We start from the raw sequence: 143,346 nt of genomic DNA on the forward strand, positions 1-143,346 counted from the left end.
TTTGTACTGACCAGTGTTAATTTCGTTGACGAATAATTTTTGTCATAGTTTTCGTCAACGAACCTTTTTTCATGACAAAGTTTAGTGAAAGCTAGGAATAAGTTAAGAAGAGATCCAACTGTAACTACTTTAGCATACACAGATAGGTGGGACAAACCTGGGAACCGTCCAATCAGTACTAAAGTCTTCACATCGCACAGAACCCGGGAAGATCATACCATCCTGTGAACTGAGGTCACTCATAAAATTCAACTCTAAGTTAACTCAATGTCCTTTGACTTGATGTCGGGAAAAATACGACAAATAAAACATCTACAGGCAATGGCATTGCTGTTTTTACGGCACCCAGTTTTATATCGAATGTAATATGCATTGTTCATAAACTCCATATGCTTTTCAGGTAGAGTGGGCCTACTGGTCATCAATGGTTTGTTATTTTTATACTCACTAAGCATAAGTTCGAGATATCTGTCGCTGCAGAAGCAAAAGTCCAGGGGGTGGAGCTGGATCTAGATCCAACTCCTCCCACCATCGTGTTTTCATTGGTCTGAAGTAATTGCACTACGCAGGAGGAGTTGTATCAGATCAGCCATTTCAAATCACTGTTGCCGTCCTAAATTGCTATTCTTATTTACTCACTTGCCATTGATTTGTGAACAATCACGAATGTGAAAGTTAGTTCATAATAAACCAGTTTTCATCTTGCTAATGCTAGTAACTAGTTTCCTTTGGTGATCATACAAAATCTGACTGTTGCACGAACACTGTTAAGTTTATCTAATCTAGGTGTCTAAGTAAGTGATGGTAAAAACTGATGTTAGAAGACAAGCGGTTAGTTAAACACAATATAGATATATTAAATACTTATGTATGTTGTGTTCTTCATATTGGACATAAACTGTTACATTAATTAGTGTTTGCTGTAGTTACTTATAATGTGTAATGGTTGTGCTGTTCGGTACCGCATGGACACGTCGACGGGGACTGTTATTCAGTAGTGCGTGCATGTAACGGCCATGATTCTCATTAACCAGTTCACTGAAAAACTTCACAATTAATATAATGCTATTTATATTTTTCCATCCATCTATAGATGCATATCACAGTTTTGAAAAAAGGACAGACGCTTTCAGTTGTGCAGTGCACTACATGTTGTAGTAAATGCCATTCTGCACACCTGAAGTGTACCGTCCTAACGAAAAAAGTTTTTTTTATTAAAGGTAAATAAAATGAAATAGTACATATTGATAATTATTCCTGTCCACTTTTACGTTTTCTTGTAAACTTAAAAAACATGTATTGTGTTATTTAAATAACATTTAAAGAACAATTTGATCTTTAAACGGTAAAAGGGTGAATTAATTAGATTTATATTTCCTGGTCGGAAAAGTAAGCGACACGTAGAAGGAGTTGGAGTAGATGCAGCTCCGCCCACCCCCTGGACCGACCAAAAGAAACTATGGACGATGGGAGGAGTTGGATCTAGATCCAGCTCCACCCCCTGGACTTTTGATTCTGCAGCGACGGGTACTTGATAAGTTCAGGTAAATAAAGTTGTTTGGAAATCTGTTTTTGTGTATATTGCACTTACAAACAATAATATTCTGTAACTGGTTTCATTTTTTGTAAGTGTATATAGTGACTGTTACACCATTTATATTTTAGTCATCTAAATTCTTTTGATAATTCTAATGATAATTCATCGACTTAAACTACACTAAAACTAAAAACAACTCCAATGACTAAATTATGACTAAAACTAAATGACATTTTAGTTAAGACTAAAACTTAAAAAAAATTGTTGTCAAAATTAACACTGGTACTGACAGAGACATTACTAATATTGAATATGGATATTGTTATAGAAAATGCTATGTCAGCGTATTTAAATAGACATTATTTCTTATCATAGCATGCGAACAAAAGAGGAAGTCTTAGGTCACTCTCGAGTCAAGAGACCAGACGAGAGGGGGAAGAAGACTGGAAAGAAGACATGTTCCAGACAGAAGTAAAAGTTTGCCTAGGGAGGGAAACTTCTATGCTGTGCTTAGGACTAGCATTACCGATATCAACGTATGCCTTATTCTTGTCTTGTAATATTGTGTTCTTGAGTGCTCCACTCTCCTCGCTAACCAGTAAATTGGTCGGACGGTTTGCATGAACTCCTGAGGCTCAGAAAGCCTTTGACTACCTGAAAAGACGCTTTGTCTTGGCCCCCGTTCTTCAGATGCCTGATCCCGATCTCCCATTTGTGGTGGAACCGAAACGCAGAATAAATCAACACGACAAAAGAAAGTAAATTCAACCGCGAGGAAAGCACGGGAGCACAAACGGTACACAATACAAAGCGGAAAACTCAACGCATGAAAAAATGAAAGCTCGACCATAGTAACAACATGGGAAAAATTTAATTTAACTCCAAAGACGTGGAAAACTCAATGCATAACTATGGAGAAAAATAAATGTAAACCAAAGACGGCAGAGAAAGTAACTGGCTAGCAGGCAGAGGCCGCAACAAACTTAAAACCCTTCCCAAACGAAACCAAATCAGACAAAGAAATAACAGTGAAGGAAAACTTGAAGGAGGCCAGGGAGCAGCGCAAAAGTAAAGCACTCAAACAAGCAGGGAAGGAGGGAGAGAAATGAGAGGGAAACACTGGTTATGAGACACCTTGCAATATGAGACTGCAAGAATGGCTGATCAACATATGACATGGAGGCTAAACAATTCAGCAGTGAGATACTACCGCTAAGGGGAAGGACAGCTGTAGATAGTCACTGCTGATTCTGGGAGCCTCGGCTAGAGCTGGCTTGCAAGTTTCACCTGATGGCAGCAGGAGGAACCACCCAGTAGCCAGCCTTGACAGGTCGCTGTTATTTGGGTGCTTCGATTTTACCCTTTCTTACTGTCTGGGATCTAAGAATGTCAAACCTGATGCTCTCTCCCACCAATGGGGGCCTTCGTCTGACTGCCACCAAAATCCTAGCGCCTATCCAATGGGACATAGAGAAGGCCATCAAGCAGTCCCTGGTCCACGAATCCAACCCCAGGGGGGTGGGGTGTGCACATTCGATACGCCCCTGCTTGCTTGAGGAAGAGGGTTATGGATTGGGGTCACTCCTCGCTGTTTGCAACCCACCCGAGTGTGCGACACACCCTAGAACTCGTTTAACGATGGTTCTGGTGGTCCGGTATGAACCAGGCAGTGGGAGCGTTTGTAGTTGCGTGCGAGGTGTGTTCATGCGGAAAGGCCTCCCATTCCAAGTTCTTTGGCTTGCTTCATCCGCTCCCAGTTCTTCTGGGCCCTAGACGCACGTATCCATGGATATCGTCATCAGCTTGCCCTCCTGCTGAGGGAACAACGCGATCCTGGTGATTGTCGACTGTTCTTCTAAGGCCAGTAAATTCATAGCACTGCCCAAACTCCCCGTGGCTCGTGGAACAGTGGCACTGTTACTGGCTCATGTGGTGCGGGTGCATAGTTTTCCCCAGGATGTGGTGTCCGACCAGGGGCTCCAGTTCACCAGCTGTTTTTTGGGGGGGCTTTCCTTAGTCTGCTAGGGGCAAAGGTGAGTCTGTTGTCCAGGTTTCATCCCCAAACCCAGCGGCAGACCGAAAAGGTCAACCAGGACTCGGAACAGACCCTTTGCTACCAGGCCTCCTCCAATCGCTCTTCCTGGTCTGACCACCTGATCAGGGCAGAGTACGCCCACAACTCCCTGTGACACTCATCCCTGGGCATGTCCCTGTTGGACTGTCTTTATGGGTATGCTCCACCCATGTTCACTGACCAGGAGAAGGAGGTGGCTGCTTTGGGCCCGCCAGGTCTCTGGCCTAGACAAGGGGGCTCCAGGGATGTCCCATCTACTGCCACTGGGGGGAGCACGAGCCAGCTCCGGCAAGCGCAATCAGCGCTTCCCTATATGAAGACAGACGCAGTGTCTCACTGCTGAGTTGTTTGTACCCGTACTCTATGTGCTCGCAGCCAGCCCTCTCTCTCGGTACTGTTTTGCGTTTGGTATTCATGTTTGTCTAACTTCAAACTGCTCCTTCGGGTGTTCTCACTCCTGTGGCACTCTCTCCAGCCCTTCTCAATTTTTCTTGTCGCTGTCCAGTTTTTGTTATTATTTTGGGAAGAGTTTTCAGTTCTAGTGTTTTTCACATCTGAGAGCCAGCTACTTCCCCTGGCGTCCTGTGTTAATTGTTAAGGTTTTTTTCTCGCTTGAGTTTTCCTGTAGTTTGTGTTTTTGTTTTGCAACTTTTCCTGCATAGTTTTGGCAGAGGTCTTAGTTGTCTGCTCTCTGTGGTAAAGCTTGGGTTCTTGGGTTCTCCTTTTTTAGAAAAAACTCCTCTTGGTGGATTCCCGGTAGGTTACATAAGGACTGACAAAATCTGCAATAAACTAGAGCACTTTGGTGAAGCAACAAATTTGCGTGCATGTGTTGCTTTCACTGACACTGAACTCATAACTATTCTTACAGAGAAACCCTGGTTGTTGTGACTGAGAATTTCCAAAACAATATTTTATTTACCAATGTGATGCGCGCCTTTGTGGATTTATTTTAATCAGTTAGGATGCAGAGACCTCCAAAAAGGTCTGACCTCACCTCTCCTCTCTCAGAGTTGCATGGGCAGGAGGAAGGAGGCTAAAGCCATTTCATTCAAACATGCTTTCAGATCACTTACATGTGGTGTGATGTGATAGATGCGGGCCCTCTCCTGCTGACACATTGTCATGCTATTGTTCCAGAGTCCAGTACCAACTTTATATAGGTTCCTAAACACAGTGTATACAGGAATAAGCTAATTGCCATGGTTACCATGATTAAGGGTCACAGGCTTCTTCTTACACAATGGAGTGTAAGAGTTCTACATGGATGTGTGTGGCAGGAGAGGGCCTTGCTGTACTATAATGACAGGTTAATGCTGTAACACCTCAGGAAGGCAATCAAAACAAAACCTCTCCAATTCCCATTTTCAGGGTGCAAAAACCACAAAGAGAAATTTATCGAAGGTGGTTGAAAGCACAGTGTAATTTTCAGTAACACTGAGTTTGATGTGACTGGCGATTCAGACCCTGTTATAAAGCCATTTTACAGAATTCTGGCCACAAAGTAGGCATGGATGAAGCTAGAGGAACAGGTTCAAGAAAGAAAAGCTTTCTACGACAGTCTCAAAGAAGCACTGATATTTTGTTCTCCTTCTCGCCATCACAAACAAAACCAGCAACCAAACTTTCCAGTGAAGGCCTGAGGAAGACCAGCTAGGAAGCCCCTGGTCTGTCTGGTCTGCCTGGATGGTTGGCTTCCCTGTTTATTGTCCATGGTGTTTGTAGAGAGTCAATAGTGCATGCAGTGGTTAGCCAAATATGTCAGATCTTATCTTGCCTTCGCAAGCAAAGAAAATCCTTATACTTCAATAGTTAGTGTAGATTCCTGACATATAATTAAGTTCATTTCAATTCCAGGATGTCACACAAACACAGCAGCTGTAGTGTTTATATAATAAATATGACAAAAGCAACACTGTGAACTAGTTTACTGGAGCAGCTCATTTAAGTTCAAGAAAGTTCTGGAAAGTTCTGGCAAAGATAGAAAATTATAATTAATGTTTTGCCAAACCTCTGAACTGCCAGAAAATTTGTACATATCATGTATTTTAGGTGGCTATATAGTGTAAGTAAACAACTGTTCTGAATTGCAAGATAAAAAGAACAGATTAGACAACTGCAGTTTTTAATTACTGAAAACAACAGAGGCATGTGTGGGTGTAGTTCACCCATCATCAGATGTCTATTATCAGACTCCTGTCATCAAACTCTATTATCAGACTCCAGTGTGTTGAACCATGTAACATATAACTCCTCCCCTACTGTCAATCATGTGTTTTACTTCCTGTTTTTTGTTTTGTTTTGTTTTCCCTTGTGTATTTTCTGCTTCCAAACCCTTGTTGACCTATCATCGTTATTCCTGTCACCTATGTCTTGTTTAGTTCTTATTCCTCAGTGTATTTTACCATGTGTATGCATCCTTCGTTGTTGGTCATTGGTCATCACCCTGTTCTGTTCTTGTGATCATCACATATGTATTGTGCTCCGGTTTCATGTGTTTTGAGTTGTGTTATATCTTTTAGGTTTCTTAGTATGATGTTCTGATCTCTTCTAGTTAATTGTTTTATTCCTACTTTGGAACTGCCTTCCCGGTTATTGCTGTAACTTTCAGGTTTCCTAACGGTTGTATCTCCTTTCCCTGTTGTTGTCGTAAAGGTTGTGTTTCTAAGTTTAATGTTTAGATCCTGTATTTTTATAGTTAACCTGACATCTTGCCCTCCCTGTCGTTGTTGTAGCTTTGGTTTTATGTTATTTTATACTAGTTTGTTTTTGTGTTCTTAGCCATGTATGTTTGTGTTATCAGTCAGTCATGTATATGTTCCTGAGCCGCTTTGAATTTGACTATATTTAAATACATTATAATGTGATGTAAACAGTACACTCTTGCAAACTGTGTGAAAAACAACCAATGAAAAATTCTAATATAATTTATTTGACAGGTAATGAATTAAAACATTAAATCACAATTGTCGCAATTATGTCAGATTTGAATACACTCTTTGGGGCTGCTGGCCAGTTCAGGTTTTTGTGTTGTTCCTGCCCTCACGTACATTCAGCAGGTAATCAGCAGGTCTGTGGAAGTCTTTATTACCAGGCCAAAGAGAGCCTGAACTGGAACACAACGAAAACCTGGTCTGGCTGGAAGTCCCCAAGGGATCAATTGGAAATCTCTATACTATACATTCAAACAAATAGCATGATGTGTTGGTTTGCACGTGTGTGTGTGTGTGTTTGTGTGCATGTATTTGTATGTTTGTGTGTGGATATGTGTGTCAGGAGCTCTTGTGAATTTAACAGCTGTGTAGTGTGCACTTTAGCGACTGTGCTCATGCTGACGTGACGACTCATGACTGCGGATGCTTTGACTGTCATGCTGACGTGATGAGTCCTGAGTGTTGATGCTCTGACTCTGAGCTGTGTGAACCGGAAGCACCTCAGCCTCACCAATCATCTCTGTCAACACAGACATGGCACTGTAAACACACATGTGACAAGGTGGCTGAGTGGGTAAGGCGATGGACTGCTAATCCATTGTGCTCTGCATGTGTGGGTTCACATCCTATCCATCCTCGACATGTTTTGGGCAGTCATGGTCCGGTGGATAGGGAACCGGTCTGGTGACCGGAGGCTCATGGGTTTGATTCCCAGGCCTTAGGCCATGACTGAAGTACCCTTGAGCAAAGCACTTAACCCCAACTGCTCCTTGGGTACTGGGCTAGGGCTGGCCACCACTCTGGGCATGTGTGCACCACAGTCCCCTACTGATCACTAGTGTGTGTGTGTATTCTCACTGCACAGATGGAAAAATGCAGAGGACAAATCACAAAGAAAAAATCACAATTGACAGATATGGTACATTTACATTTTACACAGAACCCTGTTTATACTGATCATTAACCACTTTCCTCACAGTTTTGTCATTAGGAGATTCCACCCACTCGCTGGATTCCTGTGAACACTACTTGACTCCTAATACATGTTTCCTCTGAGAGCCACGACTTCTGCTTACACAATGTCATAGCAGTGTTGAACATGCCTGAACTTCACAGCTTATTTCACTGCAGACATTCTTCCTGTGAAGCTACCCCTTTGATGCTCAGGAATTATTTTTTGACAGCTTTAGACTTTTAGCTGTAGGTTCTTCAAAGGGGGCACATGGTGTGTGAGGCCTTTCTTGAACCACAGAAATGACTTTTTACTTCCTGTTTTCTAAACTTTAAGAGGGAATGCAGTGTGTGTGTGTGTGTGTGTGTGTGTGTGTGTGTGTGTGTGTGTGTGTGTGTGGTGTGTATGTTCCTGTCTGACTGAGCCCTCACATCCTCACCATAAGCAATAAGCACAATTTTCCCACTTTATTAGAAGACTCTGCTAGAAGTACAGTTGGGGCTCTTTTGCTACCATGCACAAGCTGCCTGGTGTAGTTTACTCCAACACTGACAGTGATGGACAAACTCCAGCCATACAGCCTGGTCTTTAACCCTAACCCCAGCACCATACAGCCTGGTCTTTAACCCTAACCCCAGCACCATACAGCCTGGTCGTTAACCCTAACCCCAGCACCATACAGCCTGATCTTTAACCCTAACCCCAGCACCATACAGCCTGGTCTTTAACCCTAACCCCAGCACCCTACAGCCTGATCTTTAACCCTAACCCCAGCACCATACAGCCTGGTCTTTAACCCTAACCCCAGCACTGTACAGCCTGGTCTTTAACCCTAACCCCAGCATCATACAGGCTGTTCTTCAACCCTAACCCCAGCACCATAAATCCTGGTGAGGACTTTTAATTTCTGAACCTTATACACCTCTGCTCACAGCTACCATTACAACCCTGCCCCAGAACTTCTTGTTATAACCTGTAGCTGTTTCTCATTACTGACTTTATCACATAGGAGCACCTCTGTGCGTGCGCGTGTATGTGTGTGTGCATGTGTGTGTGTGTGTGTGTGTGTGTGTGTGTGTGTGTGTGTGCATGCATGCACCGTTTGCATTCCAACTCTCTGTTTGTTTTAGATGTCTTGGTGCTGCTTGCTCCTGACTTGTTTTCCTGTGCTGGTGGGTTCTGGTGCTTGGTTTTAATCAGACCTCGGGCCTGGGTTTGGTTTTAATCAGACACTGATTAAAAATACTGTAAAGACGATAACAGACATAAAGATATTACCTGGCTTCTCTTTCATTGCCTCTTGAGAAGAACACACACTACGAAATAATAGATGGTAATATTAGTGTCTAGAAAAAAGAAAATTCATATATAAGAATGTGCTGTCATAACGACGTGAGTGAAGATGGGTTTTAAGTCTGTTTTTTCATCAGTGCTGAGTGAATATTACTCACTTAAGTGTGAGATCTGAATTAGCATCTGAGTCCTGCACTAGACCCACTGCAGCGTATTGGGGAACCCTTACCTTCTCAGCCTTCGTTTCCGGAGGGACTGTACCAGTGATGGCTCAGGAAGTGGCAGTTCAGGCTGTGCTGTGTAGGGAAGTTGCTCTTCCTGTTGGGCAAGGTTGGGAACGTCTGCCAGAGCCTGCTGTAGTAAACCCTGCACTAGCTCTTTCTCTGAGACACACACACACACACACATACATAAATTCACGCGCACACATGCACACACACACATGCACACACACATATGCACAATACTAGCCTACTCCTAATTTATTATGACTTAATATCTATTCAGATCATTGTGTTTGTTGAAGACCCAGTTAGGTTGAGTACTGATTATTTTTCACTTGTGGAGTTGCCATATGTATGATCCTGAAAGATCTTCATCCTGTTTTCCCTACACACTCTTTGTTTACTCGTGTTTATTCCACACCTGCTTTACTGATACATACAGACTGATCGGGTTGCCATAGTTCCCTTCAGTTCTTAAGGCACTTTGACTGGTGAAAGGGTTACAGATGGCAGGTTCAGAGGCAGCTGTTATAAAGGACTGAGATGTTTCCACCAACTGCCCTGTGTTCTCCACCACACTTACATTAGATGGATTTATGTTACGAAAGAAAAGATTGATATGGATATCTTTGAAAAGAATTTCAATCTGTTAATCGGATTGGAACTTGATTCTACTGTGCATTTCCAAGGTTTCAGAGGACTGCTGTCTATAGTCCTTATGTCAGACCCCTGTGATGAAGCGACAGAAGGCAACATCATATGGGCAGCACACTGGACTGGATAGCAGGCAGCCTGAAGTGTCGATCCCAGAAAGAGCGAGACATCTGCACACCGCTGATAACGTCTTGTCCCAATCACACTGCAGGCGTTCCTGCACACCGTGTCCATGATTTGTAATTTCTAAGACAGCAGGTGACACTGGACTCTGGGTAGAGCGCTCACACACTAACACACACACACAAGAGTGTGAAGTGACAGCGCTGGTTGGTCTAAAGAGGGCAATCAGCTCTGCATCTCACCTCTGTCACCAGCCAGCAGCAACCACTGCTGCACCAAAGATAACGAATCCGTCTGCAGAATCTGACAAAGCAGCTCCAGCACCTTCAAAAGACACAGAGAGATAAGACACAGTAAAACAGGCAGTCAGAGAGACCGAGAGAGATACGACATAGTCAGACAGACACTCAGACAGCCAGAGAGATGCAACACGGTCAGACAGACACACACCAAAGAGAGGAGCAAGTGAAAGACACTCAGATGAGCATTCAGAGAACTCAGCCTCCTGCCCTAATCTGACCCAGTTCAATGCCGCTTCCCCGAGCTCCACCCACACTTTCAGACTGAATTAGCATAATTAAGGTGATTCAGACTGATTGAACACAGGTGTGTTCAGGTGTGTTACCCTGAGTTCCTGGCCACCGAGGATAGTCTGCTGGTATCTGTGAGTCCCTGGGCGTCTGTGAGAAGCCTGTGTGTCACGGCGCTTGGATCCCCAGGACAATGCAGGGATGAGACGGCCCGTCTGAGCAGAGTACTGCGTCTTCCTGCGAGGTGCTTCCTCATCTCTGCAACACTACAGAGCACATGGCAAGTCTCTGAGCTCTCTAAACTGATGCCTCATGTGTGGAACCTGACCCAGTAATCATTGGCTCTCATGTCCTTATAGAAAATAACCTGTAGAGAATTGCACCCACACATCTTGTTACCTGCCGGTGCCTTCAGAATTACCCTAAGTTTGAAAGCTTAATGAAAACACATGTTGAATGATGAATTATATAATAAAGCCCCGTTTATGTTATTCCATGTCTTGTTTTGCTCTGCAAAAAGCCTGCATAAGTGTTTCATTAACACTATCACTGTCAGTAGCATTGACAACAGTAATATGATGATGCAGCTCGTTGTGGGTCTGTTGTGTTTGTGGGATAGCCTGGTGTTTTGTGTATGATCATGTGACTCTGCCATGAGGGCACAGTGTGATACTCACCCCATCTCTCCCAGGACCCGTGACTGGCTGACTGACTTTAGTTGCAAGATCCTTCAGTTCTTCTCGCCAGGCTTCAGATAACAACTCTGTAGGGAAGAAGATCAAATATGTGCTGGTTTTGCTGTTTATAACATGAACATTTTTAACTCTGATGGTTCACTAGGCTTCCTAAATTAGGAACTGGCTACAGAGAACATCAGGGTGTCTCTGTTGTTGATTTCTCTCTACTATTATTCAATCAACCAATCAGTCTTTATTCTCAATCAGGAGTACAGTGAGGACGTCCTCGTTTGCTGTACAGCCAAGCATTAACAGTGAGACTGAAGAGACATGAAAATGGAATTTAATTCATTTAGAAAAGCCTCAGCAGAGCTAGATGTACAATAGACAAACAACCAAGATAAATAAACAGGAAATTAAAAAAATGTCAAACAGATTAAAATGTAATTAAAAAGAGAAACAACTAAAGCAATAAAAACAAACAGTAAAAGTGACCATGCTGACAGTAATGCTAATCCTCACGTCTTCTGAACTGACAAGACACTCATTTCTTTGCTGCCTGAGGATAATTCAAAGCGCTGTTTGCTGTGCATCTGGTACTGGTCCAAACTTTGATTCTGGCTTTAAACAAGGATGTAATTCCATTAGAAAAAAAATACTCAATACTCTTATTCTTAACACAATGGGGACAAGTCTGTTTACCACTGCTAGTAATGATTTACTGAAATGATCTATTCATTCTGTAGAGGCGCTTTGTTTCTTTGGCAGATCTCTTGTACCACCTTTGCCTCTGGGTAGCAACAAGTGTTTGGAAAAACGCAAGTGAGATGGAATCCTCTTTAAGGGTTTACTTATAACACCAAAGACATTACACTAAACTCAACATGACTCGGTCAAAAAACTGTGTTGCTTCCAAATAAAACGCTAACTGCCGTCTGTCTGTCTTAACTTGCAAGCAGGAAACAAAAGGTTACTGACGGAAGCTGAAAATACAGAAAGTTCTTCAAACTTTACATTACTAATTTCTGCTTTTTAGAAAATACAACAATTATGAATTCTTATTAAATTATCTTCACCATATTTTAACCCCTTTAACTAAATTATTTCTAACAATGCATCAACCCTTAACTGGCTCTTATACATTCAATAATCCTCCTTTATGCCCTAAGATGTAAAATCACGCTCTCATCTATGCTACTGTAGTACTTATTTATTACTGTAGTACTGAAATATTTAACTTCAATATGTACTTCTGAGATATTTCAAACTTGTTTTTGAAATGTTACCAGTTGTTTTGTTTAAAGGCTTGCCTGCAGAGAAGCACTGGTTTTAGACTGGTTTGTGATTAGAGGATATATATAATGCACATGCATAGCAATATATACCTCAGTGTTCAGTTATAAGAGGCCATGTTCAAACACATCTTAAACATAGAAATGTTCAGACACACATTATACCTTTATTATACCTCTCCCTTCTTTGTCAAGCCAACTTAGTATAACCAGTGCTGTTTATAGTGCTGTAACCAGTGCAGACTATAGCAGACACTTTTCAATTATCAGAAAATGTTAAGGTGACTAAATATTAACAACGTAAGCACATCTGGTGAGGTAATTCCATGAAGAGTCTGAACACATGTGGATATGGGGAAGAGCTGAAGTGAGTCCTTAGACACACTTAGTAACGCTTCACGCTCCAGAATTCCCCAGTTCTCGTACCTGCTCCTGTCTTGCCTCCGCCGGCACTGCTGAAGCGTGGTGGGTAGGGCAGGGAGAGAGACGTCTGGCTGGCACAGGACGTAGGCACCTGACTCCTGATCAGTGGATGTGGGAACAGAGGAGTGTTGGCGTACCAGTCATCATTCACCATACACACAGGGCTGCCGTTCAGACCTACAGCAGGGATTACAACACACAGCAGCGTCGGGGTTATGAGCTGAGAACCACACGCTACCCTGAGATACTTCCCTCCTCCACAGGAGCTGCTACACCACAAAGCTTCTGTGTGAGGTGTTCATTACTCCATCTGTCATCTACTCCAAGATGCCTCATTCCACAGAATTACTGTGCATACCATACAGCTCCTCTGTGTTACCATTTTATCTTCTCAGCATGTCCTTTTGGGGGAGCTCTCACTACTGCAATGTGACATTCCCTGCACACAGATGGTGTTCCATGTGCATCAGTTTACACTGCACTGTTTTTTGTTTTGTTTTGCACTGGATTAAATTAACCAACCCTACCAAACCCCACTGGCTCCACAAAACATCACAATATTATAAAGCACTGGTGAGACGAGTCCTGTAAGCAGGGAAACCCCAAACCATGTTGGGACAGAAGGACCAGGACTGAGAAACACTGGGTTAGTTCTGGAGTTCCAGTGTGATGAAGACCATAATCCCTGAAGGAGAGGGTTATATGATGACAGTAGCGAACCGTGACCATTAAACCTGGGCCCACTCCCATTCACCCCCCGAAAAAAATTGTTTCCTTTCCTAATTAACTGCAATAAATATAAAAAAAAAACGGAGACGACAGTTCAGCTTTAGGAACACAATAAACAATAACATCTGTACTTCTTAAGCAAAATAAGGTTCCAACAAAATAAGGTTCACAGCTCCGCTGTAAATGAACAGCGGGCATCACAGTGCTGATAGGAGGAGACACAGGCTCACAGGCTTCCACTTAACTTAACCCCTCACCTTCCAACACAGATTTAATAGACACGGGTGAATAATTTATTTGCTTATATTTCTGTAATTGTTTAGATGTCGATTGTCAAACTGTAAGTAGATTTTAAAAATTGGATAAATTATATATATTTATGTTTTAAGAATATTTTAGGCCCTCTGAGAGGGCGTAGAGGGCCCTGACGGTTCCCCACTGTATGATGAAGACCATAATCCCTGAAGGAGAGGGATATGTCATGAAGACTGTCACTCTGGATGTCAAGTGTTTGAATAAGTAAGTGTAAGTATTTGAGTACGACTGAATAAAAGTTGAAAGAATTTGATAGTTGACCTACTGCTTACTTTCCTTACCTTACCTCAGTTCCTCTTCCCTCACCTCACTTCTCTTCCCTTACCTCACTTCCCTTTCCATTACCTCAGTTTCTCTTCCTTTACCTCACTTCCCTTTCCCTTACCTCACTTCCACTACCTCACTACACTTTTCCTAACATTATTTCACTACTTCAGCACCCATGGAGAGGGGCCTTGAGGCAAGACTGTTCTCAGCATCTGATGCTAAACCTATTGTGTTTTGACGACCATTGTTTGTGTTCGTCTAAGTAAAGAAGAATCCGAAGGAAAGCTGTAACTATGGAACATGAATGGGCTGTCTGGCAGGTCTGTTGTTAATGTCTGACAAGGTAAACGTGTGTCAAACACAGATGAGGCAGAAGTAAACATGCCTCTGCTGCCCTGTAGAATCCATATCAAACACTAATAACACAGATGGGTGCAGATGTAAACACCCCCTGCCCTGGAGAGTCGCTATCAAACACTACTAGCACAGTCAGGAGCAGAAGTAAACACCCCCTGCCCTGGAGAGTCCCTATCAAACAGTACCAAACCAAGTGTTGTGATCCCTACCAGTAAATTACAAATTAGCTCTACTCACCACTCAGCACACAAGAGAATGAGACCCAGTTCCCTTCCCTTGGTGAGTGGTAGATCTACACCAGTTGAACTGGGGGCCCATTAGAGGGACCTGTTCATTCACACTCTTCATTTATACCTTTCTACCATTTTACAATGAATCCATATCAATGTACTACACATTCAATGTCATTTAACGTATTATTTATTTATACTAAATGTAAGAATAAAGATGTATTGACATGAAAAAAAATGGGATTTACAAAGTGGTATGTTCACATAAAGGACGGATTCTTTATAAACATTTATTTTCTTTCATTTCTCTATATTCTCTAGATTCTTTCATTTCTCTTCCATAAATTTGTGGCTGAGATTTTGCCTAAACAAACTAAATTAAATAGATAATCAAAGAAATATACAAGTGCAGGTGCTTCTGTGCAGAAGTGATGGAAGCCAGCGAGAAGTTCACGGGTCGTCCTGGGCATGAACAGACTGGGATAAACTTACAAGAGCGAAGAATGAGCATAAACAGGGACTGTGGTAGAGAGGTTCTCACCCTGGTCCTCTCATACTGTCCTCTGTGTATTTTTTTCTACATTTCTGTGGTCAGTGTGATGTCTCTGCTCCGCCATGACCAAGATTAGTTGGACCACCATGTCTGTTAATGTGCATTGCAACCATGGCAACAACACTCTCATGGGATTGTAAATGTATCCTTCCAACTATAAAATGTGTTATTTTAGTTTTGCTGGTTTATCACTGTGGGGTCACCAGAGTGACCAGAGTGACCAGGCTAAACACAGTAATTAGTCCAGAGTAACTAATTTAGAGGCCTCAGGAGGGAGGATCCAGGCTTGTTGCCATAGCAGCACCCCCTGGTTCCTGTCACAGAAATACAGAACTTCCATATAACCACACACACACACACACACACACACACACAAAGGAGGGCTAATCACTTTGAACGTTGTACCATGCCAGCAGTTTAGGCCCTGAGCTGTGTCCTGCCTCCATGTTACTGATCCTGGGTGTTTCACAAAAACTCTTGTTTATAGATTCAACTCTACTAAAAGCCTCGAGGGAAGAAACATCACACAAAGTGTAATTAATGAAGACATATTTGATGAAGGTCTTAAAAAATCTGCTCTGCTGTATCTTACCTGATATGTGTGTGACCCTGTGAGGGTGGGGGTTGTGTCTGGAGAAAAAAGAGTGGTGGCTGAGATTGCCAAAGCGTGCGCTGCCCCTAGTGGTGACTCTGGGAAGGTCAATGACATCCTGTGCAACAAGGTTGCTCTTGTTTGGAGGGGTCTTCTTACTGCTTACTCTCTCCCCACATGACTCCATGATCTGAGCTACCACGGAAAACATATATTCCATTTCTTTTTGGAATCCACTGACAATAAACTGCAATATTGTTATATTGTTTTCATAGGGATAGCATAAAAACAGTGTTGATACAGCAACACTGTGTATTAGTGTAAATTTTTACTATGCATTAGTATATATTTTCATTGTGTATTAGTGTAAGGTTTCACTGTGTATTAGTGTATCTTCACTGTGCATTTGTGTATAGTTTGACTGTGCATTAGTGTATATTTTTATTGTGTATTATATTTTCATTGTGTGTAATGTAGTCACTATATATTAGTGTATTATATTTCCATTATGTATTAGTGAACATTTCCACTGTGCATTATTGAATATATTAATTGTGTATCCATGTAAACTTTCACTGTGCATTATTGAATATTTTCATTGTGTATTAGTGTATATTTTCACTGTGCATTACTGAATACTTTCATTGTGTGTTAGTGTATATTTTCACTGTGCATTATACAATACTTTCATTGTGTATTAGTGCATAGTTTCACTGTGTGTTAGTATATATTTACATTGTGTATTACAACCATTCAACATTCAACCAATATCCAGATATTGTCTCCCATTTAGCTATCTAATGCAGAAAACAAATCCACCAAACCTCCCAAATAGAGACAAAGTTAAATAGGGTAGTTAGACAGGGTATTTAGACAGCATAGTTACACAGCATAGTTAGATGGGGGTAGACATTTGTTTAACATTTCAAAAAAGTTGCTTTTTAAATTAATGTCAAATGACTACAGTGCATTGATGCTCCTGAACATGATCTGAATACAGTCTAAGTCTGACTCTATTCTCCTAAAAGAGATATGTAAGCAGAACAGAGTTCCTCTGGGTTACACTTATATCAGACTTTTAATTTAACTTCTAATTTATTCTTACAGCCTCCAGTGCCTGTGTTAACGAAGAATGTGTTAACGTCACACTCACCTTCTGCTTCACTCAGTGCTGTGTGTGGTAGTGCTGTGCTCACCCTGCACTGTTTGTGTTACTAGGATACTCATTTAACATAAGGAGAACAAAAATGCCTGACGTTCAAAGGCTCACACACACACACACACACACACACACACACACACACACACACACACACACACACACACACACACACACACACACACACACACACACACACAAAAGCTCTCTCACACACAGTAACCTGCACACATTTACATTTACACACAGAGATATGGACAACACATGACCAGGTTTCCTAACCCTACTGAAGCAGTAATATATGAACATTGTTTTGGTGAGAAGTTGGGCTGTTTAGAAATGGCTAATATAATCTCTGCTTTCTGTTACCATGGTGAGTGTTTACACCTTCTTACCTCCCAGTTCTCTGATGCATTCTTTTGCCCCAGGCCGGGGGGAAGAGGGGACCTTCTACTCCAAAACCCTTCTGGACTGCAGATTCATGACATGAATTCCAATATGACAGAAATGATGAGAGTGTCCATGGGGCTGAAGAGCATCATGGGAGTTGTGTGGTTTTGGTGTGTGAAGACCATAAGGAGTTCAACATGAATAGAAGTGTGCAGTGTTGTGGGTGGGAGAGGGGGGGGGGTAAGAGAGTGAAGGTGGAGGAAGGGTAAGAGAACCAGAGGGAGAAGAACGGCCATGATCAGAAGCACAGGCCCAATGCTGGAGCACAGCTCAACTACGCACTGCGCTGAAGGTTTGATGAGCCAACACAAATGTGTGTAATTGAAATGCAAACATTTTCATGACATCTGTGTTTCATTTTCTAATCCTGCAAATCTCAGTGGTACACCAGAGTCGTCATTCATGAGCTTCATTTAATTATTTCATCATAATTCATCTTGGTTTTATCATCAGTTCTTATTAAGCGAAAAATTAAGATCAGGAACGCAGTCACAGCAAATCCATTTGTGTTTTGAATGTGTTTTTCTGTGGTAGCTGTATATACACACTGAAGTGCAGCCTTCAAACAAAACACTTCAGACTGATCAATATCTGAAGGAGCTGCTCACCAGGGGCTGTCCACGTCATGACGACAAGCAGTTCCGTCTTGCTTTTGAGAACATAAACAGAGGGGGGGAAGTAAATGTACTGGCAGTAGGACAGGAAATCGAGTCAATGTGAACTTTTCTAAGCTCGTGGTTTAGAGTTTTAATCTCTTATCCATACCGTAAACAGCAGCTGTGACGTTTGAAGCGTGGGCTCGAATCCAGGTGCAGTGGGGGAGGGGGAAGCGAGGAGAGGGGGAGGAGGGGAGAGAAGGAGAGGAGACGGCAGCGCCGCGGGACGGCAGATCCAGCTGCAGTGCTGGGACACCTGGACCTGCAAGACTAACTGCTTCCTGTAGTTTTATAGCATTCATTTAGTCCCTTGATCCATTACTGGTTACAGTTCGAGCAGAGAGTGCACAGGGCAGACATACGTTTGTTGATTTTTCCTGGGTCGGAGGGTTATAATATGTAATTTATATATATATATAACCAGTAAAGGAGTTCATTTCTGTGACCGAGCTTTTAGTGTTGCGTATGCTTCAAATCAATTTGGACATTCAATTACAAAGTGTATCGAAAAAAGTAAAGTATTTGGAGGCAAAATTATGTTTCCCACTAAGAGAGGAAATGGTGCAACAAAACAGTCACAAAGCTGAGGTGTTTAAGTGAATAGAATGACGTCCATCCAATGCAATGTCGTCTGGGGTATCAATTAAGTTTTAAGCGCAGTGTACATTGTTGTTGTTGTTGTTGTTTTGATACATTTATTTATAGGGTTTTCATATTTATATAGTTTCCAACTGTGACGCGCGGGTCGTGGCGAGGAACGAGACACGGAATCCCTCTTGCAACTGACGTCACTTTTATTTTGACACGTATTATAGCGCTATGAAGCGCACAGAAAACGTAAACAGGCACACATTTACATTTACATTTATGGCATTTGGCAGACGCCCTTATCCAGAGCGACTTACATTTTTATCTCATTTTTATACAAGTGAGCAATTGAGGGTTAAGGGCCTTGCTCAGGGGCACCTCAGTCATGGCCTCAGGTCTGGGGATCGAACCTGCGACCCTCCGGTCACAAGACCAGTTCCCTAACCGCTAGGCCATGACTGCCCTGCACACAACGTGCAGACTTAGACAACGACGAGCACAGGACACTGCGCGAGCGCACATTAAATAGACAGACCACATTAGCCCCATGTGATTACGAGACGATTCACAGGTGAGACACATTATTCACACAACATAGCCATCACCGCGGAGTTTCGCTGACGCAGACAGAGCACGTGGACAACGTTTACACACGCCCAAAAGGGAGGGGCCGGGGTCCTCAACGTGACACCAACATTATGGGCATTACCAATGGTATTTTAATTAAATGTAATTGAAAGTAAAAAGAAAATTGAAAGAGAAAAATATATATATATATATATACACACACACACACACACATACATGCGTATCCATATCTAAATATAACATTAGAGGGCACAATATGAAGTGTTCACATACAGAAATCCAGCAGAGTTATGAAAAATCAATCTAATTATGTATATTGCCTATGTTCTCCAAAAAGGGGTTGTTGTTGTTGTTTTGAAATCATGTTTCATCATATCGTTAATCCGCGAGCAACGCCACATTCATATTTAAACGCAAGACTGGGTGCTTGAGCCCCGCACTCCGCACCTGCAGGTGGCTGACGGGAACGTGCACGCTCCATGAACGTCGGTACGCGCTGTCCAAGTTCACGCGCGCTCCGACAGACGCGCGCTGAAGGCAGCGCGTGTGGGAGCGCGAAGACAGACAGGTGCGCGTGTTCAGTGTTCCATAGAAGGGTGGCAAGCTGTAAGATGTGATGAAACTGGCAGCGGTGGCACAGGGTCGACGTTAACACAAGGACAAAGACAACGACGTTAATGGGAAAAAACAAGTATTTCTGCTTCGATTAAATTGATCTTTTGTCAATCGTCGGGTGAGCCATACCAATAGGTAGCATTTTTAAAACGAGATGTGTTTTTTTACGTGAGTTTTTAAATTTAATTTAAAAGTTTAACTGTTGTTGGATGTGTGTGCATATTCTGATTTCTCATTAAAGAAACCGAGATGACAACGTCCGTGGAAACTATGACAACTATGAAAATCACCCCAGAGGTCCTCCAAGAACTCCTCCAGTATTATAACTTGTCGCGAAAAGAGTTTATTCACACTTACAACATTCAGCCGCTGGTTTATATACCTGAGCTCCCGTCAGGAGTCAAGAGCACGTTTGTGGTTATTTACGCCATCATTTTTGTCCTGGCGCTCATCGGAAACAGTCTGGTTGTGTACATCATCGTACGAAAACGCGCGCTGCAAACTGCCACCAACATTTTCATCTGCTCGTTGGCGGTCAGTGATCTACTCATCACGTTTTTCTGCGTGCCCTTTACGCTCCTGCAGAACATCTCGTCAGAGTGGCTGGCGGGTGAGTGGAGGCAAACCTGCCCACTACTCTCGTTTGTCAGGAACTTTTTTCGATCACTAGACTTTTGGATAGACTATTTCATACTAGACTATTTTGGATGCTGTCCAAAATAGATTTTATTTCTGACAGCCAACAAGGCTGTTTGTGTGTTTACAGTTGAAATATTTTATAGCTGTCTGACATCCTAATTAATTCCTAATTAGTTCAGCGTTGATATCGCAACGGGGTGTACGACAGTATTTCAGAACCCAGATTTAAAAAATAAAATAAAATAAAGAAAAAAGTGTGTGTGTGTGTGTGTGCGTGTGTGTTCGCTGTCATTTATCTGGTCCTAAAACAACAGTACACTCTAGCAGACAACATACTCACTGTCACTGGTGTTAAAAGCAGAAACATAGAAAATTTCTAGCCTCAGTAAACACAACTGACTGTCCAGACCGGCCACTATAAGAATTCACGGCTGCCCAGAGATCAGAGATTCTGTCATTAGAGACACTGTAGATACAGAGACCAGCAGTGTAAACAGCATTGTCAGCTGTGAACATCAGAGATCTCCAAGCAGAAGAGTCCTGGGAACAGCTAAGATACTGCACAGGATGCTCAAGTTAGCAGGCCATTGGTACTGCTTGAAGGAAAAAGAATGACAGAGGCACACACACACACACACACACACACACATATATATATATATATATATATATATATATATATATATATATATATATATATATATATATATATATATATTCCACACAACATCCTGTCTGTGAGTCATCTGGTCATTGCTGTAATTTCTCTCAGCAGCAGACCTGGGCCTTGAACAGCCCCATTAACAGTATTTATCTGATTGCTGCAACTCATTTATCACTGAACTCAGAGTGTCCAGTTCACCACTCAACCTTAATAGGCCTTTTCGCCTACAGTTAGGGAGCAACTTTTAATAGAGTCATCTTTCTTCTTCTGAGAGGTGAATCATTTCATTTAGGCCTGAGCTGTAGTGTGGTAGGAATGGTAGTGATGCATGCAAACATGCTTTTTTCCACAGACATTTTTTCACAGACATCAAAGCTTTTAATTATCATTTAGTGGCAAGTATTTTTTAAGTGAGTCCCCTGCGTGTGAGATTGTAATGTTTACATGTCCCTTGCAGGGGTCCTGGTGTGCAAGACCGTTCCATTTGTCCAGACCACTGCTATCGTGACAGGCATCCTCAGCATGGCCTGCGTTGCCGTGGAGAGATACCAGGGCATCATGCATCCTCTCCGGGTTAAGAGGCACTGCACACCCAGACGTGCCTACAGGACGCTAGGTGAGCTTCCCCTCTCTGCTTGCGTCTCACAGCGGACCTGGGTGTGTTACTGACACACGTTTGGATACATGGCTTCATTGATCTCACATAACTTTAATGTTCACATGATGAGGTCTGATCTTTTTGCTAGGACTGTTCATGTGACCAGTAGTGACCAGTAACTATCAACAGTGTGAATAGCCATGACATCTGTCCTGAATCCCCACACAGGTTGGACGCATTGTGATGTGTGTGGGCGTGAATACAGGAATGCAAATGGATCACGTGGTGCCACAGATCACATCTATATCAGAATCAAAATTTGAAAATAGCAGATTTCTGTGTTCATCCATAAAGGTTCCAGAGGTTTACCACATTAGTGTGTGAACTCCACTCAGTGTTGAAATGTTGAACAGTTTTTTCTGTTCAAGATGATCATGAATTTTATTCCCAATTCTGAACTTGCTGCCTCCACAGGCAATGGTAGAAATAGAACATACACTCACCTTCCACTTTATTAGGTGCACCTTGCTAGTACCAAGTTGGACCCTCTTTTACCTTCAGAACTGCCTTAATCCTCCGTGGCATTGATTCAACAACATACTGGAAACATTTGTCCAGATTTGTCGGCTGCACATCCATGATGCGTATCTCCCATTCCACCACATCCCAAAGGTGCTCTACTGGATTGAGATCTGGTGCCTGTGGAGGCCATTCGAGTACTCATTGTCGTGTTCAAGAAACCAGTCTGAGATGATTTGTGCTTTATGACATGGTGCGTTATACATGTCTACTATGAAATAGAGATATCGGAAGTGTGGCGTGAGAGCGTGTGAAAACGCGTGTCAAATGCGTGTGTCTCACGCTCAATGCGTGAGAGCTGGCAACCCTGGCATGCTCTTACGAGTAGTTGCACCCATGGCGGTATCTCGACAAAATGTTCCAGTTTTCTGAACGGATTAATCATTTCTATCGTTTTAAATGCATGCTTTGTTTGCCAAAAACAAACTATATCACTGCATACAAAAAATCACCGTCCCACCTGAGGAAGCATATTATATGCAGCCTAAATGTTTTGTTAAGTGACCGTTTTCTATGTAGTCAGAGGAGCTTTGCAGTAAGGCTAGTGAAATGACTTTGCCTGCTCATTCCACTGCTAGGTCTGCTAGGATAACTATAAATAATGTTAACATTATATTGGCAAGTAATTCAAACTACGGAAACATCAATAAGGGAAACCGTGTGGGTTAATCGAATATTGTCAAATAATGTTTCCATTCTAATGTCAGTGTAGAATTAATGTCAATAATTCTAATGTGGCTGTGATTTCTAGTTTGAAAAGAGTTTGCTAGCATGTTGGGTGGCATGGAGTTGGCGGGCTTTAGCCATACTGCAAAAGGTTGTGGCAAGGTTAGACTACCAAGATGCAGCACTGCTAATTTTACTTTGTCTTTGTTAATATTGACTGTAGCATAATGTTGTATTGGATGACTGAATACCTAACTAGCAAAGAGAGAAAACCGTCATTTTATTATTGACTTTTAATATGGCAACATAATTTGCTTAAACAGGTTAGGCTAGGCTAATCAATGAATTATGGTTTTAGAAAATGTTTTTGTTCCTTAAACTAAAATGTAGGTTAAAACTTTTCTGCTACCACTACCTGAATGATGTACATCATTGGAATATGCCTTATGGATTATTATCAAAGACTGTATGATTATTATGCCCAAAATGGTATATTACTTTTAAACTATAACTTTTTTACAAATGTGAAGGAAGGTGTACTTTAATACTTAAGTATTTTTAAAAGCAAGTACTTCAGTACTTTCACTTAAGTAAGATTTTGAACATGCAACTTTCACTTGTATCGGAGTAGCATTTGACCAGTGGTATCTGTACTTTGACTCAAGTAATGAAATTGAGTACTTCGTCCGACTCTGGTAACGACTGTTTACTTACATTTACATTTACATTTACGGCATTTAGCAGACGCTCTTGTGCAGAGCGACTTACAAAGTGCTTTGCTTCTGATCACAGAATACATCCTAGGTAATAGTACAGATAGGCCAGAATTCAAGACACCATTGAGTCGGACTCTCTCTACTACTAAACCACAGGAGTCAATATCATTACCTAGTGTTTTGCAAGTTAGACATTTGCCAAGAAGCACAAATAACCATAGACAGACATACAATTTAAGAACAACGGCAAGTGGCATCAGCTGAGTTAGTGCTCTGGTAAGAACTCCACAAACAGGTGAGACTTCAGTCTATGCTTGAAGATAGCAATAGACTCTGCAGTCCTAGCAGCTAATCGAAGATCGTTCCACCATCTTGGAGCCAGGACGGAGAATAGTCTGGAGCTTTGTCTTCCATGAAACTTTAAGCATGGAGTTTCGAGTTGAGCCAAGCTTGAGGTTCTGAGTGTTCGCTGTACAGATCGGCTTTTTACCATGGACATCATGTAGGGGGGGCAAGCAAGCATCAAGGTTTTATATCTGATGCGTGCCCCTACTGGAAGCCAGTGAAGAGAGCATAGCAGAGGAGTCACATGTGAGAACTTGGGTAGATTGAAGACCAGTCGTGCTGCAGCATTCTGAATTAGTTGTAGAGGTCTGATGAACCGTAGAGGAAGACCTGCAAGTAGGGAATTGCAGTAGTCCAGCTTAGAGATTACTAGAGACTGCATAAGCACTTGAGTAGCTTCCTTTGAGTTAGTGTTGCCATTCTATCAGCTCGAACCAGTCTGGCTATTCTCCTCTGGCATCAACAAAGCATTTGCACCCACAGAACTGCTGCTCACTGGATATTTTTGGACCATTCTCTGTAAACCCTAGAGATGGTTGTGCATGAAAATCCCAGTAGATCAGCAGTTTCTGAAATACTCAGACCAGCCCGTCTGGCACCAACAAACATGCCATGTTCAAGTCACTTAAATCATCTTTCTTCCCCATTCTCAATTTGAACTGCAGCAGATCATCTTGGTCTATATGCCTAAATGCATTGAATTGCTGGCATATGACTGGCAGATTGAACATTTCATGTTCATCACGCATAATTTTACAGTTAAAATTAAATGAGGCACAAAGTCAGGCCCTCGTGTGTACTGATGCCCTCTGTGAGACTCTCGTGAGACTCCCGTGAGACAATCATGAGACTCTCATGAGACAGAACTAAGGCATCCTTTGTTTTCTTGGACTGTGTGCTGTCAGGTGTTTCTCACAAGGCACTGCAGTGCTGTAGAGTCGTCATAACTGACATCTGAGGCCAAAACAAAGAAACTTCCAGAATATTCTCAAAGACTCAGGAACCTCTTTTCATGACAAGTGACCCAACAAGGTAGTTGTCAGTCCTGCCTCCCTCCAGTCAGTCATGTCTTTGTTTGTACTCTTATTTTGAAATTCATTGAGTCTGGTTTCAGTGTGTTTCTGTTCACTCCTTGTTTGTAACCCTGCCCCCCATTAGGGTTCCCAGGTGTTTGTATTTGTTTTCCCTTGATTTCCCCTGTATTTTATCCCTGGTTTCTGTGTAGTCTGTGCTGGTCATTATATTGGTAACATCTCTGGTTCATAGTTCTGTCCAGTGATTTCTGTATGTAAGTCTGTTATTGTTGGTTTTGGTTAACAGTATTAAATATGAATGACTCTCATGGATTTGACCCTTGCCTGTTTATATGACCCTGATTTTGGATTTCCCTTCAAAACACCTTGCTCTGCTCAGCATATGCGTCCACCTCCTCACTTCCAGCTGCCACAAACGTTACAGAATGACCAGCCTTACCAGGACGCAGCGAGAGAGCGAGGATCTGGTAAGCCAATTCACTGTGATCAGGTTCTGACTGGCTTTGTGCAGTTGGAATCTTCTGTGACACAGTGCTGGCAAACCAGTGAGAGGAAATCCCCTGGCGCTGTGGGTACACGGGCGGCTCATCGAGCTAATAGAAAGACATGGTCACATTCAGGCGTAGTTGACTGTGTGTACAAGAGCCCAGGTAAGCGCCAGGAGTCTGCCCGTCTTGGCCAACAGTACAGGTCGCTCTTCCCTGTAGCGCAAGACGTGGTCAGGCGGAGTGAATGTGCAGATGATCTGTATACCAACACTCGGCGTGCTTTTAAGGGTCAGTGTGAGCTCCCGGTGCCTCGTGTGGGGCGGAGAAAATGCAATAAGAGCCGCCGAGGGGATCTTGTATCTGTATGTTCCTCCAGGGTTTCTAAGGCACCAGTGGTGATGGAGGACGCCACTGCCACCCCGTCAGCTCCGGTTGCTGGTGAAGGAGGGACCACGCCCATGTCTCCTTTGCTCCAGGCTGCACCCATGGACGTCACCACTGACCTCCCTCCACTCATCCCACCAACCTCACCCCTGGAGACCCCAAAGGATTTTTTGGGGGGGGGGGGGGGGAGTAGTGGACACACTCCCCAGGAGGGGCTGGAGCGCGACCCAGAGGCCCAGGAGGGGCTGGAGCGCGGCCCAGGAGGGGCTGGAGCGCGACCCAGAGGGGCTGGAGCGCGACCCAGAGGGGCTGGAGCGCGACCCAGAGGCCCAGGAGGGGCCTGCACCAGTCCCCGCGCCCCGGAGGGGCTCACTGGCTCCAGTTGCACAGGCCCAGAAGAGGCCTGCACCAGAGGCCTGCACCAGTCCCCGCGCCCCGGAGGGGCTCCCTGTCTCGAGTTGCACAGGCCCAGGAGAGGCCTGCACCAGTCCCCGCACCCCGGAGGGACTCCCTGTCTCGAGTTGCACAGGCCCAGGAGAGGCCTGCACCAGTCCCCGCGCCCCGGAGGGGCTCACTGCTTCCAGTTGCACAGGCCCAGGAGAGGCCTGCACCAGTCCCCGCGCCCCGGAGGGGCTCACTGCCTCCAGTTGCACAGGCCCAGGAGAGGCCTGCACCAGTCCCCGCGCCCCGGAGGGGCTCACTGCCTCCAGTTGCACAGGCCCAGGAGAGGCCTGCACCAGTCCCCGCGCCCCGGAGGGGCTCACTGCCTCCAGTTGCACAGGCCCAGGAGAGGCCTGCACCAGTCCCCGCACCCCGCCTGGGGCTTTCCAGAGGCCCGCCTAGGGCCTACTTCTGCCTCATGTACCCTTACAGGGCCCACGGTGACTATTCCGCCCACCAGTGGGCCTAATATTGACAATATTTTTGCTCCCCCTAGTGTTCCCCCATCTGTGCCTGTATCCCCATTTTTCCCTTGTTCTGTGCCCGGTTTTGTTCTGTTCCCTGTCTCTGTACGTGATACCATCATTGTTAATGTGCCCATGCCCGTTACTGTATCTGGTGTTGTTGTTTCTGTCCCTGTACCCATGTTTGTTCCTAGAGTTGTCACCCATTTTGTTCCTGTTCATGTGTCTGTAGTTTTGAATATATTTGCGTCTGTCTCTGCCTCGTTCCCTGTCCACAGTACTGTTCCCTGTTCGGATCCTGCTTCCCCGGTGTCTTGCCCTGTCCAGTCCCCAGAGGTCCCGTTTTCCTGTCCCCCTCGACCTGTTTCCGCTCCTGTGTTTGCGTCTCCTAGCCCTCTGTCCCCTGAGCCTTCTTTTTTTGCCCCTAGGTCCTCGGTTCCAGTTGCGTTCCCCTCAATGTGTTCTCCCCAGTTCCCAGCTTGTTCTTCGTTTCCTGGTTTGGTTCCTCCTATCTGTGCTTGATGTTTTTTGAGTTCGGTTGCGCGCCTCGGAGCGGCACGCCTTGGAGGGGGGTTCTGTCAGTCCTGCCTCCCTCCAGTCAGTCATGTCTCTGTTTGTACTCTTATTTTGTAATTCATTGAGTCTGGTTTCAGTGTGTTTCTGTTCACTCCTTGTTTGTAACCCTGCCCCCCATTAGGGTTCCCAGGTGTTTGTATTTGGTTTCCCTTGATTTCCCCCTGTATTTTATCCCTGGTTTCTGTGTAGTCTGTGCTGGTCATTATATTGGTAACATCTCTGTGGTTCATAGTTCTGTCCAGTGATTTCTGTATGTAAGTCTGTTATTGTTGGTTTTGGTTAACAGTATTAAATATGAATGACTCTCTCATGGATTTGACCCTTGCCTGTTTATATGACCCTGATTTTTGGATTTCCTTTCAAAACACCTTGCTCTGCTCAGCACATGCGTCCACCTCCTCACTTCCAGCTGCCACAAACGTTACAGTAGTCTGTTCTACATATACAATACCTTTTGTTTCATGTTAGCACTATCACTGAAATTACACTTCTGTAGTCCCTTTTAGAGAACCCAAGGACACTTTACAATCAACACACATCTTTTTCATCCAATCAACACACACTGGTGAGAAGCAGCAGTCAACTGAACACAGTGGACTCTTAATCAGGAGCCTCCACCCCCAAGGTGGCTCTGGGGGGTGGCCCTGGGAGACTCACTTAGACACAGGAAGTGGAGAAAATAACACCTGGGACAGAGCTCCATTTCATTTGTTTTCAGACTGTGCACTATAGACTGTGTGAATGTAGTCAGCACTATGTTCATTTACAAACAAGAATTATCTTGGCATGACTGAGGCAGAAGGAAAAGACATGCTCAAGCAATAAACACCATTCCGATAGACTGTGTGTCTGTGCTGTTGTAGACAGCTATGCAGCTTTCGCTTGCTTTTTTTACACTGGTTTTACTCAACACCGTGGAACACAGTCTCTGCAGTGAACTATGGAATATTTATATTTGTTATGGTTGGGAGGTTAAAGAAAACATGAACTGTGAGTCTTTATAAAATATTATTTTTAAAAAATTGAAAAATTATGATTACTAGGAGAACAAATACTCATCATGCCCAAAGGTTCCTCTGAGAGCCAAAACAAATGTTGGACCATACGATTATATATTAAAAGATATATACAATCATATATATCTGTGTTACTTATAAGATTCTTCGTATTGGAGATTTTAATCTTCACATTGATAACTCCTTAGATATAAGAGCCATGGAGTTTATACAACTTTGAAAAACATTCAGTTTTAACCAGCACATTACAAACCTCACACATGTCCGAGGACACATTCTGGACCTAGTAATTTCCTGCAATTTTGGTTTAAGCATAGATGAAATTGTAGAGGTTATGGTCTCAGATCACTACTGTGTGTTTTTTACAGGATTAATTAATAATTAGGAACTCAAACGTTAAAAAGAAACTGTAATAGCTCAACCCCTAATGATTTTATTAATATTTTAAGCAATAGACCTCTCTTTCCTGAAGACACATCAGTGCATGAAATGGTTGACAGATTTAATTTAAAAATGATATCAACTCTAGATTTAGTTGCACCAGAAAAGAAAAAAAAGATGCATCTGCATAAAAAAATACCATGGAAAACCGAGCATCTGCAGCAACTCAAAAGGCACTGCCGTAAGGCTGAAATACACCATGAAATTCTTAAAAGTTGCATTGAAACGTATAATAAGGAGAGGTAATTATATTTTTCAAAATTATAAAATTATAATATATAAAATAGTAGCAATCCAAATTTTTTTTTATTTTCAATTATTAATCGCCTTTTAAATCCCAGTCCAATGGATGACTGGCTAGCAGAAGCATCTACATCAAAATGTGAATCTCTTGCAATATTTTTTAATGATAAAATCACTGATAATCGATCAAGCCTGATGCACTACAGACCTGTGCTTGACCTGAATCTTTGAAACCACAATCTATAATGTGTGAATTTAGAAAGTTAACTGCGTTCTGCAAGATGATTTCACAGCTTACTTCTTCAACCTGCATTTTAGATCCAATTCCTACCTGATTTTTAAACAGATATTATAAAGTCTTATATTATATAGATATTAGATGTTGATAAAAACAGGGTTTCTATTCTTATACTTTTAGATTTGAGTGCAGCATTTGATACAGTTGATCTTAACATTCTTTTAAATCGTCTGAAAACCTGGGTAGGTCTATCTGGAAATGTGTTACAGTGGTTTAATTCCTATCTTAAGGGTCGAAAATACTTTGTTAGCATAGCTGACCACTGCTCCAAGGAATATATCACATTTACTACATATCATATACTGTATATATATATATATATACATATATATATATATGATGTAATATGGGGCCTATGTGGTGTTTGTACTTAATGAGACATGTTGAGACATATTGCAAACATACTGAGACAAACTGAGACACATCCGCCAGGAAGCCACTAAGAGAGTAGTGCGGAGAGGGAGTTTATCATGAAGAAACAGACATGAAGAGAACCTAAAGAGTAGCAAACAGAAGATACATCAAAATGTATTTATATAGCTTTTTATAAGAGTTGTTTTACAACAGAAAAAATAACAATATCACATCACAAACAAATAAATAGTAAACAAAATTAAAATCTCTTTAGAAGAAGAATGTCACCAGTAGTCTAACAAAACAAGACCAACACCATGTGTGAAAAGCTTTATGTGGTTTCTGGTATCTTTGACCCAGGCTGTCTGTTGCTGTGATACATCACGTTGCTACATGGCAGTCTAAACTGAAATTCAATATTGTAATAAACTGTAATCCCATCCCACCTCTGCTGTTTCGCACGGACAGTGCAGGTTCAGAATGTACAAATCTTTCCCAGGATTTTGATCCAATTGCCAGGTTTTGCAAACGACCTCTAATTAGTTAATTTGTTAATTATGGATTCATTAAATAGAGAAACAAAATGGGTGACAGAAAATTAATTTGGTAGTTGTACAAAGTGAAGGAAACATGTAAAGAGTAAGAAAGTGAGCTGAATGGGATTACTAAGAGTGACTATGTGTGTGTGTTTCTCTTCCAGGCGTGGTGTGGGTGGTGTCTGTTCTGGTGGGCTCTCCTATGCTGTTTGTGCAACAGTTGGAGGTGAGTGCCGACCAAACCACATCTCCACTTTTCTGTCCTTAAAGGTTTGGAGCACTGATTAGACCAGATGAAAATATCCACTGATTAAACCCAGATAAAAGCATCCACTAAAAGACACCAGAGAGGATCAGTGCTGCAGCCTCACAACAATTTAAAAGATGAATTTCTATGATTTTTATATCTTAGTTTTGATTAAAATGTCTCAGCTTTCAAGGTATTCAGATGATTTTTCTTAGTAACTCATCGTGATATGATGTGAATTCTGCTGAACCATAAGAGCCTGCAGCTCGACCTTCACAGAATGGATGAGAGATAAATTCACACTGATGTATATCTGTAGAGTGGTTTGTATAACACATCACAAAGCACCTTTACAGCAACTATACACAGAAAACCTGGTTTACGGCTCCTACAATGTTTGGGGGGGGGGGGGGGGGGGGGGGTGTCAAAACATCAAATCTGTCCAAACAAGACAAAGCTGTGAACAGATGCAAAGCACTTTGTAAGTCGCTCTGGATAAGAGTGTCTGCTAAATGCCCTAAATGTATATGTAAATCAGATTACATGTGTGGATGGAGATCAGCAGGTGGGGTGATTTAAACCCCAGATGTTCTAAACTACATCTCCATCAGCTTTCATTAATCTTATCTAGCTGCGTGTGTGTGTGTGTGTGTTTCTGCTCTCGTCTCCTAGGTGAAGTATGATTTCCTGTATGAGCACCATCACGTGTGTTGTCAGGAGCTGTGGGGTTCAGTAGTGCACCGCAAGATCTACACCACCTTCATCATGGTGGCACTCTTCCTGCTGCCCCTCGCTGTCATGCTCTTCCTGTACACGCGCATCAGCGTGGAGCTGTGGATCCGCAAGCGTGTGGGAGATTCCTCCATGCTCAGCTCCATGAATCACCGTGAGATCAACAAGATCTCCAGGTAATATGGATGGGCTGGGTGGCAGGAGGTCAGAACCCACTCAGGTAGTTCAGCATGGGCTTCAGTACATCCAGCACTCCTTACAATCACAGGACTCTTCAGTGTATCTACACTCTCATCTCACTCTGGTAACTACAGACCTTTTATTTTAGTGTCAGTGTACTGAATTATTCTTGGTCATCACTGTATAATATGGCCAGATTAGATAAGACTTTAAGGGATTAAGATGTTAAAGAGAAAGTTTTAATTTCATAATAGAAGAAATGTCTTGAGATCCTAACCCGACCACCTGAACAAGGCTTTCGGTTCGATGAGTCACAGCTCCAAATTGGACCCTCTTCATTGCGATGTGCCTTCCTAGCAATAACAGCTACATTAGAAGATCAGGCCAGAAGGGTTTCAGGGACTTCACACCGCCTAGAGCATACAGGGGGATGATGAACATTATCAGGGAGGTCAGACCAAATGAAGCCAGACCAAATGAAGCCTTCTGGCAGTGTTAGGTGCAGAGGAAAGAAAAGCTGATGACTGTTGATTCATTGTGGCAGGGGTAACCATGCCAACCATCACAGAAGCACATGTGAAGAGCTTTTCTAGAATTTTGTGGTCCTTCCTTGGCTGTGAAGTGCTGACCTTAGACAAGAGGGCCTGCAACCCCTTCAAAAGCAGAGTGCAGTGTGTCACACGAGGCTGGTGGGCATGGTCACACGAGACTGGTGGGTGTGCTCACGTGAGACTGGTAGGTGTGGTCACAGGTAATTGGTGGGAGTCGTCACAGGAAGCTGGTGGGGCATGGTTACATGAGGTCAGGAGGCGTGATCACATGATATAAGTGGGTATGGTCATACAGAGGAATGAAACGAGGTGCTTGGTCATGATGAAGAATGCGGTTGAGAGAAAGGTGACCTGGACCAAACTCTGAAAAGCCAAAAGTACATTAAATATCTTTTTCTGTATGATTGTGTTTCCCAGGCAACCACACCTGCATACACAGAGCAAGGTAAAGTCACCAGCATGTCCACTGAGTTCAAACCACACTGAGTTCCAACTACAGTGAGCTCCAAGCACAGTGAGCTCCAAGCACAGTGAGCTCCAAGCAGGGTCCCCTGGGCAGACCACATGGAAGAGGCTTTTGAGAGGAAGCTTGCCAATTATGTCGGGGACTAGTTAACAAAATACAGAAGGTTGGATGGAGAGTACAGCACTTCCCACTGGAGGCTGGATACAAGGGCTCCTGTGCCCATTCCCTGACCACAGACTCCAGTAGTTTGGCCACTGAAGAAGAGAGGCTGGGGGAGCCATTCTCAACACAACTGTAGTGGCTGAAAGCCCCTCAGGATGAACAGTGAAGAGCTACAGAGCAGAGACGCCAACTAACTGTCTTGACACAAGCCAAGCTCTGACTGTCTCGCACTAGGACACTTCAGTGAAGGTATAGGATTTGGAAAGACACAAAACAGCCAGTGATTTTAGTAGCACAAAAGGATGCTACACCAGTCCAGCAGTGTGACACCATGTGAACGCTCTTTTGCTTTTGTTGAGACAGCATATTTACAGCACTGGGAAAGCGTAGGAGTGACGCAATGGGACTGTAAATGTGTTTTATATTTGAAACAGGAAGAAAAAGCGGGCTGTTAAGATGATGATCACCATTGTCCTGTTGTTCACGGTCTGCTGGGCCCCCTTCCACACCGTACACATGCTCTTCGAATATAGTGAGTATCACTGTATTGAGTTCGGTGAGAATTGCCAAGGATACAGTATATACTCTAGCTCAGTATACTAAACAATACTTAAAGAGTCTAGTATAATTTATCATATAGATCTACATTTCACACTGTAAATGTTTAGGAGTTAGTAATTAGTGTCAGTGTAAGTGCACTGGCTAATGTTTTGAGTATAGCGACCACAGAGAATTTCAGTTTAAGTGCAATTCTACCCATTAGTGCTGAGTGGACTCATGTGTTTGTGGTGAATATAGTAACATTATTGTTAAATATGTATATTAAATTCCCTTCTATCTCTCACCATCCGTTTCTCTTTCTCCCTCTTCTCCCTTTCTCTCTCCTTCTGTCATCCTCAGATGATCTGGAGGGGAAGTTTGATGAGGTGACATTAAACATGATAATTGCTGTAGTGCAGGCCATCGGTTTCTCCAACTCCTTCAACAACCCCATTGTCTACGCCTTCATGAATGAGAACTTCAAGAAGAGTTGCGTCTCTGCTCTCTCCGCCTGTCTGCCCCGGTCTCGCCAGCAGGGCGGCTCTCTGGAGCGACCGAACCTCAGCGTGCAGTACAGCAGGCCTCAGAAGTGGCAGGTGTTCAGGGGAGGTGCAGTGGGCAGCAGTGGTGCTCCGCTCAGAGCGGCGCGCTCCTCACACGGAGACACCACCTCTGCGTTTGCAGAACACCACACCAACGCCATGCCGACAAGCTGATGGAGAGGGTGGTGGGGTTCAACAGAACACACTGTACAAGTGAACCATAGTGTCCCCAACAGTCCAGCAAGGGCATTACTACCAGAAATTTCATGACTGATTGAGCATTCATTTTCTAGTGGGACTGCATATGAAACTGATTTTTTTTTCTATCAGAACTGAATATGTGGATAATAAAACTTGAATTCAGTTTAAGTTCAAAATAGCTGAGCTATAGCCATGTGAGTCAGGGAGAGAATGACTGACAATGAAATGCAGAAAAGAAAATGTGGAGAGAATGTGAAGGACAGAGAGAAAGAGAGAGAGAGAGAGAGAGCTATAATGCAAGGACACTTTATTACTAGTTTCCACATTTGGGAGCTGGTTTGTAGTGTGGAAAGTGTTCACTACATTTTAGCACAATGAACCTGGACTGAAACTATGACTGTCAGGTTAAAGTGCAGAATGTCAGAAATGTGAACCATATAGGGATTGTCTATACAAAGTGAACCATATAGGGATCATCTATACAAGGTGAACCACATAGGGATTGTCTATACAAGGTGAACCATATAAGGATTGTCTATACAAGGTGATCTATACATCTAGACATCTATACAAGTCATCTATACAAGTCTTCAGGCATAGACTGAAGACCCACCTGTTTGTTGAGTTCTTACCAGAGCACTAATTCAGCTGATACCACTTGCCGTTGTTATTAAATTGTATGTTTGTCTATGGTTATTTGTGTTTCTTGGCAAACGTTTAACTTGTAAAACACTAGGTAATGACATTGACTCCTGTAGTTTAGTAGTAGTCTGACTCAATGGTATCTTGAATTCTGGCCTATCCGTACTATTACCTAGGATGAATTCTGTGATCAGATGCAAAGCACTTTGTAAGTCGCTCTGGATAAGAGTGTCTGCTAAATGCCGTAAATGTAATTTAATGTAAATGTGAACCATATAGGGATCATCTATACAAGGTGAACTATATAGGGATCACAGCCATATTGGCCCATCCCTAAAGAGATAAGCTTGGTTTTTTATTGAATGGAAAGTTCTTGCACAAGAGACCTGGAGTGACATGTCCTATTAATGAGGAGAATAGAACACAAACCACTGCTACACCTGAGGAGCAAAGCAGAGTGAAAACAACATACAAACTAAAGATCTCAGAGAAGAAAAGATGCCATTCTGCACCTTACTGTCTCATTCCAACTGCAATAGCTAATGCCATGTTGGTGTCCAGGATGGTATGCAGGATAATAACTTACAGACGGACATGGTTGCTGAGAGAAACACCACATTAATCAGACTGTTTCAATATTTCTTTGCATTATAACACACAAACCTTTTCTGATGGTACATTAATGCAAGATGACAATAAATGATGGGGGGGGGGGGGGGGGGGGGGGGGACAGTTTGAACCATTTAACCAACAGTTAAAAAACCAAAAAAAAACATGGATTTCTGAGGAGCAGAGCTCAGGTTAGACTGTGTCCCTATTTTGTATAATATATTGAGTGTTGTAAGGAACCTCTACGTCAAAGCTTAAATTCAACAATCTAGGGACTAGGAGTGAGTTTTTTGTTGGCATTCTTAATAGACACTTCATATGTGATTCTGATTATTAGCATGTTGGTGTGAAATGGTCATGGTCATGGTTCTTAGGTGATTTGCCTGCTCTGCCATGAGCATGTGATTCCCTCTCACAGCCAGTTAAGAATTCATAATGGATGTTTATATGATATTGTGTTGGAAATGTTCTACAGAAATTCCATTTATGTTGGGCTGGCTTCCGGCACCCAGCGTTACTGAAGAATCTGTTTACTGAAGTCTGACTGTGTAGTTCATTGAAGGCTGAAGTTGAGCTGGGATGGAGTACACCACATCACTGTTGGTTTTGTTTTTGTTTATTTGTCTTTCAGTTCTTCCGTTCTACTGTGTACTTATATAATACTTTGTATATATGCTAAAGTGTGGATGTATGTGTTGGGAAAAGGTTGTGTATTTTGTGCACATTGACATTTTCAACAAGAGAGTGATTGTGTATTGTGGCATTTGACACTGGTCTCTTGGGAGTGAATTCCTGAAAGCAGGATACTGTGCGTACTCAGATTGTATTTAGTTCCATGCTATATTTTGGTTGATTTGTGTTGATTTAGTCTGATTGTGTTTTTCCTAGTTTTCCTAGTTTTATTAGTGTGGTAGAATTTGTTCCCACATTTCTCCTTCAAGTTTATTGCTTGTTTGTTCTTTGAGTCTTTTTGAAGCCTCATGATAAACGAGGTGCTCTTTAGCTTAAATGGCATTGCCTGGCATTCCCTGGCATTCTCCTTCTGTGCCAATGCTGCATTGTCTTCTGTTTAAGATTTAAAAACCCAAGTGTGTTAGTTAAATGTAATAGTAATGTTTGGCTGTCATAATTCATAGTTTAATAATTCTGCCTTTCCTGCTGATTGGTGTGCTGGTTCTTTGCTGTTTGTTCTGTTATCAAAGGCAGGATGATTGAACACCACAGAACTGTAAAGTCCAACAGGCAGTGTTTGCCCTGAGTATGCCCCATATTGGTCCACATCGCATGCCATTTTTTCAATAGGAACTGCAATGCCAGTCTGTTGGAAATGCCAATAATTCATTTCATATGTAATTTCTGGAGTTCTATGGCAGATTGAAAATTCTTCTTTTGGAGGACTTGTGTTTCTTCCTTTTGGATGTTCTGAGGTGGACTTCAAAGTTGGAGTTCTGAGGTGGAGTTCAAAGTTGGAGTTCTGAGGTGGTGAGAAGGATTTGGCTCCATGTAGCAGCACTAGTGACTCACTGATGAGAATAAAATTAAATTGTTTGACCCCTTATTTAGTAAGCATTAGTGGTCATTGCTTCATCCACAGTTCTGGCTTTTTACATCACAATCTGAATGTAAAAGCGGTGAACCCAACAGAAAGACAGGCACACAGAAGAGAAGCCATTACACACACACACACACAACAGTTTGGTGTGTATTATTTGGAAAGCGCTAGTTTCTGAAGAGTGAGGTATGTAAGCAAGGACGTTCCTTTTCTCAGTGGTCAGGAACATAAACACCAGACAGCTTCCTGAAACTGGGTGAATCTCACTGTTGTTCTTTCATTTGGAGCTTTTAGTTTAAACTGAACCATAAATGATCACACATTCAGTAGGATGTTAAAAAAGCATCTCGGCACTGGGAGTTTCACATGAACCCCAACACTGTACAAATTCAGCATATCAATATCAGATTTTGTGCTGAATTTTGGGAATACCAGTCAATATGAATGTCTACATGATACCAGTATGTCTACAGAACAGATGTGAACATGTGAACAATTAACATGTAGTGAGGCAACTGCAGCCACTGAAAAGTTAATAGAACAAAGATATTCACTATACTATAATAATAAAAGCCAATACACAGATATTCACTATACTATACACAGTTCCTGAGTTTTAGTATAGACTTAATAGTTTAGACTTAATTGTTTCATAAAATGTCAGGCATGCTGCATTTATCATGTATAAGCACAAACATTTTCTGATTATCAGGAACACGAGACGTTTCATTTTACTGACTACAAAGCATATTTATAACTATATTCAATTTATTGTGGAACTCAGCTAGTAGACAAACAATAATGAGACAGCAGAAGAGACATTAATGCTTCTGATGGTGGAAACTAAATCAGACAATGTTTCTAGAGTACACATTCAAAACGGTGGAGACTAAATCAGACACTAACGTTTCTTGAGTACACAATTTGAACATGGTGGAGACTAAATCAGAGACAATGTTTCTAGAGCATACATTAAAAATGCAGATACTAAATCAGAGACACTAATGTTTCTAGAGTACATGTTTTTAACATGGCGGAGACAAAATCAGAGACATTAATGTTTCTAGAGTACATATTCAAAATGTGGCTAAATGTAAGACTAAATCAGACGAGAGATTAATGTCTGCTGTTCCACACCACAGACATGATTAGCTGCCTTCACACTCTCATATCAGGCTTTGACATCTGCTTTAGTTCAGAGGGAATATGAAGTCAGTCCTGTGATTATACATCTGTCTGATTTCAGTCAGTCCATGTCTACTCTCAAGATAACGAAAGGCTCCACTATCAGGTGAGCTCAGTCTTAAGACAGCAGGTCATTTCCTTCAAAGGGACTGTCATGTTAACTTCCTCAGTTTGCCCCTTGGGTGGGGGGGGTTTGGCTGCATATTTGACTGCATTATACAGGGAATGTTTTTTTTCCAGTGTCCTTCAGAACTTTATCTTGCTTTATTGTGCAGATTCAGCTTATTCATTTCAACAGTTCAGAGCAGCATCTATCCCAGCACAGGGGCTCTCCGCTGTTCCAGGGTCCTACTGCCCCACTCGTAGGCTTAACTGCGCTAGCTTCTCATATAATGGCCACACCCCTATTGAGACAGATCATGTGTGCTACAGTGGCCATGCCCCTCATAATACAGAGCATGTGTGCTACAGTGGCCAAATCCTTCATAATAAAGAGCATGTGTGCTACAGTGGCCATGCCCCTCATAACACAGAGCATGTGTGCTACAGTGGCCAAATCCTTCATAATAAAGAGCATGTGTGCTACAGTGGCCATGCCCCTCATAATACAGAGCATGTGTACTACAGTGGCCACACCCTTCATAATAAAGAGCATGTACAGTAAAGTGACCACACCCTTGGTAGGGCACAATAGATGTGCTACAATTGCCACAAGCTCATAAGCCAGTTCAGGAGTGCTACAGCAGCCACACCCTTATTAGTCAGTTTAGGAGTGCTACAGTGGCCATGCCCTCATAAGGCAGTTCAGGATTACTACAGCAGGAAACCATTTGCAGGGCAGTGGGGCTCCAGGACTGGAGCAGACAGCTTTTAAAATCTGATCAACTTCACCCTAACAAGACTGGGACTGAAATGCTTGTGGATAATCTGCTCTATGGCATCACTCACATGTTCTTGGTAGTGATTCACAAAGGAATGATGTTCAGACATGTTTAAGTCAAATGAAGGCCAATGTGTTAAGAACTTGGTCGTCACTTTTGATAATTAACTCTGCTTTAAATCACACATCATGATTACATGCAGGACAGCATATTTTCACCTTTGAAATATTGCTAAGGTCCGAGACGGAGACACTCTCTCCTGCTAATAGTGAGAAACTTGTCCATACATTTCACATCAAGGCTAGATTATTGTAATGCTGTTTTATTTGCAATCCCAAATAGCTCTATTTCTCAACTACAAGTTCAGAACACTGCTGCAAGGGTCCTGACCCACAGGAGAAAGAGGGCTCATATTACACCTGCACTCCACTCACTGCACTGGTTGCCTGTCAGTTTTAGAATAGATTTTAAGGTTCTGGTGATGGTTTTTAAAAGTCTTCATGGCCTTGCTCTACCTACTCGTAGTTTCAGTCAGGTATGTTCCAGTCAGGTCTCTTAGGATCTTCAAACAGCAATCAACTGGTGATTCCTAAAACCCGGTTTAGCCACTATGGCCCAAACCTCTGGAACTCATTTAATTCCTGTATAGCTTCAAGAAGAGCCTCAAAATGTTTAGATCTTTAATTTAGATCGGCATTTAGTTAAGGAGCTTCGATGGTTAATTATCACATTTTAAATCAAATCAAATCAAATATATTTGTATAGCGCTTTTCACAACACATGTTGTCAAAGTGCTTTACAGGATTTACAAGGTTAACAATACTATGGGTCCAAATCCCTAATGAGCAAGGAAAAACTCCCTATGATGGTGGGGAATAGGAAGAAACCTTGGGAGGACCAAGACTCAAAAGGGAACCCATCCTCCATTGGGCAGCCCGTTAACATACAAATTACACAAAAACAAATTATACAGACGAATACACAAGTCATAAACAAATCACACAATCAGGCTAAGTATAAGGTAACTAGAATGAAAGTTCTGGGTGTTGATATTGTCAATGTAAATGTCTTGTGATGAACGGCAGGTTTTCATTCTGTGTCGGAGTGATGATACTGGTATTGTAGGCTCCGATTGCATTCCGATTCGCGATTAATTTTACATTATTTTATTTACTTATTTTGTTTGTTTTAATTAGTTTAGCCATTTTAGTAATTATTTTGTTTTCTTCTATCATTTTAATAATTATTTAGGTCATTTTATTACCTTATGTTTATTTATTCTGTAAAGCACATTGAGTGCTTGTATGAAAGGTGCTACACAAATAAATTATGGTATACGTTTCTGTGCCTCTACTCAAACTTTTATGAAGTCATTAATTATGTGTTTATTCTATGGACAGCACAACTACAGTTTTTTTTAGAACTACACTGCACTACATAGTACAACACACAGAAACCATCAACTGGAACACAGCCCACACCAAACATGGAGTGTGTCAGAGAGGGGATTACCTCAGCCCCCTGCTGCCTCATTAAGGGCTCGTTAACTAACCAGATCGCTTCTCCAACACGCAGCCTCTAATTAGGGACAGCAGACGTGCAGACGCAGCAAACAACACACCCCTTCACTGCCCTTTTCTTCAGAAGATCATTTGAACATTCATTAATTGTCCAAACGAACACAGAAGGGTCACTTTTATTCTGCACTGATCTCATCAAAGAGGAATCTGACAGAGATCACACACCACCCCCTGCTGCAGGCCAGCACACAGCAGCAGAACTCAAACACACAAGAAACAAACTAGACTTTAAAGTACATTTTTATTACACTTCATACATATATACATTAAACCATAACTCCAGCCAGTCTGTTCTCTAGTTAAGGCAGTCATAACCGTGGAACACATTCAATAAATTAAACAGGTTTTTGATACTCCAGTAACTAAATAAACATTATGTGAACCAGAACTGGTGCACACCACACCCCGCTGATGTTGGGGATTTATCTTCACTCAAAACCACTGCACCCATTGCTTTTCTGTAGTTTCATTCAAAACAACTGACATCTGCTGAAGTTATCATACTACACAATCCTCAACCAGCTTAAGAAAAAGCAGTTGAGACTTCGTAGCTGAAGAGCAGTGTGTGTGTGTGTGTGTGTGTGTGTGTGTGTGTGTGTGTGTGTGTGTGTGTGTGTGTGTGTGTGTGTGTGTGTGTGTGTGCGCGCGCGCGCGTGCGTGCTAGGAGGCCAGAGGGAGGTGGAAGTCAGGGCTGTCGAAGAGAAGTGGTCTCAGTGGAGGAGAAGGCACCTTATCAGCTCTGTGTAAGAGTTTAAAAAGCCCCGTGCCAATGTTCATGGGGATGCCCATTATAATGCACTCAGACACACCTGCAGAGGGAGGGAGGGAGGGAGAGAGAGATATCAGAGGTGCCAAGCAGATCCGGTGTCCACTGTCTAGCTGCAGAAAAAGGGCAGACACAGGAAGCCCTGCTGCCCAGAGATAAGAAAATGTGGGGACTGCTTGAAAGGTGACGGAGGTGGTGGAGACACAGATGCTCCTTTAGTCCTTTAAATTGGATGTCGTATTTAATACTACCCAATACACGAAAAACTCGTGCATCTGTGACTGTTCTGAGGTCAGAATTTTAACCTGTCAAGGTGCATCAATACAGGGAGGTGGTCCTGCCTGTTGGACATCCATGCATGCAGCACATCATAAACCTTTACTAATTCAAGGCTGCATGTTAAATGTGCATATCTTCAGAGGGAGGAGCTAAGGCAGGGGGTGTGTCATGACTGGTCTAGAACATAACCGATTGTTCTCATCAGTCTTGTACCAGCTCTGGCAGCAGGAAACAGACCCACTGGCCACTTGTTCATCATCAGGAGTGATTTGTACAACCAAAAAGCATCAAACAATATTTATGAAGTGAGTTATTGTTTTTAGATTTTGTTCTATAAAGTGCAGCTCACATGAGTATTAAATTACTCTGTAGTCCTCAAACAAACCAGTTTATGCTCCATAGAGCAGTCTCACATTTGGAGGCAGCCATGTTGAAAATTAATTTAGAATATAATTTTTGAAATACCCAGACCACTAGGTGTCAGTGTAACAAAGGACATTTTGTAGCAAACATTGGAAAAATAACCTTCTTGCTCCATTAAAATGAAATCTTTCTGAAACTCACCGCACACAGAGTCCTTTTGTCCAAAGTATGCTGCGTCAAACAGGTGATCGGCCGTCTTCTCAAACGACGCCAGCATCAGAACGCTCTCCTTCATCTTGGCCAGGCCGAAGCGCGTGATGCCCAGGATCTCGCCCTGCAGCGCACATACGTGCAGATGACCTTTAGACGACCTTTAAGACTACAGAGCTGGCAGTCCTGCCCCCTGATGGCCACTTACCTTGTAGGACATGAGATCAGCCAGCAGCATGACGTGGCGTCGGTCGATGCTCATGCCGTGGTTCACCATGGTGTACTGGATCTCGTTGATGATGGTGGTCCGCGCTGCCTCGATTCCCAGCGTCTTCTCTACCTGGTAGGGTCAGGATCTGGCAGTCAGTCTGGATTTAACTATCCCGCCCCACAGATCCAGCTCGGCCTACACCTGGCTGACTCACACACACGCCCAACACATGGTTGGGGGGCAGTCACACACCTCGTATGTGTTGTTAGATGTGGTTCGGCTACCGTTGACCCCGTGTGTTGCCATGACAGCACGGAGGTTGTCACCTTCCACTAACAGCTTGAACTTCTGCCGGCCGCTTTGCTCATCGATGTGGATGACTGCACGAGCCACCTCAGGAATGCCCTGTACAACCACCTACACACACACACACACACACACACACACACACACACACACACACACACACACACACACACACACACACACACACACACACACAGAATAGACAACACAACAAATGAAGAGGGTGAGGTGCTACACACTGGCCTGTGTGTGTGTGTGTGTGTGTGTGTGTGTGTGTGTGTGTGTGTGTGTGTGTGTGTGTGTGCGCGTCTTGTGTAAAGGCTGCATCAGTGAAGGTGCACAAAGACCCACAATTGCCCACAATCAACCATTATGGTCACATTTTCAGGTAAATTGTGGAACAAAGTGTTGAGAATAAATGTGTGTGTTTTTTTACGTGTCCAGTAATGATCTTGGGGTGTGTGTTGGTTTGTGTGTGTTTACATGTTGTAGTGACCTTGGGGTGTGTGTGTATGTGTGTTTGCGTGTAGTGACCTTGGGCAGGTCCTGTTTGAGTGACTGAAGAACGTAATACATGGAGCTCTTGCTGTTCTCTCTGGGCGAGACACACACCACCGCCTCACCATGTACCGCCACGTCTCCCGGCTTCACACGCAGCTTCGACATACAGATGGAGTAGCGCACAGTTTCTGCATTCACCTGGGCATTAAAGAGTCGCAATACTGTACATAAGACAACACTAAAAAAAACAGAGAAACTGATACCCAAACCAGTACTGATGCCAAATATGTCAATCAGCTCTGATTTACAGAGCAGGTGAAGTGACTGGAATGAGCAGGTTCTGCTCTGCTCCTGGTGGTGGACCGTCAGTGACAGACCGACCTATTACACACTCATACTCCCATATCCAGCCAATTAAGGAGAAAGAGGGGAAGGGAAGCAGGGGGCGGGAGAAAGAGAGAGAGAGGGGGGCGGAGACATGTGAGACAGGAGGAGAGTAAGATAGACAGCGAGTTAGAGCAAGTACATGACAGCAAGACAGAAAGAGTGAGAGACGGCATGTTTTTACCTCCAGTCGTAGAAGGCGGATCCTCTCGAGAGAGAGCTTGACCAGAATAAAGCAGTCGTCAGGCAGAAACACTTCCTCAATGTACTCCGAGATCTACCACACAGATGAGATGGGTACTACTGTACATTACAAACAGGTTTATTTATTCAACTCACCACCACAAATAGCAGCAAATCCCTGGAGTCAAAGACACATTACATCTCTGCTCCTGGTCCAGTGTAAACCACAAGCTAGACAGACTACATCTCTGCTCTTGGCAACGAGTAAACAATTGAGAATGTACAATATTTGACCCTGATAATTCTCTTTATAGAAAGGAGCACATTAACCACAATACCAAATGCTATTTATATACGAAATACAATATTTCACTTAACTAAGCTGTGTGCGTCACACGTGTATACACTGTACCTCTCCCAGAAGAGTCTTCTCAATACGGCCCTTTACCAGCCGAGCAAAATCCGCATCGTCCTCCGTATCCAGATGAGCAGTGATGATAGGGGTGCTGAGATACACAGAGAAAGAGAGACAGAGAGAGACAGGCAGACAGACAGACAGAGAGACATGCAGAGACAGAAAGAGAAGCACTTAATACTCTTAACATTAATGCCAAGGTTCGTTTAATTAACACAAATCTGCATAATAATATGCTGAACTGTATTTCCAGTGATGCAAATAAAGCCAATCTGCCCTGGAGGGATGGAGGGAGGAAGAGAGAGTGTGTGACAGAGTGAGGGAGGGAGGGAGGGAGGGTAGAATGAGAGAGAGGGGTGATAAATTCATGCACTGGCAAGTAAATGGCTGTCTAATAGCACTTTCCTAGCTGCAGTCCTGCCTCTCAGAACAGAAGCCTGCTCAATCCACGGTGCAACATACATTCTTACAGTCCCATAAACACACACACACACACACACACACACACACACACACACACACACACACACACACACACACACACACACACACACACACAGAAACATGAACATTTCTGTATTTTCCACATACAAATACACAACTTTACATGAACTTCTGAATGAGCACAGTTATGGTTATGACACACCAGCACAAACCAGAGACACGGACAGGAACCATTCAGAACACTGCTAAGTCATGCTCAACCACGGAGGGGCCCTAACCCAGGAGAGAGTGGCCCTAACCCAGGTTAGGGCCCCTCTCTCCTGGGTTAAGGCCCCTCTTTACTGGGAGAGTTCTAGAGCTGCCAACACTTACCAATGTTTGACATGATGTAGGGTGAGGTGGGTGTTTGCATGTGCCTCATCATGTGTGACGGTTCTGGGGAGTGGCCGTGTCCGAGACTCCACCTGCAGAAGGCGGAGCACCTGCTCCCTCAGTTCTCTCACCTGATGTTCTTGGAGGCGTTAATGATCTCTTTGATGCGGGGCACACCCAGTGTGATGTTCATGGAGGCCACACCAGCAAAGTGGAATGTCTTCAAGGTCATCTGGGTGCCTGGCTCCCCGATGCTCTGAGCACACAGCGCCCCCACGGCCGAGCCGGGCTCCATCTGGGCCCTGTTTACCACAACACCACATCTGAACAGCAGCAGCTACCCTACACAAAAACACGGTGGTGTGCTCCAACTGGGCTCTATTCATCACATCTAAACAGCACCCTTAAAAGGAGCCAGCCTCCATCATGATCCCAAACAGAACAACAAAACAAGTAAAAAAACAAACAAGGGTCACCAACACTACACAGCACCAACAGAGGAGCCTCTATGGACTGTGCAAGCGTGTTCAACTGCATATCCAGTCTTTAATACGTTCAAAGAACTGGCGCAGTGAGGGATGGTGGTGTATGACAATGATGACATTACTTGCATAATGATGGATTTTGATTTGCATATACTGAATAATTTATGGTTTGGGTATAATGATAAAGATTTCAACCACTGGTATGTGAAAGAAGGTAGGGCGTATAAAAATGTGAGTTCTCAAAAGTTTCTCTCTTCACCCAGTGCTGGGGACTGCATCCTCAGTATTGTATGTACTTTTAAACTTTGATACTGGAAAAACATGGAATAATCCCACATCATCCAGATATTAAAGGACAAAACAGAAGATAAATCCTTACACATAATTCCCAAATCCATTGAAGATAAATCCTTACGTTATCCCATAATCAGCAAGCCCATCCATATCTACAGATATGTTTGTCTTTATAGAAATAACAAGCGTTCAATACACAAGACACACACTCCTGAACATGATCATCTCACAACACTGGCTTTCTTACACTGACAGAGAACTTATGGGCAGAAACTGTCCCATAGGAAGAGAGACAAGGGAAGTAAACATACAAGTACCACAAACACATGCAGACACATACACACACGCATACACACAATACCTCATATATTTATCCCGGCATGTCTCCAGAAACTTCTCTAGCTGGGTGGGGGTTATCCTGTCCAGCTGGTAAAGAACCTTAGGCTAAAACACATCAAACACAGAGTGGATCAGACACAAAGGCACTCATGCACCGACAAAGTCAAACACACATGAAAACGCGTGATGAGAACAAACATCTCTACCTCTGTAGATCCGTTATCATTGATCCCGTACTTGTCTCTGGTTTTCTTGATCTTCTCTGAGACGTTGTTGATGAACTTCTTAATCTCCTGTAGAGAGATTGGAATGTAAGTGAAAAGTTGCTGCTAAATTAGAATAGACTGCAATTGCTAAGTGTAGCAACAAGAAATGAGATTGGGTCTATATACATGATTAATTTAATTAATTAACAAACATTTAATTAATTCCTAAATGCAACATCCAGAAACGAGCTTGGGGCACCAGCCATGTCTCACACAGGAGACAGCATGTGATCTATGTAGTTCAGGAGAAATGGGGTTCTGGTGTTGGTCCAACCTACATCTCTCTGTCCCTCACACAAACGTACGCGAGATAGGAGATGCAGAACCACTCTGAAGAACAGCCCTAGACACGTGACTTTAATACAGTGAGCTGGTCCACCGGACTGTAGATCTGTAGCACAGTGGGACTGTGGGACACCGTACACAACAGTACGTCCCTTCCCCACCACAAATACCTCAGCTCACCCCACACACTCCAAACCTCCCTGGGGGAGGAGGTTCAAGCTGGACACACACCAGACTGTACACTGTATGTGGTCTTCAAGGCCATGCACCACAGGTGTGGGGCCACCAAACCCCTAACAGACTGGGTTAGGACACCCGCCCGCGTACAGTAAGGGCAGCATGCTGAAGATGACAGCACAGGACGGGATCTGACCCAGGGTCTGCACGCATGTTAGCACACACAGACCGAGAAACACACGCCAAGAAGCATGCGCATACACTCACACACACACACACACACACACACACACACACACACACACACACATGCTAACCCTGTACCTCCATAAACCTTTGAGTACCAGTGTTGGTCAAGCCCTTGAAATGACAAAAAACAGACAGCTTAGCATATAAAAATTACAGATGAGGTGGTTGGCTAGCTGGGTTACTGCGAGCGGACACTCGCACCCTCACAGCCGACACTCGCACCCTCACAGCCGACACTCGCACCCTCACAGCAGACACTCGCACCCTCACAGCAGACACTCGCACCCTCACAGCCGACACTCGCACCCTCACAGCCGACACTCGCACCCTCACAGCCGACACTCGCACCCTCACAGCCGACACTCGCACCCTCACAGCCGACACTCGCACCCTCACAGCCGACACTCGCACCCTCACAGCCGACACTCGCACCCTCACAGCCGACACTCGCACCCGCACAGCCGACACTCGCACCCGCACAGCCGACACTCGCACCCGCACAGCCGACACTCGCACCCTCACAGCCGACACTCGCACCCTCACAGCCGACACTCGCACCCTCACAGCCGACACTCGCACCCTCACAGCCGACACTGTTTATTAAAGTTGTCTACACAGACACTAAATCTAAAGATTCACCTGGAGAAAGGCTGTGTCTGATCTAAACAGACTCACCTGGAAAAAGGCTGTGTCTGATCTAAGCAGTCTCACCTGGGAAAAGGATGTGTCTGATTTAAACAGACTCACCTGGGAAAAGGCTGTGTCTGATCTAAACAGTCTCACCTGGGAAAAGGCTGTGTCTGATCTAAACAGTCTCACCTGGGAAAAGGCTGTGTCTGATCTAAACAGACTCACCTGGAAAAAGGCTGTGTCTGATCTAAACAGTCTCACCTGGAAAAAGGCTGTGTCTGATCTAAACAGTCTCACCTGGAAAAAGGCTGTGTCTGATCTAAACAGTCTCACCTGGAAAAAGGCTGTGTCTGATCTAAACAGTCTCACCTGGAAAAAGGCTGTGTCTGATCTAAACAGTCTCACCTGGAAAAAGGCTGTGTCTGATCTAAACAGTCTCACCTGGAAAAAGGCTGTGTCTGATCTAAACAGTCTCACCTGGAAAAAGGCTGTGTCTGATCTAAACAGACTCACCTGGAAAAAGGCTGTGTCTGATCTAAACAGACTCACCTGGAGAAAGGCTGTTTCTGATCTAAACAGACTCACCTGGAGAAAGGCTGTGTCTGATCTAAACAGACTTACCTGGAAAAAGGCTGTGTCTGATCTAAACAGTCTCACCTGGAAAAAGGCTGTGTCTGATCTAAACAGACTCACCTGGAAAAAGGCTGTGTCTGATCTAAACAGACTCACCTGGAAAAAGGCTGTTTCTGATCTAAACAGACTCACCTGGAGAAAGGCTGTGTCTGATCTAAACAGACTCACCTGGAGAAAGGCTGTGTCTGATCTAAACAGACTTACCTGGAGAAAGGTGTCCTTGCAGCAGGCAAAGTCACTCCTCATCATGATGGAATCAGCAGTCAACACCAACTCATTCTTACTCAGAGCAGGTTCATCAGAACATGTGTACACTGCCTGGAGGGGGGGTATAGGGAGGTTGAAGAAAGGGAGGGGGGGAGAGAGGGAGAAAGACAGACACAGTGAAAGAAAGGAGGAGGGAGGGAGGGAGGGATGGAGGGGGGCATAATGAACATTGGACATCTTGTTGCCCCCACTATACTTGACTGGGGCAGAAAGGACAAAGCTTTATTCACAAAGCTCAAATTAGCTTGAACTCTCCAAATGGAGTCTGTGACCCATAAAGAGGTTGGACCTGCTGTGGGCGTGCCCAGAGGCTGGCCATGTGATTCGGAGTGCAAAAAAGAATTAGCAGTGTGTATGATGAATGGATGTCCAGGTTTTACAGGGGTGTGCACTGCTGGACACAGTGGAGCTCTCCGTTAAAGACATCCACGTGCCTTCATCCGCTAGAACCTTCCCATGGACTGGCATTTATCACCTAATCAACAATCAACATGCATCGTCATGATTGTGGATACTGATCATTCACACACGGAGGAAATGTGTGTCTCAGACATTTCTGATTTGAATGTGTGTAGTTAAAGGTGGAGAGTAACTAATGTGTGTGAGGGTTTGGATGTGTCGTGAAGGAAGATGACGAGCCCAACAGCTGCGTGTGCGGCCGTGCGTACTCTGATGTTGTCCAGCACTCTCTTGAACTCCAGCGGCTCGTCTTTCCCCTCCATGGCCGCTGGGTCGAGACCGTCTCCTCCGTAGATGAACTGGATAATGTCGCCCGTGGAGCTGCGCACAGTGAGGTCGTACTGGGAGCAGAGGTCCTCCAGAGACTTCACCAGACGTCTCTACACACACGCACGCAACCATACAATGTCACATGGATGTCAACCAATCAATCAAAATTTTTATATACAGCCCTTTTTACAAAAGTTGTTGTCCCAAAGCAGCTTTACAAGTGTCCGAGTCCAAGCCCCCAGTGAGCAAGTGACAGTGGCAAGGAAAAACTCCCTAGGAGCATGAGGAAGAAACCATGAGAGGAAACAAGAGTGAGGGGGGGGGGGGGGGACCCATCATCCTCTGGCCGACGCTGGTTACCATGTGAGCTCTTTACTGGCTAACCATGTACTAATATTTTGTAATCCAGTTTCAACACAGACACAACAAGGACTACACCTCAGTCTTCACTCATACATGTACATGCAAATCACTGATTATGTACCCACAACCATACACAGAGCCACTTAAAAGGCCGTACACATGGGCACGGCCGCACACCCGTGTCTGCAGAGTTCATCTGCTAAAGCCCATGCTGGGTTGCCCTTGGCAGAATGAGCAACTACTCAGGAGGGCTGCAACAATGCATCATGGTATTTGAAGTTAAGGTTGCTGGAGACCATATTGGGAATGAAAGCTTATTGTGCGTGAGAGTGGGCCTGTGTGAGTATGCGTTACCTGCATGTATCCGGTCTCAGCTGTTTTCACGGCTGTGTCCACCAAACCCTCTCGACCAGCCATGGTGTGGAAGAAGAACTCAGTGGGGGTCAAACCAGAATAGAAGCTGTCTGCCACAAAGCCTTTAGCTGCAGGCAGCTGTACAACACACACACACACACACACACACACACACACACACACACACACACACACACACACACACACACACACACACACACACACACACACACACACACACACACCATTCTATTCTTCATCATCATCCTCAACAACAGCCCCAAGCAATTTGAAAAAGAAGAAAGCTTAAGTTTTGTGTGTGTGTCTACCTAAAGCCTGAAGTGTGTTCGAACAGATTAGAGTTTGAACAGTTTTGAGATTATAAAACCTGACTAGCGCGCACAGAAACGATCTGACTGCATGTAGACATCTAATATTCCCCAACATTGTCCAATATTGTCCAACATTCTCTAATATTCCCCAAAATTCCCCAATATTTTTTAATATTCCCTAACATTCCCTAATATTCTCCAATATTCCCCAATTTTCTCTAATCAACAACTATATTCAGAAAGTCTCCATCCCAGCCAATAAACCCTCTCAATAGTTAAAGACGCCATGGGAGGAAACTTTGTGTGTGCGTGTTCAGCTTGGCCCAAGGTTACTGGCTTGGCAGACGTGCATCTACACTCAATCACTCAATCACGGTCACATTTAACATTCCTGTTTCATTCCACACAGCTTGTCCCTCTCTCCCTCACGCCTTCATCCCCAACACAGTCAGAGCACAAACTGAAACTTCACAGGATGTGCCAATAACAGCTGCTTCTGAGTTTATTGGTGTGTAGGGGTGGTGTGTGTGTGTGTATAGGAGTGGGGTATATGTGTGTAGGGCCATGTGCGTGTACAGAAGATGTGTGTGTGGGTGTGTAGAGATGCAGGGTATCTGCACATTTTTAAATCTCAAATTCAATGACTTTTAAGACCTTTTTAATACCTCTCACAAGAAAAAATAATACTGTTACTGGGGATGCAGGTGTGTTCCACATCGTTGACGGGGGGGGGGGGGGGAATTGTTGACGTTGTTGAGGCCTTATACTCCAGCGCTAGGACCCTGGAGCGGTTATTTTCTGCATGGTCCTAGCGCTAGATTCGGCAAAGTTCACATTGCGCCATCTAACATGCGGAGTATACGGCGATAATATACATATCGTCGCTAAAATAAAACAGAACAACTGAACAACACACACTTATAATAATTTAATGCCTCCCCTCATAAAATTCCAGACATTTTAAGACATTTTTAGGCCTTGAATATGGAAAACTAAATTTAAGACATTTTAAGACTTTTTAAGGACCCGCGGGTACCCTGGAGATGGTGTGTGTGTAAAGGTGTGCTCTTACTTTAGAGTGCTTATCAAAGTGGGGCAGAGAGCGGTGCTCGAAGCCGTCCGGTACTCTGGAGCCACTGATGGCCTGCTGCCCAACACATGCTATCATCTGAGATATATTAATGAAAGAACCTAGAGAGAGAGAGAGAGAGAGAGAGAGAGAGGACATATTAATATGAGAGAGAGAGAGAGAGAGAGAGACAATATATTAATTAAAAACTGCAGAGAGAGATGATATAGGAGTGAAAGAACCTAGAGAGAGAGAGAGAGAGAGAGAGGATAATAATGAAATAACCTAGAGAGAGAGAGAGAGAGAGAGAGAGAGGACATATTAATATGAGAGAGAGAGACAATATATTAATAAAAAAACGCAGAGAGATGATATAGGAGTGAAAGAACCTAGAGAGAGAGAGAGAGAGAGAGAGAGAGAGGATATATTAATGAAAGAACCTAGAGAGAGAGAGAGGATAATAATGAAATAACCTAGAGAGAGAGAGAGAGAGAGAGGGAGAGGGAGGAGGATATATTAATGAAATAACCTAGAGAGAGAGAGGATATATTAATGAAAGAGCCGAGAGTAAGGGGGGCTCTTCATGCTTCACTCTGATGGGGAGGGGGGAGGGGGGGGGGGGGGTAATGAAATGATTATTGCATTGTCCCCAGTTCACCACAAACATCCTCATCAGTTTGAAGATAAGAGACAACAGAGTGAGTGGGTGTGTGCTAGCCCAGATAACACCCCTGCCCTTCATAACAGAATCCCTGCCTGGAGACCAAGACGAGCTTCTCGCTACTCAGCTGATCAGAGAGAGATCACCCACATCTCTCTTGCCACCCCTCTCTCACTGCTTAGTTTGAAAGAATAAAACATATGCTCATATACAGGGGTGGAAAGTAACAAATTACATTTACTCAGATTACTGTAATTGAGTACTTTTTATGAGAAATTTGTAATTTTCTGAGTAGTTTTTGAAATAATTTACTTTTACTCGAGTAAATTTTGACCTAAGTAGTTTTACTTCACTACACTTGAACCCCTTCACGTTACTGAGTAAAAAAATATTGATGGTAAAAAATTAAATGCGGGCAGAAATGTAAACAATCCCGGAACTGAAAGTCAATTGTGTTGTCGGGGCTGGCTCGGCTGCCGCTCCTCCTAACAACACTAGAGGCACCCGAGTCAGTCCTAGTCTCTCCAGGCGCAATCAGCAGTGATCCGTTTTAGCCGTCTCTATGGCTCCTTAAGGAAGCATAGTGAAACGGATCACTGCTGAATCGCTTTGGCTCGCCTTCACATCCTCAGCCCTTTCTCTGTGATCTCTGGTTGCGTTTCTTGTGTTTAGGTGTCTCGCCACCTTATGCTCTCTCTTATCTCTCTTGCTTTTCTACTACTTACTTGAGTAACTATATCCTGCGCTGCTTACTAGCCTACCTCAAGTTTTCCCCCTGCTTTATCTCTTCCTATCCATTCTTTGTTTATTTTGGGAAGGGTTTTTGTTTCGCCTGCTGCCAGTTACTTCCCCTGGCGTCCCAAGTTTCATTTTCTCACGTTTTCTCCATGTCTTTTCTGTTGCATTTCTCTCCCATGTGTTTTGCGTTGAGTTTATTCTGTGTCTTGTGTGATTGGTTTTGCTGCTTGTGTGTGTGTGTGTGTGTGTGTGTTAGTGTGGGGGGGGGGGGGGGGGGGGTGTGGACGCACTCACACATTTTCAACACTTGGAAATACTACTCTCTTGGTTTTGGCGCGGTGTGTACCCGACGTTACATGCGTGGCCTTGCCTTGCCATTGTCTCATAAATCAGGTCGTAATCCGGTGCACTTTTTTCCAAAAGGATGAGATTGTTCTATCTTTAAATCTTCTATTTATCAGGATCTGTGGGATCATGTGGACATTTTATTGTGAAAAGTGGAATCCTGTGGGCACTGTATTTCGAATAGTTGGATCCTGTGAGCGTTTTAAGTAGTGGAAGTCTGTTCGCATTTTGTTTTATTGTGAGTAGTGGAATCCTGTTGCATTTTAGTTTGATTTGTGGTATCTTGTGGGCATTAAATTTTTTGTGCATTTTGTTTTTTGAATAATTTGTAATTTAAATTTCTTTATTCTTATCATAGTGTTGTGATTGTCCTTGTGCTGTGAGGAAGTATGTTCCTGAGCACAGCTGATCTTTTGCAAGTGTGGATGTGCACTTATATATGCTTTGAAATCGATTAAAACAACTTATGCTGAATTTGATTCATGACATCCTTTTTTGCATTAAATAACTGAAAGTAACTAAGTAACTTTTACTCACATTACATTTAAAATGAAGTTATTTTGTACTTTTACTCGAGTAGAATTTAGGCAAAGTAAAGATACTTTTACTCAATTACAATTTTTCAGTACTCTTTCCACCTCTGCTCATATAGCATCTTTCAACATACCCAAGGTCACTTTACAATTAACACAGTTACAACCTTTAACATCCAATATCATACCAACATCCAGTATTCCCAACTCAACCTTTACAGACTATGTACGCCAGTAGCAGTTGCTTTTCAACTGGGCCAGAAAGAGATTCTCCAAAGTGATTCTCCATTGGTGTGTGGGTGTTTCAAGACCACAGAAAGAGGGACTTCAAGAACATCACCCCCACACGCCCCCACACCCACCAACACCGGTCTTAACAGGGAGTGTGATGCTCCTCGTCTTGCAGTGTCTGGTGTTGTGATTTTGCTCCCTCAGCCGTTTTACTCCAGATTCCCCAGCGTGAGTGAGAGGTACGAGTCAGACCAGGGGTGACTGTGCACGCTCCTAGCTCAACAGCAGCACTCACACCAACACACACCTAGGGTCTACACCTGGCCATTAGGTCTGGGATCAAGACGCTTATACTGCAGAATCCAGGAATTGAAGCATAATGTTTCTTTTATCAGGCCAGGTCACATTTTCCAGAGGAGGAGTTCCAGAATGGGAGTTCCATAGGAGGACCCCTCCACCCCTCCCCGTCCACACACTCTCCCTCTTTGCTGTTTTTTCTTTTTTTGTGTCATTTTTCCACATTAAAGAGCAGATGCAGCTGAGCAGAAAGCCAACATTGTGGACACATACTTAGTCCTTGGGAGCGTAGTGGTGATAGTGATTTAGGGGAGTGCGAGTATAGGGGAGTAGTGATATAGGAGTGTAAGAGTATAGTGGTAGTACCTTTAGATCCACACAGGGCCATGATGAGGGGACTGTTACTCTTATCCAGCTCTCTCAGACAGGCACTGCCAGCGTGGTCTCGGATTACTGACAGCTCCTTCAGGATCAATGCCTGCATGTGCACAAACACACACACACACACACACACACACACACACACACACACACACACACACACACACACACACACACATTGTTACCATACATTGGAGCCTCATTACTATTGATTAGGGCTGTCCCTCAGTACAATAGTCTAGCACTTCAGCACCGTTAGCCTGCTTTTAGCTTTCAAAGCCAACGCACAGACTTCTCCTGACTGTTCCCTCTCATCCTAGCCCTGCCCACTCTTCTTGACCACACCCACTCATCCTGTCCCCGCTTCCAGGAGTAGGAGCATACAGTCTCACAGATATTGTAATGCAAGTAAGTGTGCGAGTGTGTGTGTGTCACCTCGAGCGTTTCCTCCGCAGTGCAGCCAGGTTGCTGCTGTAGTTTGCCCGTGTTGAGGGCGTCAATGTATTCATCACACTTCCTGTACCCTGCATCCAACAGCTCCTGTTTGGCCTTCAGGAGGCCCTGACCTGGGGTTACATCACCAATTCCGATTGAGAAGCCCCGATTGGCTGCAACACACACATACACATATGAGCATTAACAAAACATGCTCACACATCAACGTGTGCATGCAGACCCATGCTGAAACACACACACACAAAGTTGGAAGGACTGAGTCATGCACAGACAGCCCCGCCCTAGTGGAGACGTACCGACGTATAGAAGTAGTAGGTATGATTTAGTATGTATGAGAGGACGTACAGAAGTAGTAGGTAAGTTTTTGTATGTATGAGAGGACATAGAGGTAGTAGGTATGATTTAGTATGTATGAGAGGACGTACAGAAGTAGTAGGTATGATTTAGTATGTATGAGAGGACGTACAGAAGTAGTAGGTATGATTTAGTATGTATGAGAGGACGTACAGAAGTAGTAGGTATGATTTAGTATGTATGAGAGGACGTACAGAAGTAGTAGGTATGATTTAGTATGTATGAGAGGACGTACAGAAGTAGTAGGCATGATTTAGTATGTATGAGAGGACGTACAGAAGTAGTAGGTATGATTTAGTATGTATGAGAGGACGTACAGAAGTAGTAGGTATAATTTTAGTATGTATGAGCGGACGTACAGAGGTATACGGGGGCGACGCGGGCCAGGCGGGACATGGCGTCAGCTGCTTCCACCTGCCCCCAGTCCCTCAGCAGGATGTAGAAGATGTTGTTCTTGGAGCCCGATCCTAGGGTACCCTTATCCATACTGCCACAGAGGAGCTCACTGTTCTGGATCACTACAACTACACACACACACACTTTACTCATCATTGCAGTTCAGCACATATAATAAACATTTTCAATTCTTCTGACTATCTATTATGGGGTGTGAATGCAGCCTGTGTGTCTGAATGCACAGTCTGTGTGGTGTGCTTGTGTGTGTATGTGTGTGTGTGAGTACATGGAATATAGAGTACCTAAAGTCTGACCGGCATATTTCTCTAAGACAACAGTGTTTATGTGTCCAACAACCTTTAAAGAGAGGACAGCAAGAAACCTCTGGATGAACACTACGATTCAGCTTGTTTTTGTGCAAAGGACACACAAAAAATGTGTGTGTCTGTGCTTGTGTGAAACAGAGACAACAAAAAAACTAAGTGCATGTTTGTGTGAGAGAAGGAAGGACAACCAGTGCGCATCAGTGTGTGTGTGTGTGAGTGGAGACTCACAGGAGTCATTGTGACACAGGTCTTCTCCTTTTCCACAGTACTGCTTGCCTTTGGTGCGTAGGTTGGCTTTAACAGGGCAGACCTTACTGGGCTTCAGGATCAGACTGAAGATCTGTTTCCCCGTCCAGAGACTCATGGGCTACAACACACACACACACACACACACACACACACACAGAGTGTGTTTTATCATTAACATGGCAGGTATGTCCAGATCCGTCCAGAGTTCAGGAGAGCCCTCTCTCCACAGCCCATTACACCACCCTTACCAACCTGGAACTCAAAATGATTGCTTCACTTTTTATCACATTAAAAGAGATGGTACCGTGTTTGGTTATAGCAGAAGAATAAGTGCATTACATAAGCTTGTTGGTGTATTAAGATAGCTAAGCTAGCTCCCTTAATATATGCTAGTTACATTAGGATTTGCTGTGGTAGATAGCTTAGCTTACAAGCTAGCATATATTTTATTTAATGGTAGTTTATCTTCAAAATGCAAACGTCTTCGCGTACTATCAAGTTTTGCACTGGAATTACAAGAGTCAGTACACTTCTCACTTATTTATAATGTAATACAAGCAAACTATTCAGTCAGAGAGCTATTTGTTGTGAAACAAAATAGTTACAATTTCAAGCATGTTCAAAAGTACTTTAGCCATAATACCAGCACTTTTCAAATCTGGAAAATGCAACATTAAAATTCAAGGATTTCAAGCACCCAAACGAACCGACAGACAGAAGGACAGAATGGGCTACCTTCATGATGGCAGGGCGTGGGAGAGAGATTCTGATCTTTTCATCTTTTCCCACAAGGATGGAGGCAATGATCTGGCAGGCTTTGGCCCGGTCAAAGAACGTGTCCTTCAGTGTGAGCAAATAGGCACCTGTACAGAGCACACACAGCTCAAGGGCGCCACCTACTGATATATAGATGTATAGGTCCAAAAAAAGATTGCACCACCACAATTACATTTATTTTAATGTTCAAAAGTAAAATGTCTGGGACACGTGTTAGAGGTTCACATCCGTTATGCCACCAGATTGCACTCTCACCTACAGAAGGTTCACATAAGAAAAAAAAGTTCACACAGACATACAATCAGACATACACACACCTGTGAGAAAGTCCTGAATAGCAGCAATCAGAGGCTCTCCGTTCCTTGGGGTGACCAGGTTAGCCTTGGTCTGAGAGAGAGAAATTAAAAAAATAGGTAATCAAGTGCAGGAATACCAAGTAATGGCTGAAACCGTAATGCCATCATCTGTGCACAGCCAGACAGGGGGCAGCAGAGAGCAGTTATTTCAACAGGACCCCTGTTGTACTTCGCTGTCTGGTGTATTCTCTCTCAAAAGAATGAGGATGTGTGTTGTCTACAAACATACACATACATCGACCTATATGTATACACAAACACACACACACTTATGAACAGTGTTGCGATTAACACCGTTAAAAATAACGGCGTTAGGTAACTGCGTCATTTTGTCCGTAACGGGATAATATAATTAATTACTTTTCCTGTCGTTACAACGCTGTTGACGTTACTGTTCATTAAAAGCGGTGCGTTACTATATATTGATATACTAACAGTAATCCAAGCGGACCCCTGCCCAGGCTAGTGAGGAGTAACAGATGTCAATAGGTCACAGTTCTCGGTGTAACACCGTTTAACAAGTCAGTAAGCGATTGGCTAAGGCAGCGTTATGGTAGCCAATCAGAGCCAGTGTTTTTACACGTGTGCCGAAGCACACCAGTGACACAACACAAACGAAGAAGAGGCAGAAATGGCGAGTCAGGAGCAAGCCAAAGAAATTTGCATATTCAAGGTGGCGATATAAACATTATTTAAGAAAATACTTGAAGTTCCTGAATGTTTGCCAGACTGGGTATTTGATTTATTTAATTAAGAATAGAGGTTTTATTGTTAGGTTTACTTCTGTTGTGAACAAACCAGTTGACTCAGGTAGAGAGAATTTAATTTAATTTGATAGATGTAAATGCACTTTATATAGTGTAACTGTTTACTTTAGCTTTTTTTTTTTTTTTTTTTTTACAAAGATTTGGGATTTTAAAGGATTTTATCCTGCACTGGTCTGTTGATGTGCAATAAATATCAAAAGTTAAACACCTTTCTGATCTACTCATTTCAACTGACTGTGAAAACTGCTTTTTCAAAAAATCCTTATTCATTGGCATATAACTTTTTTTACTGTAATGCAAATAGTTACTTTCCCTGGTAACGAGTTACTTTTATTATAGAGTAATTCAGTTACTAACTCAGTTACTTTTTTGAACAAGTAGTGAGTAACTATAACTAATTACTTTTTTAAAAGTAACGTTCCCAACACTGCTTATGAAACACAGCTGATGAAAGACCTTTCTATACATGTGCGTGCAGCCACTATTATTAGGTACACCTTGCTAGTACAGAGTTGGACCCCCTTTTGCCTTCAGAACTGCCTTAATACTTCATGGCATAGATTCAACAAGGTACTGGAAACATTCCTCAGAGAGTCTGGTCCATATTGACATGATAACATCACACAGTTGCTGCAGATTTGTCGGCTGCACAGCCATGATGTGAATCTCTATTGGATTGAGATCTGGTGACTGTGGAGGTCATTCAAGTACAGTGAAATTGTTATGTCATGTCAACTCATGTTGCGCTTTATGACATGGCACGTTATCCTGATGGAAGTAGGCATCAGAAGATGGGTACACTGGTCATAAAGGGATGGACATGGTCAGCAACGACACTCAGTTAGTAGGCTGCAGTGTTGACACGATCCTCAGTTAGTACTAATGGTCCCAAAGTCTGCCAGGAAAATATCCCCCACACCATTGCACTACCACCAGCAGCCGGAACCGTTGATACAAGGCAGCATGGGTCCATGCTTTCATATTGTTGACGCCAAATTCTGACCCTACCATCTGAATGTCGCAACAGAAATTGAGACTCATCAGACCAAGCAACGTTTTTCCAATCTTCTATTGTCCAATTTTAGAGAGCCTGTGTGAACTGTAGCCTCAGTTTCCTGTTCTTAGCTGACAGGAGTGGCACCCGGTGTGGTCTGGTCTTCTACTGCTGTAGCCCATCCGCCTCAAGATTTGACGTGTTGTGTGTTCAGAGATGCTCTTCTGCATGCCTTGGTTGTAACGACTGGTTATTTGAGTTACTGTTGCTGTTCTATCAGCTCGAACCAGTCTGACCATTCTCCTCTGACATCAACAAGGCATTTGCGCCCACAGAACTCACACAGATTCGCTCACTGGATAAATCCTAGTAGATCAGCAGTTTTTGAAATACTTAGACCAGCCCATACCTTGAGGATTAAGGCAGTTCTGAAGGCAAAAGGGGGTTCAACCAGGTACTAGCAAGTTGTACCTAATAATGTGGCTGGTGAGATTTTGTGTGTGTGTGTGTGTGTGTGTGTGTGTGTGTGTGTGTGTGTGTGTGTGTACGTGAGAGAGTGTGTGTGAGTATATGTGTTAATGTGTTGTGCGTCTCACCCCCATGAGGACTAGTGCCTCTGCCTTGGCCTCCTCAGTCTGTGGGAGGTGAAGGTTCATCTCGTCTCCGTCAAAGTCAGCGTTGTACGGCGTGCACACACACTCGTTAAAACGGAACGTCCTGTGAGGCTTCACACGAGCCTGGCACAGAAAACAAAACATTTTAACCCTGTTACAACCTCACACAAATATTTCACAATGGGTTTTAGCATAATTTTAGCTGTAACTTCTGATTTGATTAATGTACATACACCCAGTCTTCTGGAGTCAGTAAACTAAATACTTGTTTCTACTTCTATATATTAAAGATCTTAGGAGGGGGTTAGAAGAGGTTAATAAGGAGATCAATGTGATCTTATTCACTGCAATATTCCAGTATATATACCAGTATGAACCAGTATGTTATGCCAGTGTACTCAAAGTGAGTGTCAAAAGTAAGTCTTCTCATGCTAAGATGCTAGCGCCCCCTGCTGTTGAGAAGGAGCAGTGTCCACACTCCCCAGGTGACAGGACTCACAATGTGGGCCATGATGCTGAGTTTGTGTAGTGAGGGCTGCCTATTGAACAGGACAATATCTCCATCAATCATGTGTCTCTCCACCACGTCACCAGGCTTCAGCTCCTGGGCAATCTTCTCACGGTTTCCGTACTTCAGAAACCTTCACAGGAGAGAGACGACCATCACTAACATTACCACAACAAAAATGTTACACTAGCACTTCAATCCTACAAGTCTACATATCCACCCACACACACACCTGTCTCAAAAAAAGTATTTAAGCATTTAAATATCTAAGAAATTATTCTTTAGGAAAAGTTTTTTTTAATCTTGTGTGTTTTTACAAGGGGCAAGAAGTGTGAAGAGAAACGAGTATTTATTCATTATGGTGCTTTACTAGACCACGATTAATCTGCTACAGAAACTAAAGCTTTGTACATTGGGGGGGGGGGGGGGGGGGGGGGGGAGCATCACCGTTTCATCTGCATATGTCTCTGCTGGATGAAATTTGCTCCTGGATGAGTGTCTGGTCCATTCTTCACCAGCTTCCTCATCAGCTCAATGTTGGCTTTGTTCACCTGGAACACATAACCGATGCATCTTACTGCTGGGTGAAGGAACACACACAGTGTCTTACTGCTGGGTGAAACAAAAGCCCAAACACAGAGCTCCATCAGAAGAGCTGCTTAGCGCACCTTCTCTGGGTAGGTGAGGATTTTGGCAACGTGCACAGGTACGGCCACCTCGTCGATCCTCAGGTTGGGGTCGGGAGAAATAACGGTTCTTCCGGAAAAATCCACTCTCTTTCCAGACAAGTTTCCACGGAAACGTCCTGAGAAGAGGATAGAGGTGAAGACCAGAGCTTGATTAGTACCCAATATGCTTCTAGCCTCACCTCCCAGCCTAAACAAACACTGTGAGAATAGCACAGCACAGCAGGCTGCCCGTAGAGTTCACCTGACAACTATTAATGAATATAACTTCACAAGATTCCCAGGATTTGAAGATCAATCTTAGCAACAGTGATGAAGGTAAACTGCCACATGGATAGCATGATGCTAAACACAAACTAGATTTTGATGTACAGTCCAAGAATGACACAAATATTATATTTTCACATGATCTGCTGCCCTCTGGTTTTTATGTGTGTTTGTCAGATGTTTTTAACACATACAGAAATATAATTGCAATCATTATGAGTAACAAAAGCTTTTATTGACAGTTAGAATGAGTTAATGCAACAAGTCAATATTTGCAGTGTTGACCCTTCTTCTTCAGGACCTCTGCAATTCTCCGTGGCAATCAACTTCTGGACCAAATCCTGACTGATAGCAGTCCATTCTTGCACAATCAACGCTTGCATTTCAGAATGTGTGGGTTTTTGTTTGTCCACCCGTCTCTTGATGATTGACCACAAGTTCTCAATGGGATTAAGATCTGGGGAGTTTCCAGGCCATGGACCCAAAATCTCTATGTCCCTGAGCCATTTAATTATCAGCTTTGCTTTATGGCAAGGTGCTCCATCATGCTGGAAAAGGCATTGTTGATCACCAAACTGCTCTTGGATGGTTGGGAGAAGTTGCTCTCAGGACATTCTGGTACCATTCTTTATTCATGGCTGTGTTTTTAGGCAAGACTGTGAGAGAGCCGATTCCCTTGGCCAAGAAGCAACCCCACACATGAATGGTATCAGGATGCTTTACAGTTGGCATGAGACAAGACTGGTAGCGCTCATCTCGTCTTCTCTGAACAAGCTGTTTTCCAGATGTCCCAAACAATCGGAAAGGGGATTCATCAGAGAAAATGACTTTACCCCAGTCCTCAGCATTCCACTCCCTGTACCTTTTGCAGAATATCAGTCTGTCACTGATGTTTTTTTCTGGAGAGAAGTGGCTTCTTTGCTGCCCTCCTTGAGACCAGGCCTTGCTCCAAGAGTCTCCGCCTCACAGTGCGTGCAGATGCACTCACACCTGCCTGCTGCCATTCCTGAGCAAGCTCTGCACTGCTGGTAGCCCGATCCCGCAGCTGAAACACTTTTAAGAGACGGTCCTGGTGCTTGCTGGTCTTTCTTGGGCGCCCTGGAGCTTTTTTGGCAACAATGGAACCTCTCTCCTTGAAGTTCTTGATGATGCGATAGATTAGAGATAACCATGGTTAACAGAAGAGAAACAATGATGCCAAGCACCAGCCTCCTTTTAAAGTGTCCAGTGGTGTCATTCCACTGCCCTGTCCTCATCAACACACACACCTGTGTTAATGGAGTAATCACTGAAACGATGTTAGCTGGTCCTTTTAAGGCAGGGCTGCTATGAAGTTGAAATGTGTTTTGGGGGATAAAGTTCATTTTCTAGGCAAATATTGACTTTGCAATTAATTGCTGTTAAGCTGATCACTCTATAACAAAACTGAAGCAGTAGACTTTGTAAAAATTAATATTTGTATCATTCTCAAAACTTTTGGCCATGACTGTAATCTGAGTGTAAGAAATCTGTCCTTTTTTAGTTGAAACCAGTAACAACTAAAACTTTTAGTTGAAGTAAAGTCAAAGTAAGCGCTAGTCAGAGTGCTCTCCAGCGACCGAGCTCCCTGTACAATTCTGTCATATGTTAATGTCTAAGGCCCGCCCCTACCTTGTTTGCCCTTCAGCCTCTGTACGAAGCCGCGGGTCCACTTCTTGGGCGCCATGTTCAGAGGGATGCCAGAGAGTTCACTGTTAATGTACAGGGCACACTGCAGCTGCAGAAAGTCCCAGTCTTCCATGATCATCTGGGTCTTTGCCCCCGACATGCGGTGCTACGGAGGGGAGGGGTGAGAGGGGGTGTGTGTGAGAGAGAGCGAGAGAATGTCTTTTCCATTCCTTAATACAGGTAATGTCCTGATGAGTTTAGAAAGTCATCTAGGGCCCAAGAGCTCTCATAACCAGAACAGGGACTACACGACTAATCCCACCAGAGTCTCTACAGTCTCTCTAGTTTGTATCGTCAGTTGTTGCTATGGCAGAAATAAAGTTGAGAATGGAAAAAAATATCTATACTTTCTGAACCCCATGGAATGAATGTTATGATTTGAAAATCTACTCGTAAATTCCTAGAACTTCAGAAAATCCTTTCTTGAAGATTGCTGTGGAGCTCTGTCTACAATGTGTTGTTTCTACAGAAACCTACAGGCCACAGGTAGGTTTGAAGGTGCAGTGGAATACTTGATCCTAGGACTGTGCTCGACTGGATGGAGCTGGAGCTGACCTGTTACGGCCATTCCTCCAATTCAGGGGTCACAGCCCCTCAGGTCACAGTCCCAGAGGTCACATCCCCTTAGGTCCCCACCACTTTGGGGAACCTAATGACAAAATCATCTACTTATACTTACCCTCAAGTCCCCAAACAACGAGCTGGTTTGGGATTTTTATAAGTTAATACTTTTGTCACTAAGCAATCAGCTCACCTTTTTAATGACATCATTGAGGAAGATGATTTCCGTTAACTTCATCGTGAGGTCGTCCTCATTGGTGCCTGATTTGAGGTCACTGACAACAGAGGGGCGGATGCAGAGGGGCGGAACCAGGAGACGTGTCAGAATGAGGTCAGCAGGTTTTCCCGCCTCCGGGTTCATTAGCAGCAGAGGAATGTCCTCACTCGGAATCCTCCGGAAGAGATTCTGAACCACCAAAGGGTTCAGGTTCTCCTGAAGTACAACAAAGACAGATGTTAGGGGTGGAGGGAAGGATGTAGAGCAGAGGGGGAGGTGGGTGGGTGGAGGGGGAGAAGGAGAGGGAGGGAGAGAGAAGGAATCACAAGGTGAGGTAGCAGGCGAGGCGAGGCAGGTGGGCTTGGGTAGCCATCCTCACCTGGGCCCTGTTCAACAGAGACTCCATCTCTTTGTTGTGCTCGAGAGCGAGGTCAAAGGACTGCAGGAAGTCCGAGACGATGGGGTCAACCACCTTCTTAGTGGTCTTATACTTCTCATGGATGATCTTCAGGAGACCACACTTCTTCACTGGACCTGCACACAGGATTGTTAGCTGCGTTAATGAACACGTTTATTACTAACCCCTAACCACTGAACTGGGGGAGAGGGGCATGCAACATTGAACTGAGGGGGACATGTACCATTGAAGCTATTGCATTGTAAGCAGACTGTTCTCTTCCGGCATTTGTCAGAAATCTTCTTCTTGAGGCCACGCTTCTGGAGGTAAGGCAGGCCAGGCCGACGCAGATACTCCAGGAACTGCTGTCTCTCCTCCTTACTCAGCATGATGTGAGAGCATGTCTTACAAATCATCTACAACACACACGAAGTGAGAGCATGTCTTATATATCATCTACAACACACACACACGATGTGAACATGTCTTACAGATCATATACAACACACACACACACACACACACACACACACACAATGTGAACGCATGTCTTACAGATCATCTATAACACACACGATGTAAGAGCATGTCTTACAGATCACTTATAACACACACACACACACACACACACACACGATCTGAACGCATGTCTTACAGATCACCTATAACACACACGACGTGAGAGCATGTTTTATATATCATCTACAACACACACACACACACACGATGTGAGAACATGTCTTACAGATCACCTATAACACACACACACACGATGTGGTAACCGTCTCGGAGGCAGTGGGTGGAACACTCACCTGCAGGACACCGATGATGGCTTTGAAGTACCCAATATGGAAGCAGGGTAGCTCCAAGTCCAGGTAACCATAGTGACCAAGACAGTCAGCAAGGTTTTTCCCACAGGTTTCACAGGGTCGGTCCTTCTCACTTGTTCCCTGCAGGAGCAGAGCAATCAGACCAATATCAATACCACACTTATCAACAACACCACCACCACACACTTACCAACATCACAATACACCAGTCCTTAAAACCCCCACCACTATATCTGCCCTTAAAAACATGACAACTCCTGCCCTCTTATTACCTCTAGATATACTGTATGGCAGATTAAAGGAGTTAATATTTAGTTTTTCCATTTATGCCAATCAAGGTTTAACAAGTTTGATCATTCAGAAACGAAAATCACATGAAAACAATATATATTCTATATATTCAATATATTCTAGCCAGTATTATCATCACATTTGCCAGCATCTAGATCACACTTCTCAGAGTGTTGAACTACACCAGAAGGTCTGGAGACTCATGCTCTGAGAGGACAGCCCTCACTACTGAGACGCCGATGTCCTCTCCAGTCCCTCCCACTCTCCCCTCCTCAAGTGGTGAGATGTTCAGGAGCATCAGTAGTACCATGCGGTGGTCCAGCACCCCATAGGACAGTGGTGTGTGGCTGCTGTCCTGGCTGTACAGGTTCTTGCTGACCACCTGGATGTGGGCCTGCTGACGGATCTGCTCTGCAGACTTCATGCCAAAACAGATGTGACTTCTGACAGGACACGAAAGCAAAGCACATTAGCATGAGTCTCCATGGTGTCTCTCTATACATTTGTTTTTTTTTAACATTTGTTTTTTCAGGATTTGAAATGTTTGAAACACCATTACAACCCAGCAGCAAAAGAAGGCAGATGGTCAACAAATTGCATCATGCAAAGACAGATTAAACTCTGCATAGTCAGAAGAACCGAACCGCACTGAGCTTTTTGGACAGTTTTACTTTCTCCAAGCAAACATTTGAGAGATGAGGTCAGACAGTGAACTAACTGACACATTACACATTCATAAATGAAGTACATGTAGGCAGACACTCATATCCAGAGCGGCTTACACATACATCAGTGCGAGAGAACCTGAGCGCCTCTGCAAATGAAACCAAGATTTTGATGTGACTGCTGCAGTACCTGGTTTAGTATGATTCATTTTACTTAACATTACTTGGTCCTCAGCGACATTATTTGGGGGTAATTTCTGTGTTGCCCACTGCACATTTGCTTAAAGCGTGAGCGTGGTCAGCTGTTCAGACTTCATCTCCACAAATTAGCTGGGTTTATCTTGCTAGGATAACTAGTCTATTAGTTGCGTATGTCTGTCTGTCTGTCTGACTAACTACTCAATGTGTAGATCTGCCTCGAGTAACGTGTGTAAACGTTTAGATTAAATTCATGATGTATCCCAGCTAGACAATTCACCCTCGGACAGGCACACTCAATATAACTCATCTGACACCTGGTCTAGCTGTTCCAGACTGCTAGGGAATATAATTTATCCATTCACCAACGCCTTTGACATGTTTTAGACCCAAACATGTGAGAAAGTCCAACGTCTCATTTTGCACCAGCATCGTAAGGTTGTTTCCTAGCACGCTAACCAGAAATGTGTGTGGTGTCTCACTGTTGCCTACACCAGAATCCGCCTCCCTCACAAATTAACCGTCAACTCACATCTTTCTGGCCACGTCAGTCTCTCTAAACTGTTCCTTGACCATGGTGACAGCGTTTCGGTCCCTTCTTCAAAACAAAACGTAAAGTACGATCACATGAATTCAGCCGTTCAAGTGTGCGAGAGCGTTGCTGTCGCGCTTCATGTGACGCGACCAACGTGCGCGCTCACTCCGCGCGAGACCAACCGGAAGCGCGCGAGCGACTTTCCGCCCTACTTAACATACCCGGCTCACTTCACACAACTGGCAGCTGGTGGCAGGACGTATCAATAAACATTTAATCAGCGCAGGCGAAAAAGACAATATCAGATTTCCTACGTTGTACTCTGACGGAATACTGAAAACAAGGGTTCTCTATAGACCCACTTAGACCCAAATTACTAAAGGTGCCATTATTGGACTTACTATAGATTAGACATTGTGGAAAATGGAAGTAATAGTAAGTAATGATCACTACAATAAATATTAAACTACAACAAATATTAATCTACAATAAGTATTAAAATACAATATGTATTAAACTATGGTAAGTATTAAACTACGATACGTATTAAACTATGATGAATAATAAACTTGACCAAATAAAGGTACACAGTTCCACAAACGTCCTCTGTTGTTTATTTGTAAACACAGCCTAACACACCATCAGAACCATAAACCATCAGAGAGGTGTTTGAACACCTGTGTCCTGGAGAGGCTTTACAGCAGGTGCTGCTCCACCTGTGCAGGTAAGGGGCACCTCCTCTCCTACACCGACACATGGCCCGTTGACCTTTGGTTGTCCATGTAATGTTTGGTTGTCATGCTAATGTTTGGCTGTCAATGTAATATTTAGATGTTTGTGTGATGAACAGAAGGGCACTGGGTTTGTTTAAGTTCTATGCAGCAGCATCAACTGTGCCCGGTTACTTCTGTAAATCCAGATGTGTGGGGTGCTGTGTGAGGGGCTGTGACATCAGTAAGAGTGTGTGAGTGTGTCATCTAGCCCAGTGAGAGGCGAGATCTGAAGCTTTCCACTGGCATTCTCACCACTCTCCTGTAGGGGGCGACAGAGATAGGATTACATAGGGTTTAATCATGTTACAGGTCTTAATGACTTAATACATTTTTATTTTCTTTTTGCTGTCTTTGGCTGTTTCGTCTTTGCCAGTGTTTTGTATTGGTCTCCAGTGTGAAAAGACCTCTGCACATACACATTTCCCAATCTCACACGGGCACACTGCTTAAACCCACACGTGCACACTTCCCAAATCAACAGTAGTGTGTCACCTGCATTACAATGAAAGAAGCTACACAGACTAGGAGTGCAACAGTGGGGAGACTGTGTGAGTGACACAGGCATGTATCCAGTGTCTTGCAGAAGGGGGCTGATAGTTTGCCAGCTGCTGAGGATCAGAGTGAGAATGTTTACACAGGTCAAAGCCAGAGCAGGTGCTGTTTGACAGCTGTTACTGAAAGTGTGTGTGTATGTGACAGATGTATGAGTGAAACTGTGTGTGTGTGTGTGTGTGTGTGTGTGTGTGTGTGTGTGTGTGTGTGTGAAAGGAGGCAGTAGTGATTATCCATGCCTGTGGAGTAAAGCTTGAATGTGTATCCATGCATTAAAATATGATCCAGGCCACTCCCTCACTGAACACAGTCCGTCTACACTAGTGGGAAAACTCACCTTATTTTGACTTTGCCAATCTTTAAAACCTTTCAAACTTACCAACTTCTGATATCTACAGAAAGGTCAAACCTGAACTGTAAACTTTGCATAGTGCTGTGTGTAGTTCAGAATGAGGCTGCAACAACTGAACCAGGAGCAGTTAACACACTCACACTAGGACCTCCATTATGTTACCAGAACCTGCATAATGCTTTTAGGACTTGTGTTATGGGACTAGGGTCTATGTTATGGGACTAAGACATGTGTTATGGGACAAGGTCCTTCATTATGGGACTAGGACCTGTGTTATGGGATGAGGACCTGTGTTATGGGCCTGATGATTAAAGCACGTACGCTGTTTTGAACCTCTGAGAAGAGATGACTGCAGTCTGGCCCTGAGCAGGCTGTAGAGTCCTGCAGGGAGAGAGAGTGGGTATGTAAAATCATCCGTGTGTGTTTGTGTGAGTGTAAGGAGGAGAGCTGTGCATCATACCTCTGGGGTGGAGTCTTTGATTTCAGTGGGATCGTTTTGCTTTGCCTGAAATACAAAGAACATGTGACGGGTGTATGCACAGAGCAGGTGTATGCTAAGTGTAATCTCTTTGCTTGCAGATACTGTATCTCATGGCAAGTGTACGGTGTATGTCAGTCATTGCATGTGTTCCTCACCTCCGTCTCCGCCGGTCCAGAGACTTCTGAGTAGCAGAAGACAGGGACCGTGTGTCCTGTGGGCTCTGGGGTTTCTCCTGTGATACAAGAACAGTCACATTCTCTCTCTTTGCAGTTTTAAGTTTTAATTTTAAATTCTGACCCATCTTGTAACTTTTTTGCATGTGCGTGTGTGTGTATATGTACAGTTTTGCTCAGTCTCCTTTCCTTGTGTAGTAATCTGTTGTGTTGCAGTAGAATTAGCTTGTCTGTCACCGGCCACACAAAGAAGATCTCGTGCACGTCACACAAGGCTGTACGAAGCTACAGAAACAGAAACACAAGTAAAGACTGGATCTCTCCTGCCCTCAGGATCCTCTCCAGACAAACTGATAATTACATGTGTTAGTCTCCCTCTTGAAAATCCTCCGTTTCAAAATGAAATGTGAACTACAGATGTTTGGCAGTGTGTAAGCAAATTGATGTCTGAGTATTATTTCAAATTGTGTACATGTGTTTGTTCCCACGTGTGTTATTGTGTTATTGTGTACCTGTGCTCTGAGTCTGCGCTGCAAACTGAGGTCCTGAGTAGTGAAGGAAGCTCTCCTCTGCTGGGCATCAGACTGGAAAGAACTAATTAATTCCCTGGAGTCCTGGACAACACACACACACACACACACACACACACACACACACACACACACACACACACACACACTTATTGCAGTGCAGATGTATATTTTAAGTGTGTGTGTGTGTGTGTGTGTGTGTGTGTGTGTGTGTGTGTGTGTGTGTGTGTGTGTGTGTGTGTGTGTGTGTGTGTGAGTACTTGTATGGTCTTGCGCAGGTGTTTGATTTTCTCTGTTTGGAGTAGTCTGCGTGTGAGGAAACCTCGGGCCACTGCAGTGAGCCGACATAATGACCCCTAAAATACACAACACACAACAATAACAAACACACACTACAGATGACAATAACACACATGCACACAACAATAGTAGTAGTCTGGCTCAAGGGTTTCTTGAATTCAGATGTTATATTATATATATACATACATATACTACATATACATACACACACAGTATATAGGACAGTAAAATGTTATGCTCCCATGTAAGTGTGAAAACACGGGATAGTGTAATGCTGACAGTGACCTGCAGGAGGTTCAGTGTCTCCTTTTCCTGTTCTTTGAGCAGGTGTGTGTGGTGGTGAGTGTCCAATTGCTGATTTAGGGCTTCTAATACCTGGATCTTCTCACCTACAACAGCCACAAGCCATAAGTTACATTTACTAAATTAAGCATTGTCCATTGAGTAGTGTTTGACAACTCTAACCATGTTTTAATCACTTGAATATGCACACAAACCATTAACAGAGACTAACCTTAAGCACACTGACTCATCACTCTGAAACCTGAATGTGCTACATCTGCATGTGTCACAGCTGAAAACCATCTGAGAGTTAAAATCTTACACACTGTTCTGTGCACAGTTTGATCTGATGCTCACTGACCTAGTGCTTTATCCTGAGTTGTATCAGCATCAGTTGGTGACCCCAGAGTCATCCTGTCCTCCAGGGGGTGCTGTGACCATCCTGCCAGATCCTGCTTCCGCTGGACAAACAGTGTGAAGGACTCTAAGCCTGAGCTAACCTGAGGTCTTAGCAAGGAGGGGGAGGGGCTCTCTACATCATAGGACTGGTTAAGTGGAGCTGGCGGAGAACGCTGGTAGGGGGCGCTGTTATGCTGTCTGTTTTTCTCCCTTTGCAGGGCTGGCCCAGGCTGTGTGGGTGGGGCTGTGTGAGGTACAGTGACAGGTCTGGGTGTGACACTGGCAGCGCTTCTGGGAGTGGAGGTACTGACTGATGTAAGCCTGTTACCATGTAGCTCAGAGCAACTGTAGTTCCACTCCCCACCAGACGTGGGTGCCGTTAAACACTCTGATGGATCTGAATGATCCTCCAGGACTGTGATTCTGTTGCTAGGACCCTCTGATGGGTGTGGCTCAGACTTGGTGGCGTCTGTCCCGTCGAGTGCATGTGGGCAGAGCTCTGACTCAGTAACAGGGACTGAGATAAGGATGTGGGCAGAGGACACTGGGTTTAGCCTTCGTTGGCGCTGGGCTGGCGGACTGCTGCTAGGCTGGGGACTGGGTAACTGGGCATATGAGCCCATCAGACTGGCACTTGGAGAAAGACTAGCCAGCACAGAGCCAGGTGACTGGGAGTCAACACTGCAGCTAAAGTCAGCAGAAGTAAAGGGAGTTCCAGACTCTCCCACCAGAGGGCACTCTGGTACACTGCCTTTCGTGTTACCCTTACAGGAGGGAGTCTCTTCCCTCTCTTTGTTAGTTTGTGTCATCATAGTTCTCTCCTCCCCCAATTCCTCACTTCTTTTCCCAGTTCTCTCCATCCGACTGTTGAGGAGCCGGAGGGTGTCTTTCCGCCAGGCACTGCTGCAGGGCATGAGACCTGAAGGTTGCCTCTGTGGGTGTGCCCTCCTGGAGGGTGGAGCTTGAGTCACTAAAGGGGAGGAGTCTGCATCCTGCTCTACATCTCGATTATTTTGTAACTATAAAAAATATGACAAATAAAAAGGATTAAATTAATTAAAAAATAATAATAACGTCCAGCACAGAAGTGGCACTTTCATTTCATATTACCATATTAAATCTGCACCTGAGGTGAAAGAGTGTGTGTACAGTAGTGAGTTTAGTAAGGTGTGTGTATTTAGCAGTGTTCAGGGCATTGTTAACCTCACCTGGATGTGTGTGTACAGTAGTGAGTTTAGTAAGGTGTGTATGTAGCAGTGCTCGGGGCAGTGTTAACCTCATCTGGATGTGTGTGTGTGTGTGTGTGTGTTTGTACAGTAGTGAGTTTAGTAAGGTGTGTGTATGTAGCAGTGTTAGGGGCAGTGTTAACCTCACCTGGATGTATGTAAGTGTGTGTTTTTTACAGTAGTGAGTTTAGTAAGGTGTGTGTATGTAGCAGTGTTCTGGGCAGTGTTAACCTCACCTGGATGTGTGTGTGTGTGTGTGTGTGTGTGTGTGTGTATGTGTGTGTGTTTGTACAGTTGTGAGTTTAGTAAGGTGTGTGTATGTAGCAGTGTTCTGGGCAGTATTAACCTCACATGGATGTGTGTGTGTGTGTTTGTACAGTAGTGAGTTTAGTAAGGTGTGTGTATGTAGCAGTGTTCTGGGCAGTGTTAACCTCACCTGGATGTGTGTGTGTTTGTACAGTAGTGAGTTTAGTAAGGTGTGTGTTTGTAGCAGTGTTCTGGGCAGTGTTAACCTCACCTGGATGTGTGTGTGTTTGTACAGTAGTGAGTTTAGTAAGGTGTGTGTATGTAGTGTTCTGGGCAGTGTTAACCTCACCTGGATGTGAGTGATAATGTCCTGCACCCGTACCAGCACAGAGCTGCTCCTCACTGTGTGCCTCTCCCTTTCTATCTCCATGGCTTTCTGTCTCTGTTCAGCCATCTCTAACCGCTGGTTTTCACTAAGCTACACACACACACACACACACACACACACACACACACACACACACACACACACACACACAGACACACATAACGTGTCTGAAACATGGCTGTGTAATATGTTCTCTCCCAGCAGGCTTAACGCATGCAGAGTTAAGTTAACAGGCTGCAGGCTGCTGTATACTACATTAGATACATGGATATGTACTCTGTGTCATTTTAATATGTAATGAACTACACATTCACACACAGCACAAATATATATATATATATAACCTGCAAAGTCGTATATCTTCGATACATCAACTATCATAGCAGTAAACCATTGTTACCTTTGGTAGTAGCACGTGTTTCCCGTGGAACTGGATGGCGGACAGCGCCCTCTGCTGGTTACTGCGTGTGGCGCACCGAGTCTCCTCGCCCAGTCCGTCCAACCTTCTTGAGCAGAACTCTTCGTAGTTCTCCATCTTATTTGTTCTACAGAAGAAGAATAGTTACACAAAAGTGATTAATGTGAAACTACGACCGACCGATAACTTTAACTGTTTCACTACAGATTAACTGTAAAGGTCCTTTTACTTTCAGCAAAGAAGCCGTCAAACCAGCAAAGGTAAATTTTTAAAACCTAGCTGTCCAGTACAAAGATTAAACAGGTAGTTCTTACTACCCCAGTTTCCCTTTTTCACATCGTAGTTTAGCTAATGACTAGACTGAAATCAGGACCTACCGTTAATTTCCGTCTTTTATATTGCGCATTTAAATATCAAGAATTAGGGTAGCTAGTTAGCGTTCCAAAATAAATCTTTAGTAAAGTTAACTAGTTATTTAGCCAGCTAGACTTGTTTGATTTCTTTATCTAGATATGTGTAGGTGAGCTAGGTATGACGGCTAACTCCCACTTCAAGAAAGTAGCGTAACAGCTCGCGTCCTAGCAACCAACTTAACTTCACCCTCGAGAATCCTTCACAGATTCAAATCTGCGCGGACATTACGCAGACTTGAGGGAAAACTCCTGTTGAACAAGGTCTGTTCTTGTATTAGTTACCTACAGTCATTACTGACTTACAGATCAGTAGCTAAGGATCATACTCACACACACACACACACACGTTCTGTGTAGCCTACATACATAAGGATGACATCTCAACAGTACATTATTCAGTTTTTTACGACTGCTAACATCATTTTGTCCAATATGTAATCACATTTTCAAAACTTTAAACACAGTAAACACAACGTCAGTCTTCAGTGGCTATATAATTAGTACAATTCATGTTGTTTTTGCACAAAATGCAGTCATTTTACATGTTTCTACAATGCTTACATTTGCTATACACACAATGTTATCCAATAACAAAATTCTGGATCATTTTTGTCTTATTTACAAATGCTTGCACACAGCATGTCAAAAATGAAAACCTTAGGTTAAATATTGTATAAAATGCAAAGTTATGCAAAAACAAAGGCAGCTGAAAAGCTATTACTGTAATAAACATTTTTTGCACATATAGATCAATGAAATAAAATGAAGTACAGTAATGTATCGGGTCAGAGAGGAGCAAATATAACAATTTGTCCTGCAATCTCAAGTGCTGGTTTGGTCCTTCACAAATGCCAGATTGGTCCCTATAACAGAGACCTCCTTTCATTTTTGAATGAACTCTGCCAACAATTCTGAAAATGTCAGCTTTTTGACATTTTGTTTACTGTGTTAATCTATTTGTATCGGTTACCATGGAACTATTTTACATTTTATTTTACTTCAAAAACAAGATATTCTGAGTAAACATAATATTTTGGTTGTGCTTCAAAGAATGCATCAATTCTGACAACTAGCTATATTGTTTATAATCAGTATATTTCGAGTACTGAATTTCCTGCAATGGTATGTTCAATGAGTACAGTCACAACCAAATCATCTATGACCTTGACTACAAAGAATACAAATACAAAGCACCTGAGACAAGAGGGTTCAAATATATTTGATTTATTATATTTATAAACATTTGTTATAAATTTGAGGAAAATCAATAGTAAGTTTAATTTGTGTAGCAACATCCCTTCTATCTGAAAGCCCTTATCAGCCATCACTCCATCTCCTGGTTGTAGTAGCCTGGTGAAGTTGGACCTCCGGGTTAATTCCTGATCGGAGATAGATCCAGTGTAGAGCTTGGAAATAAATGTGATGACACCACAGGGAGCAACTCCAACCAATGATTTAAATGTGTGATTTTTGTAATTTGAAAAGCTTTCAGATTGTAGGGTGAGTGATGTTGCTGTCTCACAGTGGACTTCAGTGTAGTCAATCAACACATGGACCTCTGGGCAGTACTGGCGGAATTTTTTAGACATGGTAGCTAGGGGTGGGTATCGCCACTGATTTCCCATTTCGATTCGATTTCGATTCACAAGGTCCCGATTCAATTCGATTCGATCCGATTCAATATCGATTCTTGTAGGGACATTTCAGTTACAATAAAAAGTGTAGTTTGAATGTGAAAATGTAATGATACAAGGAACACTCAAACTTTATTAAAATGTATTAAGATATTAGTGTTTATACTGTGAACAAGTTACATTCTTTTTTAAATATCAATTAATGCACACTCTTCCACATAGCTCCTTTACCAGAAAAGGTATTGAAAGCGGTTTTGAACAGTCTTTTAAAGTGCAAATTAAGTTTTTTTTTTTTTTACATGTAACAAAAACATTTATGAACATAGTTCTTAATATTGTAAACATTAAGGTCCAAAAACTAAGATTTATTCATGACTGCATTTTGACATCTTGGAGATTGTCAATTTTTTCTGCAAGAAAAGGAGCTGATCAACATGTTGAGGAGTGAGACAGCTCCTTTTTGCAGTAACAATATTGCCAACTGTTGAGAAAACTTCACAGCTTTATACTTGTCGCATCGCAACCGGCGTGAGGGTCTGCGCGCATAATTAACAAAGTCATGTTTGCAGGGTTCATACACCTTTAAAGGGTGGAATTAAAGCACTTTGGTAATTTTTTTGGCACGGGGAGAACTTGTAGATAGTTTAATCGCAAATGCCTTCTCTAGTGGAGTTTGTTTGGGTTCTGGCATTTTTTGAATATCAGGATGGTGTCGCGTTAAATGATTTCTCAGATTTGTGGTATTCCCACAATATTTTACCTCCATGTTGCTGTGCTTTTATCCAACTCTTCCATCATGGCTTCTGAATCCAAAATGCAACCATACATCTGCAGGGTTGCCAAATTTTCAAGATCGCTTGGAGTGAGATTTGAACCTGGAGGGGGTGGCGGTGTAAAATGGACTAGAGGTGAAACAATTATTCGAGTAACTCGAGTAATTCGATTACAAAAAATACTCGAGGCAAATTCTTTGCCTCGAGGCTTCGTTTAATTTATGTCACCATCTATTTTAAATGTTTAAAATCCCGCTTTGTACTACTACGCAGCTCCGGTATCATTGTTTTACACTGACTGTTATAACTGACGCACAGGTTTAAGGCAGCGTGATTTGTTTTGATGGAAATGGCGGAAAACGAAGATAGCGGTGTCCGTAAAAGGGCAAAAATGTCAAAAGTGTGGGACCATTTTTCGCTGCGCAAGGTGGACAACGTAGTGCAGTGTATTTACTGTAAAACGGATCTGGCCTACCCAGGGCATAATTTGAGCCGGATCCTGGCGGAACAAATAGTTATTGAACAAATAATTCTATAAAAGACATTTTTTAAACACAAGATCCACATTCAGGCTTCCTAAATCACATAAGAGCTCTCCCTTTTAGCGATGCCTTTCTGCGTCTCCATAAAGCTAAAAGCTAGTTATACTTTCGCGAGTGACCGTAGCGTGCAACTCCGCGAACGGCGGAAGCGTTCATACTTGACGTGTCACAATTCTGTGCAGTGTTGTCCGTAACGATATGTGGTAGTATAAAGAAACACCCCTCAAAAAAAGGAATGAACATTTACCTGATGAATTTTAATGTTGCATTGTGTGTCAGGTTTGAAAAGTGCTGGAATTTAGGCTTTAAATGCACTTCTGCACTTAAAACACTTATAAAACACACGTAAATCATTTAAAAGTAATTTATATAAACGGATTGGCTTGTTATTTTGACATTTGTGCACCTAAGCGTTGCGTTTTGTGTGCGATCCGGTGACATTGTTGGCCTCAGTGACCCCTTGTCTCATGCCGCTGTTTGCGTTCCGGCATCGTTTGATTTACAAATTAAGCACTGGGCCTACCATAACAGTACTTCCTCAATGCTTCAGCACCTAAACTGAAAGCATCCGCACGTGAACTGCGCTTCTCAATCAATCAATCAATCAAAGTTTATTTGTATAGCGCTTTTCACAACACATGTTGTCACAAAGCGCCTTACAGGATTTAAAAGGTTAACAATACTACGGGTCCAGAACCCTAATGAGCAAGCCAAGGGCGACAGTGGCGAGTAACCTAGCTTAACACAACGAATCTTCTCCAAGCGGAATAACAGCCAATTGCTTGCTCATTTTAAGAGAACTTTCATGTTGCATTTAGTGTTGCACGGTATACCGATACTAGAGTAAAAACGGTACTATACCCCGTTTGCTTAGTATCGGTGCTATAGGACTAAGTGCGTTTTTTTTTTTTTTAAGAGCAGTATTTCCAAAGAGTGCCACACGGGGGCAGTGTGCACGTACAGCAGTGCAGCGCTTGCCTCCTCTCTGCAGAATAAGAAGAAACGGTGTACGATGGCTGATAATACAAGCAATATTGCGGACTGTCCTCAGCTTGTTGAAAAACTACACGCACTAAGCGAAATATGGAATTATTTGCATACATTTCAGACAGTCATGGCAACCCCGTGGACACATCAAAACCGGTCTGCAAACGGTGCTTTAAAGCTGTACCAATCAAAGGAGCCAATCGATTCTTTTTACATAAAATGCGCTTTCGTTTGACCCACCCAAAGTGCCGTAATGCACAGAACAGTTGGTAATGCTGAAATGGCAGCTAAAACAAACGCAGTGTGTTCGCAGCTCGTCTTAATTAAACAAGGAAAGCAGCAGAAGTGCTGTGTGGAAATACTTTGTATTCGAAGCAGATACAGATGGAAAACTGAAGGACATGAACAAGCCAGTTTGCAGGCGGTGCTTTCGGAACATTTCATCGAAGGGCGCTAAAGCCTGGTTTATACTTGACGCGCCGCGAGCAGCGCGAGGGTCCGCGCGGTGAAAATTATGTAATCGCGGTAGCCTCGCGCGCTGTCAATTCGCGAGGTCGTACACCTCTAGAATTTTGTAACTTAGCGCGCGCCGCAGCGCAATGAACAGTCATGTTTGTAGGGTTCATACACCAACAAGGTGGAATTAAAGCACTTGTACATCACTTTCAAGGTCCATTTCAATATTTCCCAGCACGTTAAACTTTAGTTAAATATTTATACATATACTCGAAATAATTCGCTTTTTTATCACATTATTTAATGGTTGTTTATTTTCAAAACGCCCAATTTTAACGTCTTCACGTTCTCTCATGTTTCGTCCTGGAATTACAAGAGGCTCGTATTTGTTAACGTAACACAAGAGAACGGTTCAGTCAGACACATATTTGTTTCAAGCATTTTCAAGCACGCGGACAAGGTGTGCGGACTCGCGCGCTACGGTCACTCGCGAAAGTTTAAACCTAGCTTAACACAACGAATCTGGCCAAACACCTGAAGGCATGCATATTTGTACAAAACATTCCAAGAGGTTGGTGATTATTCCCATTTCTAGTATTATAGCATACAAAATTATGTGTCCGATTATGGTATCCTAGCAAATGTCATATTCTTGGTTTAAGAGCCGTAAGTGCGACAGCATACAGGGAGAAAAAAAGAGTGATCGTACTACAATGGATCAATCATCTATGAATACTGAACTCTAATACTGAAGTTTTAGTTACTTAAAGAGTTAAAGTTGTTTAAAGTATACTTAAAATACACTTTTTGCACTAGCCTTTTTTAACTTCTAAATGTGAATTCCAGAGTGCACTACTATTATTTATGTTAATTTATATTAATGTGCAATTATTTATTTTTCTGTTTTAATGTGGTAGGGACTACACCTTTTATTTATTTGACATTTGTGAAACAAAATACAATATTCATTTGTTTGTTTATAAAAAACAAATAAAAAGCCTTTAAAACGGAAATGAGCACAGTATCTGACTTTGGTATCGAAAATCGTATCGAATTTCAATACTTCTTAAAGTATCGTATCGAAGTTGTAATTCTTAGTATCGTGACAACACTAGTTGCATTACACACTATCAATATTATTGTGTTAAAAACACAAAAGTGTGATTTTATCCGATTACTCGATTAATCGATGAAAAAATCGACAGATTACTCGATTTAAAAAATATTCGATAGTTGCAGCCCTAAAATGGACACAAATTAAGTATTATATCGCGATCGATCGCTCGCCAGTGGTTGGCGCCAGAGTGAACTAGTAACTCATTGAATCATAAATGTGGATCAGAGGTACATTTTTTTTACTCTTGCTGCAGCCATGCTTAACTGATTACCCCAGCCAAGTGGCGGTGCTCGAGAAAAAAAAGGATAATCTCACGAGATAAAACGTGAGACGTTAAAACGGTACGCATATGCAGGGAAAATTGGCTAATTCTAAAGATCGATCTCAGGTTTCATAAATCGATATCGAATCATTCAAATTAAGATCGATTTGAATCGAAAGATCTTTAGATTTTTTTTAAACACACCCCTAATGGTAGCTTGCACCTGCTGTCTGGTCATCCATGAAGGTTGAGAACCTAGGGTTAGTTTATGTATAATAGTTAGTTAGGATTCAGTTAGTTAGGGCAGGGGTCGGCAACCCAAAATGTTGAAAGAGCCATATTGGACCAAAAAACAAAAAACAAATTATGTCTTGAGCCGCAAAAAATTAAAAGCCTTATATAAGCCTTATAATGAAGGCAACACATTCTGTATGTATCTATATTAGCCTACTATCAAAAGGTTAGCTACAAATACACAATGAGCTTTCGTGATTAAATGTTTATTCTCCCTGCAGTGTGTTCTGTAGAGATCGACGCACCACGTGACTGCTCTGTTGTAAGATGCTACCGCAAGTTTAACTTCATTACAATATTAATGAATTATGTTTCATTGATTTGATGAAACTAATAAATTCAATAAATAAATCCGATTTTTGATGTCATTTTTATTTTTACGATTCGAAGAAAACAACAAAACAGAACGTGCATAACTGCCCCTTATCTGGGCACTAAACAAAGTGCAATAAAACACAGGTTCCGTTTATAAAAATAAAACCGCAGCCTTTTGAAAAGGTAAAGTAATAACACAGTTTAAATAAGTTTAACAGTTTAAATAAACACAGTTTAAGTTTGATTTTCTGTGCAAGTCAGTGCAAGGGTAAAACGCAGCAACATCCTCTTCTGCACTGACACGCAACCAAATATCCTCAGACCTGAGCAACAAAACACAATAATATCCCTAAGTGTCATTCCAAATATATACTGACAAAAAACACCTTATAAAAACAGCTACTTTGTCACTGAATATGCCTATGTCAGGATTGTCAGGATCGAAAAAACAACAACAAAACCGAACGTGCATAACTCGATCTGGGCACTAAACAAAGTGCAATAAAACAGGCTCCGTTTCTAAAAATACAACAACAGCCTTTTGAAAAGGTAAAGTAATAACACAGTTTAAATAAGTTTAACAGTTTAAATAAACACAGTTTAAGTTTGATTTCTGTGCAAATGCCAAGCAAATTAGTGCAAGGGTAAAACGCAGCAACGTCCTCTTCTGCACTGACACGCAACCAACGCAGATATCCTCAGACCTGAGCAACAAAACACAATATCCCTAAGTGTCATTCCAAATATATACTGACAAAAACACCTTATAAAAAGCTACTTTGTCACTGAATATGCCTATGTCAGGATTGTGTTCTTACCCGTTTAATGTGATTTCTGTTTTTGCACGTCACTGGTCAGCTTCTCAAAATCGGGCATGTAAGATGTCACTTTAATTTTGACGCAGGACTGCAAACTCTCATCTGTGAGGCGGGTGCGATATTTAGATTTAATGTAGTTAATGTTTGAAAATATCTGTTCGCACAGGTATGTTGAGCCAAAGATGGATAATACCCCAAATGCATATGCCTTCATATTCTTATAATTGTCAGGAAGAGAATTCCATGTGTCATACACAAGTTTCTCGGGTGTTGGGAGGCTTTCCATTTCGCTCCATTTGTGGCTTTGGCCAAGTTGAGCTTTCTGGCGAGTGACGTCTTCAAGCTCGGCTGTCAGACGTTTGAACTTGGACACCCATAAATCTTTGTCGGCTATATCAGCAATTTCCATTTCAAGGTCAGCTTGATTTACTCCTGGAAATGTGCTCAACAAGGATGGATCAATCTCCAATGGGGTGACAGGAAAAGAGAGTGTCATTTTTTCCTTTCGGAAATCGCAAAATCTGTTCCCAAATTCAGTTTGCATATCAACGATCGCACCTTGTAAATAATCACCGTTGAGTGTGTGATCGTGATGGGCTTCTTTGAATTCTCTCAGGGAGGGGAAGTGGGAGAGTGTGCCTCGCTGTACATCTCTGGCAAAGACAGTCAGCTTGCGCTCAAATGACAAAACAGCTTCAAGCATTTGCAGTGCAGTGTTTCCCCGCCCCTGGAGACTTTTATTCAGCTTGTTTAGGTGGCTTGTCATATCCACCAAAAAGTGCAGTTTTTCGAGCCACTCGGTATCGTCCAGTTGCGGGTAGTTCAGGTCTTTGCTTTTCAGGAATGTTTTCACGTGTTCTAAACAAGCGACAAAGCGACGCAAAACCTCGCCCCTGGACAGCCATCGGACTTTGTTGTGTAGCAGTAGATCGGAATATTCACTTTCAACTTCATCAAGCAATGCACGAAACTGACGGTGGTTCAATGCTTTTGCAATTATCTTGTTCACTATCTCGATGACAAGGTTCATCACCGCCATACACTCCGATGAGAATGTTTGTGCACACAGCGCCTCTTGATGCAAGATGCAGTGGAATGCAACCAGATTTCGACCCAATGCTTTCTGTAGCAAAGTCACAAACCCCCTTTTTGATCCTCTCATGCTGGGTGCCCCATCTGTAGCCACTGAAATCAGGTGGTTGGTGTTTATTCCATTGTCATTTAAACACTTCAGCACAGCATCACATATGTCCTCCCCCCGTGTTTGGCCTTTCAGTGGTATTAATTGGATCATTTCTTCTTGCGGCCCTTTGGAGTTCACATACCTGCATAAAAGCGCAGTCTGTTCAATATCGACTACATCGCACGACTCATCACAGGCAATTGAGTATGCTGGCGCTGAATTAATGTCCTTGATTTGCTGATCGGTGATGTTGCCTGCCATTTTAATGCTCCTTTCCTTCACTGTTTTAGCGGAGAGAGGCATGTCTTTGATTTTCTTTATTATCTCGGTTTTATTTTTGAAGTCTGCAAATAGGTGTTCTGATATGTTGATGAATGACTCCTTCATGTAGTCACCATCTGTGAACGGTTTCCCACGCTTTATTATCTCCCGGGTTGCAACAAAACTTGCAGCAGTAGTGGAGTTTGGAGATGCTATCCACTTCTTAAATCTATTTTTGCGCTCCTCTAATTTCTCCAGAAGTAATGCAATTGCACTTTTTCTCTCTTTCCCAACTGGGTACTCGGCTGCAAATGTAGCATGCCTTCCCTGGAAATGTCTTTCCACATTACTCTTTTTGTTATTTGACAACTTCTCGCCACAAAGTAAACATTCAGGCAATCCTTCCACATTGGCAATGAATGCAAATGATTCTGTCCAAGAAACGTTAAATCCTCTGTTCTCCTCAGTAATTTTTCTCTTTTTCCCCTTGGGATCCATGGCCCATCAATCATCCGCCGGTTTATTTACAACTGCCGCGTTGCCAATAGAAACGTGTGTCGCAGGCTATGACGCAAATCTTCGTTGACATAAATGTTGAAATTAAATTTTATTTATTCTACACATTCTTACAGCATTGGAAAACGTTAAGAATGTTGGTGTCATGTTTGTCTCCTACAAAAACTATATTAAAACAAAAAATATATTTCTCTCCCCCATCTTTTTACATTTTCAAACATTTTTGAAAAAGCTCCAGGGAGCCGCTAGGGCAGCGCCAAAGAGCCGCATGCGGCTCTAGAGCCGCGGGTTGCCGACCCCTGAGTTAGGGTTTGTTTATGTATAATACATAAAATATTCTTGTGCTTGGAATGAACATATGCTATCTCAGACATCAGTTACTTATTCAGGCAAGTAATGCATATTTAGACTTTTATTCAGGTAAGAACTGCATATTTAGACTGTTGTCCATGTAAGTATTGCATATGTAGACTGTTATTCAGGTACAAATAGCATATTTAGACTGTTATTTAGGTAAGTATTGCATATTTAGACTGCTATTCAGGTAAGAATTGTATCTCCAATATTTTTGTTAAGTATCATATCTTAATTATTCACATGGTTATTTAGGTAGCTGGCTTGTGTATCCCTTTCCAGCATGGTGGTTACTATTAGAAACCACCTTGTTTTTCCTCATTTCTCAATTTGCATTGGTTTTTAAAGAGGGAACCTCTAAATTTTCTGAAAATGTTTCATGTTGTTACACGGACCCTTAAAAAAGTAACACACAGGAAGTCATGTAAGCACTGTAGTTTCTCTGCAAAAGCTAGGTCTGCAAGTTTGTTGGAGGGGTCTGTCCAAAATTGCTTACCAGGTGATCCAGGTTGGTTTTGTATGTATGGTTGTTGTTTTTAATTGTAGATAACATACTATAGACTGAGAAAATAGAAAAATAATAATAAAACTAAAACAATATATACATTTATAGGGCTAAAATGTGGTGGTTTTGCCTAGTAACCACTGTGAAAATATGTCAAGTAGAGGGTCAAAATTGGTGGTTACCCATAGTAACCACAGTGCATGTAGGGCAAACAGAAATCACATGGAGAAATGGTGATAGACATTGAGCCTATATCCCTGAATGTTGTGAACAAACTGGTCCAGTTGACACTAATGAACTGACCAGTCCAGTAGACTTTTTCATGTGCTTATTTGATGAGGATCTTTTTGAGCATATGACATTTCACAGTAACCTGTATGCCACCCAGGCAGGGAAAACTTTCCAGCCCGTCACCACTGAAGAAATGAAATGGATGTGCACAGAGTGCAAAGTTGGGCTGTGCATCAATCAGACAAAGAGCTGCTTTCATCTTTATCACAAAAAATTAAATAATACAATGCAATCTTACAGGTAGCTGAGAATTAAATGAAAATGTAAGTAATATAGTAGGCGCCACTTAATGCACAGTGGTTACCCAGAGAAACCACCTCAGAAATGAACTTTGACCCTGAATTTAAAAAAAATTACCCCAAATCTGTTTTAGTTTAATGGTTTGTAACTTGTTCATATCAGTAAATTTGGTATTATGCAAAAAGAATTGTGTGTGTGCCTGAAAGGGGTATTCAGACCTGTATTGTGTATATTAGGTGTATATAGGAGTTGTAAAGTTACTCACCAGGAGATGGTGGACGGCAGCAATCGTGCTCCATAGCATTAGCATTCGGCTAGGTTAGCATAGCTTCCAGCATAGCTTCCCTGCTCATCTCTCTCTCCAGCGTCAGTGTTCAAACCGAGACGAGTACTTGCCCTCTCGTAAGGTGTCAGACGATCTTCATGTCGACTTCCAAAATGATTCCAGGCGAATCGTGATGGAACTGATCCCTTCTTTAGTCTGGCTCTGCTTCCTCCCTCTTTCACATACAGCTCCTCCGACGTGAAGTGCTGCTACACACGTATGTACTGCCGTGCACAACCGTAAATGTGGCACTTTCCTCTCTCCTAATAGCTGATATCCATTTACTACGTAAATGTTTGTCCTTTGGAAAGTCGTGGAAACTCAGTTTTGGTTGTTTCCGTTTGCTGTTTGAGCAGAAAGGCACGCTGCAGTAGCACTTGCTATGCTGATCCATATTGTCCCTACGTTCTACCCGCAATGTTTACCCTGCTATTTTTTACTTCCACATTCCAAACCCGGAAATGTGAAAAGGGTCCATAGGCCCTTTTCACACTTCCGCATTTTTTCTTCCGGAAGCTCTCGTCGCAGGGTAAAGTTACTTCCGTTACACATTAAACAATGGCAGAGTCCGAGAACAAGAGCTTTTGCAGTGTACCAGGGTGTTTGAACTCGAAGCAAAAACAGCCGTATCTCAGTTTCCATGGTTTTCCGGCTGACGACGAGTAAAAAAGAAAATGGGTTGGTGCAATTAGGAGAGATGAAGGGGAAAACTTTGTGATACGGAGGGGAAGTACCTTTGTGTGTAGCCAGCATTTCACTGCTGCAGACTACATAGCAGGAAGCTCGCGGCTAAAAGTTGGTGCTGTTCCCAGCCGGTTTCAGTGGAACAATTTCCATGTTCCCGCTGAAAGGCTGTCTGCATTTGAAAGAGCAAGCTCTCGGCTGGGAGTAGACGTTCGTCCACCAGAGTCGGAGGTTGTGGAAGAGTTGAGCATTTGCGCTAAGGACCATGACTACGCAGCACGTCCTCCTGCCGGTATGTACAAGTGTTGTTAGCATGTACTAAAAAATATTTCTAATAGTTAGTTTTTTGTATTGGTGTTCGGTTTTCCCACCGAAAGGGCATTGACGAAACGGCAGACAGATATAACTCTTTGTGGATTTGTTTATTTTTTTTCTTTCAGGTTATTCCCACAGCTTTTAGGCAGCCTTTAGTTGGCTCTTAGTCAGCATTTAGGTAGCTCTTAGGTCATAAACTTAAAGTACAAAAAAAACCGTATACATAAGTAACATGGTATAAATAAGGCCATACAGCCATGCTCATAAAAATGCAGGATATTTAAATTAACCCCAGGGTTAATATAATATATAAACAATGCACAAATGCAATAAATGTAACATATAAACAGTGAAAATACTTGGCAGGGGTAGCACAGTGCAATAACTAGCTGACCTAACATTTACCTGGTAAACCCATTTCAATATTTAACCGTAAATGCGTAGTGATTAATAATAATAATGATTAATATAAACACTTAACCGTTTTATCAAAGACACAAAGCCATAAATATAATTGTAGTCAAACAGTTGCGTTTACTCAATAGAAATCAAGCGCTAAACTGCAAAGTGTGCGGACTACATCTCCCATCATGCAACAGATAACATGCAGACGCGTGGCAGAACACAACTGAGTTGGAAAACACAGCAAAAACAGTCCTTAAGCGGTGCTAACGTCGGTTAAAGCAGCGAAACGGTATACGCGCTAAACTCAGACTAAGCTATACGTATACGCATTTAAATTAAGCCAAAGACAACGTTAGAAATCGCAGCTGAACGAGAGAGAGAGGTGACTTACTGGTGATGCGCCGCCGTCAATGATAAAATGCCATGTTCATAATCTCGCGCGAGCGCAACTTAAACATTGTTTGTGGCTTCTTATTGGACACCAACTGCTCACAATGAGCTCGCATTGGACTATATTTAGAAGATAGCTGGCTACGTGCACCAATGGTGAGTAACCTCCCTGACCCGCAGTTACACAGTAATGGGTAAACACAACACCTCCCACTTGACTGAATGATCGCAAGATTCAATGAGGTCACACTTTAAAACACACTTTTTCTTTTTTTTTTTTTTTTTCGGAGTATAGTGGCAGCGTTCGGCGTACACCACAAACACTTGTAAGGAAAAAGGAGTCAAATCGTCGGAGGAATTTGATCTTCCACAGGAAGAAGGACCACGAGCCTTCTTACGTCCCTCTTGATTATTACATAGGGTTTAGGAGAGCTGCTTTTCTTGCGGCAGCCTGACTGAGAAGCAAGACTGCCTGTACAAGTCGCAATGTCAGCATCCCGGACAATCCCCTTGCCGTCAGGGTACACATTCAGAACTCTGCCCAGGCGAAACTGACCTCTCAGGGCATTTGGGTCAGCTACCCAGACGAGATCGCCGACTCTGACATTTCTCTCCGACCGGTGCCACTTTTGACGAACGAAGAGGTTTGGCCCAGCAAGCTCCCTCCATTTGGCCCAGAAGCGATCCACCCCGATTTGGATAGCTCGCAACCGGCGCCAAGAATGGGTCTCTAGGGTGAGGCCAGACGTGTCTCCCACCATCGAAGCCCTACCCAGGATGAGGGAGTTTGGTGTCAAGTACTCGATGGAATTCTCCTGCTCTTGAGCTCTGGCATCGATTGGCCGTTCGTTGGTTAAGTTGGCAGCCTGGTAAAGGAGTGTCTGTAGTTCTCCCCATGTGAGGGAACCTGTGATCCCACCGAGGTTTGTGAGCGCCCTCTTAAGAAGCTTCACAGCAGCCTCTGCAGCTCCATTCCTGTGTGGTGCATCTGCCGGGTGGAATTCCCACTTCCACTCGGTTCCATGTTTTGCAGCCACATTTTCCATGGATAAGGTCTGCAGGCAATCCAGATGCTTGTAGAACTGCTGCAGGGCTGGTTTGGCGCCGACGAAGTTCGTCCCCCGATCGGACCACAGTTTCCTTGGATGCCCCCTTAGGGCGACAAAGCGAGTGTATGCCAAAAGGAAGCTCTCTGCTGACTGGTCATCGGTAAGGTCCGCATGGACTGCCCTGGAGGCCATACAGCAGTAAACGATTCCCCACACTTTCTTTGACGTCCTTCTTTTTACACTATCCTTAACCTCAAAAGGACCAAAGAGGTCAAGTGTGGTGAACTCAAAGGGGCAAGCTCTCTGGGTGCGTTCAGGGGGTAGGTCGCTCATGACCTGCTGGCATAGTTTGGCTCTTTGCTTTGCACAGGTGATGCAATTATTTAGCATCTTTTTGACGAGTTTTCGTCCCTGCGTAATCCAGGCCTTTTTTCGTGTTCGAAGGAGAGTTGGAGCGATACCTTCATGATTTTCTTCATGGGCTTCTTTGACTAATAGAGATGCAAGCCTTGAACGGAATGGGATCAATGGAACGACGACTTTATCTTCGTCCAAACACTGGACTCTCCCTCCACAGACAAGAAGGCCTATGGTTGGCTCTCTTTGAACGACTAGGCGATCAAGCATCGAGTCTCGGAACGTGACGCCGTGCTGGGCCTCAAGGGCCAAAAAGTTAAAAGCAACAGCCCTTTCTTCTGCTGAGAGGTAAGTTTTTCCCTCCCACTTTAAGGCTTTAGGGGTCAAGGCGCGTCTGCTCAGCCAGGTGTCTACTGCTCTCTTCAGCCAGCCGACAGCCCCACATAGGCGCGACAGAGAGCTGAATCGCTTAGGCTCAACCAGATCCACAAGAGCAATGATGCTCTGGGCTGACCATTTCCTGAACTGAACTGCAACTGACGTGACTGTTGAAGAGAACGCCTTCCTTTGAAGTGCTGCAACATCTCCGGTGACAGAGGAGAGAACCTCTCCGGCCGTTTTCACGGGCCAATTTTCAAAAGGGAGTTTGAGGAATGCAGGGCCTTCCTGCCAAGCTGATCCTTCAGCAAGATCTTCAGGGGGTGCTCCCCTCGTGATGAGGTCAGCAATATTTACTTTCCCTTCGACCCATCTCCAACTGTCGACGGGCCCGGCCATTTGGATTTCCCCTACCCGATTGGCAAAGAAAGACTGGTAGCCATAGCTATCCTTCTGGATGGCTCCAAGAATGGTCTGGCTATCAACTATGTGGACCCACTTGTCGACTTGAATGTAACAGTGCTTTTCGAAGAAGGACCTCAGACGCGTTGCGAAGACAGCTCCACACAGCTCTGCTTTGATGGCATCACCCTTTTGATCTAGTGGGGTTAGTTTAGCTTTAGACTCGACGAGTCTGACAATAACTCCACCTGCAGTCTCCCAGCGGAGGTACAGCACTGCTCCATATGAAGCTTCACTACCGTCTGAGAAGGTGACACCCATAGGGTGGCCTGTGGCTCCAGGGGGAGTAAGACTTCTGGAGAATCTTACTTTGCCGAGTCGTACGTACTGCTCGAAGAGCGTTATTGCAGCCTCGCGGAGATGCGGTGAGAGGGGGTCGTCCCAGGTATCTCTGACAGGACGATCCTTTCCTGCTTCCTGAAAGGACTCCCTCACTAGTATCACACCCTTTTGCTTGACGGGTGAGGCTAGGCCAATAGGGTCATAAAACCCTGCAATTTGGCTTAGTAGCATTCGGCGAGTGAGAGGGTCAGGAGTGTTTGCCCTGACCTCTTCCTCTCGTAGGTTCAACCCAATTCTCATCTTACCTTGCCGCCTCGAGAAGTTCACTGATGTCAACAGGCGGAGTTTGTCAGTTTCTAGCTCGTAACCTAGACCAAGTGCTTTGTTTTCTTCGTCTCGCATTTGATTTGGAAGTATCAGAGTCTTAGGCACTGTTGCTTCAGTACTGAGACTGTTAGGTTCTTCACTCCTCCCACTTTGGCCATTTAGCACCCAAGGTTTAAGTGAGAAGCCACCTGCTTTTAGGATCTTTTCGACTCCTTCAGTCATCTGGGTTAGAGCTTGAGCGTCATTGTGGGAGGTCAATATATCATCGACATAGCAGTCCTCTGTCACGATGCGGCGCTCTGCAGTCATAGATGTAAACTGGGGCAGGTTAGCAGTCTCCCTCATAGCTACTTGGGCGATGCAACCAGCAGGTTTATCCCCAATGTTGACCCTGACCACAGCAAACTCGCTAATTTCTTCTTTGGGGTCATCCCTCCAAAGGAATCGGTGGAGATGTACTTCTTCATCTTTAAGCCACACAGAATTATACATTTTCCTGACATCGCCAAGGGCTGCGTATAATCCACTTCTGAATCTAAGGAGGACACCTCGGATGGGGTTAAGAACGTCAGGACCTTTATGAAGTAGATTGTTTAAGCTCAACCCTTTGAACTCCTGGCTACTATTCCAGACGATTCTCACTGGCGTGGAGCTGGAGTGAGGATTGGGAGCAACCAGGTGGCTAATATACCACACCGGACCATTCCAGTCTTTAAGCTGTTCTTTAGTGAACTTGACAGCGGCTCCTCTTGCCACCATATCATGAATCTGTTCCCTATATGCTGCCTCCCACAGTGGTTCTTTTGCCAGCCGAGCTTCAGTGTTTCGAAAGGTTGCTTCCACTGCTTGGCGGTTATTTGGCAAAATGGCTGGGTTGACTTTCCAAGGGTAAGCTGTATCCCAATGAGGAGCATCACTGTGCTTGTCTGTCAGGACATATGAGAGACAGTCCTTAATTTTTTCCAGGTCCCTTTCTTCTCCTAGGGTCATTTCTTGGCCACCCGGGGAACATTTTCCGCACTTGCAGCTTCCACATTTTGGGTTGCAAGCTGCCCCGATACTGTCCCATTTAAACCATTTAAGGACTTCTTTGTTTGTGGCAGTGGAGTTGCTATGAACCATCTGTCGCAGGTCCCCACCTGAGCTCACAAGAACTTCTCTGTAAAGTTTCGAAGAGGTCCTCATGGTTCGAGCAAAGTGGGTTTCAGACTGGTGGAGGGTCAAGTCCACAGACTCGAAGAGGTCGGGGTGGGTACCACCTATTGTTTTGCCAAGTGGTCCATCCCAGAGGATAAGATCACCCTCCATCTTCAATGGTTGTGGGACAAGCCGACCCTCTCTGTGACTAATCAACAGGTCGATGGTCTCAGGCCGGGTCAGCTCTGCTGCAGCGACATCCGGGAATATTTTCAGGAGCTGCTGTGGGGTGACAGGGTGACTGACATCGGCAATGCTTTCCAACCCATAGCAGACCACCTTGTGTTCTGCCACCGTTCCCTTGGTGGTCTTCACTCTGAGGCGAAGGAAGTACCTCTTGGTTCTGACTGTCTTGGTCATTCCTCCGACACCATGCACCATCAGTTGAATGCTCTCACCATTCAATCCGAGTCGCTGGGCGGCGCAATGGGTGATGTAATTGGTGTCGGAGGCGAGGTCTATTAATGTTCCAATAAGCTGACCAGAATTACTCGTCACTTCTAGAAGCATCATAACTACTGGATACTCTACTGGTGTTTTTCCAGCAGTGCAGGTTGTAGCAGAAGTCTTATTTGAGAAGGCCTCTCTAAATTCTTCTCTAAGCTCAGGGGCAACTTTATCCAGGAGCTTCTCCTGCTGGCTGGTGAGGCCAAGACCTTTGCCATTTGCTCTTCTCCTGACACTTTGCAGAGGCATGGACTTGGGGCACAGCAGGTAGTGATGGAGCTCTTCAACTCGACAGTCCGCTTTAGTGCAGACAAACTTTTTGTTACTGCACACATTCTGCGAGTGAGAACCAAGGCACTGTGAGCACAGCCTGTTTGCGTTGAGATGGCTTTTCTTGCTCTGAAGATCCATTCCTCGGAATGTGATGCATGCAAAAAGCCTACCAGCGTGGGCTGTGTCAGTACAGGCGGTGCAAGCATTCGCCTGTGGCTTTGGCTGAGACCCCCTCTGGCCCGAGGTAGCTTTGGAATATGCCTTCTTAGCTACTTTGACCACAGGCAATTTTGCATAGGGAGTTGCCTCTTTGAGACCTTCATCCAGCTGGTCTAGTTCCTCCAGCACAGCCTCCTGCTTCTGAAGGTAATGCAGCAGGCAGTCGAAGTGGGTTTGTGGACTAAATCCATGCAGAGGTTCTGCTTTATACTCAATCCACTTCTCCTTAAGGGAGCTGGGCAGCTTTCGTTCTAGTGATTGGGCGACCAGCCTGTTCTTCAAGACGTCCTCCTCTCCCAGGATGACTAGATTGCTCAGGGCCCTCTCCACGGCCTGAATTAACTCAATTGCCTTCCTAGGGTTATTTCCCTTCACGGGAGGTAGGCTTTCAATATCCTCAGCAATCTTGAGAACTATCCTTGCTTTATTTCCAAAACGATTGTTAAGGCGCTTGAATATCTCATCTGGGGTCGAACAGCTGGAAAGAACTAAGTCTCTTCTCACCTTTTCACTCAAGCTTGCCAGCAGATGGAAACGTGTGACTCCAGCAGTTCTCATCGGGTTCCCTAGCTGTTCCAACTCCGCCCACTCTGCTTTCCAACGATAGTAGTCTGTCATGTCTCCTGAAAAAACAGGCAGACGCGTTCTTTCCAGACTGATCTGTGGCTTTGAGATGGTAGGAGTTTTAGGTGGTAGAGAAGCCTCTGAGACACTAAGCTGGTTGACTGTTTGCAGTGCATCAACTGCAACAGGTTCTGGTTTGGGCATCCGGCTCAGTTTTCTCCTGTTCAGTTCCCAGGCCCGTGCTCTGCTTTTAAGGTTATAAATTTCCTGCTTATGCTGAGTGACCTTGTCAGACACGAGACGTTCCCATGCTAAGACCTTCTGCTCCAATTCATGTAGCCCTTCCAAAAAGCCATCACGTAGGGCTTCAAATTCATGTTCTGGCATATCTGCAACGTTTGCATTTTCCACTTCCTTGCATTTTCCCTCTGTTCCTTCAATGTAGAGCAGAATCTCAGGTCTTGCAAACTTCTTGTACAGTGTTTCTCTGGTGAGCTGGACGGTGTCACTGTAAACAACAAGACATTGCTCGATTTTTGCGTTCGTGGTTCTTGCCTCTTCTTCACTGTCATCCACATCATCCAGAGCCTCCAAGAGGGCTAGCGCAGTGTCATGCATCCTGTTAAAGTCAGCACTGAGTGCACGCATTTCATCAGCAAGAGCTCCTTTTTCCAAGACGTCAGCAGTGAGAGACAGCTTATTTGCTCTCCTGGTGAATGTAGCTTGTGCAGAGGACCGTTTTCCCTTCAGATCTTTCATTACGGCAGAATCCATTTTCCTTTGTTTTGACGTTTAGAGGCGAAATTTATTTTAGAAGGATTTCTTCTTTTCTTTCGTTGAGGCACCGCAGTTTATGACTGTTCGGTTTTCCCACCGAAAGGGCATTGACGAAACGGCAGACAGATATAACTCTTTGTGGATTTGTTTATTTTTTTTTCTTTCAGGTTATTCCCACAGCTTTTAGGCAGCCTTTAGTTGGCTCTTAGTCAGCATTTAGGTAGCTCTTAGGTCATAAACTTAAAGTACAAAAAAAACCGTATACATAAGTAACATGGTATAAATAAGGCCATACAGCCATGCTCATAAAAATGCAGGATATTTAAATTAACCCCAGGGTTAATATAATATATAAACAATGCACAAATGCAATAAATGTAACATATAAACAGTGAAAATACTTGGCAGGGGTAGCACAGTGCAATAACTAGCTGACCTAACATTTACCTGGTAAACCCATTTCAATATTTAACCGTAAATGCGTAGTGATTAATAATAATAATGATTAATATAAACACTTAACCGTTTTATCAAAGACACAAAGCCATAAATATAATTGTAGTCAAACAGTTGCGTTTACTCAATAGAAATCAAGCGCTAAACTGCAAAGTGTGCGGACTACATCTCCCATCATGCAACAGATAACATGCAGACGCGTGGCAGAACACAACTGAGTTGGAAAACACAGCAAAAACAGTCCTTAAGCGGTGCTAACGTCGGTTAAAGCAGCGAAACGGTATACGCGCTAAACTCAGACTAAGCTATACGTATACGCATTTAAATTAAGCCAAAGACAACGTTAGAAATCGCAGCTGAACGAGAGAGAGAGGTGACTTACTGGTGATGCGCCGCCGTCAATGATAAAACGCCATGTTCATAATCTCGCGCGAGCGCAACTTAAACATTGTTTGTGGCTTCTTATTGGACACCAACTGCTCACAATGAGCTCGCATTGGACTATATTTAGAAGATAGCTGGCTACGTGCACCAATGGTGAGTAACCTCCCTGACCCGCAGTTACACAGTAATGGGTAAACACAACAATTGGTCTTAATTAATATTCTATTTTTCCGTTAACCTATTCTTAAAGTTGGGTTGGGAACTGGGTCAAAATGGGTAAGCAAACTATGATGACTTTCAACTAGTTTAGCTCGGCTGTATTCCTAACCAAAGTGCACAGTGGGGGCGAGAACGAGTTTTCAAACCTGTGAATTACAAATCGTACGTGTGTTTACATGGATGCAGCCACGAAGTCGCCAGGTTTGCTTCATGGAAAATTCATTTTTAGGAACGTAAAGTGTTACCGGAACGGAGCTCGGAGCGGTCGTTTTCTGCATGGTCCTAGCGCTAGATTCGTCGCTATTTAAATATATAACAGCTTCCTCAAGCAGTCATTGATGCATTTTGGAAACAGGAGATGAGCCCCTGGTCTAATGCACCCTCTGTATTAAGAAATCCTATCTCAAAAACTGACTTTTAGTCATTACTTGGGTAGCACGCATATGAGCCATTTTAATATAGATTAATCTAGATTATCTAGATTAATCTATGCCCACCCCTAATATATATATACTCATGTCTGGGTCTGTCTTTGTCCTCTATATATACATATATATATATAGGAATATATATATATAGGAATATATATATATATGAGACACAAACACAGACCCAGACATGAGTCTCATTCATTCTCATGACAACTCTGAAAGCAAGAGGGCAGTCCCCCTGCTTATATACAATCTTAAACACAATTCAGCAGTTCTAACAGCAGGTTATCTTTAGCACAGCATGTTCCAAAACATAGGCGTCCAGCAGGCTACTTTGTCTCATGTGTGTATCTCCTAATATGGACTTTCCTTAGAGTTAGCAGAAGCAACTGATGTATCAGTTGAACACAGAGAAAGCTAAATGACCCAAGTATAGTAGCCTAGTGAGTACCAGTTAACAGTGCTCTTACCCTCAGCACTCTCCCTGACCTGGGTCACAGTATAGCACACATGCATAATATGAACTAAACATAATTACATGATTACACTGAAACACACTACTTCATTATTGCAGTCCTTCTGTTTAATCAGAATGACATGTACTAAGTCATAAAGTTCATAATGATCTCTTATAAGTAAGTAATCTTTATTTATATAGCACTTTTCCAGAGCAGCTCACAAAGTGCTTTACAGACAAGAAGATCAATAATAAAACAAAATAAAAATTAAAGTAATCAAAACACAGGCGAATCAATAATATATATATAATAACTAAACATGATCTAATCAATAATTTCTGTCACAGCATGAATCCAACACCAATCATATAGTTGTTTCTGAAACACCTGACTTTATGCTTTATATCTCTCATTTTTGTAGGTGCTTTGGATCATGCCCTGCAGTATATTCAAGAACTGGAGGACAGATTGCAGAAAATGTCAGTGGGGTCATCAAACATCTTTGGTAGATTTTGCGTTTCTGATGAGACAATCAGGTATTATACCAGATTCCCTTCTCAGCAAGTATTTGAGATTTTTTGGGAATCCATCGCTCCATCTGCCAAACATCTCATCTACTGGACCAAGGCACAGAGAATGGGAGAAGAAGCATCTGCAACACCAAGCCCTGCACGGAAGATCCAGCTCGTAGATGAATTATTTATCTATTGCCTTCGTGTAGCTGCTGGACTAAAGGAACAGGTGATTGCGGACATCTGCGGAGTAAGCATAGCTACAGTCAGCAGAATAATTATCACATGGGCAAATTACCTGTTTTTTGTGCTGGGTTCAGTACCCATTTGGATGTCCAGACAACAAGTGAATGACTCCATGCCACAGAAATTTAGAGAGTACAGTCCAAAAGTCAGAGTCATACTTGACTGCACAGAAATTCGCTGTGAGAGAGCCACCTCTCTGACACTTAACTCCGAGACCTTCTCTAACTACAAGAACACCACCACATTTAAAGGTCTACTTGGAGTAGCACCATGTGGTGCAGTAACATTTATTTCCAGCCTCTTCACAGGATCCATTTCTGACAAAGAGATCACAAGACAGTCGGGCATTCTGGAGTTACTGGAAATGGACGATGAGGTCATGGCAGATAAAGGTTTTGTTATTGAAGATATGTTGGCAGCTAAAGGTGCAAGACTGATCATCCCACCGTTCAAAAAGGGAAAACAGTTCAGCAAAAAAGACTGTGAACAAACACAGGCAATTGCCAGACTCAGGATTCTTGTTGAAAGGGTGATTCGCAGGGTTAAGGAAAATCATATTTGGGATTCTACTGTGTCTCTTAGCCTGGCTGGAAGCATAAATCAGATCTGGCATAATTGTTGTTTTATGATCAATTATCAAGGACCAATGTTTCTTGAGTCAGAATAAACTTGCATGGTTGTTCATAAACACTTAGATTATCCATTTATTATCAGTAATGATGTAACATGTTTGTCCATGCTGCTAAAAAAAGTAAACAGATTATTTTTGCTTAAAACAATCAACAGAGGCAATCCATTTTGTTTGTTCTGTATTTATTTTTCTGAACAATAAAATAATAATATTTGCTTCTCACTTTTCATTGTTTATGCAATTGTTAACCACACACAAATTTAAATACAAATGCCATTCACACCATTGAAAGAAACATGTCCATGTAGATGTTGTGATAAAAAATATCCAACTTGTCTTTCATTGATGCTATAAAATCATCATCTCTCCAAATTCGTTGGATCGTTAGATCACCTCTTGTGTCTGTGACAAAGTCACACCACTGCAAACCAGTCACTGCAAGCTGGCCTTGAACTTGCCAGTAGTATTTGTGGGATTCTTTTAGTTTGGCCTGATCTTTCGTCATTTTGATGAATGACACTTGAGCTATATTGTCAGCTGTGGTGCTTTTTACTTCTACCAGCCCAAATGGTGGGGTCTCTGAAGGATCATACACTCTCCCATCTGGGCTGGCTCCTAGATGTGGTGCTTCTGGGTGCACAACCAAACCACATGGCATGACGGTGACATTTCCCATTTCAGAATAGGCTTTCAGAATTTCTGGTTCAAGGTCCAAGCCACGTCTCATAGCACTTGTTTGCTTTGTCCCCCTAATGATTCGTGCTGCTAGCGACTGCCCAGATGAATCCCCAATCACATGGCATACCTCTCTGAACCTGCTCGCAGTTACCCTTGGTTGACGAATTTGTGCCCATGCAGTGCATTTTGACTGAAGTCTGGTGGCCTCTTCAATTTCTGCAGCAATGCTGTAAGACAACTGTAAAGACTCTAAATGAAGGGCTTGATGCTGACTAGGAACAAATTTAAAGTTGGATCATAATGAATGATCAGCAACAGGCAGTACAGGAAAGTTTACATTGTCAGGACCAGCTGTTGTACTCACAGGAGGACACTGGTAAGACAGTGTACTTCCACGAGGCACAGGCCCAAATTTGGAGGGGACAAATTCTAGATTTGCAATGCCTTCTAACACAGTCACTAGCAGAGGACGAGGGCTGACTTGACTCAGTTTTTCTGCCGATGCCAAAACATTCTGATCTGGAAGGGGCCCTATAGATAAGGATTAAAATGATTAGTAAATGTAACATATTTTTGCATTTAAACTTAAACATTTAATTAAACAGAAGGAACATTATTGTCTCACCTGGATAAGCTCTGTAAAGAGTAGACTTCACTCCAGTCTTCTCCAGTGTTGTAGGTTTCCTCACAACAAGCTGACCCAATGGCTCTGGATGGACTCCCTTAGAACGAATACAATCACAAAACTATTACTGACATTTAGGCTCACTTTGAAGTGAGTTAGTGCATTTTAAGAGGTGAAGACATTTGTCAGTGTTTCTCAATGCCAAGTCCAACTGCTCTGTACTTTTCATGCTTTACAGACCCATTTAAACTTAGGAGTGCACATACCTGTGTCCTTGGCCTATGCCATCTTTGCAGCTCACTAGTGCAGGCCAGAGGCAGTGGCACAGCAGTCAAATTCAGCTGCACATAGTGGGCTGTTTGGAAGAGTAGTGCAACGACATGATTGCACAGACCCTTACCAGCTGCACAACTGCATGTATGAGTAATCAGGCTACAATCCAGTGCATCCATGGTCACCTAAAGTAAATGAAAATAAGTTTAGATAATGAACTGGCAATTTATACAAAGCATTTCAGGAAAACTGTATATTGCAGGGAAAGAATATATCTGCAACCGCAGTCCTATCACATGTCATAAGAACAGAAGAACATAAAAAAGCTGCAAACTGCAGTGGAAGAAAAGGTACAGCCTGAACGAAGATATAAGTAAATGAATATTCTAACAGACTTTTGAGCCAACCGGCAGACCAAGTATAACCTCAAGTTTGTGTGGCTCCTCGTTCTTCCTCATAGATCGGTAGCATCTAGCTCTGACAATCACTTTGCTGTCGACTATGTTGGACACTGAATAAGCAATAATACTTAATAACTTGGTGTGTGTCATGAACTTTACTGATACTGATGTAAACCAAACAATCAATAGTTGACGTTAGCTGCTTGCTAACCTAGCTAAATATTGTTAACTAAAGCTGTCAGTATCATTCGAAATATTATAATATATATCATAATAATATAGACCACTCCGTAGGTGTGACTAACATAAAAAATATGTTTTACCACTCCGTAGGATGACTAATGGAACTAGCTATACGTTAAATAATAGTTAGTTACCTAGCTAGCGTTAGCTGGTGTTAGCTTACCCTGGTATAAGTGAATGAATTCTTCTACAAACAATTTGTAGCCTCTATTCAACCTGGATCCCTTCGTGGTTGAATGTTCTCCAACGATCCTTGAAACGTTTTCAAAATTCAGTCTCGGCAGCGACGACAGGGATGAAGTAAACACACGCTCCATGCTGAGGTGAATTGACAACAACTGTCTTCTACGAGTACCGGAACTTTTTTTACCCGGCGGTGACGTATTTCCGTTTTGTTGTGAAAAGGGCCTATTAGGTGTCCATTACAGTAATCAATCCTACTAGAAATAAAAGTAGACTAAGGATGAGTGTCTAGGTCTGTCTCTAGGTTCAAATGTTTCACATAACCCTGAATGAGACATTTTAAACCCCCAGTATTTAGTATAAAGTACAGCAGTGTGTTGTTGCTTCTTTGAAAAAGTAGTTCAGATGATGCATGTGTGTGATTTTACTGCAAAAATACCATTCTGAATAAGGATAGTTTGGTTTTGATTGCAAAGTTTCATTTTGACACAGAAGTGAGACGTTTATCTTATTTGCCTAGTGAGTAAAGTTGGCACAATGAGTCAAATGATGCAACAAATATGTAAGCTGTTGCAAAAAATAATAAATAAATACAGTACAATAAGTGCAGAACATGTACAAGTCCAGAACTTGAATGGAATTTAAATCTGACTTTTCTGCAATTAATGTTAATTATATATTATTTTAATTAATAAGATTAGTCTATTTTGATTATTTTTCACTGATACACTTTTTACTGCACTGTAAAAAGAATACTGTGAAATGTACAGTAACTTACTGGCAGCAATTAGCTGGTAAGTTGCTGTAATCAATTTCACAGTATGCATACTGTACATTTAATCACAGTACTTACAGTTCTTACTGTAATTTTTATCACAGTAAAATTACTGTATTTTCTATTACAGTAATTACTAAACTACTGTAAGAGCTTTACAGCTTAAAATTACTGTATATTAATCATTTTAATATAGTAAATTAATTACTGTAAAAAGGATTATATACTGTAAAATGAAGACGACATTGTTGTCCCACAAAATTCAATTTATTGTATTGCTTTGAATATTTTAACACATTTTAGAACATTTAAATACAAGGTACAATATTAAATGTGGAACTGTATAAAAACACAAAAAGCTTTAGAAATAAAAACAATTAAATTCCTCCTTTCTGGGCTGGGGAATCCTTGAATTGGGTCTGAAAAGTTGCTAAATAATATAGCGACAAAGTCTCTATGTTGGCAACACAGTCTTCTGTACTTGGTACTCACGGCTAGCAAAAAAACGAGTGATGAGCTTCACTAAATGCAGCTAGCTGGCACACCAACACATACATGCTAGCAAACACTAACGTTTATGAAGTCACGTTACTCCTACAGCAAACTGATGGTTATCCACTAAATGTCACAAAATAACAAATTCTATCAAAATGTCATATACAATGAGTAAGTTGTTGTAATTTAAAGCACATTAGCAGCTAAGGAAGGTGCCTCTCTAACGTTTCCCTTACGTTTCTATCAGTGCAGTGTAGGATTATGTAGCAGAGCAGTACCTTAGAATGGTGGAAGTAACAGCTGATAAACACTGGGTTCATGTTCATTTACACTATACTGGAATAAACTGATGAAAGCAAAGCTTTCAATGCTATTTATCTCTCTTAGTACCAGTTACTACCTCGACACAGACTGACTGTTTATTAGCTGAAAGATGCGAGCTAAAAAAGGCTCGGCTAATAGCGTTAGCTGAGCTAACCATTAGCACTAGAAGACTGGCTGCTGGTGTACGTGCCTACAATAAAAACAGTGATTTCAACGCGGGTTAATATATATAGCTATACAGCTAACTACACAGCATGTATTAGCTATGAAGGATATAAAGCAGGGTTGCCAACTCTCACGCATTGAGCGTGAGACACACGCATTTGACCGTTTTCACACGCTCTCACGCCACACTTCCGATATCTCATGCCGAAAAAAAAATATCCAGTTTATTTACCTCAGATCCACATATATGATTCAATACGTTACTAGTTCGCTAGCTCTTGCGCCATCCACCGGCGATATAACACTGAATCTGTGTCCATTTTACGTTCGTCACCCCCCCCCCCCCCCCGAATAAATCCCGCTGAATAAATCCCGCTCAAAATTACTGTATTATGATTCACAGCTAAATTATATTTACTGTAGAATTCACCTGCCACTGAAGTTTGACCATGATGCTTTGCAGATTTACAGTAACATGTTCTACAGTAAGAATTTGATCATTTACAGTAATAATGCTGTAAAAACTACAGAAATTGATTACAGTGTGTCTCAATATAAATATTAGTCAAATTATACTGCTGGATTACAACTAAAAAATCTGTTTCTTAGCATTTGATTTTCAAATCAAGGAAATTAAAATTTCTTTAAACATTTGGTAAAATACTACCACTTGATGTGATGCTAATAGACATTCAAATAGATGTGCCATATTCTAAAACTACATACCTACAAATGTTTCCCATAAAGCAGTGTCTGAGCATGTACATCTATAAATATGAGAATCCAACAAAAAGCAGTGCATTATAAACAGTGTTGTATAAAGTATTAGAGACCCATACTTGAGTAAAAGTACAAGTACTCTATCAAAAATGTTACTTGAGTAGAAGTTGAAGTGTTCTTTAAAAACTTTACTTAAGTAGAAGTACAGAAGTATTCAGCATTCTTTGTACTTAAGTATTGCAAGTAGTTTATTCTGAAATTTATTACTCAAGTACTGAAAGTAAAAAGTACAAGTACTGGGTTTTGAATTAATTAAAGAAAGCCATCAAAGTTTGATTATCAATTATTTTTATATATCACTTACAAATCAAAGATGTCAAAGACAAATACAAGTGGTCTGTATGTATAAACAAGTAGCAACTTAAAAACTGGGCTTAACACTTCACGCACAAAAAACAGATAACCTATGTCCCGCTACGTCGTAGGTTTGATGCAGAAGTACAAGTTTGCCTTAATTTAGCTGAGAAAACGAGGTGTATTTTGGACGTAAAATCCATCCGTAGGGTTCTAAGGGTGAGCCTACTATCCTGCTTTTACCCCTAACAAATGCCTTTACCCTATAAAAACACTACAATATAAAAATGGGCACATAATTAGTCAGCATGAAGAGACACTGCTTACTGTTGCTAAAAACACACAACTCAGCGTGACATCGCCTCCTTCCTCACCCTCACCGCCACGATCACTCGATGTTGAAGGTGTGGAAGGTGCCAATATATGTACATTAAAACGCCAACAAGCTTCTCTTCTGCTGTTACCAAACAAGGTACCATCTCTTTTAATGAGATAAAAAGCGAATCATTTGGAATAATTTTGAGTATATGTGTATTTGTATAAATAAGTAAACTAAGCTGAAGGTGCTGGAAAATACTGAAAATGGTATGGAGTCAAATTAGGGTCTTTAATGGTGACGAAAAAATAATATCGCAAATATAAGATTAGCATTTTGCATTTTACGTTCCTATTTGTTTCTGCAATACTTTCCCTCTTTTGCGTTTCTTTCTTTTCTTTGATTTTCACATTTTATGTTGCTGCTTTTTTTGCAATACTTTCTCCCTTTTGCGTTTCTTTCTTTTCTTTGCGCGTCACTGCTTTTCTTTGCGTCTCGCATTTTACGTTCATAATTTTTTTTTGCGCTTCTCTCTAATTTGACTCCATACAATGGACCTTCAAAGTGCCGTACAAGTGCATGAATTTAACTTCGCACGCACAAAAATCGAGAGGTGCACAACATCGCGACGCGACCGTGGCCAACGCTCATGGGCAGAGCCACCGCGATTGCATCATTTTTGCCGCGCGGACCCTTGCAGCAGTCACGACGTGTCAAGTGAACCTAGATTACGAAGCTCAAGTGTTCCGTGAAGGCAGCAGCAGAGTAAACGAGACGCGACCGGAGCATGCGCAGTTTTCTCATAAGACAGCCTGATCGCTTGACCCGGTGACAGCGCCAGCTAACACGTTTATAATTGTAACGAGTAACTATACAGCACGTCAAAAATTTATCGGAGTAAAAGTATTAAACTGATGGAAAATATGTAGTGAAGTAAAAGTGGAAGTAGGAGAAAAAAATAATACTCCAGTAAAGTACAGATACAGCATTTTAGTACTTAAGTACAGTAGCGAAGTAGTTCTACTTCGTTACTATACAACTCTGATTATAAACCATATGATCACATGCTCGTGTTTAATTGGCCGGCTCATGTCAATCTCTAGTTTGGGCCGATTGGGAGGGAAAAATAATTTTGGGCCCTGAGTGCACATATATACCACAAATACACTGGGGGGGAAAAAAGTGTTAAAAAAAACGGTAATTTTCTGGCAGGGGGTGCCAGAAAATTACAGTAAAAAAAAAAACAGATAAGTACTGTAGATTTAAAAACGGTGATTATATTTACAACACTTAACATGCAACACTGTCATTTTACAGGAAATATTCCTAAAATTGAATAAAATCTCTTACTTTCCACATATATTTATTGCTAGAATAGTTGCATACACCTCTAAAAAACAGAATAATTATGTCACGTTGAGGACCCCGGCCCCTCCCTTTTGGGCGTGTGTTTACGTAGTCTACGTGCATCGTCTGCGTCTGTGGATATTCCGTGGTGATGGCTATGTCATGTGATAATCCGTCTCACCTGTGAATCGTCTCGTAATCACATGGGGTTAATGTGGTTTGTCTATTTAATGTGCGCTCGCGCAGTGTCCTGTGCTCGTCGTTGTCTAAAGTCTACACGTTGTGTGTGTGCGCTTGCTATATGTTATTCGTGCGCTGTTGCGCAATATCTGTAAGAATAAAGTGACGTCAGTGGAAACTAAGGATTCAGTGTCTCATCCTTCGCCACAGCCCCAGCGTCACAAATTATCTTTATAAATGATAAATGAGAAAAGTTTAAGTACATATTATTTGTACTGTTCTCAAACAAATAGCATATAAAACACAGAGAAAACATGTAATTGTACATGGCTAAAGCCAAAATGTATATGAATGGTTAGAAATCTTACAAAAAATAACTGTTTTCTTATCTTTATTATTCTTCAAATACATTAATATACTGTACAATTAAAAGTATTTTTTTTCTGTACATATATGTTAATTTTCTTCCCCATTAAAATAAATACATTGGCCTTTCCCCCCCAATAAAAAAAATCTATGAAAATATGTAATCAAATACACCATACAAATAATAGTCTAACAAAAAAAAACTGTTTTTTACAGTGTAAAGCCAAATATAATATATACACTATACACCATACACATATACAGTATAAGACAAAAAAATTTTACACTTATTTAAATGTTCACCTGTGCAAATATGCATGGTTAATATACATTTTAAAATGCATTTTATTTATTTCCTTTCTAAGCTTTATGCACACAATAATGAAACTGTTTACACAATATGCACATAACTGCTCCTCCAGGTTATGTATTCCATTTTAGGCAATATTTGATAAACCCTTGCCAAATCCATGTATATTTTTTGTTCCAGTATGTGGAACGGCAGAGTAAGGGTTAATAACCCAGTTTGTAAAAGAGGTTACTGAAAGTATAGATAAAAAGATATAGATTATGTACAGTTGAAGTCTGAACATGCATGTTATACTCTCTTGCTTTGTATTGTGAGTTTGCAGGGGTATATTTAATTTAAGCATATGACCAGTTGACACCTCTGTGAATCACCCCTGATCTTGGTTGTAGTCTAAAATCCATGCCCAAAATACAGGTTTTAGCCTATTTTGAGAAGGGAGAGAACTAGTGGACCTGTCAGTGACACATAAAAACACTGGCTGTATAGTTTAATCATACATTTGTACTGCATCTTTTTCTGCCATGTTAAGATGTGGAGCAGTCCATCACTTTTGCAGGAGATGCTCCATGCTCTGGTTGATGAATGAAAAGCCAGCAAAGGCACTCTGGTCCGTTAAGCCAACCAAACCTTTCTCACATTGGGACAGGCGGTCACTTAAAAACTCCTGGTCACAGTTACTACAGCCATTGGGTGATTTCTGTGGTTGGAGGTGAATGGATGCAAATCACATGATGAACATAGGCTGCATTTCAGTACAGTATCTGTATTTTTGCAATTTGCTCTATGAGCATACAGTATGAAAAGTAAAAAAAAAAAAAAAAAAACCCGGAATGAGAGAGGACTGTAAGAAATGGAAAGAGATGGAAAGAAAGCTCATACCACTTTTGGCTTGTAAGGGGGTTCGATTTCTCTCCTCTCCAGAGCAGACCAGTTAACGGTCTTGAAAAATGACTGACCTCGGATATTACCCACAACACCCAGTCTAAGAGAAGGGTCTCGCTCAAATAGCTTTGTTCATGGAAGAAAACCAAAAGCAAGAATATTATTCATAATAGAAATATCTCAGTGTGTCTCCTTTCCAAGTGCATAATAGCAGAACTCTGTTCATGTCTTGGTTGTAAAGTATTATTATTATTATTATTATTATTACTATTATTAATGTGTCATCAGGTGTGGTTTTGTGTATGCCTATTCGCTCTTTGCATGTCTCTGGTATCCACAGTGATCCAGTGAGGGTAGTGAGGTGTGTCCAGGTGTTATAAAGCTCATCTATATCATCACCATCGAATGGAGGCCGACCAATCAGCATCTCATACACGAGCACACCAAATGACCACCAGTCCACTGAAAATGAATACTACTGACCCAGAAGGATCCACACACACACACACGCACACATATTCATGGTCTCCAAGAGGGCATACTGAATTACATTGACATTGCTACAGGTGAGAATATTCAATGTCAAATTCATTTGATGGCTTCTCATACCTCAGGGGCAATGTAGTGTCCCACAGAAGGTTGTGGCAAGATTTTCTCCAAAAACATTTTCTTTACAAATGCCAAAGTCAACTATCTTTATTTGACCATCTCCATCTAGCATCACCAGTGATGGCTAAGTTACCTTGAGAAAGTAATCCGATTACTGATTACTCCTTTTAAAAGTAACTTAGTTACGTTACATATTACTTGATTTTAAAAGTAACTACGTTAGATTACAAGTTACTTTAATAGTTACATTCAGCAGCAAAATAAATTTTTCCAATACTCACTTTATTGGAAGTGCATTTTTAACAGTAACAATGTATTGAAGCAGGTTCGGTAACCGAGGCAGAAACTGCTTAATCCAAAAATCCCGAGGAGGGAAACTTTATTGATAACGCAACCCTGGCTCGCGCAGGCTCCGCCCCCCCAGTGTCACTTAAAGGGCAAGACTCGCCGTGAGGAGTAGGAGTCGCTACAGTATCTCCTGACATTACGTTTGTGTAGCTGCGCGGTATTATTTGTAAATTTATTTGTAAACGTAATACAAGCGAACTGGGGTGGGTTTCCCGAAACGTTCGTAGCGCCAAGTACTTCGTAACCTCTTATGAAACGTACGAGGTTAAGAAGTACTTAGCGCTACGAACGTTTCGGGAAACCCACCCCAGTTCAGTCAGACAGCTTGTGAAACGAAATACCATTACAATTTCAAGCAATTTAAAGTAGGCTACGTTAGTCAAAATTCCAGCACTTTTCAAACGTGGAACACAAAGCAACATTAAAATTGGTCAGGTAAATGTTCCTTCCCCTGTTTTTGAGGGGTGTTTCTTTACACTACCACATATCGTTACGGGAGGACACTGCACAGAATGACTTGTAAAACGTGCTCGCGCTCTCACAGGGTCGGGCGCAGCGTGCGGAGTCGAGCGCTACGGTCAGACGCAAAAGTAGAACTGAGCCAAGAAGAAAGCAAAAATATATATTTTACTAGGGAAAATATAAATAGTAACGCACAGTTATTTGGATAAGTAACTTTAATCTGATTACTGGACTGGAAATAGTAGCGCGTTATATTACTCGTTACCGAAAAAAAATGTGAAATGTGCCATATTTTGTCAATTGTGATTTTTTACACCCCAATCGAAATTTGTCCTCCGCTTTTAACCCATCTGTGCAGTCAGAACACACACACACACACACTAGTGATTACTAGGGGGCTGTGGATCACACGTGCCCAGAGCGGTGGGCAGCCCTAGCCCGGCGCCCGGGGAGCAGTTGGGGTTAGGTGCCTTGCTCAAGGGCACCTCAGTCATGGCCTGTCTGGGAATCGAACCCACGACCCGCCGGTCACAAGACCAGTTCCCTAACCGCCAGGCCATGACTGCCTGTCTGGTGACTAAGATTAAGATTAAGATTAAGATTAGAGTAACGCGTTACTAAGTAACGCGTTACTGACATCACTGAGCATCACATTATCCAACTTGAGATCCCTAATGCAGGAGAAAAATACAAAAATGTGGTTTAGTAGACAAGAACAGTAAAGGTGAAAGTACATAATGCCCATTTAGCTTTGTTTGTGTAACCTGTAGATGATGCCTTTTCCATGAAGGAACTGCAGTCCACACACAATTTTGGCTGCATAGAATCTGGAAGGAAGTAACAAACCAGGAGCCATCAGACCAGACTATAATTACACACACCTACGTTTATACTTATAGAAGGCATACAAAAAAACATCATTGTGTGTGTGTGTGTGTGTGTGTGTGAGTTGCCTCACGTGGCTCTGTAGAGGTCAAAGCGTCCTTTCTCCTGTATGTGGAACTTCGGGTCATCTCCGTTCAGATACTCCATCACAAAGAACAAGTGCTCCTAACATGCAGACAGGCCAGAGGCCAGGCCAGAGCTAGCACCCGCTTCTCCACCATGGTGGACTCTACATCACCATTCATCAGCACCACGTCTTTCCTCAAGGCTTTCATGGCAAACCAATCCTCACTGCCCTTAAGTTCAGCCAGAAAAAACCTGAGCAGGGACCAAGGGAGAGAAATAGACAAACAGAGCAGAGTGAAAGAAAAACACACACACACATCCATTAAATATGAAGATTTGATGAAATAGTGCTTGTTTGGTCAATTCCTGGGCAGATAGTATTTAACAATAGAAGTGCAAAAGGACAGACGTGAAAATGATAAGTGAATAGTCAGGAGAAGTGAAGAGAGACACAGAGTCAGCGCGTGTGTGGAGGACACGGGAGCCACGTGAAGGGGAAGACTCTACCTTGCTAAAGCTTCCTTTGCCCAGTACTTTGTGGAAGGTGAAGTGCTCGGCAGTGATGTGTGTCTGGTGGCTGATCCGGGACGGGGAGCGAGGACTCGAACCCTCCCACAGACGACCGAATGGAGTTGCGTCTACAGAGATGTGTCATTTACATCAACGTTGCAGCTATATTCATCACAGTCACCAGAGGCGGTCTTTGCATAGAGGCGTTGCTAGGCAATTGCCTTGGGCCCCTCCCACTGTAGGGCCCCCTTGTCTAGCTAAAGCCAGGTTCACACTACACGTCTTTTCAGTCGTCAGGTTTTTGTGCCGTTCGCACTACACGACTGGTTGTGCTGTAATCGCACAATTTTTTTTACCGCTTAACCACTCCATAGTCCCAAATTGCCAGAATTATTTCATCTCTCCGTTGCAGTGAACATAGATATAGTCAATCGCACTATTTCTCCAGTGCTGTCACAATAACTTAAACACAGTGTTGTAGTAAAGTTGTATGAAGCTAGACGCTGCTGTTGACTCACAGTCACCGACTGGGCTAGATATTAAACATGCTAGATATCTGCCGGTCGTCTGCGATGAGTTGGCGACCACTCGGCGAGCGTCTTTCAGCAGTTCACACTACACGACTGAGCGAGCGAGTGATCCCCGATTTGCCTCCGACCACAGTTTCTGTCGGCGATCTACAAAAACAGTCGGTGACTGAAAAACCAGCCTAAAATCGTGTAGTGTGAACCTGAACTTATTTGTCGCATATTAATGTTGATGGGCCCCCTAGCTAAATTCGCCTTGAGCCCCCAAATTGCTAAGTCCGCCACTGAGTCACTATTAATGAATAATAATAATAATAATAATAATAATACATTTTATTTATATAGCGCTTTCCACAGTGCTCAAAGACGCTTTACAAAACACATTAAAACAGAAGGCATAAGATAATATGCACACACACACACTGACCAGTGGTGTCAGTTCCTGGACTTTTGTTGTAGTCCTGATAAAGTCCAACCTCCTGCGTGTTTGCATCAGGCCGCTTTGTTGACTTCTGTGGATGGAAAACAAAGTTTTTAAACAATATTTCTAATAATGAAATAACCATTAGCTTGAATTTTATATTTTTCTTTAAACAGTACATTTTTACACATCCAGAATCACCTGGCTGACTTGGGTGAATGCCTCAGCCAGTAGTTTCTGGTTGATGTCACACAGATTAGCCACTTTAGTTTGGCACTTGTGATGAACATTCGTGCCACAGTCTGAGGACATTTTGACAATCAGAAACAGAAAGACATACACATATTCTAACCCAACCTATGCACGTAAACTCTCACTCACCCTCACACTTCAATCCCCAAGAAGAAACATTTGAATTGAAGCTTAAATCAAAATATATTAATAGTTGTAAGTTCAAGTGCATATAGTTTTTTTTTATAAATATTTTCCATAATTTGGTGAATTACAAAGCCAGCCCTGCTCTTCCCTACAGGGATGCATGTGACACCATATGCCCTGTGGTGTGACGGGCAGGGTGAGCAACTAAAAAGGAAGCGATCACGCCAAGTCTCAGGGAAAGAGGATAGTTTAATTGAAAGTGCGCAAACCAAAAACCCGTGACATAGTTCCAGATTAAGGAAATAATAACCAGCAGTCAACTGGTACAAAGACAAGAGATATATAGATGAACAAACGACCCTCAGGTGAGACGGATCACGGGTCCCGCCCACCTGAGGGACGAACATCACATGACCAAAACAGGACAGCTGCCGCTGTAGACGGGGGCGACCGGCAGGGGGCCCCCCACAACGTGACAGACCCCCCCACCAAAGCCGCACTCCCTTCCGGATGTGCGGCTTACAGCAGCAACACACAAAACAGCAAAGAGGAGGGAGGGCGGGGACAAGACAAGGACCCGTTCCCTGCCGTCCTGGAGCTGGAACACAAAACACACACATAGCTCCCCGTCACTGGATGGAGACAAGGCAGGGACCCATTCCCTGCAGTCCTGGAGCTGTAACATAAAAGACACGTTAGCTGTCCTCCCTGGGCGGGACCCTGGACCGACTTGGCCGTCAACAAGATGAAACCACGCCCCAGTCGGTCACAGGGCCCTCACACTCTAACCGGCCTAAGGCCCCTTGAGCCCCACCACTGTGTGCGGACCGGGAGCACATAGCTCACCACACGTCACAGGTGTGGATGTGTGCAGGCTGCCACACTGGGTTGCGGCCACGGCATCCACCGACCACCTCCCGAATCTACCTCTCCACTCGGAGCTGACCCTTGCCTTCCGCTAGGGGTCACCCCAGCCTCCTGGGGAGTCAACCCCTCCCGGGGCCCCTCATCGCAAGATGGACTCCTCCACCTAACCCAGGAGCGCCAGAGACCAGGGCCCTGGCAATCCGCAACAGGGATACGCTGGTCACCCTGAGCTCGAAGGGGAGGGTCTCCTTCTGGAGACCCCACAAGGTCCGGGAGTGCCGCAGTCCACCACCAGGAGCAACCTGCAACACATAACACACACACACGCACACATACAACACAAAACACAAAAAGCGCACCTGCCCTGACCGTTGAACCCCCCCTTTACCCGGGGGGGAGGGTATGCTCGAGCGTGTAGTTTCTGTTCAACTTAAGGAACACCTCATTTCTAACAACCTCTTTGAACAATTTCAATCTGGTTTTAGAACGAATCATAGTACTGAAGCGGCCCTGGTAAGAGTCATGAATGATTTACTGCTGGCAGCTGATTCTGGACTAGTGAACATCCTTGTCCTCCTTGATCTTACTGCAGCATTCGATACTGTCTGTCATGACAGATTGCTCCCCAGACTGGAATCCTGGACTGCGATCACCGACATGGCAATGGCCTGGTTTTGGTCATATCTCACGGACAGGCAGCAGTTCGTTTCTCTGGAAGGTTTTATATCAGACACTTTAACTCACTCCTACAGTTCAGTTCTTGGTCCCCTTCTTTTTATCAACTACATGCTTCCACTTGGTGATATTATCCGACAACATGGTCTTCAGTTCCATTGTTTTGCAGATGACACACAAATTTACATTAGCACGAAGCCTTCTGACCCATTGCCTCCTGATGCGTTGGTCAGCTGTTTAGTTGACATTAAAAGATGGATGAATAACAACTTCCTGAAACTAAACAATAATAAATCCGAAGCCATTCTTGTGGCATCACCTTCCACACTCAAAAAAATTGGCCAACCAACAATATCACTCCCGGGTTTCGTTACGTCCTCACTGGCACAGATTCGCAATTTAGGTGTTATTTTAGACTCCACACTCTCTCAGGACGCTCACATAAAGAACGTCACCAATAGCCTTTTTCCACCTTAAAAACATCGCCAGACTGTGCCACTCTCGTACTAACTCAGTGGCTGAGACCAGAGCCGGCCCTGACCAATGTGGTGCCCTAGGCGAGATTTTGGTTGGTGCCCCCTGTATCATCAATCATCGGGTTGATTGTGCCACTATTAAAGAAACAAATAAAAAGCAAATGACTTAAATATTACCATATAACAAGCAATAAATATAAAGGTGTTGCACAAAAAATATTTTAAAACTATTTTACATAACGTAGTGCAGAGAACAACTTTTAAATAATAATAATTAATTAATTAATTAATTAATTAAAAACAACAACTACCACCAGTGCAAATCAGGGCAATTTGCCTACTGCAACATTATTATTTCAAAAGTGCATCCGCAATGTTTTAGTATATATTTATTTTAAGCTAAGCTAATCATAGCACCTACTAGGATTGGGCAGTATGATGACTCTTTTCACTAAGATCATACAGAGGGGAAAAAGCCACAATGACGATTGAGTGTTAGTTGTGAGTCAAGCGAGCTGGTTTCAAAGAAAAACACAACAGCTACAGATTGGCAACATTTTGGATTTGTTTCAAATAAAAATGAGAGACCATTGGAGCACGCCCCCACAATTCTAATTCGATAATATGATTGGTTGATAAAACTGCCAATCTATAATAAAAGCTCTCAATGTAAAAGGGCCTTTCTCTCTTTTACCTAGAAACAACGGTGTGAAATATTCTGATTGGTTGATTTTTTATTTCACCGCTGAGGTTTTTTCAAGCACAAGTATGAAAAGTGGATTTGAAAGCCGATTTATAGGAAAAATACAAATTATTGGTGAAGCGTTATTAACATATATTACATATAATAGGTAAAGCATCCTTTTTAAGATCAATTAACCTTCAGAGAAGGCGTTGAAGTCCCTGACGCTTCGCCAATGGTATAGTGTTAATTCACCACATATTACCATTATATTACCTGTTTTTTGCCACCTTTCCTCCTCCACGTTTCTCATTTTTCTACCCTGGACACCAGAGGACTTCTGCCTTTTTGACGTCTTTACAGGGAGATGTCACTCACTCTGTGGTGTCTTTTTCCCCACAGAGAAACAGTAACGAGGTGCGCAGAGCGCGCGGGGGAGGGCGGGTTGGCGCGCGGGTGATAGGTGTCGTGTGTTGTTATTATAAGAATTATTAATTTGACTAATATTATTAAACAATTAAATTATGATTATGTGGACTTTGCTTGTTTTCACATTTATTAATTGTTCATTTGTTAAAAAAAAAAAAAAACGCATGCACGCGAGCGCCCCCCTGGACAGCCGGCGCCCCTAGCATTTGCCTATATCGCCTAATGGAAGGGCCGGCCCTGGCTGAGACACTTATACATGCTTTTATTACTTCTAGACTCGACTCGACTTCGGTTTTAATTGGGCTCCCTACTAATAGCCTCAAGAAATTCCAGTATGTCCAGAATTCAGCAGCTAGAGTATTTACACGCATCAGGACATGGGAACACATTACCCCCATATTAAAAGACCTGCACTGGCTTCCGGTCCAATACCGTATACAGTATAAAATACTGCTTCTGGTTTTTAAATCCCGGCATGGTTTGGCTCCTTGTTATCTTTCTGGCTTACTGGCTACATATACTCCATCACTGTCACGTAGGGCAACGCCCCCTCTCGTAGCTGTCACTCTGGGTTCCCTCATGTCCGTGTTTCCTGCCTGTTTGTCCCGCCCTGCTCGTTTGTCTTCGTGTTTCCTTGTTTGTTACCACGCCCAGTGTCAGTGCCATCACCTGTCCCTAGTTAGTTTCTATGTATAAAGTCCCGTCATTCCCCAGTCGTGTCATCCGTGATTTTTTCTACTTCGTGCCTTGTGCTTTGTTATACCTGTTCGTTGTGAGTATTGTTTCCGCTGCCTGCATTCCTGCCTGTTCCGTGTTTCCCCGTCGTGTTTGGTTTATCTGTCCGAGTATGTCTGTTGTTATTTCTTGTATGGACTGCCTTCCCGATATGACCTGCGCCCGGTATTACGACTCTGCTTTTGGTATTCCCCGTATTAAATCTCGCTCATCTCTGCAATTGTGTCCGTCTCCTCGCTCCGTGGCGCAAGCCACGTTACATAATCACGGATCTATCCAGGACACAGCGAGAGAGCGAGACTCCGGTGAGTTTAGTCGCTGTAACGAGTTGTTGGCTGCTTCCGTGCAGTTTAACTCTCAAGTGTTACAGCGCGAACGAGCCGGAGACAGGAATACCCCTGGCGCTGTGGGAACACGGAAGTCTCGACGCGCACCAACGAAAGCCCAGTCACTTTTGGTTTCGACTGGCTTTCGCGTCGAGACTCCTATTGAGCGCTACGTGTCTGCCCGGCTTGGCGAACACCACAGGCATGAGCAACCTGTGGTGCAAGCAGCGGGCAGACGGAATGAGCGCACAGACGAGCGTTGGCTTAACCCTCGGTTTGCTCTCGGTGGCCACTGCGAGCTCCCGACGCCTCGGAGGAGGCGGAGCCGTCGCAGAGAGAGCAACCGAGAGGCTTCTGTGTCTGTGTGTTCTTCCAGGCTCAACCCGGACACTGAGGAGGAGGACTTAACATCGCTGATCCCGCCGGCTACTCCACAGTACACCCCCATGTATTTTTTGGGGGGGAGTACCAGCCACGTCGGCTTGGCGGACACGCCCCCCGATGACGTCAGTATGGTGGCTCCGCCCCCCGAGGACGTCGGCTTGGCGGACACGCCCCCCGATGACGTCAGTATGGTGGCTCCGCCCCCCGAGGACGTCGGCTTGGCGGACACGCCCCCCGATGACGTCAGTATAGTGGCTCCGCCCCCCGAGGACGTCGGCTTGGCGGTTCCGCCCCCCGAGGACGTCGGCTTGGCGGTTCCGCCCCCCGAGGACGTCGGCTTGGCGGTTCCGCCCCCCGAGGACGTCGGCTTGGCGGTTCCGCCCCCCGAGGACGTCAGCATGGCGGTTCCGCCCCCCGAGAACGTCGGCTTGGTGGCTCCGCCCCCCGAGTGCATCTCCTCACCTCGGATTCCTGTCCCCGCTGCCCGTAGGCAGTTCGTGCCTGTTCCTGTCCCCGCTGCCCGTAGGCAGTCCGTGCCGGTTCCTGTCCCCGCGACCCAGGAGAGGTCGTTCACGCCGGTTCCTGTCCCCACGACCCAGGAGGGGTCGTCCACGCCGGTTCCTGTCCCCGCGACCCAGGAGGGGTCGTCCACGCCGGTTCCTGTCCCCGCGACCCAGGAGAGGTCGTTCACGCCGGTTCCTGTCCCCGCGACCCAGGAGGGGTCGTCCACGCCGGTTCCTGTCCCCGCGACCCAGGAGAGGTCGTTCACGCCGGTTCCTGTCCCCGCGACCCAGGAGGGGTCGTCCACGCCGGTTCCTGTCCCCGCGACCCAGGAGGGGTCGTCCACGCCGGTTCCTGTCCCCGCGACCCAGGAGGGGTCGTCCACGCCGGTTCCTGTCCCCGCGACCCAGGAGGGGTCGTCCACGCCGGTTCCTGTCCCCGCGACCCAGGAGGGGTCGTCCACGCCGGTTCCTGTTCCCGCTGCCCGCCAGCGGACCCTGCCTGTTCCCGCTGCCCGCCAGCGGACCCTGCCTGTTCCCGCTGCCCGCCAGCGGACCCTGCCTGTTCCCGCTGCCCGCCAGCGGACCCTGCCTGTGCCCGCTGCCCGCCGCCCGGCTCCGCCTGTGCCCGCTGCCCGCCGCCCGGCTGCGCCTGTGCCCGCTGCCCGCCGCCCGGCTGCGCCTGTGCCCGCTGCCCGCCGCCCGGCCGCGCCTGTGCCCGCTGCCCGCCGCCCGGCCGCGCCTGTGCCCGCTGCCCGCCGCCCGGCCGCGCCTGTGCCCGCTGCCCGCCGCCCGGCCGCGCCTGTGCCCCAAGAGACTGTGCTGCCCCCTGTTGGGCATGGACTTTGTGTTCCCCCTGCTCCGCCATGTACCTCCTATGTTCCGTTGGCCGTGTTCCCCTTGCTCCCTGGTCCCGTCCCTGGTTTTGTTTTGGTCCCTGTCCCCGTGGTTGTGTCTGTTCGTGTCCATGTTCCTGTTCCTGTGTCTGTTTCCTGTGGTGTCGTCTCTGTCCCCGTCCCCGTGTCTGTTCCCCAAGTTGTTACCCACCTTGTTCCTGTCCCCGTCACCATCGTCCAGGCCGTGTTTGCCTCAGTGTTTACCTCTGCCCTGTCCCCTGGCCCCGCTCCAGTGTCTGTCCCCAGTCCTGTCCGGTCCAGTCCTGCTCCTGTGCCTCGCCCTGGCCCTGTCCTGCCCCCCTGTGTCCCGTGTCATGCCGTGTCCCGGCCCAGCTCTTGGCCTGTCTCCCTGTCTCCGGTCCCTGCCGTGTCCCAGGTCCCCCGTCCTATTTTGTCTGGTCCTGTCCCTCCGGTCTGTCCTGTGTCCGCTGTCCCTGTCCTGTCTGCCCTTGCGTGCCCCGGAGTGGCACGCTTTGAGGGGGGGTTCTGTCACGTAGGGCAACGCCCCCTCTCGTAGCTGTCACTCTGGGTTCCCTCATGTCCGTGTTTCCTGCCTGTTTGTCCCGCCCTGCTCGTTTGTCTTCGTGTTTCCTTGTTTGTTACCACGCCCAGTGTCAGTGCCATCACCTGTCCCTAGTTAGTTTCTATGTATAAAGTCCCGTCATTCCCCAGTCGTGTCATCCGTGATTTTTTCTACTTCGTGCCTTGTGCTTTGTTATACCTGTTCGTTGTGAGTATTGTTTCCGCTGCCTGCATTCCTGCCTGTTCCGTGTTTCCCCGTCGTGTTTGGTTTATCTGTCCGAGTATGTCTGTTGTTATTTCTTGTATGGACTGCCTTCCCGATATGACCTGCGCCCGGTATTACGACTCTGCTTTTGGTATTCCCCGTATTAAATCTCGCTCATCTCTGCAATTGTGTCCGTCTCCTCGCTCCGTGGCGCAAGCCACGTTACAATCACGCTCACTTCGGTCTGCAGATGCTCACCTCCTAACTGTACGCTCTGCAAAACTCCATATGTATGGTAAAAGAGCATTTAGTGTTGTTGGTCCAAAGTTATGGAACTCCATCCCACTGTACCTCCGCACATGTACACCTTAATCACTTTTAAGAAGTTTTTAAAAACTTACCTTTTTAGTATTGCCTTCCAGAGGTGGAAAGAATACTGAAAAATTGTAATTGAGTAAAAGTATATTTACTTTGCCTAAATTCTACTCAGATTAAAAGTAAAATTACCCATTTCAAAATTTACTCGAGTAAAAGTACAAAATTACTTCATTTTAAATGTAATTTGAGTAAAAGTTACTTAGTTACTTTCAGTTATTTAATGCAAAAAAGGATGTCATGAATCAAATTCAGCATAAGTTGTTTTAATCAATTTCAAAGCATATTTAAGTGCACATCCACACTTGCAAAAGATCAGCTGGGCTCAGGAACATACTTCCTCACAGCACAAGGACAATCACAACACTATGATAAGAATAAAGAAATTTAAATTACAAATTATTCAAAAAACAAAATGCACAAAAAATTAAATGCCCACAAGATACCACAAATCAAACTAAAATGCAACAGGATTTCACTACTCACAATAAAATGCCACAGTATCCCACAACTCAAAATAAAACAAAATGCGAACAGGCTTCCACTATTTAAAACGCTCACAGGATCCAACTATTCAAAATACAGTGCCCACAGGATTCCACTTTTCACAATAAAATGTCCACATGATCTCACAGATCCTGATAGATAGAAGATTTAAAGATAGAACAATCTCATCCTTTTGGAAAAAAGTGCACCGGATTACGACCTGATTATGAGACAATGGCAAGGCAAGGCCACGCATGTAACTTCGGGTACACACCGCGTCAAAACCAAGAGAGTAGTATTTCCAAGTGCTGACAAAACACAAAGAGCAAAATGTGTGCGTGCGTCCACCTCCCCACACACACAGACACAAACAGCAAAACCAATCACACAAGACGCAGAATAAACTCAACACAAAACACACGGGAGAGAAATGCAACAGAAAAGACATAGAGAAAACGCGAGAAAATGAAATTTAGGACGCCAGGGGAAGTAACTGGCAGCAGGCGAAACAAAAACCCTTCCCAAAATAAACAAAGAATGGATAGGAAGAGATAAAGCAGGTGGAAAACTTGAGGTAGGCTAGTAAGCAGCGCAGGATATAGTTGCTCAAATAAGTAGTAGAAAAGCAAGAGAGATAAGAGAGCGCATAAGGTGGCGAGACACCTAAACACAAGAAACGCAACCAGAGATCACAGAGAAAGGGCTGAGGACGTGAAGGCGAGCCAAAACAATTCAGCAGCGATCCGTTTCACTATGCTTCCTTAAGGAGCCATAGAGACAGCTAAAACGGATCACTGCTGATTGCGCCTGGAGAGACTAGGACTGACTCGGGTGCCTCTAGTGTTGTTAGGAGGAGCGGCAGCCGAGCCAGCCCTGACAACGCAATTGACTTTCAGTTCAGGGATTGAGAAGTTTACATTTCTGCCCGCATTTAATTTTTCACCATCAATATTTTTTTACTCAGTAACGTGAGGGGGTTCAAATGTAGTGAAGTAAAACTACTTAGGTCAAAATTTAAATCTCTGAGTTGTAATCTCTGGTTTGTCCCTCTCAGGTGTGGATGGGAACCTTCACCACTAGCTCCATGGGGTCTGTGCTTTTGTTGTTAAATGCCTGGCGAATTACCTCCACAGCATCCTGATGGGTGATGTGTTGCAGGGAAACCCCATCTACTGATACCAGCTCAAACCCAGCCTATAAGAGAAGAACCAACTGAAACCCAGCTTATGAGTGAAGGACCTCAAAAACTATGAGATAGAACGATCAGATCAATGAAGTCTTGTACCCAGAGCCGGAGTGGCTAATCGGGAGATTCGGGAGGATTCCCGATGGGCCGGCTCATGTCAATCTCTAGTTTGGGCCGATTGGGAGGGAAAATTTATTTTGGGCCGGATTTGGGCATGAAACTCCCGGGCTGAAAAAGTGGCCCACTCCGGCCCTGCTTGTACCATACACATAAATATTGTTAAAGACCATAATAGTTTAACATAATACACTAAACTCAGCATTGCTCTTTAGTAAACAGTGATGAGAAAACAAAGGCAAGAAGAAGAGGGAGATTCGAATGACAGAATTTCTCAAAGCGAAACTCCTTCATCATCTTCTTCTGCCACCAATTAATACATATCAATAAATTAAAGTAACATGAACCAATTAGCTGGTTATCCCCAGAGTCATAGTGTGCTGCACGAGTGATTACCTTCAGTGTTTCATTAGAAGAAGCTGCTCCTCCTGGAAAGATTTGCTCTATTTTCACCACAGGCTGGACTCTGGACTCCAGGCCACCAGAAATACTGATCCCTGACCATGTTAAAGACAACAAAACTCTTGTTACTGTTCCTTTATTCTAAGTAGTGTTTAACTATGCATTATATTATGGTTTATGTGCAAATTAACATTTACTTCCCAGATAAATGATTAAATAAATTAAAATAATTATATATATATATATATATATATATATATATATATATATATATATATATATATATATATATATATATATATATATATATATATTGGGTGCATAGTACACAATACTCTAATACTTACAGGACATGTTTAATTAAATATTACATATTAAATCATAGAGAACTGATAATGTTCTGCATTCAAATTGGAAATATTTGAAAACTCAATGGAATGTTAAACTAAATGAAACAGACCTTCTTACCCAGTGACTGCTCGGCCTTGCTGATGTTGATAGTTTTGAATTCATACTCCTGGTCAGTTAGATCACTGATGTGACCACTCACAGAATCTGACCACACATGTTCTTGTGCTCGATGTTGCCTGCTGGGTCCTGTAGGGGGCACTCTGGTGCTCTGCGTTCTCTTGAGTGCACCAAAGATCTGAGACAGAGGTGGTCTCCTTGGGCGAGGAGTGCCCACTACGGTAAAAAACACATCCTTTTTTTTAGCATCTTTTCTGTTAGCTTTGCTTTCTGGGCATCCATTTTTTTCCAAATGTGAGAAGACCTCATTAGAGCAGGCCATGGCTCTGTCTGGGACAGGGGGAGTTTGTGAAGGTGTTTTCTCTGTTAGGAGCCAGTTGGGAACAGTGGAAGGTGCTCTGGGAGGTCGGAGGGAGTCTGTATGAGAACAGTTGACTACAGGGACATCCAGAAGAGGGCAGAAGGTTCTGGGTGGTTCTAGAACTTCACCAGGCTGCTGAGTCATATAAAGTTGCTCTAAGTCCCCCAGCAAATGATTCTGTTGGTGCACATCATCAGTATTCTGGAGCTCAAAGTCATGATGCTGTTCTAAAACAAATAACACAAACACATAGATGCAATCACAGGGTCAACCCACAATAATATTTTACTAAATAAAGAAAATCCTAACCATACCCAATCCAAAGCCATGTGTGATATAATACCCTGTTCACTCCTGGAATGAACAAATCTTTGGTGATCTGATCACAAGAGACAACCAAAGCACATACCCGTTCACACCTACTGTTCTGAATGTGTCTGGAATGACCACATGTCATCAGATCTCTCTTAATAGCTAACTGTTAATAGCAGTTGTGAACAGGGCCTTAGACACTGTGGCCTGACCAGGTACAGATTTGATGTTGTGTCCCCAGGGGGTCTGTTGAGGCTTGGGGGAATGAAGAGGAGAATACCTACCTGTAGCAGATGGAGAGAGAGAGACAGAGAGAGAAGAAGAGAGAAAGGGAGAGAGAGAGAAAGAGATAGAGTTCCAGAGCACTATTTCAGTGTCTTGTGATGGTGTCCTGGAAGTTGAACTTACTAGAACATCTTTTCAGTGAGTCATAGGCTTCGTCCTCAGAGTGCGACACCATATTGTTAAAGTGCTGGACGTCATCCTTAGAGACGAGCATTCTAGGGACAAAGAATTAGCTGTAGTCCTACTGTACAATAAATATCAAGCGACCTCTTCTTGGAGTTGGACTATATGTCCTTAGGAGAGAGTATTTTTCAAGTTTAGGGGAATCCATGTTTTATGCATGCTTCTTCACTTCCTCTAGTTTTACGCACCTGATCTCCCTCAGGAGCAGAAGTTTCTCTGGCCTGTCTAGGACAGCCAGCAGGGGGAGCACTAGAGTCTTCAGCTCCTGCTCCACTGTGTACTACAAAACACACAGGTAAATATATAGAATTAGAAATACTTTATTGGTCCCGGGGGAAAAATAATTTTTTTTCAGAATTAGAAAACAGTATATACATACACACACACATATTATATAATATTCTAATATTCTATAATAGACTTCATTCCATATTCTCAGGTTTTATTCCATATATTCAGACTTAGTCATTCTATATATATATATATATATATATATATATATATATAGTTTTTTCCTTTTCCTATATACACACACACACACACACACATACATACAGTGGAGGAAATAAGTATTTGATCCCCCACTGACTTTAAAAGTTTTAATACAAAAAATAAATGAAACGTCTCAATTTTATGCCAGCTGTCACGGTGAGGCGGCCCCCTACCGGCCGCCTCCGTCCACAGCGGCCTGTTGTTGTTGTTGTTGTTGTTGTTTGGTGACGTCATGTGCATCCTTCAGGTGGGCGGAGCCCGTGATCCGTCTCACCTGAGGGTCGTTAGTTTGCCTATATATGTCTTGTCTTTGTACCAGTTGACCGCTGGTCATTATATCCTTAATTTGGAGATATTGCACGGGTTTTAGGTTTGCACACTTTCTATTAAACCATCCTTTTTCCCTGAGACTTGGCGTGATCGCTTCCTTTTTGTTGCTCACCCCCGCCTGTCACACCAGCTTTATTTTAACAGTGCCACATAGAATATCAAAAGAAAAAATTGAGAAAATTACATGAAATGAGAAATAAAAAATATTTTGCATTTCATTGAGGGAAATAAGCATTTGATCCCCTAGTAAAACATAATTTAATACTTGGTGGCAAAACCCTTGTTGGCAAGCACAGCAGTCAGATGTTTCCTATAAGGTTTGCACACACTCCATGAGTAATTTTGGCCCACTCCTCTCTGCAAATCATCCCCATATCCTTAAGGTTTTTAGGCATGCATTTGTAAACTCAAATCTTCAGCTCTCTCCATAGATTTTCTATGGGATTGAGGCCAGGAGACTGGCTAGGCCATTCCATGACCTTGATATGCTTCTTATGGAGTCACTCCTTTGTTTCCTTGGCGATATCTTGCATGGAGCTCCAGGCCTGGGTCCATTGAAAGTAATGTTGTACTTCTTCCACTTTATTTATAATTGCACCAACAGTTGTCACCTTCTCATCCAGCTTCTTACTTATGGCTTTGTAGCTTATTCCAGCCTTGTGTAGGTCAACAATTTTGTCCCTGACATCTTTAGACAGCTCTTTAGTCTTGCCCATGGTGGAGATGTTGGAGTGTCACTGAGACTGTTGGCAGGTGGCCTTTTATACAGGTGAGAATTTGGGACAGGGTTCTCTCATCCAGGTAACGACTTCACTGTGATTACGGTGTGTCAGTGGTCTGTGGGAGCCAACATTAGTTATGGTTTTACTAGGGGATCAAATACTTATTTCCCTTAATGAAATGCAAATTGTTTTTTATTTCTCATTTCATGTAATTTTCTCCATTTTTCTTTTGATATTCTATGTGGCACTGTTAAAATTAAAAAAGTAATATACACATATGTCATTTGCATTTTCCAACACATACAGCATCTCGGTGAATACGAGAACATGGGAGCGTGGCCTGATTGGTCAACGAGAACACAGACGCCTGGCCTGATTGGTCAGTGAGTGGTGTCAGACATCCACTTTAGGTGTGTCACTAGCTTTCTTATATTTCAGTGTTTCTGTTACCTGTCTACAGATCTTCATGACAACAGCCACCTCATCTGCCTCCAGCAGTTTCATGGCCATTTGCTCTACATGGGTAAGTGCATCCAAACCCAGTGTCACAGCACCTGGAAACCCAGGCAGATGGAGAAGAACCTTCACACCAGTACAGCAGTTATGGTTAATAAATATTGGGTAGCCCTGGATGAATGGAGACCAGTCAAACCAGCCCAGCCATGTGCAATGTGTTTTTGCAGTGCTGTTAGCATTTTCGGCTCAGACAGGAAAAGCACTCTTTTTGGAACATGTGACACCATTATCGGCATTATCAAGAACATAAAACACAAATATTAACCGTGTTAGAAGTCGTTCGCTTCAAAGATGAGCAAAAGAACATTAAGGATAAAAGTTGTATTGTATCTACAAAGCACATTTCACATTTTTAAATAAAATTTCAGTGGAGAGAGAGTTTATACAACACAAGGTTCCAATATAAGGGATTACCATTGGCAGAGGCTCTGACTGGTGATCTGATTGGGGATCTGGAGGAGTCTCTTGTCCAGGGCAGGCCAAAGAAAGTTTTAGAGCGATGCAGTGGGTTCCTGTCTCCCTCACTCCTCTCCTCTTGCCTCTTGCTCCATGTCCTCTCTTCTTCTGGAGGACAGAGGGATAAAATCATGATACACACACACATACTCATTACACTTTTCACTTCATTTCACCACTGCTTCACCACTGTCAGGACTGGTGTCATGGTATCATCAGTGTCATAATACAGTGTCATCAGTGTGCATATAAGGAAAGTTATGTAGTAGCCGTTTTCACACACTGTGTGCAGAGGAAAGTATTTCTGCCCCAGTTCGCTGATGGCTTGTACCTCACACACGCCCTTCTCCAAATCACACTTTCCACAGCACAGAAAGTGCTCTCCCTATGACCCCTGACCTGACTGCTCTCCATATGACCCTGACCTGACACAGTCATGTGACTCTGACTCCTGCAGATGGGTGCACTAGGCCTGCTAAGGGCTCTCAGGACCAAGGTCTTCCTCTTCTCTCTCCCCTCCTCTTCCTCATCACGGATTGCTGAGTCATGCAGGAGCTGTGTTGGCCCATGGCTTATAGTGGTGTCCTGATGGTCAGTGGGGCTACAGCTTATACTGATGTCCTGCTGGTCAGTGGGGTCGGAACGTGCGAGGGGGTCTGTGGTGAGCTGGGCCTCCGCAAAACTGTAGATGCCGGTCCTCTGGGCACCAAAGGGTAGGCAGACGGGCAGTGTGGCCTGGGAGATACCAGTGACAGAGCTTAGAGGGGTTCCAGATGACAGAGAGGAACCACAGGAGGAGTCTGAACTCCATGAAAAAGAATGGTACGTTCCACTGCTCCCTAAAAGACAAAAGTACAATAGCAGCTGAATGTGGAATATCCTTCACTATGTGTGTATGTGTGTGTGTGTGTGCAGTGAAAATCCTTACGTTTGTCCAAGCAGTTGTACTTGGCCAGAATCTCTTGATAGGCAGGGTATCTTCCTGTTTCCTGTCAGTCACAGAACATGCAAACAACAGCTGTGAAATCTCAGGTCACATGACTGGGTTTAAGCAAGATTAGACGATCTTGTTACAGACACTCAAACGTAAAATGAAAACCTCACATGCAGTCATGCCATGGGTCCCTGTACACTGTTGTTCTCACATTGGGAAACAGACAAATGTGTTAATGTCTCAAGTGCCCTGGTCCAATCCGAATCTCCCCCCATAACTTGTTGAGAATGGACCAATCACCAACCTGCTCTTGCTGATTTGATTTGGTCACGTGTAAATACACACCCATGCCTTACAGCTACAAATTGGTTTTTACTAGTGCTTCTACTCATGCAGTTTTAACCCTCACAGCTAAACTGAGAAGAGTAGAGAAGACTGATCCAGTGAAACATGAGTTAGTCTGCAGTGTCAGCATATGATCCTACACCATGGTAAATAATGCACAAATAGTGCCTGCCTCCTTCTTACACACACACACACACACACACACACACAGTACTCACAGACCATCTGCTACATACGTTACATTCATTGTGTGTCATTGTTCAGTCACTGGTGTAACACAGACATGTGTGTGTGTGTGTGTGTGTGTGTGTGTGTTGTGTGTGTGTGTGTGTGTGTGTGTGTGTGCGTGTGTATATGAAGTGGGTTTGTCTGAGTGGGTGTGTATGGATGTGTGTGAACATGTGTGCTCACCTTGATAATCAGAGTAACGTGTGATTGACTTTTCAGGACTTCCACTGCCCTGTTGTGAGTGACATCCTCAAAGCTCACCCCATTGGCTGACAGGATCTGATCGCCCATCTTAATGCCGCCTTGTTCTGCCAGCCCTCCTGCATCCACCCTGCAAGCAGACAGATAAACAAACAAAAAAACAACACAAAGCTAGTCACATGTCCAAGAAAGATCAGTGAGAAACTGTATAACACTCTAAGGCATTTGTGGTTACACTTCTGTAGCCCACTGGTCTCAAACACTTTAAATGTTGGTATCTGCAGAGTGAAATCACATTTAGCCTGTAAACAGCACTGCATCCTGATGAAGCTAATCCCTCCCACTTTATAAATTAAAACAGCAGTGTTCTTGTGGAAGGTCGGCATATGGCTGCACCCACTTGGAGACGTAGATGCCGAGGCCGTACTCTGTGCCCCCGCGGATATTGAGCCCCAGGCAGGACTGAGACAGGGACGTCTGCAGCCGAACTGTCCGACACACAGCTGAGTCTGAGCAGTTGTGAGAGAGAAAGACGGCCCCATCTTCCACCACCAGCCTCCGGCGGATTAGATCTACCCTACACACACACACACACACACACACACACACACACACACAAATATCTCTGTGATAATGATGCATTGAGATTCTTTTGAAACCGAAACCTTCCTGACTAGTATTTTCCAACCCAGTCCTAACGTCTCCAAGACCACATTGTCTCTGTCTCATGTACCAGATATCCAGATGTCTTGATTCAGATGATGTGGGGAAAATGTGGACCACCTGTTGGTCTCTGGAGACTGGCTAGGGTAGTAGACGTACTGCACAGTAGATCTGGATATATGTGTTCTGTGTGTTTGACACTAAATAACTAAGTACGACACTCAAATGTAGGTGCATAACTGAATGAGCCATCTCATATCATTACTCCCGTGTTAAATCCTGACTGTTGTGAGTAAGTTATGATAATTAATGCGTATTTCTCACCAAGTTGTCTTCTCATTAGTGACTTGCATCCCAGGGACCCACCCTACTCTCTGGAGCACCAATCGGAGCCGCTGGTGACCTGTTAGTACTTTCACAGCACTGCTTATGCTGACATTCTCCAGACTGACACCATTGACCTCCAGCAGTTTATCACCCATGCGCAGACCGGCCTGCTCTATACACACACACACACACACACACACACACACACACACACACACACACACACACACACACACACACACACACACAGAAGTTTCTGTATATTAAACCCTTTCATAGAGGTGAAACAGAAACACACCTTGGCACACTGCAGACACACACATATGCGGGACTGTGTGGCTCCGCACACACATACACACACTCCTGCAGGACTGTGTGGTTCCATACACACACAAAACACACACTCACACACACATATGTGCTTTTCCTGTACAGACAGGATTCAGTAACAGGCTGTGACATCAAGTGTTAGCAGGTACACACACACCTGCGGGACTGTGTGGCTCCACGTTGCTGATGAAGATATTCAAACCATGTTCTACTCCTCCTCGAACACTGAAGCCCAAGCGGCCATCGTATGTCTGAGCTACTGTTACTGTTACTCTCTCCCTATCTCCATCACCTGCAGTACACACACACACACAAACACACACAATCATCCCTGATCTGCTGTTTCTATAACTCTTCTCATCAATATTACCTTCAACACGCCAACTCAGCCAATTACCCATAATAAAGATTTTAGAGTTGGCACAAGTATAAACTAAATGAAAATTAAGCCAACAGAATGGTCAGTTATTGGTATGGCCAATGCCACTACACTGTTACATTATTACGTTGTTAAATTATTACAGTTTCATTGTTACATTGTTTCAATGTTTACTGCTTATTACATTGTAAACTATTCCATCATCTTTACAGTGGGAATGATGTCTGTAAACTATTACTTCCATTACTCACATAATGGATTCTAAATGATCTTCTGCAACACACACACTCCCTCAAACGTCCTGTCTGTCAACTTACATCGTGTGATCCTCTAGATTTCCTCATGGACCAAGTACTTTCTGTAAACTATTTCCCCTTATTTCAAACCTAACAACAACACCTTTAGTCTTCCTGGTGACCCCATGACTCACATTGTTGTGGGGCCTCCATGAGGTGTGTGTGTGTGTGTGTGTGTGTGTGTGTGTGTGTGTGTGTGTGTGTGTGTGTGTGTGTGTGTGTGTGTGTGTGTGTGTAAGGGTCACAGTAGTGTTCTGGAGGTTTCTGGAATGTTGCCTTCACATGTTCTTTAGGGTCTTCTGGGTCTGTTAGAGAGTCCGTGTGTCTTATACGCCGTTTACCTGGCCATCAAAATGATGCAGAACAACACAATGCATTCACCCAAGAAACACAAGAAAAAAATACATTATAAATATATTCAGGTGTGTTTAGCCAAGTAACACCTCCAGGCAACTGAACCATAATTTACCCAATAAACACTAATGGTATTTAACTGATTCTCAATAACAACAACTGTACAACCGAATAAATGTATTTTTATTTATTTATTTTCTGCAGACATCTGTAACAGATTCCTACCCCAACAAAAATGTATGAATGTATCCATTCCGTGTTAGAACATTTAACCGTGTAAGCATGTTTGTAAGGTTATAATTGATCTACAGATTCAACAGTAATTTAAATTAAACTGTGACCTTCCTTATTTTTTCTAAGAAACGTCTCTCGCGCGCGCATCACACCCGCGAGATGAATGTCTGACCGCGCTTGTGCAGGTGAGTAGGCAGATTACTGTAGTAAAAGATGTACAGTAAATATATTCAAAACTGTTGTAAGGTACACAAGATTTACAAAGAAACTTTGTGTTTCGGAAGAGGTACTAAATCTTCTAGATCTCTTAGATCTCTATAAAAATTTTTAGAGCTTGGATTATTACCGGATGCGCAACAAATGAAAACACGAGTACCTTGTACTTCGACGATAAGTCACTAAAATAGAATAAATACACAGACGAAGATGGACGTGATAACAGAAAGGGAAAGTGTTAGCGATGAAGAAAGGTAATATATGTATATAAATAATTTATATGATTTTATATTTTTTACCTGTCACGGTTAACTCATGCTGCTGAATGAGCGGACGCCGCGTTCCCTCTACGTCAGCCGCGTGATGGACTCTCGTGTTACACGGTTTCTTTGGATTTGGTCAGTCAGATGACATTACACTTATTTTTAAATTGCATGAAAGTAGCATCGAAGTGAACATAAAGAGCCTAAAAAGGCTCATCAAGGCGATAAATGTGCTTAATAATACTTTTATCGAAAGTACATATATTTTCTAAACAAAATCGTGTCATTGTTTAATGTTTTGGACAATCCTTGCTTTGGGACATGCTTATTGTAACCTGACGTAATGCGCCCAGACAGGTTTATTACAGCAGAGATAACATTCAGATGTGGTTAACAATGTTACTAAATCTGTTTATTACAGCAGAGATAACATTCAGATGTGGTTAACAGGGTTACTAAATCTGTTTATTACAGCAGAGGTAATATTCAGATGAGGTTAACAGGGTTACTAAATCTGTTTATTACAGCAGAGGTAATATTCAGATGTGGTTAACAGGCTTACTAAATCTGTTTATTACAGTAGAGATACCATTCATATGTGGTTAACAGGGTTACTAAACCTTTATAATCCATATATATTTCATAATCTGTATATATTTTTAAAACATGCATTTGGATGTAAAAGACCCTCTGGAATCAACTTTATTCCCTATTCCTGACGGTTGAGCAAGCAGTGGCATCAATTTTATCAGCGTTATCTTTGAGTCAGCCTGTGATGTGCTTGTGTATTGCTGCTTGGTAGGCTACAGTGTTATTTCGACAGAGTGAGTTATCGGGGCTGCCTGCTCTAACACAGAGTTTAAAGTCAGCCTGTCATTAACACTATGTCAAATCACAAAGCATCATTACAGGAAAGCATGTAAAGGAAGATGACAGCTGGAAATCAGACCATAACGACAGCTGAGATTTGTAAATACAAGCAAATAATGAAGGTGTACTTTTGGTATAAACCCAACATCCTGCATTCTAGGAACATAAGTTGGCCACGAGGAAGGACGGGTGGTGTGTATCCATGTTCTCTGGTGTCTGCTAGGCCTACATCTGAGATGACTGCAGAGTTCAAGTTAGCTTTGTATTTCATTCATGTCACTAAAATCTATAATAGGGGAGGGGAGATCAGCAGTCAGTGCTAACAGCTTTATTCAGCTCTCTGCACTCTTCTTACAGCCTCTAGAACTGATCTAAGATCTGCCTTATCCCCAAACTCTTTCTCCTGGTGTTCCATTAGAATACCCTACATAATACACAGAAATATACAATGATTAATGTATACATTAGCAAAGAGACAACACATCATATTAGCCATTATGAAGAACATTTAATTATTTCTGGAGGAATATTTTAATTTTATAATGGGCTTGATTTAGTATGAAAAAAATGTAAAATCTTGTGGAACCCACCTGATTTCCTGATCCAATCACATAAAGGCCTCCAAGTATAAACCCCTCCCCTATGTTGTTGCCCAGGTAACCTTTCTTCCACACTCGTAGGATGTTCAGCCATACCCCTAATCGAGTGAAGCCCAAACTCTTCATCTTCCTCTGCTGGGCTCCATAGAAACATTGCTGCAACCAAATAGGATTAACATGCCTTGTTACAATACGAACACTTCATGCACACCTAAAGTACTCACCCCACTGGGGAGATGTACTGATTTAAGGGTGTGACTCACAAAGTGCCCACCCCCTTGAGGAGAAGTACTGATTTAATTAAGGGTGTGACTCACAAAGTACCCACCCCCTTGAGGAGAGGTACTGAGTTAAGGGTGTGACTCTACACATTATCATGCTGATCTTTCCTTTTTTCTAAGGGGAGAACTTAGAAAGAAACTTTAGTAAAAGATATTTGCATTTATGCAAATGTTGTAATTTTATATTATGTGTATGCTTTGTCCAGTATGAAGACAGATCTGTTGTACACTGTGTGTATAAAAAACGCTATATTGCTCATTCACTGGGCTGCTGGTATGATCTGTTCACTGATGACTGCTTGGTAGCATGGTATTGCTCCTATAGCAACCAAAATAATTATTTATTCAAGGATCACACAACAATCTCTATTGAACTTCATTAAAAACAAAAATTATAAGTAAATAATATTACAATGAAGTAATTAGAAAATTCTATAACAGCTTAAATGTAATCTTCAATATAATTAGCTTTGTACAGAACAGCAAAACATCATGAATGTCATATCTGGAACAAAACATCATGAATATCATATCTGGAACAAAAGATCATGAATATCACACTTCAGCGGCTGCAGCACCTCCAGATATGCAACCAGCACCCCTAGAGGACATCTACCCCACCTGGTCCAGATGTTCCAGCCTGCTCTACCTGAGGCCTACTCCTGTTCCTGAGGGCCTGTTCCTGAGACCCACCTGAAGCCTGTTCCTGAGGACATCACAAGGACCCTTCCTAGTGTTCTTGAGGCCATTTCACCAGCCATGATGAGTGTTTTTAGTGTTCCAGAGGTCTACTCTTAAGCCCTGGTAGAGGGCTCCAAGGGCTGGAGGACTATTCCAGAAGCTGCCTGGCCCGTTCCAGAGGACAGCCAGAGACCTTCAGGGGCCACGCAGACTTGCACCATAGGTGGAAGTTCCAGCCTGCCCCCAAGGACATGGTGCAGCCCATCCGGTCTATTCCAGAAGACTTTCAGCAAGCTATCCGGTCTGCTCCTACGACGGCCCCCCACGGTGATATCCGTGCACTTTCACGGCCTACAAACTATCTTGGCTCTCTTAGAGATCTTGCCATGGTCCATTACTGTTCCGGTTCCCGTGTCAGGTGATGTCTCTCTATTCCACTTACTGATTTGGTTCCTCAGTATGTAACCCATTTTGTCTGTTGTTCTTCAGATTCTTACCTCGTTGTTGATTCCCATCATGCTCCTGGTCCAGATTCTTCTCCCGTGTCGGTTCTCATCCCTGGCTCTGTTTCTCTATCCAGGCCCGTGTGGCCTCTGTCCCTGTTCTTGCGTCTCCTGTCCCGTTACCTAGCGTGTCTCCTGTCCTATTGCATCTCCTCTTGTGTGGTCTTCTGCTGTGCGTGGTGCTGCAGCCCTGGTTTCCTGTTTTGGTTCCAGTGCTCCAGTGTTTTTTCTGGCCCTCTTCCTGATTCTTCTGTGCTTGTGGGTCAAGTTCCTGTGTGCCTGTTCCTGCTTCTACATCTGCTTCTGTCCAGTCACTCCCTCTTTGTGTTTTTTGGGTTTAACGATATTGCGCTCTTAGTGAATGTTCCTGTTACGTGTATCCAGGTTAATTTTGTTTGTATGTTTATTTTGGTTATTTCTATCCATGCAGAGTCTCTGTTTTCTGTTTATTAAGTTATGTGTGTGTGAGTGTGTGTGTGTGTGTGTGTGTGTGTGTGTGTGTGTGTGTGTGTGTGTGTGTGTGTGTGTGTTATCATCTGTGAAGCTGTGCTTTTTATGTTTGAGTTCTTTACAGATTGAGTCAGTCTGATGTCCCGCTGGCCTTGTAAAAGCTGTAGAACACCCTGACTGTGTACTTCCTGAGAATAAACACAGCTCTCTATCGCAAGTGTGTCTGTCTCCTCCTCATCCTCCATTACAATGAATCTCTGTGTTCTGTTAACACAACTCACAATATTTTCTCAGAAGCATGATTCAAATTCAGCTTCGACTTCATTTATATAGCACTACAGAATGACCCAAAGTGCTGCACAGAGTAAATGCTAAATAAAAAACGCAAACAGTAGGAAACGTAAATAAGTGTGGAGAAATGCAGTGTTGTAACAAAACTATAGCATCATTACAATCAGTTACCTTTTCATCCAGGAAGATTTTGCCACTGAAGTAGGATCTGAAAGCATCTATCTCAATCGCGATGTTCTCCTTCACAACAGCATACAAAGGAACCCCAAGCTCATCCAGCTGGGGTTTTAGAGAGGACAGCTCAGATGCTTCCTGGTACATGCACGCGCACATACATACACGCATGCACGCGCGCACACACACACACACACACACACACACACACACACACACACACACACACACACACACACACACACCCCCACACACACACACACACACACACACACACACACACACACACACACACACACACACACACACATGCTTTGCTGAAAGCAGAATTCAGTACCAGTACCAGAATCCTGCAAACAGGATTCAGTACTAGGCTGACACATCAACCAAATATTTCCTGAGACTTAGAACACACAGTTTTGCTATTACAGTATTTATTCTCACATAATTAGCAGTACGCACACACACACACACACACACACACACACACACATTAACACACCTCTCTACACAAAGATCATCCTGGTCGTCTGACGGCCAGGATCACAGCTCCAGTCTTTTCCCACAGAGCTCGGCCTTTGAAACATCCGCCCTCTTCTCATTTAAGACACATACAGATCTCACATGAGCATTAACCATAGTAAGGGCTTATGTGTTGATGAAATGATGTGACAGACAGACATGATAAAATGCAGGTGTATTTATGCTGATGTAGGCAGTGTGTGAGTCCACTTCCCTCCACAACACTGGTACTGGTTTTGTGTGTGTTTCAGTCTCACCCCCGCTGGTGGGTCGAAGATCAGCATTAGCCAGTGTATCCACAGATGCCTTCTGAGCTTTAGTCAGGAACAGATCAGTGTTGACCAGCAGGGCTCCGACAATAGTCACACACACAGCCAGAGACCACACACTCAACCCAAACATACCTCCTGCATCGAGGAACAACACTACCGACGAAGAAGGAGAAAAAAAAACATCAAACCAGCAACACTGTTTTTCTAAAACAAAAGAGAAACAAGGATTCTTTAGAAGGCACATTTTACTAGTCTTGCACACAAAAAAAACACATTAAAACACAAACAGCAGTAAAGAACAAGACCAAACATATATAAACATTAAAGGGACAAAGGGACGGGGCTAGAAGGATAGCACAGCCATTCTCTGATCACTGAACAGCATTAGCACATCTGCTGCAGTTCAAGCCTGTGTAGGGTCAGTTCTTCACTTGTGTCATTACAGTTTTTTACAACTGCTAACATCCTTTTGTTCAATCTGTAGTCACATTTTCAAAACTCTAAACACAGTAAACACAACATCAGTCTTCAGTGGGCTATACAATTAGTATATGTCATGTTGTTTTTCATGTTTCTATAATCCTTACATTTTCTATAGACACAAAGTTATCCAATAACAAAATTCTGGATCATTTTTGTCTTATTTACAAATGCTTGCACAAAGCATGTCAAAAATGAAAACCTAAGGTTCAAAAACTTAAATATTGTATAAAATACAAAGTTCTGCAAAAACAAAGGCAGCTGTAAAGCTATTACTGTAATACACATTTTTTGCACATATAGATCAATGAAATAAAATTACAGTAAGATGTCACATTCATCAAAACCCTTTGTGTTTACAGTCCCTTCTATGACTGATCCATTGGTATCACCCACCACACACCACAGTTTAATTTGTACATTTTGTCCAAAGCATTTAAATATTTTAGTGAATTGATGTTTGAAGAGGAATGAACACTCACTCTTTGCTGAAGAACAGATGTTTCTTCTGTATTGTACTGTTGTGATATCACATCTCCCGCGGTTACACTAGTGAGCAGTTTCTCCACTGATCTTCCCTCTTCTGTTTTTACATAAAATGTTGCCAGCACATTTGCAAGGCATTAACCAATCAGAAGTCACCTTATTTGACTGACGTTCTAACCATATTAAAACATGCAAAAAATGGATCAGATACATGAAAAGGTTTAACAATTGCATTGGTATTATTGGTAGGATATTTAAAAGATTCACACTTCATTTATTTTGTGTATAATATACATGTGTGCATGTAGAATGTACATGTATGCATCCCTGTGTGTACGTACAGAGAATGTGTGTGTGTGTGTGTGTGTGTGTGTGTGTGTGTGTGTGTGTGTGTGTGTGTGTGTGTGTGTGTGTGTGTGTGTGTGTGTGTGTGTGTGTATGTGTGTGTGTGTGTGTGTGTGTGTGTGTGTGTGTGTGTGTGTGTGTGTATGATCCTTAGACTCTGATACATGTAAATTGCTCTTCCATCATGTGAGTTACCCTGACATAAATGCAATGTACAACAGACACAGACCCACACACACACACGCACATACACACACACACACACACACACACACACACACACACACACACACACACACACACACACACCTTTTAGAAAACAGTAATATTTCTTAGTCTGAATTCCTCCTGTCAAGAGTACAACATGTGAGCTCTCTAGGTGAATTTAGCTAATTCACCTAATTCAGACAAGTAGATTTAACACACATAATTCAAACAAGTGAACTTTACATAGTCAAACAGGGCTAGTTCAAATATTCTATTTAAAATAAGCTGATGAATTAGGCCCATGGCCTCTACACTGGAGCACGCTGTTATCACTCAGTGGCAGCAGTAATAAATGTGAGCAGGTCTTCACGCCCTACTAGGTCAGAGTACTGGAATATATCAGTCTCATTTCTTCTTAATCTTTTACTTTCCCACAATGCTGTACCAATTACATTGGACCACATTATGGATCAAAGGGGTCCCCTAAGTGTCATGGACATATCTAAACCAATCACCAGTTAGTTCTTCAGTTTCCAAATATTCTCACCCTTATGATTAACATGTTCATTAAAATCATGCATGAAACTTGAAATAACAGGTTTGATACACAGTCATAGACTCTTACAGTAAAATAACAGGTTTAGTCTTTGAGCTATGCCATTTGCATTACCATTATTTGAATAATGTAACAGTTACATTAGTTGGGCATGTTCTTTGTGTTCCCATAACTCACTACACTTGACTGTGCTGTATATGTAGTATATCTGATGAATCTTTAGAAGTATAGTCATTTCTCTAACAGAATCCACCTGATATCTTTGATCACTGCCCCTGATCTCTTCCACAGACCCTAAACATATAGCCATGGGCCTTAAACACTAACTCACTGGTGCTAAACACTCACTCACCACCCCTAGCACTAACTCACTGGTACTAAACACTCGCTCACCACCCCAGATATACTACAACACTCGCTCACAACCCCTAACACTCACTGATGCTAAACACTCGCTCACAACCCCTAACACTCACTCACTGGTGCTAAACACATACTCTCATGAGCACTAGACACTTACACTCACAGGCCCTAAACACAAACAGTCCCCAAAACACTAATGGGCCCTAAACACACAATAATGGACCCTAAAATCACACTATTGTGTGCTAAACTCACTCCAATGGGTGCTAAACACATACACCGATGGGAACTGAAAGCTCAAAATGCTGTTTTCCCTGACAGTGATGTTTAGTGGTTGGGAGAAGGGGAGATGTTGTCGTTCTCCCCGTGTGATAAATATTTTATTAAAGTTGATGAAATTCTGTAGCCAATGAGAAGTGGCTGCAATAAATGATTTTGAAAATTGTATATTTTGTGTCATGTCAATTTATCTATGTATTTGTGGGAAACTGAATTGTGTAAGCTCTTTTCTGCTACTTGAAGGTAAAAAAAAAATCTGACAAATTTTGTCATAAATTTCAGATTCAAACTCATTATTTACTCATAATTTCACCCACATTTAGCCATGTAGTGCTCAAAGATGCTCCTCCACACTGATGCCATATCATATTATACTTGAACATATATAAGAGGTATTGCACTTAAAGAATTTATGAAAACTACAGCTGTAACGGGGAGAGTTGACAAATAAAGAGATAAACTCATAAATTTGAATTTCAATATCAGAATTGTGATCATAATTAAAACTTATCAAAGTTATTTATTTACAACTTTTTACCATAATTATGATTGAATATCAAAAACATTACATACATGTGTTATTTATTTTTGGCCAGGTGAAAGATAGGGGCTTTATGCAGGGTTTTGTTACAATTTTACCTAAATTGAAAAATTTTAATAAGTTTTACATATCACAACATCGGCAATATTCTCACCTTTACTGTAATTTAAGCCATATTTTATCAAAATCGGATAAGAAATAAGGGCGCTAGGACTGTTTTTGTGACAGATGGATGCACATCCCACATAGGAACTACACTGCTTTGCTGACATGACTCAATAATGGCTCCGAGGGCGGCGCATCGCTAGCTATAGCGGCAACAGGCGATGTCCAATCCAGTAATATAGATCATTGGATTGGATACTGAAACAGTTTTGCTGTGTTTTAACAAAGGTGGTGTATAAGGTGGTTTGTGTTGTGAAATGCAGAGTTGGTATTTAGTTAACAAAATGCACTTTTTTGGAACTCAAATTTTATTTGTTTTCAAACATTTTCCATAATTACAGAATTATAGTAACAAATACAAAGCAATGATGATGGCAATAATGAAGGTTGAAAAACAAAGGGACAAGAAAACAGAACAAACAGATAAAGCATCATAGAGAAATAAAAAACAAACAGAAAACACCTCTTCTGTAAGGATAGCTCAGACATTCTTGTTCACAATGACTTCCAATTCTGAGAATAAATAGAATGTAAAAGGGCAGGTCTTTGAGCTTATTATTGTATTACAGTAATAAGGGCGTGACTGGGCTCCACCACGTAATAAACACAGTTTTTTGGAGCCTTAGAGAATATGTAATTTCCTCCATTAAGTAAATGACAAAATGCACGATTGAACAGGATATGAACTATTTAGCTATTTGTATGAGGTAAATGTGTTGCTGTGTATATAGTTTTGAAAATGTATCTCAAGTATTGGGAAACTCATGTTAGCAGTCGTAAAAAACTGTAAGAGCAGTGAAGGAGACACAGACCAATGCTCATGGGTGCACGTGCTCACTGGATTCACACTATTTCACTCCACTAAAGCTAAGTAACTTCATAACCATTTACGTAATCTAACCAAGCAGAATGTCATTGCACTTAACTAGCTGATGCACTTTCACATTCATGTCTAATCAATGAGAGGAACCTATTTCAGCCATAGCTGATGTCTAAGGTGCATATGAATATTTGAGAGGATGTAATGGTGCATTATGACATCACACAGGAACCACAGAACTGGGAAGGCAAATCGGACTCACAAGATATCACATCAGCTGTCAAGATTTTCTGATACTCCTGAAATGAACAAATTTCTTCTATATAGCATAGATAATGTGTGGCCAACTGCATTACAACCTGGCAGTTTCTCTGCTGCACTGCCATGTGTCGGTGCTGTGTGTTTTCGACATCTGCTGGGTAAAGGATAAAAAAAAATCTGACATGGACTTCATGACTAGCTGGTTACAAGCTTATTAACTTTACATCTGTTTCACCTGCTATTCCTACCAGCTTATACAGAGTTTACAGAGGTAACAGAGTTTATGGTTAATTTATTTGGCTCGATTCCCATGTTGCAATATCACTTTTTGTTCCTGAAAGTTTCTTTCTTATAGTACTTCCTCAGCTACAGGCTCAAATACACCTGTTTATTAATACAGTGTTAGTGGAGATTACACTGGTCTTGGTTACATTCTCAGTGTATGTAGATATGTTTAAAATGCACAATAAAATAATTGCATTAGACTCTTCAATAACATTTTCAAACCCAGTATACTAAAATATAATTAATTATCTTATAGAATTTCATGCAGTGTTTTAACCTTTATCCTTTATTGAATATTTAAATGATCTGTGAGATCAAAGTGAAGGGTTTCGCCTCCAGTTCAGGGTTTCACACAGGCAACTGTCACCATGACACCACACTGTTTTTTAATGTATGTACTCTCCGTATGGAAGTATGTTTGGTACTGGAATGTCCAAAGCTTCTGGCGTCTGGTTGCTAGGAGAAGGCAGTTTCACGTCACCATCACAGAATGACTAAAATGTCTGCCTCTTCCATACTATTTACTGCTCCATCCTTAACCAGCTCATCATTGCTTTTCATCCTTCATGGTTTAACTTTATCTTCAGAAGCAACATGACTCCAGAAGGACAATACCAGGACGCATGTGGCAATTTTTCATCTCTAACTATCGGTGGAGCACAGCTGATGTCTGCGTGGCTACCTGGAGAAGCATCCTGCCAGTTCTGGAGCATTGTGAAATGTGCCATATTTTGTCAATTGTGATTTTTACACCCCAATCGAAATTTGTCCTCCGCTTTTAACCCATCTGTGCAGTCAGAACACACACACACACACTAGTGATTACTAGGGGCTGTGGATCACACGTGCCCAGAGCGGTGAGCAGCCCTAGCCCGGCGCCCGGGGAGCAGTTGGGGTTAGGTGCCTTGCTCAAGGGCACCTCAGTCATGGCCTGTCTGGGAATCGAACCCACGACCCTCCGGTCACAAGTCCAGTTCCCTAACCGCCAGGCCATGACTGCCCAAATTGTCCAAAATGAAGTCTGGTTGAATGTCTCAAAGATTTTGGTTTTGTGTTTTTTTTTTCATTTTCTCTCTTGGTGAACATCTACCTACTGTTAGGGCTGGAGAACTCACACTCTCTCTCCTGGCAGCCACGCTACATGCTGCTGAAGAACCTGATTGTGAGTGACCTGCTGCAGTCTGTGACTCTGGCTCCGTCTGGCTCATTGCTGATGGTGGCATCCATGGCTCTGGAGAGATACATATACACATGCCACGGTATCCGCTACCTGGCCATCATGACAAAGGGGAGAATCTACATTTTTCTGGCTCTCATCTGGGTACTGGCCTTGGTGGGAGCTGGGACCTCCACCATCTTGTTGCTGATGGGGAGTGAGCCAACCTTCATTGGCTCGTTGCTGTTCTTCTGTCTCCTCGTGTTCTTCTTCTCCTACGGCCGTATGTACCAAGAGGCCAGGCAGGTTCTGCAGCCCTTTGAGCAAGAAAACATCCGAGCCTGCCACACCATCGTCTTCTACCTTGGCATCTTTCTCCTGCAGCTGATTCCAAGTGCAATTAGATTCATCACCATGTTTGACAAGGATGTGGATCTCCACCTGCTGATGTCGGTGCTGGTGCTGGTGCCCCCATACATTAACCCTCTGGCTTACGGCATCAGAAATGCTGAGGTGCAGCAGGCACTGGGTCATCTCTGGGGATTCAGGAAACTAATGAATTGTCATTAAACTACTTCTCTGCATTTTTTCTGCTTTCTTGATATGTGTCTTGCAGTGAGCTGTACGTCGTGATTCCATGTAATACGCTTTTGCATAGATGTTCCACTCACGGGTTAATTTGTTGTGCACCAACATTTACCATATGAAATCAATAGCATTCTTTTCCCAGAAATACCAAATAGACAATGCAAAATTACAAAGGCATCACAAAGGTGCCTGTTTGTTGTCCATACATCAACATAGAAATAGCCTCTTATCATATGGTTGTAGCAAAACAACCTTAAAATGTTGAAGCACCTAATAAAACAGCTAGACCTCATTTACTGTCGGGTTATGCATGATTACGCTGGTGCACATTTTCAGCGTTGTCCTGCAGTTTCTAAGCTTTGTGCATTGTCAATAGCAACAGTATAGTTATTTGTGGAAACCAAACTCTCCAATTAATCCTTTTAAAGATCAAAGCCCATTTTACCAAGTAATCAGATAGAATTTCATTATTTAAGCAAATAACAAGAAAATGTATCGTTCTGTATCATTCCTCCCTAATGCATTGAATCGGTGTGTCAGCTTTAGCATCAGATGTTCTGGTTACAAAATTAATCTTCACCAGCTCAAAGATTTCACTCACATGTGCTTCAGCAGCAGTAATACGTAGTTAGTGTATTGATGTATATGAACTTGTGACAGATGTATAGACTGTGTAAACACCGTTTTCAGTTTGGACTGTGGAGTGGATAAAACATTATTGTGATGGCTGTGATGTAGATTAATGCTTTCAGACACCCAAAGTTAGTGAGTAATCAGTGTGTATGCAAGATTGGTGACTGTATGTATTTTAATGTTTAATTGTATCAATTATGTTAATAAAGTCCATTCCTGGTTATTAGGTGTTTGTAGCCTAATTAAAAAATTTAAATATCTGAATGACTGTGTGACTGTTACTTTTGAACGTTACAGTTTAAATGTAACTAATTACATCTGTGGAGATATGTACATCATTATGGGAGAGGCCTCACTAGACCCCTCTGTGTTTCCCCTGACTGGGTTAGGGTTAAGGTTAGGGTTAGGGGTCTGTGTCACAGACACACACTTTCCTGACACACACTTTTCCACGACCTGCTGACAGCTGACTGTGATGCTCGACGCGGGGCTGTAACGTGACACTGACCAATGTATTTAACCTAAAGTAACTGAAGAGCTTAACAGCTTTGGCAGAGGTGTCAATTCCAGGTTCAGAAAGTAAAAGTCCTCACCAGGATTTTGCTCAGACTTCCTGGATTGTGTTGATTCCACACATTTTACTTGGATTGCACTAATTAGAAGATCTAGTAAGCTTGAATTACAGTAATAGCTTTTCACCTGCCTTTGTTTTTCCAGAACTTTGCATTTTATATGATATTTAAGGCTTTGAACCTTAGGTTCAGATTTTTTACATGTTGTGTGCAAGCATTTGTAAATAAGTCAAGAATGATCCAGAATTTTGTTATTGGGTAAGCTTTTGTGTATAGCAAATGTAAGCATTATAGAAATATGTTAAATGACTGCATTTTGTGCAAGAACAACATGAATTGTACTAATTGTATAGCCCACTGAAGACTGATGTTGTGTTTACTGTGTTTTGTTTTGCAAATGTGACTACAGATCAAACAAAAGGACAAAATTTAGTGAATTGATGTTTGAAGAGGAATGAATACTCACTCTTTGCTGAAGAAATCTGCCAGAACAGATGTTTCTTCTGCAATGTACTGTTGTGATGTCATCCCTGTGTGTATGTAGGCTACACAGAACGTATGTGTGTTTGTGTGTGAGAGAGTACAGTCATGGCCAAAAGTTTTGAGAATGATACAAATATTAATTTTTACAAAGTCTTCTGCTTCAGTTTTTATAATGGCAATTTGCATATACTCCAGAATGTTATAAAGAGTGATCAGCTTAACAGCAATTAATTGCAAAGTCAATATTTGCCTAGAAAATGAACTTTATCCCCCAAAACACATTTCAACTTCATTGCAGCCCTGCCTTAAAAGGACCAGCTAACATCGTTTCAGTGATTGCTCCATTAACACAGGTGTGGGTGTTGATGAGGACAGGGCTGGATGTCACGTTGTGGGGGGGCCCCCTACCGGTCGCCCCCGGTTACAGCGGCAGCGGTCCTGTTTTTGGTCACGTGATGTTCGTCCCTCAGGTGGGCGGGACCTGTGATCCGTCTCACCTGAGGGTCGTTTGTTCGTCTATATATGTCTTGTCTTTGTACCAGTTGACTGCTGGTTATTATTTCCTTAATCTGGAACCATGCACGGGTTTTTGGTTTGCACACTTTCTATTAAACCATCCTCTTTCCCTGAGACTTGGCGTGATCGCTTCCTTTTTAGTTGCTCACACCTGCCCGTCACAGAATAACCAGCCACCTTTCGGAAGCCGCCAGTCTCCTTTACTTTCTCCTTCGTTCGTGGTCATGTCTCGTGGTAAGTGTTTGTCTACGTGGTGTGTGTTTGTCGTGTTTTGTCCGAGAGAGTGTTGAGTCTGTCCCCACTCGTCCCGCCGTGTTTAAATGTCGTTTGTGTAAAACCCGTAAAATCACACGGCGGTGACTAGAGCTGGGGACCAGTAGACTCCGCTCTCGCCCAGCGAAACTGCCGGTGCCTCACATTGCGCACGTCCGTTGTCCGTTATCCGTTATCGTCTGTGTGTGTGTATGTATGTTGTAGTGTGTTTTAATAACGACGTGGACGTGAGCGAGTGTGTGAGTGTGCCGTGGTGTGTGTTTCGCTGGTGGTGTTCGTGTGTGTGTGTGTGTAGACGGGTCCACCGATGCGTGCTGCGTGCTAGAACGCGTGCGACGCGAATCTCTCTGCTCCTTTCGCCTCGCTCACCCGATATCCCGCGGTGACGGGGGTGAGCGACTGCGAGCCAGAGAGCCAGAGAGACGCTGTGGGCGTGGCGCGCAAGCCGCTCGCGCATAGCTCTCTCTCTCCAAAGATCTCCGGATCCCGTGGTGAAAACGGTGAGAGAGAGAGCTGGAGTGGGCGCGTCGCGCTCCGCAGAGTGCGCGCATCGGTGGGTCCTGTTCGTTTGTTTGTGTTCTGTCTTTGCGTGTTCGTTTTGTCCTGGAGTGTAGCGTGCTTTGTTTTATGTAATTCCTCTCTTGCACCCCTCTTCACTGTGTGTGGGGAGGGGCCCATTAGAGGTCCCGTGCCACTGGATGTGGCACGGAGGGCATCCTGGGTGCGTGTATGTTGTATGTTTGTGTTTTTTGTTTTGTTATTCCCCAGAGGGCCCCCCCCCTAAATATGTTTTTGGGGGGGAGCTATGGGGTTCCTGAGCCACAGTATGTGGCTCAGAAGGCGCTGCTCCGTTGGGAGACCTGTCCTGTTGGGAGGGACCCCTGAGCAGGTAGGAGCCCCTGTACCCCTTTAAGTAGGCAGAGGATGCCTGGGGTGTTAGCGGCAGGGTGTCTCCTCAGGCTAAGAAGGGGTCTCCTCCCCCCTGGGTAAAGGGGGTTTAACAGGCAGGGCAGTGCGCATTATGTGTTGTATGTTGTCTGTGTGTGTGTGTGATGTGTTGCAGGTCGCTCCTGGAGGTGGACTGCGGCACTCCCGGACCTAGTGGGGTCTCCAGGCGGAGACCCTCCCCTTCAAGCTCGGGGTGACCAGCGTGTCCCTGTTGCGGATTGCCAGAGCCCTGGTCTCTGACGCTCCTGGGTTGGGTGGAGGAGTCCACCTTGAGATGAGGGGCCCCGGGGAGGGGTGCACTCCCCAGGAGTCTGGGGTGACCCCTAGCGAAAGGGCAGGGGTCAGCTCCGAGTGAAGAGGTAGGTTCGGGAGGTGGTCGGTGGAAGTTGTGGCCGCACCCCAGTGTGGCGGCCTGCACACATCCACACCTATGACGTCTGTTGGGCCATGTGCTCCCGGTCCGCACACAGCGGTGGGGCTTAAGCGGCCTAAGGCCGGTTAGGGCGCGAGGGCCCTGTGACCGACCGGGGCGTGGTTATCGTCTTGTTGACGGCCCGGTCGGTCCAGGGTCCCGCCCAGGAGGCGAGCTAACCTGTATGTGTTTTTATGTTTCAGCTCCAGGACTGCAGGGAACGGGTCCCTGCCTGGTCTGCGTCCTGTGACGAGGAGCTTGTGTTTTGTGTTTCAGCTCAGGACGGCAGGGAACGGGTCCCTGTCTTGTCCACGCCCTCCCGCCCCTTTGTTGTGTTTTGTGTGCTGCCGCTGTAAGCCGCACATCTGGAGGGGAGTGCGGCTTTGGTGGGGGGGTCTGTCACGTTGTGGGGGGGCCCCCTACCGGTCGCCCCCGGTTACAGCAGCAGCGGTCCTGTTTTTGGTCACGTGATGTTCGTCCCTCAGGTGGGCGGGACCCGTGATCCGTCTCACCTGAGGGTCGTTTGTTCGTCTATATATGTCTTGTCTTTGTACCAGTTGACTGCTGGTTATTATTTCCTTAATCTGGAACCATGCACGGGTTTTTGGTTTGCACACTTTCTATTAAACCATCCTCTTTCCCTGAGACTTGGCGTGATCGCTTCCTTTTTAGTTGCTCACACCTTGCAAAAAAGCTCCAGGGCGCCCAAGAAAGACCAGCAAGCGCCAGGACCGTCTCTTAAAAGTGTTTCAGCTGCGGGATCGGGCTACCAGCAGTGCAGAGCTTGCTGGGGAATGGCAGCAGGCAGGTGTGAGTGCATCTGCGCGGACTGTCAGGCGGAGACTCTTGGAGCAAGGCCTGGTCTCAAGGAGGGCAGCAAAGCAGCCACTTCTCTCCAGAAAAAAACATCGGTGACAGACTGATATTCTGCAAAAGGTACAGGGAGTGGACTGCTGAGGACTGGGGTAAAGTCATTTTCTCTGATGAATCCCCTTTCTGATTGTTTGGGACATCTGGAAAACAGCTTGTTCGGAGAAGACGAGGTGAGCGCTACCACCAGTCTTGTGTCATGCCAACTATAAAGCATCCTGAAACCATTCATGTGTGGGGTTGCTTCTCAGCCAAGGGAATCGGCTCTCTCACAGTCTTGCCTAAAAACACAACCATGAATATAGAATGGTACCAGAATGTGAAATGAAATGAAATGTCCTCCGAGAGCAACTTCTCCCAACCATCCAAGAGCAGTTTGGTGATCAACAATGCCTTTTCCAGCATGATGGAGCACCTTGCCATAAAGCAAAGGTGATAACTAAGTGTCTCAGGGAACAAAATTTTTGGGAATTTTTAGGGAATAGAGATTTTGGGTCCATGGCCTGGAAACTCCCCAGATCTTAATCCCATTGAGAACTTGTGGTCAATCATCAAGAGACGGGTGGACAAAAGCCTACACATTCTGACAAAATCCAAGCATTGATTGTGCAAGAATGGACTGCTATCAGTCAGGATTTGGTCCAGAAGTTGATTGAGAGCATGCCACGGAGAATTGCAGAGGTCCTGAAGAAGGGTCAACACTGCAAATATTGACTTGCTGCATTAACTCATTCTAACTGTCAATAAAAGCTTTTGTTACTCATAATATGATTGCAATTATATTTCTGTATGTAATAAAAACATCTGACAAACACACATAAAAACCAGAGGGCAGCAGATCATGTGAAAATATAATATTTGTGTCATTCTCAAAACTTTTGGCCATGACTGATCCTATGTATGATGACTCTATAGTAAGTCAGTGAGTAATGACTCTGTAGGTCAGTGAGTAATGACCAGGGTTGCCAACTTTTCAAGGTCACTTGGA

General features: G+C 43.3%; 8 protein-coding genes and 1 long non-coding RNA gene across 17 annotated transcripts; 1 reads left to right on the plus strand and 8 right to left on the minus strand.

Moving 5' to 3' along the window:
* Positions 1-6,548: 6,548 nt before the first annotated feature.
* tbata (thymus, brain and testes associated) lies at positions 6,549-16,945 on the minus strand. The gene is made up of 9 exons (XM_076998602.1): positions 16,909-16,945; positions 15,756-15,950; positions 12,716-12,889; positions 10,998-11,083; positions 10,416-10,586; positions 10,033-10,114; positions 9,019-9,172; positions 8,775-8,812; positions 6,549-7,064 (listed from the first exon to the last, which is right to left on the minus strand). The coding sequence occupies exons 2-9, from the start codon at positions 15,940-15,942 to the stop codon at positions 6,925-6,927; spliced, it is 1,032 nt and encodes a 343-aa protein (XP_076854717.1). The 5' UTR covers positions 15,943-15,950; positions 16,909-16,945; the 3' UTR covers positions 6,549-6,924.
* Positions 16,946-19,764: 2,819 nt separating this feature from the next.
* qrfprb (pyroglutamylated RFamide peptide receptor b) lies at positions 19,765-35,216 on the plus strand. Its single transcript, XM_076998603.1, has 7 exons — positions 19,765-19,929; positions 20,053-20,421; positions 21,572-21,730; positions 30,458-30,519; positions 31,213-31,448; positions 33,066-33,163; positions 33,532-35,216. The coding sequence occupies exons 2-7, from the start codon at positions 20,061-20,063 to the stop codon at positions 33,885-33,887; spliced, it is 1,272 nt and encodes a 423-aa protein (XP_076854718.1). The 5' UTR covers positions 19,765-19,929; positions 20,053-20,060; the 3' UTR covers positions 33,888-35,216.
* A 5,369-nt stretch (positions 35,217-40,585) lies between these two features.
* polr3a (polymerase (RNA) III (DNA directed) polypeptide A) lies at positions 40,586-66,776 on the minus strand. Of its 2 annotated transcripts, XM_077000549.1 has the most exons (32): positions 66,604-66,776; positions 65,516-65,651; positions 64,900-65,037; positions 64,332-64,503; positions 64,070-64,224; positions 63,667-63,906; positions 62,856-63,018; positions 60,921-61,057; positions 60,700-60,803; positions 60,244-60,385; positions 59,727-59,867; positions 57,331-57,400; positions 56,972-57,099; positions 56,216-56,354; positions 55,625-55,789; positions 54,891-55,063; positions 54,441-54,552; positions 51,273-51,391; positions 49,869-50,006; positions 49,091-49,261; positions 48,360-48,473; positions 46,968-47,003; positions 46,122-46,208; positions 45,938-46,020; positions 44,929-45,099; positions 43,979-44,072; positions 43,568-43,660; positions 43,033-43,197; positions 42,445-42,609; positions 42,190-42,321; positions 41,973-42,105; positions 40,586-41,172 (listed from the first exon to the last, which is right to left on the minus strand). In XM_077000549.1, the coding sequence occupies exons 1-32, from the start codon at positions 66,645-66,647 to the stop codon at positions 41,024-41,026; spliced, it is 4,209 nt and encodes a 1,402-aa protein (XP_076856664.1). In that variant the 5' UTR covers positions 66,648-66,776; the 3' UTR covers positions 40,586-41,023. The 2 variants fall into 2 exon arrangements, with proteins under 2 accessions (XP_076856664.1, XP_076856665.1); XM_077000550.1 differs by lacking the exon at positions 46,968-47,003.
* A 430-nt stretch (positions 66,777-67,206) lies between these two features.
* Positions 67,207-73,331, minus strand: LOC143510803 (uncharacterized). Of its 2 annotated transcripts, none has more exons than XM_077000552.1 (12): positions 73,104-73,331; positions 72,709-72,853; positions 72,270-72,398; positions 70,411-71,467; positions 70,053-70,156; positions 69,728-69,823; positions 69,450-69,551; positions 69,125-69,222; positions 68,920-68,994; positions 68,744-68,788; positions 68,605-68,664; positions 67,207-67,638 (listed from the first exon to the last, which is right to left on the minus strand). In XM_077000552.1, exons 2-12 carry the CDS (start codon positions 72,841-72,843, stop codon positions 67,584-67,586), a joined length of 1,956 nt encoding a protein of 651 aa, XP_076856667.1. In that variant the 5' UTR covers positions 72,844-72,853; positions 73,104-73,331; the 3' UTR covers positions 67,207-67,583. The 2 variants fall into 2 exon arrangements, with proteins under 2 accessions (XP_076856667.1, XP_076856666.1); XM_077000551.1 differs by having other exon boundaries at positions 68,920-68,996; positions 69,106-69,222; positions 73,104-73,330.
* Positions 73,332-80,172: 6,841 nt separating this feature from the next.
* Positions 80,173-81,678, minus strand: LOC143509786 (general transcription factor II-I repeat domain-containing protein 2A-like). Its single transcript, XM_076998604.1, has 2 exons — positions 80,338-81,678; positions 80,173-80,223 (listed from the first exon to the last, which is right to left on the minus strand). The coding sequence occupies exon 1, from the start codon at positions 81,629-81,631 to the stop codon at positions 80,342-80,344; it is 1,290 nt and encodes a 429-aa protein (XP_076854719.1). The 5' UTR covers positions 81,632-81,678; the 3' UTR covers positions 80,173-80,223; positions 80,338-80,341.
* A 13,903-nt stretch (positions 81,679-95,581) lies between these two features.
* Positions 95,582-97,747, minus strand: LOC143509787 (uncharacterized). The gene is made up of 3 exons (XR_013129775.1): positions 97,045-97,747; positions 96,779-96,875; positions 95,582-96,684 (listed from the first exon to the last, which is right to left on the minus strand). It is a non-coding gene; the product is annotated as an uncharacterized LOC143509787 (long non-coding RNA).
* A 7,598-nt stretch (positions 97,748-105,345) lies between these two features.
* Positions 105,346-108,356, minus strand: LOC143509788 (protein kinase C delta type-like). The gene is made up of 5 exons (XM_076998605.1): positions 108,142-108,356; positions 107,947-108,031; positions 106,990-107,120; positions 106,490-106,734; positions 105,346-106,358 (listed from the first exon to the last, which is right to left on the minus strand). Exons 1-4 carry the CDS (start codon positions 108,250-108,252, stop codon positions 106,720-106,722), a joined length of 342 nt encoding a protein of 113 aa, XP_076854720.1. The 5' UTR covers positions 108,253-108,356; the 3' UTR covers positions 105,346-106,358; positions 106,490-106,719.
* A 7,288-nt stretch (positions 108,357-115,644) lies between these two features.
* pdzd7b (PDZ domain containing 7b) lies at positions 115,645-126,729 on the minus strand. 7 transcript variants are annotated; one of them, XM_077000557.1, is made up of 15 exons: positions 126,513-126,729; positions 124,892-125,750; positions 124,402-124,576; positions 123,815-123,991; positions 123,397-123,544; positions 122,635-122,695; positions 122,132-122,545; positions 121,665-121,814; positions 121,185-121,288; positions 119,379-119,470; positions 119,131-119,222; positions 118,050-118,637; positions 117,576-117,676; positions 117,002-117,070; positions 115,645-115,756 (listed from the first exon to the last, which is right to left on the minus strand). In XM_077000557.1, exons 2-15 carry the CDS (start codon positions 125,133-125,135, stop codon positions 115,706-115,708), a joined length of 2,466 nt encoding a protein of 821 aa, XP_076856672.1. In that variant the 5' UTR covers positions 125,136-125,750; positions 126,513-126,729; the 3' UTR covers positions 115,645-115,705. The 7 variants fall into 7 exon arrangements, 6 of the variants coding, with proteins under 6 accessions (XP_076856672.1, XP_076856673.1, XP_076856671.1 ...); XM_077000558.1 differs by having other exon boundaries at positions 115,668-117,070; positions 124,892-125,026; positions 125,544-125,750; XM_077000556.1 differs by having other exon boundaries at positions 115,668-117,070; positions 121,665-121,811.
* A 137-nt stretch (positions 126,730-126,866) lies between these two features.
* selenou1b (selenoprotein U1b) lies at positions 126,867-132,177 on the minus strand. The gene is made up of 6 exons (XM_077000560.1): positions 132,082-132,177; positions 131,105-131,272; positions 130,828-130,919; positions 130,323-130,463; positions 127,937-128,101; positions 126,867-127,770 (listed from the first exon to the last, which is right to left on the minus strand). Coding segments are annotated over exons 1-6 (663 nt in total). The 5' UTR covers positions 132,083-132,177; the 3' UTR covers positions 126,867-127,674.
* Between the last annotated feature and the right edge of the window lie 11,169 nt (positions 132,178-143,346).

This window comes from Brachyhypopomus gauderio, chromosome 3 (genome assembly GCF_052324685.1).
Source record: "Brachyhypopomus gauderio isolate BG-103 chromosome 3, BGAUD_0.2, whole genome shotgun sequence".
Taxonomy (NCBI): Eukaryota; Metazoa; Chordata; class Actinopteri; order Gymnotiformes; family Hypopomidae; genus Brachyhypopomus; species Brachyhypopomus gauderio.

Coding starts and splice junctions, on each gene's coding strand:
- pdzd7b (XM_077000554.1), bottom strand. CDS start 125,135: ATGGGTAATTGGCTGAGTTGGCGTGTTGAAGGTAATATTGATGAGAAG. Junction 124,577..124,891: donor GGAGCCACACAGTCCCGCAG/GTGTGTGTGTAC, acceptor GTGTGTGTATAG/AGCAGGCCGGTCTGCGCATG. Junction 122,546..122,634: donor GTACAACTGCTTGGACAAAC/GTAAGGATTTTC, acceptor TTTGTCTTTTAG/GGAGCAGTGGAACGTACCAT.
- LOC143509788 (XM_076998605.1), bottom strand. CDS start 108,252: ATGTCCTCAGACTGTGGCACGAATGTTCATCACAAGTGCCAAACTAAA. Junction 108,032..108,141: donor CATTCACCCAAGTCAGCCAG/GTGATTCTGGAT, acceptor TTCCATCCACAG/AAGTCAACAAAGCGGCCTGA. Junction 107,121..107,946: donor TCCAGGAACTGACACCACTG/GTCAGTGTGTGT, acceptor ACATCTCTGTAG/ACGCAACTCCATTCGGTCGT.
- LOC143510803 (XM_077000551.1), bottom strand. CDS start 72,843: ATGGAGAACTACGAAGAGTTCTGCTCAAGAAGGTTGGACGGACTGGGC. Junction 72,399..72,708: donor AACACGTGCTACTACCAAAG/GTAACAATGGTT, acceptor GTGTGTGTGTAG/CTTAGTGAAAACCAGCGGTT. Junction 68,789..68,919: donor CTGGACCGGCGGAGACGGAG/GTGAGGAACACA, acceptor TTTGTATTTCAG/GCAAAGCAAAACGATCCCAC.
- polr3a (XM_077000549.1), bottom strand. CDS start 66,647: ATGGTCAAGGAACAGTTTAGAGAGACTGACGTGGCCAGAAAGAT. Junction 61,058..62,855: donor GAGGCTGAAGGGCAAACAAG/GTAGGGGCGGGC, acceptor TCCTCTTCTCAG/GACGTTTCCGTGGAAACTTG. Junction 42,610..43,032: donor TCAAACAGGACCTGCCCAAG/GTCACTACACGC, acceptor GTGTGTGTGTAG/GTGGTTGTACAGGGCATTCC.
- qrfprb (XM_076998603.1), top strand. CDS start 20,061: ATGACAACGTCCGTGGAAACTATGACAACTATGAAAATCACCCCAGAG. Junction 30,520..31,212: donor TGTTTGTGCAACAGTTGGAG/GTGAGTGCCGAC, acceptor CTCGTCTCCTAG/GTGAAGTATGATTTCCTGTA. Junction 31,449..33,065: donor GAGATCAACAAGATCTCCAG/GTAATATGGATG, acceptor TATTTGAAACAG/GAAGAAAAAGCGGGCTGTTA.
- tbata (XM_076998602.1), bottom strand. CDS start 15,942: ATGGAGTCATGTGGGGAGAGAGTAAGCAGTAAGAAGACCCCTCCAAAC. Junction 10,115..10,415: donor TCGGTGGCCAGGAACTCAGG/GTAACACACCTG, acceptor TGTCTTTTGAAG/GTGCTGGAGCTGCTTTGTCA. Junction 7,065..8,774: donor GGCAATGAAAGAGAAGCCAG/GTAATATCTTTA, acceptor CTGTGTTGACAG/AGATGATTGGTGAGGCTGAG.
- LOC143509786 (XM_076998604.1), bottom strand. CDS start 81,631: ATGATCCAATTAATACCACTGAAAGGCCAAACACGGGGGGAGGACATA.